Here is a 144,179-nt window from a genome sequence, read left to right as displayed (position 1 = left end):
CAAATGAGTCGATGACAACTAGTAAGCTGTAAACGGTAAGGCTATGTTCACATATGTTGGATTTACCTGTTGCAAATTTGACACAGGATTCTTAGCAGAAATACAAAGCTGACACACAGAATTCTGCTGCGGATTTGCAGTTTGATGAAACGCGGATCTGTTCAAAGATTTGAGTCCCTCAATGGGCGAATCCGCGGTGTGGAATCTGCGTGATATATATGGCACGCGACTTATTCTCGTGGATTGTTTTTCTGTGTGCGAATTTTCCCTAGCATGGGAACAGGGTTGTGAAACCCAATTCATGTCACGGGATGTGAAATGCTTGGAATCCACGCGTAAAATCCTGACGATGTGAATGGACCCCAATGGTGAACGAATGGGGTAGTCCGCTGAGAACGAAAACAGAGAAAATTCAGCATTTGTCGGATTTAATAAATAAAAATCTTCTTTATTGAAAGTCCATAATATAATTCACGTGCAGTACAATATGGTAAACCCCCCCCCCCCCCCCCCCCCCATGGAGAATCCAACGCATTTCGGACTAGACCTAGTCCTTACATCCACTGAGGACAATCCAGTTTCCTTAGGGGGTTCACACACTGAGTGAGGTATAGTTTTGTACTATAGCAGTGGCGTAGCTAGAACTGATTGGACCCCCAGCAAATTTTTGAACAGGGCCCTCTGCCCCAGCAACTTTTTCGCAACCCTCTACTCACATGAAACCCCCACTCCTGTGGCTAGTCTGAGATTGAGCTCTCAGACGACGCTCTGTCCGTTTCCTACAGTGTCACTGTATATAATGTCATTGTATAATAATGTTGAGGGGGTCCTGACAATAAAATATTTTAGTTCTCTCTGAGTTTGAGCCCCAAAGCAGCCTCTTCTCCTAGTGTTATGCCCCTCAAGCTAAAGGAACCCCAGTGATCTGCTGTTCTCAGGGGCGGCCGGTGCGCCCACCTTTCACAAAGCTCACTTAGGTCTATGGCAGCCACAGTGTTCCCACCAGGTCTTCCAAGGCAGAAGATGAATTTTGGGGGTTCAGCTTTAGCCACCCTTTGTGCACTCCTGTCATAAATCTCTAAATCTAGATTAAAAATAAATACAAAAGCACTTGATTAGTACATGTCTGCAGACAGGGTTCTACTAAAGAGTGTGCAGAGGTAGTGGTGCCACTCAAGCTCTGGTTCTTGAGGGACCCAAAAGCCCCCCTGCCATGTAAGAAGACATCAGTGTTCTAAACGGTACATAGTAGATGGGGGTCCATGTGACAGATTTTGCACTGGGGACCAGGAGTTTCAGTCGCCTCCATCATGATCCAAACACAACCTGATGCAATTGTAGCTGGTAGCTTGGTGATGGTGGCACAAGGGAGAAAGGTAGAGAAATAAGTCCTGATGCAATATTTCTAGATCCTTGGTTGTCAGATGCTGTCTATCAAACGTCATTAAAGGGGTTTCCAGGATTTTGATGACTTATCCTCAGGATAGACCATCAATATCAGCATGACAGGGGGTCCCACTCCCTTGCTCCCAACCAATCAGCTATTCGGGAGTAGCTCTGGCATCTCAATGCTGGATCTACTCAGCTTTGTCCATTGTGTAGTGGATAGACCTGGTTACAGAAGGGTTCTCCCATTCACTTCAATGGGAGTAGCTCTGCAGTTACCAGCTGCGTCCACTACACAAAGAGTGGAGCTGTGCTGCTCTGATGCCAACTGCCAGCACTGGAGCTGCTCTTGAACAGCTGATTGGTGCAGATGTAGGATGTTGGACCACCACTGATCCAATATTGATTACCTATTCTGATTATAGGCCATCAATATGAAAATTCTGAAAAGCTCTTTATGTTTATCGTAGATGTGAATTAGCTGATATGTACAACATACATAACTGTATTTCCTGATTGTCAGCCATTACTACTTTCACATTAGCGTTTTTTGCGGATTCGTCATGGATCTGCAAAAACGCTTCCATTACAATAATACAACCGCATGCATCCGTCATGAACGGATCCAGTTGTATTATCTCTTCTATAGCCATGAGGGGATGGATCCGTTTTCTATTGTGTCAGAGAAAATCTGGATCCGTCTTGCTCCGCACCACATCGCGGACAGAAAAAAGGCAGCTTGCAGCGTTTTTCTGTCCGCGATAGGGACGTAACCAAGCGGAACGGAATGCATTTTGGTGCACTCCGTTTCGTTCAATTCAGTTTTGTCCCCTTTGACAATGAATGGGGACAAAACTGTAGCATTTTCTTCTGCTATTGAGATCCTGAGACGGATCTCAATAGCAGAATTAAAAATGCAGATGTGAAAGTAGCCTAAGTCACATTCTTGCGCCCAAAAACACAAGAAGACCATAGATAATAAGAAAGAAATAGCTGATCTGCCAAATTTATCTGTCGTCATCTTAAATCTAGGTTCTGAACAGCCAACTGGATTTGATAAAAGACCACTTTTATGTTTGTAAGGGTATTGCTTCTGAGCATGAGAGATGACAGATCAACCATCCCTCTGGTAGCTGGTCTCCATATCTATGGCCAGCTTTACACATAAAGACTGCATTTTATCGTGACACACAGACTTGTCTCATTTCAACTGAACCAAAAGTACATTGGATATAAAAAGTCTACACACCCCTGTTAAAATGTCAGGTTTCTGTGATGTAAAAAAAGAGACAAAGATAAATCATTTCAGAACTTTTTCCACCTTTAATGTGACCTATAAACTGTACAACTCAATTGAAAAACAAACTGAAATCTTTTAGGTAGAGGGAAGAAAAAATATAAAAATAAAATGATATGGTTGCATAAGTGTGCACACCCTTAAACTAATACTTTGTTGAAGCACCTTTTGATTTTATTACAGCACTCAGTCTTTTGGGTATGAGTCTATCTGCATGGCACATTTTGACTTGGCAAGATTTGCACACTCTTCTTTGCAAGAACACTCCAAATCTGTCAGATTGCGAGGGCATCTCCTGTGCACAGCCCTCTTCATATCACCCCACAGATTTTCAATCGGATTCAGGTCTGGGCTCTGGCTCGGCCATTCCAAAACTTTAATCTTCTTCTGGTGAAGCCATTCCTCTGTTGATTTGGATGTATGCTTTGGGTTGTTGTCATGCTGAAAGATAAAGTTCCTCTTCATGTTCAGCTTTCTAGCAGAAGCCTGAAGTTTTTGTGCCAATATTGACTGGTATTTGGAATTGTTCATAATTCCCTCTAGCTTAACTAAGGCCCCAGTTCGAGCTGAAGAAAAACAGCCCCTTGGCATGATGCTGCCACCACCATGCTTCACTGTGGGTATGGTGTTCTTTTGGTGATGTGCAGTGTTGTTTTTGTGCCAAACATATCTTTTGGAATTATGGCCAAAAAGTTCAACCTTGGTTTCATCAGACCATAACACCTTTTCCCACATGCTTTTGGGAGACTTCAGATGTGTTTTTGCAAAATGTAGCCTGGCTTGGATGTTTTTCTTCGTAAGAAAAGGCTTTCGTCTTGCCACTCTACCCCATAGCCCAGACATATGAAGAATATGGGAGATTGTTGTCACATGTACCACACAGCCAGTACTTGCCAGATATTCCTGCAGCTCCTTTAATGTTGCTGTAGGCCTCTTGGTAGCCTCCCAGACCAGTTTTCTTCTCGTCTTTTCATAAATTTTGGAGGGACGTCCAGTTCATGGTAATGTCATTGTTGTGCCATATTTTCTCCACTTGATGATGACTGTCTTCACTGTGTTCCATGGTATATCTAATGCCTTGGAAATTATTTTGTACACTTCTCCTGACATACCTTTTAACAATGAGATCCCTCTGATGCTTTGGAAGCTCTCTGTGGACCATGGCTTTTGCTGTGGGATGCGACTAAGAAAATTTCAGGAAAGACCAACTAGAGCAGCTGAACTTTATTTGGGGTTAATCAGAGGCACTTTAAATGATGGCAGGTGTATGCTGACTCCTATTCAACAGGATTTTGAATGTGATTGCTTAATTCTGAACACAGCTACATCCCCATTCTTCCCTCCACCTAAAAGATTTCAGCTTGTTTTTCAATTAAGTTGTACAGTTTATAGGTCACATTAAAGGTGCAAAAAGTTCTGAAATGATTTATCTTTGTCTCATTTTTTTACATCACAGAAACCTGACATTTTAATGAGTGTGTAGACTTTTTAGATCTACTGTAGATGACCATAGGGTTCTTTGGAGATTTGTGTGGTTTAGTTAAACCATGGGGGGCATTCAGGGAGTAATATAGATGACATAATGCACCTGTGTTATGGCCGAAGTTGTGAATGGTTGATGGGAGAAATTAGCATCCAGATACCATTGGTAGGCGGCTCACCTGCCTTTCCATGGGTTGTTCCATCTCCTGCCATTTTTTTAATTATTATTTAGTTCCTTCTTGGAATGGGTCGTCTTCTATGAGACAGGTTCATGCTCCATTATTCATTACCTCAATGATTTTCTTTTTTCGTCTCCCCCGGTGATTCGCCCCAATGTCAGTTACTTTTAAACGCTTTTGGGGTACCCCTTTCCGCAGACAATATCGCCGCTGATGCTCTTTACGGTTTTCATTGGCAGGAATTATGGGAGCTTGTGACAGACGCTGCGCCAGACGGGCTCCCGTGCCCTCCACAGATGTTGCCGATGAACATCTGATGCCCCTAGTTCAAACCTCAGTAGTGCCTGATACCTGGTCCGGTTACGGTAAGGCTTGGGCTGAATGGCTGTTGTTGGCTTCCTCCCCTCCAGTACACATCTCTAGTGACACTCGTCTTTGGGTCACCCCCGATTACCTGCTAGGTTTGCGCACTGTGGGGGTTTCCGCCGTTGTCGCCCAGCATCGGATAGCGGGTCTTAGTTTTCACTTTCGATTGCGTGGGTGGCCAGACGTCACCAGATTTTTTTAATAGTTGTATATGTACAGCGCTATGGAATGAATGGCGCTTTAATAATAAATAATAATAAATAGTTCTTTAAGCCCTTAAGGGCTGGCGTAAAGAACATGTTCGGCGGGAGCGCAGGCACCCCATTTCACATCAGCCCTACACCACATTTGTGCATCACCTCCTTTTTGCCTCGCTTTTTCGGTGCCATCAGAATTGGAGAACTCATCCCCCAGTCCCGTTTTCGGCCCTGGACCTCTCCTGCTGACATTGCGGTTTCCAAGGCGTCCGTGCACATTTTTATTCGCGATACAAAACTGATGATTTTTCCGTGGGGCTGGGGTTTCTTTGTATCGTATAAAGGGCCCAGTTTGCTCCTATCGAGCCGTGGTGGAGTTTCAGGCCTCACGCCCCGCCGGTGATTCCTTTTTATGTTATGCTTCCGGAATGCCTCTCACCCATTTTCAGTTTTGTTTTATCTTTCGTCACTGGCTCGCGAGCCTGGGCCTCCCTCCGTCTGAATACAGCACCCATTCTTTCCGCATTGAGGCGGCCACGGAAGCTGCCAGGGCGGGGTTACCTGATTTGGAAGTGCAGCGCATCGTCAGGTTGAATTCGGCATGCTTTGCTTCTTATGTTCGCCCTGAGTTGTTGTTCTGATTTTCTTTAAGGTACCCCTCGCCCTACAGTATGTTTTCCTGGGGCATTCTTATATTTTATGGGCTGGGCAGAGAGCTGAGTTTCGACCAGGTGGCCGCAGCCTGGGTTTCCGCCACATGGAGGTCACTTGGGGGGGCGTTTGAGGTCTTCACTGACCTCAAGTCCTGCTAGAGACTGTTAACATCAGTAAGGTTGTCCAATCCCCTGTTATTCTGGTCATTCATGCTGGGGGGAATGACCTTTGCATGCCTAAGGCGGAGCTCATTACCCTCATTAGAGCCGACTTGGAACATATCCCTTAGTTGATGGTCTCTAGGGTTACCTGGCAGGGTGCCAGAATGGCGAGCACAGTAGACAGAGCCAGACGTACTGTCAATGCCAGGAACGTTTTGTTCGTTCCTGCGGGGGAGTAGTGGTACGCCTTCGGCAACTCGAGGGGGACAACCAGGGCTTGATGCGGCCTGACGGAGTACATTTAAATGACATCGGCCTTGATATTTTCCTATCTGGCCTTCAGGATGGGGTGGAACAGGCCTTGTTTCTTCTGGGTGGGGGTCGGAACGCCGTGTAGAGATAAACGGGCTCCTCCGTGGAGGTCAGTTTGATTTTGAATAATAAGAGGGGAAGAGAAGGCGGACTTGCCCTTTGTGGGGACAGTGGTTGGCATAGTGCTTCTTAGCCTCCTGGAAGCAGTTTTGGAGTTTTTTTTTTATAAAGTTTGGTGAATTTTGTATGAGAAAGAAAATAATATAGCTGTGACCGACCCTCACTCCAACAAAACAAGTTGCCTTGTCTTTATTCAGGTACGGGGGGAAGACATTGGGCTGGGGGTGCTGTTAAGTTCTCAGCAATCTATTATAGTAGGTATTATTACTGGTTATATGATAGTAAGCATTATTATTACTGGGACCATGATACAGGACATTACTATTGCTGCAGGTGCTATAGGGGCATTATTAGTACTTGGGGCAATATAGGGGGCACTGTTATTAGTGACGGCAGTATAGGGAGCATTATTGCAGGGGGCATGATAGGGGGGCATTATTATTACTGGGAGCACTATAGGGGCATTATTAATATTGGGGACATTTTAGAGGGTACTATAGGAGCATTATTACTACTGGGGGCACTAGTTGTTCTGCAGTATAGTATTTTGGGGCATCAGGGACCACAGTGAGCAGTGTTAGGGTGGCACCAGGATGATAATGTTGGCAACGTACTGCAGAATAGAGAGTTTGTGTTGAGAAGTTGGGGAGGATGATGGAAAAGTGAGAAAACTAAAATGTATGCAGAAATGAGACATGGCTGAAGTCATCATGGTGGTCTGGCCCGAATGGAGAAGATGAGAAAATAGAACATCTACATTAGAGTTTGCATCGCTGGATGTAAGAGGTATGTATGTGTTGTGAGGTGTTGTATTCTCCTGTATGTTTAGGCAGAATGCTGAAGGCAAAGATGTGCAAGTAGAGGTTGAGGACGTGCTGAGTGGGTATGTCGGGGGCCCCACAAATCTTGCCTATATAGGGCCCTGAAATTCCTGTATGACCATGTCTGGAATTACCCATTAATTTTTTGCTGCAGTTTTGAAATCTAATCCAGAATACAAAAGAGAATAAATGTGTTTTCTTTATACTTTTTCCTTAGTTCATACAATTTTTTTTATTTTTTTTTAGCAACTCCTGGCTTTTGTTAAAAATGACTGCCTCAAAAACTGTCATAAAACCTGCATGTGTGATTTCAGCTTAACATAGTTTTTCCATTCACTGCACACACACTTGTATTGTGGGTGATGGCACTTGGCAGCTTCCAGCTGGAGCTGTCTGGCGCAGCTCTGGAGACCTGATTATATCATGGGTGACCTCAGGTTGTGTTCATCACTCTAGAGAAATGAATAAACATTTGCAGTAGAGTTTTCCAGGAACATTAATCTCTCAGGACCCTTGTGGGGGATTTGAGGAAATTTACACAATCTATGCAATAGTTTCCTTTAATGGTATGTAGTCTGATCTTCCCAACATATAACAGATGACGAGTATGAAGAAGAACACTAAATCAGGGTGTACATTTCTCTGTCTCATTCCCTCTCTCTCTGTATATATATATATATGGGCACATTTATTAAGACTACGCTGGTCTTAATAAAGCCCCATTGCTGGTAGTGGATCGCCGAAGTTATGAAGAGGCACAGGCACAGGCTTCTTAATAACTTTGGCGTATCCAAAGCCACTTCCAAGGGCTTATGCACCTGCTCTCTGCAAAACATGGATCTGCAAAAAATACGGATGACGTCCATGTGATATCCGTATTGCATCCGTTTTTTTTGCGGATACATTGTAACAATGCCTGTCCTTGTCCTCAAACTGGACAAGAATAGGACATGTATTATTTTTGTTGCGGAATGGACTTGCGGACATATGGATATGGAATGAACACGGAACGGACGCGAACAAAATATATATTTGTGTCCAAGAGCCCTAAATGTAAGACAGCTTCCTAGCTGTCTTACATTTAGGGTTCATGCACACGAACATATTTTTTTTCCGTGTCCGTTCCATTTTTTTGGCGGACCGTATGCGGAATCATTCATTTCAATTTAGGCGTATTTCAGCTTGATAAATGACCCGAATAGTGTATATACAGTAGATATCGACATTATGCCCTCTTTTACATGTGTAATATAGATTGAAAACTGATTGTTTTGCATGCAGGTATAATAATTTTTTTTTCTGTTATTGTGTTCAGTATTTCAGTTTTTTTTCCCATCTAGATTGTAGGCGTTTTTCATGCACATGGAGAAAAACTGCAGAATAAGGCCTCTTGCACACGACCGCATGCCCTCCGAGACATAAGATCATAAGATCATATGAGTGCAGGACAATAGCCCCGCGGGTGGTCCGAAGTGCACAGCATCATAGTAACCTATGATGCTGTGCGCTCCCGTGCGCACGATCAATGCCGCTCCAGGACATATGGCCCGCTCACGGACCGTATGTCTCGGAGGGCATACGTTCGTGTGCAAGAGGCCTAACACTCAACATGTCTGAAAAATGCATTGCATCTGGATGCCTTCCCTTTTTCACGCAGCCCTTGCTCCATAGAAAAGTATAAATATACAGATATAATAGAACATGCTGCAATTTTTCCTGAACGCAAAGATGAGTGAAAAATTATCGTGTGCACATAGCATTGATATGAATGGATCAGGATTCACTCCATTCACAAAAAGGATCGCATCCAGAAAACTCCCTTGTGTGAAATTATCATAATTGGGACATTGAGTCCCCTGGTCGTGCTAGAAGCTGTGAGTTTTTATCCACAATTCAAGACAATGGTGGAGATTTATCAAAACTGGTGTAAAGGAAAACTGGCTTAGTTGCCCATAGCAACTAATCAGATTCCACCTTTCATTTTTGAAAAGAGTTCTGAAAAATGAAAGGTGTAACCTGATTGGTTGTTATGGGTAACTAAGCCAGTTTTCCTTTACACCAGTTTTGATAAATCTCCCCCAATTACTTCTCACAGCCGTTTGAGGAACCGACCATGGGAGATAATTTGCTGGGTCTAGTCTTGACAGACAGAACAGATACAATATTGGATGTGCAGGTCTGGGAGCACTTGGGTAACCGCAACCATATTATATGTGGAGTTTCAATATAATATTCTGTAAGGTCCTACAAAAGGGATCTACTGAAACCTGGAACTTTAGAAAACCTAAATTGCAGACATTAAAATAAATCCCAAAAACATTTATAAATGGCAAAAAGAAAAATTTAATAATACTAGCCTTTAAAAGATAATTTTGGGAATACACAGTAGAATCACATTATGACCACCAGCTAATATCCAGAGTAACCGCCGTGTGCAGCACGGACAGCAGCTAGACGAGCTGGGAATGACTGGGAAGGTCCTGGGAGGTTGTCACAGGTATCTGGACCATACTGACTGCAGTGCATCCCACAGCTGCTGGAAGCTGTGTGGGGGAAGAGCGAACAGAAGATTGAGGTGGTCCCACAGATGTTCAACTGGATTCAAGTCTGGGGAATTAGGGGGTCAGGGAAGTACTTTGAAGTCTTGGTCATGTTCTTCAAACCAACGTTGGACATTTCTAGCCATATGATGTGTCACTTTGTCTTGCTGGAAGATCCTATCCAACCTGGGGAGACAATCAGCATGTATGGGTGTACTTGATCTGCAGGGATCCCCAGGTGGTGGTGGGTGAACTGTTGTTTTAGACACACGACACACTCTCTCCTTTTACCCGTAACAAGGAGTGAGATCTGTGCAGCCTATCGCACACCTTATATACTAACCAAGCCAGATCACCACACGTGACTTCCTTAATGAGCTACATGCTGCCAGCGTCGAAAGTAGGAAGTGGTCATAATAATGTGACTCGACTGTGTAATTGTAGAGGGCAAAGGAAAGGCAGAGATATTAAACTCGTACTTTTCATCTATGTTCACCAGCGAGCTGCCAATATCAGATATCATGCAGGGGTGCAGTAATCAAAGTTCTCTGTGAAATATTACTCTCTTCACATTAGAAGAAGTGCAGCTACATCTGAGCAAATTAAATTTGATAAAGCTCCTGCCAAGATGGCATACATCCATGGGTACTGAGAGAATTGAGCTCAGCAATTGATAGACCATTGTATCTAGTCTTCTTAGACTCTGTTGTAACAGGTCAGTGCCACAGGACTGGAGGGCGGCTAATGTGGTACCAATATTTAAGGTAAAGGTAAACTACCAGCTGGTAAGTTTAACATCTGTGCTATGTAAAGTATTTGTATTAGAAAAAAAAAGGCTTCAAAAGTATATAATGGTGAATAAATTAATAAATGATAACCAGCATGGATTCATAAAGAACAGGTTGTGCCTAACCATCAAGCTTTGTATGAGGAGGTAAGTGCAGATCTGGATGTTGCTCATGCGGCAGATGTGATATATCTGATTTTTCAAAAGCATTTTATACAGTGCCACACAAGAGCTTTGTGCTGAAGCTACACAGGCAGGGACTAGGGGACAATATATGCACATAGGTAAAGAACTAGTTACGGACAGAAAATAAACTCATACATACTCAAAATGGGCTGAAATTAGAAGCGGGGAACCACAAGGATCTGTGTTAGGCCCAATTCTCTTTAATCTCTTTATCAATGATCTTGTGGACGGGATTCAAAGTAAAGTGTCCGTTTTTTGCTGATTGTCGAATATGACAGAAAGACCTAACTACCACTACCACTCCCATCCTCTCAAATTCACTGCGCCACCCCATGAAGTCTGTGTTGCTTCATAACCACCAAGAGTGCTATACCCTCATATTGAGTGATCTAACCACAAAGCCTCTGTACCCTGTGAATATGTGTTATGCAACGTTTTCAAGCGTTAGTGCCTTTCTGTGGGTTGATCGAGTATAAATATTGTAAAGCTTTTGTTTGTTGCAAAAATGTATGCGCCTCTGCCTGATTGCAATCTTCCCCATCCAAAGAATCTGTGGAGTGTCTCACCCGCATTTTACATTTAGGCAAATACGGCCATGAGTATAACTTTCAGTCTACAAACTATATGCTGACTCAGGGTTTCGCTTCAATTTGGTGGTGAACAAGAACATCTTGTGCTAGAATTTTTTTCTGAAGCTTTTTGTTTTTACTTAGCAAATGGCATATTGATATAAAATGCTTGCACATTCTGTGCCCTGGACACTCAGCTCCTTACCACTAGGAGCTCAACTGTCTGCAATTGAGACAGCTGAGAAGAAACACTTTAAATGGCACTTCAACTACTTCTGGAGTTGGTACGCTTCTTAATAACACCAGTTTCTATAACGTTATCTCCAGACGGTGTTTGAATTTATAAGGTACAAACAAAGTCAGATTGCAGTGCTCACCCGGCTGTTCAAAATCCAAGGGAGGCGCGGATAGACGTCAGGAACCAAGCGCCAAATGCAAAAAAATCAAACAGAAAAATAAACCAGCTTCCCAAGAAAAGTGATAATCTTTAATACATACGTGCCTTAAAAGACGACATACATACATACATACATGACATGACATGACAGAAATTATCATAGAAAGACATTATCTTGGCCTTTATTTGCACACTCGTCCTGAATAATTATTTGGATCTTTATAAATTAAAAAAATCCAACAGAAACAAAATCCAGCTTCCCAAGAAAAGTGATAATCTTTAATACATACGTTTAAAATGGTGAGCACCCGACGGCATATGGAGGGTGATAAGAGACTGGGGGGTATTCCCTAAGCCCCTTTGCCCCCAAGTTCATAAGGGGGTCATGGCCCCTTTAAGGTTGAGTAGAAGGGAGTATGGTAGGAGTTAATGGAAAGCTCCCATGATTCAGTGGGATAAGGGGCGGTGCTGATGGGATATATATGCTTGGGAGTGAGCTTCCCACTTCCTCTTGACGGCGGATGAGCTGGTTTGAGGTACCCCTTCGCCGCTGTCATGTCCGCAGGAGATTTGGCCCTGAGGGACTCCCTCCTGGCGCGTTTTCAGGAGGAAGGAGAGGGATGGCTGCGGGCCTTCCTTGGGAGCCTGCATTCCCCTTTGCCTTCCCCTACTCCGGCCCCTCTGCCTGTTGCTGTTACTGAGCTGGCGGTTCCTGCTGCCAGCTCTGCCTGTCGTTTGGGGGATCGGCGGTCCGCGCGGCGTACCCGCCTCCCGGCGCGGCTTGGCCATAGCCCCCCTGCCCCTTGCGCTTCTAGTAGCGGCGGTCCCCGGGGCTCTCCCAGGTCTGGGGATCACTTACCTGATTCTTCCAGGCGCCGTGGCAGGCCGGGCGGAGAGATGGTGGGCGGGCTCGGCGCAGCGCCGTGGCTCCTCCCCTTCCTCTGTCTCCCGGAAGTGGTTTGGCTGCCGGCGGCGCGCTGGGTACAGGATTAGTTATGGGAGCCCGGGAAAGCGCAATGGGGGAAGAATTACCCCCTACACCCCCCTCATCTCAATTATTGCCCCCCCCCCCCGGTTTCTGCAGGCCAGGGGCTGCCGGCGCTGGCGGCGGCACCTCAGCCAGGGATCCCGGGCAGTGGGTCACAGAGCGACAGGATTGTAACCCCTGGAGTTATGTCCCCTCCCCCGCCCCCCCCCCTCCCAGATTCCACTAGTCGATGCAGCCCCCAGGCAGAGGAGACGCAGGGAGGTCTCTGTCTCTCCCTCCTCTTCATTAGAAGATGGCAGGGGTGAGCGTGATTACCGCAGGCGTCCGTCCCGTCGCCATGCTAGGGCACGAGGGAGTCGTAGACGCTCCAGATCCTCCAGGTGGCGTTCCCCCTCATTTTTAGGAGTAGGAGATCGAGACCAGCACCAAGCTGTACTTCCAGGGCTCCGAGCCTGGTTCATCCTTTGGTTCAAAGTCAGGCGGTTTCTGTGGAGGTTCCTTCTCCGGTGGTTCCTAATGTTCCGGTTGGTGAGTTTCAATTTGCTGGGGCCTGGGGGGAAAGTGGGTCTGTGGCGGGAATGGAATCGCTTATGCGGGCTTTACTAGATAAATTACAGGATTCCCCAGCCCCAGTTGCTGCTCAGAAAACTCCTTCCTCAGTGGGTGCGGGTATACATAAGGAGTCTTTTTTCTGTGGGGTTAGTCCTTTGGGTTCACATGTGGAGGAGGCGGTTAAAGAGAAGATCTGGACTAATCAGTACGTGGACATATGGTCCCTTATATCTGTGGATCAGCATACTGTTGACAGGGAGCGCAGGGTGCTTGATAAACCGTATGAGCGTAGGCCGAGGGTAGCAAAAACTATTGGGAATTGGCTTCAAGCGTTTGCGGTTTTGGGTTGCATCATGGGGCAGCGGCACCCGGAGCGATGTTCAGAGTTGTTCGTTTATGTTGATACTGTTTATAGTGCTTACAAGTCCCATGGGGGCAGCGCATGGTGGAGGTATGATGAGGCCTTCAGCCTGGCGTTGATTGGGGAGTAAAAACGACTGATGTGTGGCTGCGGCTCATGTTGTCTCAGAGACAACATCTCTTTCAAAGTGCGGCCGCCGGTGCAGGCCAGGTCCATGCAGCGGTGGCCGTTAGACGCCCAGGAGTGTGCTGGTCGTTCAATGAGGGGAACTGCAAGTACGCAGGCTTATGCAGGTTCAAGCATGAATGCTCTGTGTGTGGAGGCTCCCACACTGGAAATAGGTGTTCTGGTCAGACAGCCAGACTTAGTAAGTTTCCCGCCCAAGGTGAAGGGAAGGACCCCGGTGAGCGTGGACGCGATGTCCCCTTGGCTAGACAGGTACCCCGATAGGCAGGCGTCTTGTCAGATTCGTTCTGGTTTTTCGGTGGGTTTCTTTATCCCGTTTGTTCTTAACCGGTCTCCTGTTTTTAGTGATAACCTGAGGTCTGCCCGGGATCACCCTGGGGTGTTGAGGGATAAGTTGGCTAAGGAGGTCGAGTTAGGTAGGATTGAGGGTCCGTTCTCTTCAATCCCTTTCCCTAACTTACGGGTGTCTCCATGGGGTGTGGTTCCAAAAAAGGAGGTTGGGAAGTTTCGTTTGATTCATCATTTGTCCCATCCTAAGGGCTCCTCAGTGAATGATGCGATTCTGCAGGAGGAGGCATCAGTTTCGTACGTTTCATTTGACAGGGCGGTTTCTTTGGTTAGGGATGCAGGTAGAGGGGCCCTTTTAGCTAAATCTGACATTTAGTCGGCTTTTAGGCTTCTTCCTGTTCATCCTGATTGTTTCCACTTGTTGGGTGGTTGTTGGGAGGGGCAATTTTATTATGACTTGTTTGCCGATGGGATGCTCCATATCGTGTCATTATTTTGAGTTGTTTAGTTCCTTTTTGGAATGGGTGGTGAGGTTTGAATCTGGTATGTCATCTGTGATACACTATTTAGATGACTTCTTGTTTGTTTCCCCCAGTGAAGGGGGGGGGGGGTTGTAGGTACTTGTTGTCATTGTTTTTGTCCCTGATGGGGCAGTTTGGAGTTCCTATCTCGGCTGAGAAGACGGAGGGTCCGGTCACGTGTTTGTCCTTTTTGGGGATCGAAATTGATACGGTGGCTATGGTTTTTCGGTTGCCTGGGGACAAGTTAGAGAGAGTATTTGAGTTAATAGAAGGCTTTATGGTAGTTAAGAAGGTAACGCTAAAACAGCTGCAGTCTCTTTTGGGGTTGTTGTGTTTTGCATGCCGAGTCATGCCTATGGGCCGTGTTTTTTCACGTCGGTTGTCATTGGCCACAAAAGGGGTGTCCTCCCCGGGTCATCATATCAGGTTGACTAAGTCCCTTAAGGCGGATCTGGGCGTTTGGCGTTCCTTTTTGGCGAGATATAATGGTCATACTTGTTATATTTTCAAGGAAATCGTGAGCTCGGAGTTGTTGTTGTGGTCGGATGCGGCTGGGTCGTGTGGTTTCGGTACCATATTGGGCAATGAATGGTGTTCGGCTCCTTGGCCGGAGTTGTGGAGGGAGTGTGGTTTGTGCAAGAACTTGACGTTATTGGAACTGTTCCCTATCTTTGTGGCAGTTGAGATTTGGGGGGAGCGATTGGCTAATAAACACGTGTGTTTTTGGTCTGATAATCTGGGAGTCGTACAGGTGATCAATCGTTTGTCTTCCTCTTCCCTTCCAGTGTTGGCGTTAGTTCGTCATTTGGTTTTGCGCTGCCTGGACTATAGCATTTACTTTCGGGCCCGTCATGTTCCGGGGGTAGATAATAGTGTCGCTGATGCTCTCTCTCTGTTTCATTGGCAGGTATTCCGGGAACTTCATCCGGAGGCGGACGAATGTGGCAAGGAGTGTCCTCTGTTCCTGTGGAGCCTGGTGGACAGCTAATGTCACTTATTAGCTCATCGGTTGCGCCAGCTACGTGGCAATCTCATGGTAAGGCCTGGGCTGAGTGGTTGTCGATGGTGGGTTCTAGGGATGTGTCTTCTCGTGACGATATCCGGCTAGAGGTCACGGTGGAATGGTTGCTCCGTTTGCACTCTTCAGGTGTGTCTTCCCTGGTTGCGCTGCGGCGGCTGTCGGGTGTGGCTTTCTTTTTTAAGTTGTGTGGTTGGTCGGATGTAACGAAACACTTTGTGATTCGGCAGGCCATGCGGGGCTGGCGTAAGGCGTATGTGGCGCGCGAGTCGCGGCGCCCGTTGTCATTTTCTTTGCTGTGTAGGCTGATTGTTGTTTGCGCTGGCGTTTGTAGGTCTGCTTATGAGGAATCTCTTTTTGCTGCCAGTTTCAGTGTTGCGTTCTTTGGTGCTTTGCGTGTTGGGGAATTATTCGCCCCTTCGCTTAGGAAGGCGGGTGGTTTGTTGGTGCAGGATGTGGTTTTAGCCAATGACGCCCTGCGCATCAGGGTTAGACGGTCTAAGACGGATCAATATGGTCACGGGGCGTGGATCCCTCTTCTCCCTGTTCAGGGTTCTGTCTTCCCGGTGAGGTTGGTGGGGGAATTCATGAACAGGCGTCGCGAGGGTTCTAACTTCTTTTCACATGAGGATGGGACTCCGGTGACTAAGTTTCAGTTTACGGCGGTTTTTAGACGGTGTCTTGCGGAGGTTGGTGTGGATCCGAGTGAATTTGGTACCCATTCGTTCCGCATTGGGGCGGCTACTGAGGCTGCTAGAGCGGGTTTGCCAGAAGCGGAGATTATGCGTATTGGTCGCTGGCGTTCATCTTGCTTTGCGCGATATGTCCGGCCGGACTTGCTGCTTTAAAAAAAAAAAAAAAAACATGATAATGGTGGTAGTAGAGTAATGACTGTATTGAATAAGTGTCACGTTAATGTTTCGGTTTCTTCATTATAAGCAGGGTCATGTTTGTGGTTCTTCTCTAACGTTGTTATCTTTTCAGGTGCCGAGCGTCCAGCAGTTTGGATTGTTGGACACCCCTACGTATTTTGGGCTGCACAGCGGGCTGAATGTCGGGGCCTACGATGGTCTCAATTGCTCACGGAGGTGGTTGAGATTGGTATACGTTCGGTGGGCCCGGTGATATTGGTGATCCATGCCGGGGGTAATGACCTATGCCATTTACGGGTTGCGGAATTGTTGACGCTTATGCGTTCGGATATGGAACGTTTTCCGTCATTTTTTAGGGAAATGGTCCTAGTATGGTCAGAAATTGTCCCGAGGGTGGTGTGGCACGGGGCCCGGGATAGTGAGGTGTTAGAAAAAGACAGGCGTACGGTGAACGCACGGATCTCTCGGTTTGTGCGTTCCAAGGGGTCAGTGGTTGTTCGCCATAGGCAGTTGGAGGGTGACAACCGGGCTTTAATGAGGCCGGATGGTGTTCATCTTAATGAAATCGGTCTAGATATATTCCTATCGGGTATCCAGGATGGAATAGAGCAGGCCATGTTTTTGCTGGGTGGTGGTCGGAGCCACGTGTAGGCACGAGTCTCCTCCGTGGCGGTATATAACTCAGTATGGAGTTGGTTATGGCACAAGGCAGACTTGCCCGCTGGAAGTCCAGCGGCTGGCATACTGCGCCATTTACAGTTATGGTGTTATCGTTAAATAAAGTAAGCTGTGGCCGATCATCACCCAGCATTAAAAGTAAAATGGTTGTCTGTCTCTTATTTAAGGTAAGGGGTTGTGAATAGGCCTGACCGGGTGGCCCATCCCCTTGGTGGGGTAATTCCTATTTACCAACAGTCTAGGAATCCGAAGTGGGCTTTGGTACAGAGGTACCAGCCAGTACCAAACCCAACTTCGGATTCCTATTTTAAACTGTTTTTAAATAAGCAGATAGGAATACTGGAGTCATTGACCAAAGTCTTGAGCAACTTTGGGGCGAGACAAAGTTTTCCTCCACAGAGCCAATACATTTTAAAGCTGTACAGAAATAGCATTTCAAACAAAGTTTTTGAACGAATCAACTTCAGATCGATGTTGAACTTGATAGACTTACTGTATGTCTTTTTTTCAACCGTATTAAGTATGTAACTATGTAACTATATGTTCCGAAGCTCAATTCGCTCAAACTTAATAAAGAGTATCCCCTTATGTAAACTCCTTGTCCCTATTCAGATTACTGCGGTTGATGCCACTCTCTTGGCTAAAGGGTCTATTGAATTTTGTACCCCTTGTATCTCTTTGATGGTTGGGGTGATTCATACTGAAAAATACTTTTTATTTGTAATGCAAGGTTTGCCAACAACTATTATTTTGGGACTGCCATGGCTCCAACAACATATTCTGATGATCAACTGGACTTGACAATGGGGAACCAAATGTTCCAGTAACTGCTTGACTTGTATGTGGCTAGTGTTGCAAAAGAATCTGAACATCTTCCAGGATTAAGTAAATGTATTTTTGGGTAAAATTTCCGAAAGGTCGTATATACAGGGTGGCCCACGAAAAAGTAGCCCGCCTCCAGCGATAGTATGACAAGATAAACAAGCAAGTGGATTTTTTTATTTTTTTTTAAATTACCCACAAGTCACAAAAGATGCTGACAGTGGTCCCCGTTCAGGTCTCTCTGCATCTTTGGGCACGTTGGATTATGTTGGCTGATACTACTTGCAGCTCTTCAGCAGTGATGCTGCAGATAGTGTTTTCCTTGAATTCATCCAGGATGTGGATTGTTAGCGGACACTTTTTGTTTTAAATTTCCCCACAGATAAAAATCGCATGTGTGGGGAACGTGGTGGCCATAACCCCTTGCTCACAGTTCGCTCCGCCGTAAACAGTTCATGAACCTGTGCCAGTGAGCTCCGTCAGGTGTGGCATGTTCCCCCATCTTGTTGGAAAAAGCAGGACATTTTCTTATGGTGTTAGTTGGTTGTAAAACTGTCCAGGTAAATTGCAATATTCACAGTTGATTTGAAGAAATTTGTGCCCCCTATTCGTGTATCTACAGGGCTCTGAAAAAATGTAAGTTGAGCTCTGATTGGTTGCTGTGGACAACTAGACAGATTTACTATTAGGCAGTTTGATTTGGAGATATTGGAGGCAGGCTACTTTTTTGTTAGGGTCATATTTGTCCTTTGGTGTCTCCTATGGGAGCCGAAAAAGAATTTCCAAATCATCTCTTCCTAATGATCCGTGCAACATGGATGGCATCCATGGTTTTCATGGACCCATAGACTATAATGGGCGTAATGGATTCGTGAACACGGACAAAATAGAGCATGCATCCGTGCTGAAAACATGGACCGTGTTAAAACACTGATGTCTGAATACACACATTAAAATGAATGGGGACGTGTGCTGTCCGTGGAGAACACATACAGCACACGCCCATGAAACACTGACGTGTGAATGAGGCTTAAAGGGAACCTGTCATGTGGATATTTGATTATAATCTAACTAATTATATACAATAATTAAAGGGAGTATACAGTGCTTACATGGCTCTGTAGAACACCTATACAGGATTGTAACGGTACCTTTGTTCTTTTCTTTAGACTTGCACCAGCAGGAAAAACGAAGTTTAATTCATATGCAAATGAGCACTCGCAAGTGCGCAGGGGCGGCGTTCAGTGTGTAAGTGCCCAGTCTGCCTTCTTTTCACTTTACTCCTCCCCAGTCTCTGCCTTTGCCCGCCCTCCAAGTCTCTTGTCTCATCGATAGGTCCGGACTTGGAGAGCGGGCAAAGGAAGAGGCTGGGGAGGAGTAAAATGAAAAGAAGGCAGAGCAGCCTGGGCACCTACAGTCGTGGCCAAAAGTTTTGAGAATTAGATAAATATTGCAAATTGGAAAAGTTGCTGCTTAAGTTTTTATAATAGCAATTTGCATATACTCCAGAATGTTATGAAGAGTGATCAGATGAATTGCATAGTCCTTCTTTGCCATGAAAATTAACTTAATCCCAAAAAAAACTTTCCACTGCATTTCATTGCTGTCATTAAAGGACCTGCTGAGATCATTTTAGTAATCGTCTTGTTAACTCAGGTGAGAATGTTGACGAGCACAAGGCTGGAGATCATTATGTCAGGCTGATTGGGTTAAAATGGCAGACTTGACATGTTAAAAGGTGGGTGATGCTTGAAATCATTGTTCTTCCATTGTTAACCGTGGTGACCTGCAAAGAAACGCGTGCAGCCATCATTGCGTTGCATAAAAATGGCTTCACAGGCAAGGATATTGTGGCTACTAAGATTGCACCTCAATCAACAATTTATAGGATCATCAAGAACTTCAAGGAAAGAGGTTCAATTCTTGTTAAGAAGGCTTCAGGGCGTCCAAGAAAGTCCAGCAAGCGCCAGGATCGTCTCCTAAAGAGGATTCAGCTGCAGGATCGGAGTTCCACCAGTGCAGAGCTTGCTCAGGAATGGCAGCAGGCAGGTGTGAGCGCATCTGCACGCACAGTGAGGCGAAGACTTTTGGAAGATGGCCTGGTGTCAAGAAGGGCAGCAAAGAAGCCACTTCTCTCCAAAAAAAACACCAGGGACAGATTGATGTTCTGCAGAAAGTTTGGTGAATGGACTGCTGAGGACTGGGGCAAAGTCATATTCTCCGATGAAGCCTCTTTCCGATTGTTTGGGGCATCTGGAAAAAGGCTTGTCCGGAGAAGAAAAGGTGAGCGCTACCATCAGTCCTGTGTCATGCCAACAGTAAAGCATCCCGAGACCATTCATGTGTGGGGTTTCTTCTCATCCAAGGGAGTGCGCTCACTCACAATTTTGCCCAAAAACACAGCCATGAATAAAGAATGGTACCAAAACACCCTCCAACAGCAACTTCTTCCAACAATGCAACAACAGTTTGGTGAAGAACAATGCATTTTCCAGCACGATGGAGCACCGTGCCATAAGGCAAAAGTGATAACTAAGTGGCTCGGGGACCAAAACGTTGACATTTTGGGTCCATGGCCTGGAAACTCCCCAGATCTTAATCCCATTGTGGTCAATCCTCAAGAGGCGGGTGGACAAACAAAAACCCACTAATTCTGCCAAACTCCAAGAAGTGATTATGAAAGAATGGGTTGCTACCGTATCAGTCAGGAATTGGCCCAGAAGTTGATTGAGAGCATGCCCAGTCGAATTGCAGAGGTCCTGAAAAAGAAGGGCCAACACTGCAAATACTGACTCTTTGCCTAACTGTCATGTAATTGTCGATAAAAGCCTTTGAAACGTATGAAGTGCGTGTAATTATATTTCACTACATCACAGAAACAACTGAAACAAAGATCTAAAAGCAGTTTAGCAGCAAACTTTGTGAAAACTAATATTTGTGTCATTCTCAAAACTTTTGGCCACGACTGTACACACTGAACTCCTCCCCTGGGCACTTGCGAGTGCTCATTTGCATATGAATTAAACTTTGTTTTTCCTGCTGGTGCAAGTCTAAAGAAAAGAACAAAGGTACCGTTACAATCCTGTATAGGTGTGCTACAGAGCCATGTAAGCACTGTATATGGCCATATGGAGGTGACAGACTCCCTTTAACTACTAAAAAGTACTTTAGATGTATTCACTTACTGGTGTGACAGATGGTTACCTCATAATATACACACAAAGATGCCACATGCCATATGCTAATGAGCTGATTTGAGTCCAGCGTGATGTCAGTGAGTCCAGTGTTTATTTAATTCAGAGCTATAGCCACTCCCCTGCCCACCTGCTGCTGATTCATATGAAAAAAAAAAACTGTCAATCAGCAGCAGGTGGGCGGGGAGAGTCAGGAGCTCATGAATATTCAGGACTCATCATTAGGAGCTAGACAAGATGTTGGCAGATTGACTGGGTCAATTAAAGAAAGTGACCCAGCATTTTGCTAAGAGAATCAGTCACTTATTTATGTTGCCCTTAGTTAGGACACCATAAAACTGGTATCTTACTATGAAAATGATGTTATTTTGCTCACATGAAGGGACCTCACTCTGAACACACAGGAATAAATGCTGGATCAGGCCACCACTGGTTAATAAAGGCTCAAGCATACCTCTCGGATAGTAAGAAGTACAAGGGCAACTGAGCCAGATTTTTACAAACCAGGCCTCTGGACCATTAGGTATTACATGGCCACTGGACCACCTGGAATAAAGCACCAGGCAGAAGATACATGATAATTAGATGGGGGAGTATTCTGTCAGGTATATTTATTGGAAATGAGATGTATTCAATTTCAGTTCAAGCACATGGTGGCTCAGTGGTTAGCACTGGGGAGCTAGGTTCAAATCTGACCAAGGAAAGGTCTGTATGGAGTTTGTATGTTCTCCTCGTGTTTGTGTGAGAGACATACTGGTATATTGTGAGCCCTATGGGGGACAGCAAGTGATAATAATGTCTGTAAAGTGTTGTGGAATATGTCAGTGATATAGTGAGCATAATACTAGGTGGCTTTGTGTCCTGTGGTCACAGACCAGTTTACCTATCAGTATTCCGACCACTAGAACCATGCCATGCTTTATTTGGGGCCTTCACCCCATTGATTTTAATCCATTTTCATTAGGACAGAACTGGTCAGTATACTGTATAATAAATGCCATGTCAATACATTTTCTTAAACGAAGGACAACTGATAAATCTGAAAAAAAAAAAAAATTATAATAACGAATATCACTTTGGTCAGTTATTGCCATTCGGTGTGAACGTACCACAACTATGATGCATAGCCCATTTGTTCCAGTGCTGGTAAAATTCTGTCTGTTTTGGCCTTAAATAAAAACAGAGGTGCATGTTGTGCTGTAACAAGACCTCCATTCTTCATGCAGTAGACCGGCCGTGTCAGGTGAACAGCTTAAACTTTAATTTACCTCTGGAAATCATCAACCGCCGTCTCTCCGACATGTTGTGTCAATATTTATGTAAAATGAGATTTACGGTATAATCACTTTCCAAACATTCCAAGCTTCATCCCGTGAAATGCGGAATTAATTGCTTGTGGTGGAGAGTACTTTTCATGAAGATTTCCTCAAAGCCTGGTTCTTTATAGCCTTGGTACTGATCTATAACACTGGTGGGTAATAGTGGCTCTAATGTTTTTGGGTACTAAACTACCAATACACATAAGATAAATATTGGATGAAAATTCTGATATTGACCATTGTGTCTATTGATCATTTAGAAATTAGATGTGTAGTACCCTGGAATAGAGTACTTGCAAACTGCTAGGTAATGTAATGGTATTTAATGTCATTTAAAGGGCTTATCCATTTTCAAGAAAGCCCCACCACATGTGCTGGGCCCCTGTAATATGTCTCCAAATGTAAAATATTTATGTATGAAAAATATATCAACCTGATTTGGTAATCCTCTCCAAATCTAGTGTATGCTTATTTGGAGTAAAGAATACATGGAGGACTCATCACCAGGATTCAACAAGAGTTATATAAAAAAAAATGAATAATGTGATTTATTTTCAGTCTTCATAAGAGTTGATTACTTACAGAAATAGGTCTTAGTCTAATTGTCCATGAGTGAATGTTGGTAGTCCTTGAGGTATAATTGTTGAAGGTCAGGAATCCTCTTCACAAGACTCCATGTGTCTTCATCTGTATCCATCGTAAAACAACCCCTAACAGAGTGTGAGAGTGAGAAGATGACCACCCCTTGTCTGCACCTGTCAGTCATTTATACCATAGATACATGCGTGTCTTTACTAATGTATGGGTTTATACATTGTCATATATGGTAGACTTCAAATATAGGTCTTGACTTCCCATACAGACCTCCCATTGCCAAGTGTATTACTATAAATGGTGTCACTGTGTAGTGTAATACATACTTTATATTAAATACCAATTAATATTATATCACATATTATTTAAAAGCCCCTCACTGTGATGCTAGGGAGGCTGTCCCCGTCCGCGCCTGCCATTGGCTGCTCCCCCAATTTGTGTGCAGGGAGAAGCAGCAGCAGTGGTGCGGGTACCAGTAGCAGTGTCGGGAGTGGGAAGCGGGGTGAGTATATTACCGGTGAGGGGCCCGGCACATGTGGGGGGGGGGGGTTTTCTTGAAATTAGATAACCCCTTTAATATGTTAATGCTTTCACTAGAATTGTTTTGTATGAATCAGTCATGGATTAATAATCCCAACTGTCCCTATAGGAAGTTACGTGTTGGATTTGGGCTCAGTTAGTAGTGTACTAGTGAAGGAAATGAGAGGAAGCTATATGTGCTCATTCCTCAGAGAACTAGGCCTTCATCTCAGAGAATCACTATCTGTTGAGAAATTTACAGAAAGAAAAACATCTCTATTTCACAGTACTCCAAGGAAAGAGAAGGAAAGAACTAGAAGGTGAAGAATCTGCATAGTCGAGCATTGGAGTCAGTCAGTAAGGTATTTGCTGTTTAAGGCTGGTAGAGACTTTACTGCAGTGAGAGGATATTACTAAGACTTCCTTCACCCTTGGACAGGGTCTGGCCCACCGTATTCCAATTCTGTACCCCTCAGGTGGGAAATATAGCCACCACTGCATGAATAATTGCCAGCCTAAGATTCTGCAGAAAGCGACTGCAGAGATAGAGTGAAGGTACAACTCCCATCCTGGCCTGTATACATACATTGCTACCTGGCAAGATATGCAGTGAGAATTGTTTGGAACTGTGTTTAGATACTGTTGGATGTACCACAAATCCCATTCTGCACTTTAGTAAAGAGAGACTTTTTCTACAATTAGCCTGGTTACTGACTACAGCACTATACATGGGCAAAAGCACCTACATCTGCTACCTTGCACCCATATGTAACACCCCGGAGTGAGGTTACCATTCCTACACCCTGCTACTGTCTCTAATGGGCTAACACCAATGCCATCTATGTATTTCTGTCCATGTCCTCTACACTGTGCATTCCTAATTTTGTTATACAACTGTTTATTACATGTAATGTGCCTGGTTCACCAGAAGATGGCAGAGCTATCCTTAGACAGAATGGAACTCGCCATTCCATTCTCCACTCTTTGGGTAGAAGTGGGCCAGTCCTGCTTGTTACCAGAAGGAGGGGTTGCAGTTTTAGTTTATTCCAGTTTAGACTCCATGTTGGAGCCGAGAAGACCTGAAAGAAGTAGCAGTCAGAGAAAATTGTTCTTCGGCTGAAAATAAGTTATTTGCTGAGTATCAGGAGGGGAATAACAGACAAAGACACCCCATCCAAGGATAACAGAACAGACCTAAAGTACAGAAACCAGACCAGAGTTTAGTGCAGCATAAAGAAAGAAAGTGAAGCATTTAAGCAAGCCTTTGAGTACAGCAGAGAAAGATAGAAAGCACAGTTATTGAATTTGCCTGACTGTTTATGCCAAAGCCCGCTGGAACCAAGACAAAGCCTGCAAATCGTTTGGATGAAAGTTTATTCAAGTAAAGCTGCCGTTGAACTTCACAACAAGGTCTGGACTCAAGTTCTTTTTGTACTAAGAGATCCAAATTGGAGATCAGAATATGACCCATCTGTGAGAAGCAAATAACTCCAACTACAGTGCACTGTAAGTCTTTACCTCAGCCGCTACAACGAACAGCCGAGTCTGAGCGAAGTATTGAAATACCTCCCTGCATGCCGATACGTCACTTCCGGAGCGACAAACTTCTCCTCCAAACCCACGTGGGACGCTGACAGCGCTTCAGCCGGACGCCGGCTCTCAGCGAGCCCCGAGGAATCCGACTGACAGACCGGCAGAAAGGGAAGGTAAGCCCACACAGTGGGTGATCATCAAGCGCATATGATCATTGATCGCTAAAGCGATATTCATATGAAAAAAAGACAGGCATTTACAATATAACATTGACTTTACTTTAGCAAATATCATTTTGCACTGTCTGTCGATATCCGAGACAGAACCAAAAAGGACTTCCATTCTCTTTCCTTCTAGGAATCCATATGTGAATATTCATGGTCTTTTTTCCCTACAGCGGTCCTTTCTACATGATATAAATCAGTATTGAACATTGGACGTTTTAAATTAATGTTACCTTTGTAGGATTGGCACAATATTGTGCAATATTAGTGTATATTTTATATTTTTATATATTTTTATTCTTTTATATATGTATCAATAAAACATTGTGATCTGCATTTAACCATATGGTCCCGTGTGTTGAGAGTGCCGGTCTTTTCAATTATATCTTTTTCCTTTATCTCTCAATTATTCCCCTTTTTAATGCTATGGAGCCAAAGCCTGGGGACTCGCTGTATCCAGGTAGGAGCACCATGACACATAAAGAGACATCTAGACCGCACCACACCACTCGGCATTCCACTAAACCTGGGATGCAAAAGGGCCCTGGGGGAGGTGTGTTGCACATACAACACTTATAACACCCCCAACTATAATCAGGCAGGATCCCCAACATCAGGGCATGCCTTGAGGGAAGAAAGAGTGTGCCTCTTTATCATTACCTTGTACCTAGCAAGTATTGGTGTGAGAATTGCCATTGACTCATCATCCATCCACTGACTCCAACATCTGCCCTCTTGCTTTGCACCCATCTAACATCAAGGGTACCCCATATAACATCTGGCAGGAGTCTTAGAGGGTCCACGGTGTGTCCCAAGGGGAAAAGGGTGTACCCTATTATTCATAGCCCCAGATAGCATTGGAGTGAAGACAGCCACTGTGAACTACACCCACTCCTATTAGTGCCACAGCTACCACTCCCCTCCTCTCGACTCTCCCCTTGTGGATCACTGCAATAATAACATGCAATACTGTGGGAAATGTAAACCCATTGGCAGAAGATAATATGGGGTAGGACAACCTAACTTTTACTTTAACTATTCATAAGGGCTAAATTATGCATTAGGCATAAGAGGCCCATACCTGTAGGCAGCACTATGGGAAATTGTCACGGGAAGTACGGGGAAGGAAAGACAACCAAAGGGAACCACAACTAAACAACAACAGACTAGGCCCCAAACCTAGGGAACGAAGAGGTCACCTCCTAGCAATCCCTGATACTCTCCCTAAGCTGCTAACAACATGTGCAAATCTCAAAGGTAGAAATGCACATGCACAGGAACCTGAGACTGCTGCAACACTGCACCAAACCCCCAGCTTAGGGAACAGGAAAAGAGGCAACCAGCTCCTTTCAAACTGAAGGAGCTAGTGTCTCCCTGAGGCCTAGTCAGAACAGACACACCAAGAAAAGGTAAAAGGACTTAGCTTGAGATGTAATTGGAACAGGAGAGCCACCACACAAGCAGAGCACTCCACAGAAGAACTATCAGCCACAGGGAAACAAGTGAGAGGCGGAACATATAACGAGCCACCTGACTGATAATGAGCAACATCTGCGAATGGGTGGAAACCTGTCAGCAACAATGAAAACAAGAGAGATCTGTCAGATAGACTCCTGAGTCTTCCGTCTATCTGAACTTCTAAGATCTCTCCCAGGGCCGGCGGTGACAGAAATACTCCCTAGCATACTTTCAATTCTGGATCTGGCAGGACAGCCCTGGATTGCGCTGGCTGTCCCATGGTCCTGGAAGGGCTGTGGCATGTTATGATATCAACTGAATCTGTGTTCTGAAGACGCAGATACAGTTGAAAGCAGGTGTGGACTGGGAACTTAAAGTGGCCCTGGAAAAAATACTAAAAGTGGCACCTTTTTGTAGTTGGGTCCAAAATGATGGAAGGCAGGACCAGCAATACCATATTGTGGCACATTATACCACTCCAACAGAGCCAAATACCACAGTCCATCAGAAAATACTGCCCCACTAGCACAAAAAAAAATCACCAAAAACTTCCACTGGTCGGCCACGAGAAGGGCTCAGGCGGCCACCTGGGCATTGACCCAGCGGGAAATTTCCCTGTAAGGAAAACTCAGTGTTACCCCCTCTCATATCCCATGCCCACGGATCCCTTAACCTCCACCACCACCGTCCTAGGCCATTGTGCCCACCAACCCACCAAAATCCAATTTAACTTGATTACATTGTTACAGCCCAAAGAGTTTAGCCATTCGTTAGCCTCCTGAGGATTAGAAAAACATCTGACTTCCCATCATAAATCACTCCCAGTCTAGATGGAAAATCATGGAGTATCGAATCTTCGCCAATCGCAACCAATTTTTCACATCATTGAGTGACATTCTATCCCTCCAAGTTATATTAGAAAAGTCTGCAAACAACAAATATTTTTTCGTCCATCAAAATGTAACTGTTTCTTTACTTTAGCCAACCGCAACAGACAGTCCCGATCCCTAGAATTGTGACGGTCCCTCCCATGACAGAGGTTAGAAGATCTGAGAGACTGGCGGCACATGAGGTTATCTGACAGTCTCTCTGTTCTCACCTTGCAGTGTTGTTGTTTAGTAGTGACCACACCTCTTGTCAGGTGCAGCTTGTGGTCATTACTGAGGCTCTATTTAGTCCTGACTCACACTGCTTACCATGCGGTTGATATTTCCTGCTTGGTATTGGTTGAGCTAGTGTATTGTTCCTTTGGATCTCCTTCTCCTCCATTCTTCATTTGGATAAGTGCATTTTGTTTTGCATTTTGTTGTTTGCTTGTGTGTTGTTTTCTAGGCCTCATCTGGGAAGGAACCAGTAGTCTCATTCCCTGCCACTGTTCCTAGGGCTTCCAGGGTCTCCAGGGCTAAGGTTCCTTTGTATGAGTCTGGGGATTCCTAGGAGGTCACCATCCCTCTTCCTTAGCTTTGAGGTCTAGACTCTGGTCTATTTCCCATTACGTGTGACAAGAATTAGGCAATTTGCATAATATTGGTTGTGGATTTGTACCAGGAATAAAGAATCTAAATGGGACTCTATGAGCACTCTCTATACAGAAAAACGTAGAAAATGAATGAGCACCCAAAACGTCCAACATCCATTTTGTAATAAATTGAACGCAGTCTGGACTTTCTGCTTCTTCCTGGAAGCCAATATTTCTGACATCACACCTGCATGACCTATCTTCCAGGCTAACCACTTTAGAACGTAATTCCGCCATTGACGATTCCAGTATTTTGACCCGCTGAGATAAAGGAGAAACATCATCCTCTAAATTACTTATTCTATTTTCAGCCTCCTCAAGTCTCTCTTTAAATTTGCTAATATCTGCTCTCAACAGAAATAAGTCCACTTTAACTTCAGATACTTGAGAGGATAAAGACTCTTTTAAAATGGTATTACCTTGGGTTTGGCCATCCTTGATTTCTATGAAACTTGGGGGCTACCCCTTATACTGACAAAAGGTGAATTCAGTGTCATGTATGTCTACCTCCTAGGGACTAGGGCCGCTGTATGAGTGTCCTGGGGAATTTATATCTTTATCCATTTTAAACTGTTCACCCACTTTTTTATATGGAGATTCCCCCTTCGCTAATCGTTTTTTAGACCTATTGGCAGCTTCCTCCTCAGGACAGGGACCAGAGGAACAGGGAAAAAAGAGTGGAAAAAATGAAAAGCAGAGAGCAAAACTAGAGAAGTCAATAACCGGCCAGCCATCTTTGTTCATTGAGCCCCTCGCTGCTCATTACTCCCCTTTAATCTCGTCTTTTAAACTTCCCAGCTGTTCTTTTATTCCTCTTAAAGTCCAGAGCTGCCACTTTTCCTTCTTCTGCATTTAGTTTCTTTCTCCTCAATCCAATCCAATATTGGTCTCCCTTTTTTCCTTTTTTTTTTGTTCCTTTTCCTTTCATCCTTCCTCCTTTCCCCCTCCTTTCCTTTCTCTTCTTCCTTGTTAAATCCACTGCTTCTGTATTTTTCTCTCCTTTTGATAGTAAAAATATAAAATTACACGCAGCATCAGACACATCAGAAATACAACACTTTTACCAGGAGGGGGTAGTTCAGCATTTACCCCCTTCCTCATTCACCGCCCCGTCAGGAGTAGGAGTCAGGCGGCCCACCCCCAGCTACTGCCGGGTCACAAACCAGGGTACACAGGCAGGTAAAGGATACGTGTTTGTAATACCCCAGAGTGGTATTACCATTCCTACACGCTGCTACTACTTTAGATAGAATAGAACTTACCATTCCATTCTCCACCTTTTGGGCAGAAGTGGGCTAGTCCCATTTCCTACCAAGGGAGGGCCAGCAGGAAATGTCTAGTCAGTCTAAGTCATATGCAGACGTGCCAAGATGTAGCAGTGAGAGGAAACCCCCCTCCTGCAGCAGGAGTCTGTCCAGAGGGAAGCAGCTCATAGAGCACCAGGATTCCTGATCAATTTACAGACAGAATATTGCGAGGGGGTCAACAGCCAAAGCCACCCCACTCCAGAGGTACTAGAACAGTCCTAAAGTCCAGCCATTCAGCTGCAGAGTACTCAACTTTGCCTGCCAGTTTATGCCAAAGCCTGCTGGAAAAAAGAGAAAACCTAAATATTGTCTGGATACAAGTTGATGCACGTAAAGCTTTTGAACATAAAAGTCTGGACAACTAATTCTCCACCCCACCATCACTCATCCCCTTTATTGCTTGTGAGCCAAACCCTGGGGAGCAACAGTATCACACCGAAACACACACAGAAAACTATTAAGGCCGCACCACACCACTCGGCATTCCTATAGACCTGGGACACGATCGGCTCTGGGGGCGCGTTGCATGTTTCCCCACTGCCCCCACACTGTCCCACTCCCTGCTGACCCCTTACCCAATAGCCAAGGGCGACCCCCCCTCCTACACCAGCACCCAAAGGAGGAAGACAGCACCCCAGGTGATTGACCCACTGCTCACCCTACACCTAGCCACGCCAGCCCCCACAACCAGTCAGCAGATGTCCATGCTGGAAACCCGCTCCTGGGTTTAATAGCAGAGGAAAGGAAGGAGTACATGCTGGATTACCGGTCCTGGACTTAACAGCAAAGGTGGAGCGGAAGGATCGCAGTTCAGCGGACAACTAAACAGTCAAAGTCCGTGCCCCACAGCTCACCAAGAGGGAAGAGAGAGGAGATAATGGAGAACAGCACACACAAATGGCTGCTATCCCTGTATCTCGTGGCAGTTTCTGTTCATATCGGCCATGCCGCACTGGTGAGCACTGAACACTGGCACAACAGGCCGGAGGTGCATTCTATATCGTCGATGTTTGTTTACATTAATAAAAGAAGCCTTAAACGCTTTCTGTCATGGGAAAAATTGTTATGTAGCTGACTGACATTAGCGATGTGCTAATGTCAGCAGTACATAACAGTGTGTTTGTTAACTCTCTGCCTGTCGCCGTTCTCTTAAAAAACAGACTTTTATAATATGCGAATGAAGCCTCTAGGTGCTATGAGGGCGTTGCTGCAGCAGCTAGAGGCTCGGTCTACTTGCCTTTTGGCACGCCCACTTGATTGACGTCCTTCTTCTCTGCATCGTCCTCATAATCCCGCGAGTGTGCCGTCCTGCAGGCGCAGTGAGTGAAGGACACTCGGCTGCTCCCAGGCAGGCCTGCCGGGGAGGCCGGTGACGCAATTGGCGCAGGCGCAGTGAGGAAGCTGGCAGCAGCTGAGCGTCCTTCATTCACTGCGCCTGTGCCGAATACTAAACGGGACGGCGCAGGCGCGGGATTATGAGGACGATGCGGAGAAGAAGGACGTCAATCAAGTGGATGTGGGCGTGCCAAAGGGGGAGTAGACCGAGCCTCTAGATGCTGCAGCAACGCCCTCTTAGCACCTAGAGGCATCATTAGCATATTTTAAAAGTCTGTTTTTTAAGAGAACGGCGGCAGGCAGAGAGTTAACAAACATACTGTTATGTACGGCTGACATTAGCACATCGCTAATGTCAGTTAGCTACATAACGATTTTTCCCATGACAGAAACCCTTTAATGTCTACAGTTCTCTCCTCTGCAGCAGGCGCGATGCAATAATGTCATCCTCAGAAAGAGAGGGCATAGGCTGTGGATTATCCCCTCATCAACACATCACACCTGCTGCTGGGGAGTACATGATGTTCTCCATTCAACAGGGGAACGGGTCTAGGTGAGCATTACTTTTTTGTAATTTTATTAACATTGCAGTGGCTTCACTATTGTAAAGGATGCACTAAGGGGGCTTACTTCTGTATGGAGGCTAAGGGGTATAACTACTGTGTGGGGGATCTAAGAGGGTATAACTACTATGTGGGGCATTAAGGGGGCATAACTACTGTGTAGGGGCACCAAATAGGGACATAACTGTGAAAGCATTAACAGAGCCTGTGAGGGGAGCGCTAAGGGGACATTTTTCTGTGTTGGGGCACTAAGGCATAACTGTTGTGTGGGGGCACTAAGGGAGCACCTTGTTGTGAAGGGGGCATTAGGGGGATATAACTACTGTGGTGGGGAACTTACAATGCATTCTTACTATGAGGGGGCGCTAACGTAGCATAACTACTGTGTGTGGGCAATAAGGAAGCATAAATACTGTGTGGGAGCACTAAAGGAGTATAACTGCTGTGTGAGAGCATTAAAAGTGTATAACTACTGTGTGAGAGCACTAAAAGAGTATAACTACGACTTTTTTGTTCCATAACCCTCAGGATCATTTAAGAAATTCCAAATGACTGTCTTACTGCGTCCCACCTCAGCAGCGATGGTGCGCTGTGAGAGACCCTGCTTATGCAGTTCAACAACCCGACCACGTTCAAAAAGGCAGAGTTTTTTTGCCTTTGCCATCACAACGTGTGACTACCTGACAGAAAATGACAATGAATCCACATCTTTGCACAGATTTGGCCTTTTAAAGACATGGGGTCCTAAAATTTTGATCAGCTGAAAAACACCCTGTTTCAGTTTAATCGTTATTATTTTCAATTAATTGAATGCTCAAAAAATGTTTTGTCTCACTCCCATTTCTTCTTGTTGCATGTTGAAACTCTACTTGGAACCTTGTTAAGATCCAACAATGTAGAATATGATTTTTTGCCATTTTTCAAGTGGTCTTAAACTTTTGATCAGGACTGTATCTACACATTCAATGACAACCAGGATCAGTATCACAGTTACACACACGGTTAAATCTAAAGTGTAGGTGCAATGAGTGAACCGGGAAATGACAGAAACACATTCTACGGAGCGCAAGTCGCTTAGCAACCAAGTTACTGTTACTGTTTAACTGGTTCTTCAACGGCTCAGATAACAATTATCCCCATGAGAACAAATCCACAGGAGCGGTTATAACAGCTGATCACTCTGCTGGTGGTGGGATGGTTAAACTTCTCTAAGTCATCCACCTGTAATCATCTCCTGATAATGAAGAATCTGTCGGGATTTATGAGTTGGACCCCCAGTTATTTCCAAAAAGAAGTGGCCTCTCTATAGTCAGGGGAAAATTTGGCATTTCTGGGGGCCCAAGCAAATGTGTGCCCCCACCACAGTGCTAAGTTTTGCCCCAATAGTAATAAAACCTAGTAGTACCCTCAATAGTAAAAGTTGCCCATGTCGTGCCCCCAGTAATAAGGCCCCTTATAGTTATTCTTGAAGTAATAGGGCCTCCTATAGTGCCCCCATTAATGATAAAGGTGTCACGGTCATATTGTTGTTTGACTGTGATGCGGTTGCCGTGCAGACTGGTTGCCACCACATGTTGTTGTCGGTTTACACGTGCCTTTCCCCTTTAAGGTGTGTCTCCCTGCGGTTTGGTGAGCGAGGGGTTAATCCTCTAGCTAGTGGGGATTTAGGTGTGTCCTGGGTGTGGCCACGAGCTTGACTTTATCTGTGGCTTCCTGGCTGGGGCTAGTGGTACTCCAGCCTTGTTTGGTTTTGGAGCTCTGCTCCTTTCCAGGGTGAACTTGCCCAGTCCTTGAGGGCCGCCTTGTTGGACATAAATTGTCTTCCTTTTGTATGCTCCTTATACCCTACCTCACTTGTTGTATGTTAGGTGTGGGTTTATGTTCAGGGTGTGTTGTACGTCTTTATTGTTGTTACATGTCTGCGCTGTTGTTGGTGTTTGTCCCTGCATGTATGTAAGACGTTTTCCCTGTATGTTGTGTCCTCTGGAAGGGGGTTGGTTTCCCGGTGGGGTGAACCACTAGCCTGTATGCAGCGCTGCCTGGGGCTGCCATGCACCTTGCGGCATGGGGGTCCTGGCGGAGTCTGGTGTGCTGGATACCTGTGTGAGTTGTTGGTACGGTGTCCTGTTTGGTGTTAGGGCTCCTGTACGTATGCACGGGTTCCAGTCGTGGAGACTTCGGCAAGTAAGTGTGTTGTCTTGTGTTCTTACCTGCCGATCCTCTTGCTGTGTATGGTCTCTCCTTTTCCCTTCTATTAGGTCTAAAGAGACTGTTGTTCTTCCGTGTCTAGGATGAACAGGACGTCTCCTCCCTGCTCCTATCTGAGGGATTATCAAGGGGCGACTCAGGGTCCCAGGTTTCCAGGGTATAAGCCGTCCTACCATCGGGGTCCGCTCATACGGCGAGGAGTTAGGGAGAGGATTAGGGACGCTATAGGAGGTGACCTACTTCCCTTTTCCTGGCTTCTTGGCCTAGCAGCTATCAGTTATCCTTCTTACATTGTACGGTGGGGAGTTTCCCCCACTCCCCACTGTGACAAAAGCCCCATGTAGTGCTCCAACAGTAATAAAGCCCCCTGTAGTTTTCCTAATACTAATAAAAAAACTGTTTAGATCCTGCAGTAAAAAGGCCCCATACAATCCCCAAATAGTGATAAGGGACTTCCAGTAATAATAAGCACCTTGTAGTCCCCCTCATAGTAATAAAGCCCCAATTCAATGCCCCTAGAAGTAATAAGGCTCCTATAATGCCCAAAGTAGCGGTAGTTATATGGCCCCATTGTCATGGTCTTACCTTCTTGCTGTTCTCCTTCGTTTGACATGTGCTGGCGGCCATCTTGGTTTCTGGGTTTCTTGTAGCCTTCCACCCTGCGGCTCCTCCTTCCCACTGGGAGGAGCTGGATGCCTAGCTCATATATATAGGAGGTCTGTGGCTTCAGTTCCTTGCTTGGTCCTCCTGTGTTCACATGCTTCTAAGACTGCTGCTGCTTCTGGTTCCTGATCCTGGCTTCGTCTGACTACCCTGCTGGTTCCTGATCCTGGCTTCGTCTGACTACCCTGCTGGTTCCTGATCCTGGCTTCGTCTGACTACCCTTCTGGTTCCTGACCCCTGGCCTCTCAAAGACTCTGCTTCGGTTTCACCATCCGTTTGGACTTTTGCTTTACAGCTTTATTTTCAATAAAGCCTTCTTATTTTCCTTATCTCTTGTTGTACGTCTGGTTCATGGTTCCGTGACACCCATATAGTGCCCCAGTATTTACAAACTAGCAACTAAATATAAGGCCATCCACAATCTGTCCTCTCCTTACATCTCTGACCTGGCTTCCCAATACATGCCCACACATAATCTTTAATCCTCATAGGATCTCCTCCTATGTTCTCCTCTCATCTGTTCTTTACACAATCGACTACAAGATTTCTCAGGTACTTCTCCCATACTCTGGAACTCACTACCCCAACACATCAGACTCTTCCCCAACATCCAAACCTTCAAAAGTAACCTGAAAAACCACCTCTTCAGGAAAGCCTACCACCTACAAGGAGCATGCTGCCACCACACTACTGTGTTCTTCCCTCTTCCCTTGTAGTGATAAGCGGCAGGGGTCATATTCGAATTTGAATATTCGTTATATTCTACTTTTTTTTTTCAATCGGCAAGGTAATGATCGCGTAATATGCGAATATTACGCGATCAATACAGGCGTGGGTCAAAAACAAATATATAGCACTATAGAATTTAGTGCTATATATTAGTTTTTTAGAATATTCGTCATTTTTTTCATCTAAAGTCATGATTCTGGAAAAGAATGACGAATATTCCAAAAAAGAATATATTCGATATAGTGCAATATATTCGTTTTTTTGAATATTCGTAATATTCTAAAACAAGAATATATAGCAATATAGCGAATATTTGAAGAAAAAAAACGAAGATAGAGCAATTTAGCTAATATAGTGCTATAATCTTTTCTTTTAATAGTTGTAATTTTTTTCCAATCTGAGCTTCAGATGAGAAAAAAATGACAACTATTAGACAAAGAAGATTATAGCACTATATTAGCTAAATTGCTCTATATTCTTTTTTTTTTTCAAATATTCGCTATATTGCTATATATTCTTGTTTTTGAATATTATGAATATTCTAAAAAAAAAATATATAGCACTATATCGAATATATTAGTTTTTTAGAATATTCGTCTTTTTTTTTCAATCTCTACAGTTGTTCCACTTCGGCATACTCCCCCCGACAAGCGTCCCCGTCACCATAGGAACGCCTGGGTGTTAGAATATACCATCGGATCTGAGTTTTCACAATCTCACGATTGTGAGATCGATAGTCGGGGAGGAGTATGCCGAAATGTGGAACAACTATACAGATTGAAGAAAAAAAAAGACGAATATTCTAAAAAACTAATATATTCAATATAGTACTACGGTATATATTTGTTTTTTAGAATATTTGGCATTTTTCCCCTCTAAATTCATGATTCCTCCCTGCTTAAGTTGCTTGTGGGCCAATGACTCATTGGCCCACAAGCAAGAAGCAGGGAGGAATCATGTTTTCAGATGTTAAAAAATGCCGAATATTCGATATAGTGAATATACAGTGGGATGCAAAAGTTTGGGCAACCTTGTTAATCGTCATGATTTTCGTGTATAAATCGTTGGCTGTTACGATAAAAAATGTCAGTTAAATATATCATATAGGAGACACACACAGTGATATTTGAGAAGTGAAATGAAGTTTATTGGATTTACAGAAAGTGTGCTATAATTGTTTAAACTAAATTAGGCAGGTGCATACATTTGGGCACTGTTGTCATTTTATTGATTCAAAAAACCTTTAGAACTAATTATTGGAACTCAAATTGGCTTGGTAAGCTCAGTGACCCCTGACCTACATACACAGGTGAATCCAATTATGAGAAAGAGTATTTAAGGGGGTCAATTTTAAGTTTCCCTCCTCTTTTAATTTTCTCTGAAGAGTAGCAACATGGGGGTCTCAAAACAACTCTCAAATGACCTGAAGACAAAGATTGTTCACCGTCATGGTTTAGGGGAAGGATACAGAAAGCTGTCTCATAGATTTCAGCTGTCTGTTTCCACAGTTAGGAACATATTGAGGAAATGGAAGACCACAGGCTCAGTTCAAGTTAAGGCTCGAAGTGGCAGACCAAGAAAGACCTCGGATAGACAGAAGCGACGAATGGTGAGAACAGTCAGAGTCAACCCACAGACCAGCACCAAAGACCCACAACATCATCTTGCTGCAGATGGAGTCACTGTGCATCGTTCAACCATTCGGCGCACTTTACACAAGGAGATGCTGTATGCGAGAGTGATGCAGAGGAAGCCTTTTCTCCGCCTACAGCACAAAAAGTGCCGCTTGAGGTGGGCTAAAGCATATTTAGACAAGCCAGCTTCATTTTGGAATAAGATGCTGTGGACTGATAAAACTAAAATTGAGTTATTTGGCCATAACAAGGGGCGTTATGCATGGAGGAAAAAGAACACAGCATTCCAAGAAAAACACCTGCTACCTACAGTAAAATATGGTGGTGGTTCCATCATGCTGTGGGGCTGTGTGCCTAGTGCAGGGACTGGGAATCTTGTCAAAGTTGAGGGACGCATGGATTCCACTCAGTATCAGCAGATTCTGGAGACCAATGTCCAGGAATCAGTGACAAAGCTGAAGCTGCGCCGGGGCTGGATCTTTCAACAAGACAATGACCCTAAATACTGTTCAAAATCCAATAAGGCATTTATGCAGAGGAACAAGTACAACGTTCTGGAATGGCCATCTCAGTCCCCAGACCTGAATATAATAGAAAATCTGTGGTGTGACTTAAAGAGAGCTGTCCATGCTCGGAAGCCATCAAACCTGAATGAACTAGAGAGGTTTTGTAAAGAGGAATGGTCTAAAATACCTTCAAACAGAATCCAGACTCTCATTGGAACCTACAGGAAGCGTTTAGAGGATGTAATTTCTGCAAAAGGAGGATCTACTAAATATTGATTTCATTTATTTTTTGTGGTGCCCAAATTTATGCACCTGCCTAATTTTGTTTAAACAATTATAGCACACTTTCTGTAAATCCAATAAACTTAATTTCACTTCTCAAATATCACTGTGTGTGTCTCCTATATGATATATTTAACTGACATTTTTTATCGTAACAACCAACGATTTATACAGGAAAGTCATGACAATTAACAAGGTTGCCCAAACTTTCGCACCCCACTGTATAGTACTATATTCGAAATATTTGCGATATTCGAGATAAATATTAGTAATTTGAATATTCGCACTCAACACTATTCCCTTGTAGACTGTAAGCACCTGCGGGCAGGGTCCTCTCCCCCTCTGTACCAGTCTGGTAATAGTTTCTTGTTTCTTGTCTGTTTATATTATGTACAGTATGTGTAACCTCCTCATGATTTAATGGGTTAGGGTTAGGCACATTTAAAATAAATAATAATTATAGTGCCCCAGTATTGATAAGACCCCTATAGTGCCCCCACTAGTAATAGGGCAACCATGTAGTGCCCCCAACAGTAACACTGCCCCCTATAGTGCCCCCAGTAGTAAAAAGGCATCCATGTAGCGCCCTCAACAGTAATAAAGCCACCTATACTGCCCCCAGTAGTAATAAGGCTCCCAGAAATATTAAGGCCCCCCGTGGTGCTGCCAGTAATAACAAGGACACCCTGTCATGCCCCCACTAGTAACAAGACCCCCCTTTTGTGGCCAAAGTAGTAATAAGGCCTCCCTATAGTGCTTCCAGTAGTAATACAGCCTCACATAGTGCTTCTATTGTACAGTCCCTGATACAACTGGTATGAGGTATACGTTCCACCTATCAAAATTATATCACTGTCGTTTGGAACGCTATATTACTGTTAAAACTAATATTTTATTGATTCAACACAAGAAAAGGGAAAGGGAACTACCTATATTAACCACTTCCCATCTGGGCCCTTTGCCCCCTTCCTGACCAGGCCAAATTTTGCAAAACGGACATATCTCACTTTATGTGGTAATAACTTTGGAACGCCTTTATTTATCCAAGTCATTCAGAGATTGTTTTCTCGTGACACATTGTACTTCATGATAGTCATAAATTTGAGTCAAAATATTTCACCTTTATTTATGAAAAAATCCCAAATTTACCCAAAAATTTAAAAAAATCGCAATTTTCTAAATTTCAATTTCTCTGCTTTTAAAACAGAAAGTGATACCTCATAAAATATTTATTATTTAACATTCCCCATATGTCTACTTTATGTTGGCATCATTTTGGAAATGTCATTTTATTTTTTTAGGACGTTAGAAGGCTTAGAAGTTTAGAAGCAATTCTTCAAATTTTTAAGAAAATTGCCAAAACCCACTTTATAAGGACCAGTTCAGGTCTGAAGTCACTTTGTGGGGCCTACATAGTGGATACCCCCATAAATGACCCCATTGTAGAAACTACACCCCTTAAGGTATTCAAAACCGATTTTACAAACTTTGTTAACCCTTTAGGCGTTCCACAAGAATTAAAGGAAAATGGAGATCAAATTTTTAAATTTCACTTTTTTGGCAGATTTTCCATTTTAATCAATTTTTTTCTCTAACACATCGATGGTTAACAGCCAAACAAAACTCAATATTTATTACCCAGATTCTGCGGTTTACAGAAACACCCCACATGTGGTCGTAAACTGCTGTATGGGCACACGGCAGGGCGCAGAAGGAAAGGAACTCCACATGGTTTTTAGATGCCAAGTCCCATTTGAAGCCCCCTGATGCACCCTTACAGTAGAAACTCCCAAGAAGTGACCCCATTTTGGAAACTAGGGGATAAGGTGCCAGTTTTATTAGTACTATTTTTGGGTACATATGATTTTTTGATCATTCAATATAACACTTTATGGGGCAAGGTGACCAAAAAATTGGTTGTTTTAGCACAGTTTCTATTTATTTATTTTTACAGCGTTCACCTTAGTGGTTCAGTCAAGTGACATTTTTATAGAGCAGATTGTTACGGACGTGGCGATACCTAATATGTATACTTTTTCTCATTTATTAAAGTTTTACACAATAATAGCATTTTTGAAACCAAAAAATTATGTTCTAATGTGTCCATGTTCTGAGAGCTATAGTTTTTTTATTTTTTGAGAGATTTTCTTATGTAGGGGCTCATTTTTTGCGGGATGAGGTGACGGTTTTATTGGTACCATTTTGTGGGACATACGCATTTTTGATCACTTGGTGTTGCACCTTTTGTGATGCAAGGTGACAAAAATTGCTTGTTTTGACACAGTTTTTTTTTTTTTTTTTTTACGGTGTTCACCCGAGGGGTTAGGTCATGTGATATTTTTATAGATCTGGTTTTTACGGACGCGGCAATACCTAATATGTATACTTTTTTTTATTTGTTTCACTTTAACACAATAATAGCATTTTTGAAACCAAAAAAATTATGTTTTAGTGTCTCCATGTTCTAAGAGCTATAGTTTTTTTATTTTTTGAGAGATTTTCTTATGTAGGGGCTCATTTTTTGCGGGATGAGGTGACGGTTTTATTGGTACCATTTTGTGGGACATACGCGTTTTTGATCACTTGGTGTTGCACCTTTTGTGATGCAAGGTGACAAAAATTGCTTGTTTTGACACAGTTTTTTTTATTTATTTTTTACGGTGTTCATCCGAGGGGTTAGGTCATGTGATATTTTTATAGAGCTGGTTTTTACGGACGCGGCAATACTAAATATGTCTATTTTACTTTATTTTTTCTATTTTAATTTTTTTTTTTTATTCCTAACTTGGGAACTTTTTTTTTTTTACATGTGAAACTTTATTTTATTTTATTTTTTCAACCCTTTATTTTTTTTATTTTTTTTTACACTTTTCGTCCCCCATAAGGTCATACAAGACCTCTGGGGGACATTTGCTTCACTTTTTCTTTTTTTTTTCACAGTTGATTTCTCCTGTAACTGGGGCTGAGATAGTAGCCCCAGTTACAGGACAAATGCACCCCTATAGAGGCTGTACAGCAGCAATCCTGCGCTGTACAGCCTCACAGCAGGGCTGATCGAGGTCTCTGAGAGACCTCACACAGCTCCTGCACTCTCCGGTCCCGGCGGTCACATGACCGCCGGGCCGGAACAGGAAGCGCACAGCGCTTCCTGCTCTGCAGACACAGCGCTCGGTGAGCGCTGTGTCTGCAGCGATCGTGAAGGCAGGGACACCTGGGCACTGTCCCTGCCTTGTCTTAGGGTTGCCCTGCTGTCACTGACAGCGGGCAACCCGATCAGCAGCTGCACGATTAGCGTGCAGCTGCTATTTCTGACAGGACGTTTTAAAACGTGCTGTCAGAAATAGACGTCCACCCATAGGACGTTTATATCCTATGGGCGGACGTGAGGCGGTTAAAATACTAGAGCACCATCTAACCAGTGTACGGTCGATGATATGGACCTATGGAGCCGCAGATTGCGGTACATGCGGCTATAGATGGGGTCACTAGAAGTGCCGCAACTAGTGCTATACTACAAGCTGGATCATAAGGCCATGGGGCCGTGCTCGATCCAATCCACCAGAGGTAGGCACTGTGGCGCGGTCAAAAGTGCTCTGAACCAATCCCAGCTAATAGTGCCCTAAACTAAATTTAAGATGGACTAATCCATTGATAAACATCTGCCTGCAGAAGCCGACCTCACTGGAAACCATCCGGTCAAGGTGAATCAGATGTCTGAGTGTCGGCTCTGCAGGCACGAATCAAGGGACACTAGGCTAAGCTGGGTGGAACAGAAAGCTTGATTGCATTTGCTCATCAGCTGCAGAGGGCTGAGAACCGCAGACCTCAACTGCAGTGTGAGCACAAACAAGCAGTAAGATCATTAATTTATCCCCACACCACGCTCGACGCGTTTCACCATATTTGGCTCGTCAGGAGCATAATTCTGTGGTTACATGGACAAATGGTCAAAGCTGCTAAGCCTCCGTGACAGAGGCTGCAGCTGTCAGTACGAGGTGGCCGAACGCGGCCGCTCAGGTGCACGGAATATAAGGAGAGTCCTCCTCCCCTCTGCTGAGTCACGCCTTCAGGGCGGCCAATGAGATTGCAGGAGGCGCGGCACCGCCGCATCATCCGTCCCGCCCCCATTGTACCGCCCCCTCTATGAGGCGGGCCCAGATGAATGTCACAACATTCATACATTAAGGATAGAGCTGATGCATACGGCGGCTCACTGATCCAGCGGCACAGTACAGCAGCGATCGGGATGAGGACTGCTGAGTGGTCATCAGTTCCTCCTGTTGAGGACATCAATCGGTAACGGACAACACAATACCACAGGGTCACCTCTTAAAGGGACCATGCAGTCTTATTGATCTCAGGTGGTGACACAAAAGTGAGTCAAATATTAATTTATTAATGATAAGCTGTCTAATGCATAATACTCCTGAGACACAGGGATCTACTTATACCCCTGCTGCACTCTCTTGTCATGGAGGTTAGAGAAAACACGCAAAGGAGTTATATTCATTCAATCCATGAGGTTGGAGCGCATACAGGCGGTAGATCCACTGTGTCTCTTTTTGCAACAGACGCCTATCAAAGTCGCCTCCTCTTGGCGATCTTCTAACCACCTCCACAGCCTGAAATTTAATGGCATCCGCATCACCATTATGTACAGTTGACATATGTCTGGCGATAGGGGTATCAGCCCCATTGCGGATGTCATTTAGGTGTTCTGCTACTCTTCTGCGGAATTCCCTTGTGGTTTTACCCACATATTGTTTTCCGCATACACAGGTGGCCAAGTATACCAGGCCTCTCGTCTTACAATTTACAAAAGATCTAATAGTAAATCTCCGTTCAGTGACGCTGCAAATAAATGTTGCGCCAGTCCGAATTGCAGGGCAAGCCACGCACCCGCCACAACGGAAGGTCCCTTTGAGGCTGGTACTCAGCCAAGTAGATGTAATAGAACCCTGAAAGAAGCTGTGGACCAAGCGATCTCTCAAACTGCGTCCACGCCTGTATGTAATCAATGGCGCGTCGCCTATCATATCTCCAATATCTGGGTCTGATTTTAAAATACCCCAATAGGTCTTCAATAGCTCTCTCACTGTGTTATGTGCTTCATCATATGTGGCTATGATGCGCAACTGCTCTGTTCCCAATGATCCTGGCCTAGGGGTAAGAAGGGCATCCCGATTTTGGGCCAGCGAGTGATGGTACGCCAATTACTGGTATCCCTTATGGAAGAAGGGGAGAGGGAAGTTGGTGAGGGTCCATTCACGGATCTCAAACTTCCCTCCACCAAAAACCCACCCCTAAGTGATGGAACACCACCTGACATTTTTCTTAAGGTCGTCACAGATCAATTGAGAATGTTGGACACATCCAGAGGGATTGGGTCCAATCTCCAGAAGAGGGAGACTGATGCCCTAATCTCGCTGGAACGCGACAACTCCCTTGTCATTAAACCATCGGACAAGGGAGGGAATATTGTCGTGATGAACTGTGAACAGTATAAGACCATGTGTCTTAACATTCTCAGTGATGATTTATGTTACCGCGTGCTGGAAATGAATCCAATTGAGACTTTCAGGAGGCAATTGAAGGATCTCTTGGATACAGCACACGAGCATGACCTTATTAGTAGGTCTGAATTTGATTTTTTGTTCCCCAAACATCCCCAGATCCCTTGCTTCTATGGGTTACCCAAGGTGCACAAGGGACTTTCCCCATTAAAGGGACGTCCCATTGTTTCAGGGACTGGGAGCTTGACGCATCCAATCAGTACATACGTGGACAGGATTTTACGACCCTTTGCGGTGTCCCTGTCCTCGTATGTACGTGATTCGATGGATGTGATCAAAAAACTGGAGGGAATTCATCTTGGTGAGAACGTTATGCTGGCCAGCTTGGATGTTGAGGCCCTCTACAGCTCCATACCCCATGATAGGGGGTGTGGAGTTGTGGCCTCATTTCTCAGTCAACGTGGCACCCACTGCTGGCAGCATAACGAATTTGTTCTTGAGCTAATGAAGTTTATCCTCGAACACAACTGTTTCATTTTTGACCATCGCATGTACCACCAGCTCAGGGGAGTGGCGATGGGGAGCCCTTGTGCACCGACCTTCGCCAATCTCTACCTGGGCTGGTGGGAACGGGAGGTTGTGTTCGCGGATAATCAGAGATGGGCTGACCACATTAATTTGTGGTTACGCTTCTTAGATGATGTGCTGATTTTATGGTCGGGGACTGTGGAGGACTTCAATCGGTTCGTTTCAGACCTGAATGTAAATTCTATGGGACTATTCTTCACATCAGAAATCCAGGAATCGCAAATCAATTTTTTGGATTTGACCGTCTTCAGGGACAGGATGGGTAACATTGGCACACGATTGTTCCGCAAGGAGACTGCGACCAACAGCCTCCTTAGATGGGACAGTTGCCACCCCCTGCCCCTGAGGAGGGGAATTCCAAAAGGGCAATACCTTTGGGTACGGCGCAACTGCTCTAGTATGTCGGATTTCAGAACGGCATCTAGTGAGTTACAAACCAGGTTTAGGAGTAGGGGGTACCCGCAACATGTATTAGCCAAGGCGTACCATCACTCGCTGGCCCAAAATCGGGATGCCCTTCTTACCCCTAGGCCAGGATCATTGGGAACAGAGCAGTTGCGCATCATAGCCACATATGATGAAGCACATAACACAGTGAGAGAGCTATTGAAGACCTATTGGGGTATTTTAAAATCAGACCCAGATATTGGAGATATGATAGGCGACGCGCCATTGATTACATACAGGCGTGGACGCAGTTTGAGAGATCGCTTGGTCCACAGCTTCTTTCAGGGTCCTATTACATCTACTTGGCTGAGTACCAGCCTCAAAGGGACCTTCCGTTGTGGCGGGTGCGTGGCTTGCCCTGCAATTCGGACTGGCGCAACATTTATTTGCAGCGTCACTGAACGGAGATTTACTATTAGATCTTTTGTAAATTGTAAGACGAGAGGCCTGGTATACTTGGCCACCTGTGTATGCGGAAAACAATATGTGGGTAAAACCACAAGGGAATTCCGCAGAAGAGTAGCAGAACACCTAAATGACATCCGCAATGGGGCTGATACCCCTATCGCCAGACATATGTCAACTGTACATAATGGTGATGCGGATGCCATTAAATTTCAGGCTGTGGAGGTGGTTAGAAGATCGCCAAGAGGAGGCGACTTTGATAGGCGTCTGTTGCAAAAAGAGACACAGTGGATCTACCGCCTGTATGCGCTCCAACCTCATGGATTGAATGAATATAACTCCTTTGCGTGTTTTCTCTAACCTCCATGACAAGAGAGTGCAGCAGGGGTATAAGTAGATCCCTGTGTCTCAGGAGTATTATGCATTAGACAGCTTATCATTAATAAATTAATATTTGACTCACTTTTGTGTCACCACCTGAGATCAATAAGACTGCATGGTCCCTTTAAGAGGTGACCCTGTGGTATTGTGTTGTCCGTTACCGATTGATGTCCTCAACAGGAGGAACTGATGACCACTCAGCAGTCCTCATCCCGATCGCTGCTGTACTGTGCCGCTGGATCAGTGAGCCGCCGTATGCATCAGCTCTATCCTTAATGTATGAATGTTGTGACATTCATCTGGGCCCGCCTCATAGAGGGGGCGGTACAATGGGGGCGGGACGGATGATGCGGCGGTGCCGCGCCTCCTGCAATCTCATTGGCCGCCCTGAAGGCGTGACTCAGCAGAGGGGAGGAGGACTCTCCTTATATTCCGTGCACCTGAGCGGCCGCGTTCGGCCACCTCGTACTGACAGCTGCAGCCTCTGTCACGGAGGCTTAGCAGCTTTGACCATTTGTCCATATAACCACAGAATTATGCTCCTGACGAGCCAAATATGGTGAAACGCGTCGAGCGTGGTGTGGGGATAAATTAATGATCTTACTGCTTGTTTGTGCTCACACTGCAGTTGAGGTCTGCGGTTCTCAGCCCTCTGCAGCTGATGAGCAAATGCAATCAAGCTTTCTGTTCCACCCAGCTTAGCCTAGTGTCCCTTGATTCGTGCCTGCAGAGCCGACACTCAGACATCTGATTCACCCTGAACGGATGGTTTCCAGTGAGGTCGGCTTCTGCAGGCAGATGTTTATCAATGGATTAGTCCATCTTAAATTTAGTTTAGGGCACTATTAGCTGGGATTGGTTCAGAGCACTTTTGACCGCGCCACAGTGCCTACCTCTGGTGGATTGGATCTAGCACGGCCCCATGGCCTTATGATCCAGCTTGTAGTATAGCACTAGTTGCGGCACTTCTAGTGACCCCATCTATAGCCGCATGTACCGCAATCTGCGGCTCCATAGGTCCATATCATCGACCGTACACTGGTTAGATGGTGCTCTAGTATTTTAATATAGGTAGTTCCCTTTCCCTTTTCTTGTGTTGAATCAATAAAATATTAGTTTTAACAGTAATATAGCGTTCCAAACGACAGTGATATATTGTACAGTCCCCCAAAATGACAAAGAAAAAAAATCTAAGTCACCTGATTCATTTCATGCCGCCATCTGCACTGTGGTGCAGGCCGCTGTCCTCTCCCAGCCTGTGGCCTGAGATGACTGCATCCTGGTGCAAGAGGTTGCAATGACATCAACATGCCTCCTGCACAATTATATGTCCTATCATAGACATCAGGTCTAGTGTCCTGTGGTCTATGACAGTGAAGGGCAGAGCAGGAAGCCATCAGCTTCAGTGTCACACAGGGGCATAGCTAGAAGTGACGGCCCCACAGCAAATTTTTGTATGCCCCCTGCGCGCGTCGCAACTCCCTCCTCCTGTGTAAACCCGACTCCTTTGGCTAGTCACGATCTAGACTAGACCAGGCTGCCATGCCATCCTTTTCCTATATAATATATACACTCACCTAAATAATTATTAGGAACACCTGTTCTATTTCTCATTAATGCAATTATCTAGTCAACCAATCACATGGCAGTTGCTTCAATGCATTTAGGGGTGTGGTCCTGGTCAAGACAATCTCCTGAACTCCAAACTGAATGTCAGAATGGGAAAGAAAGGTGATTTAAGCAATTTTGAGCGTGGCATGGTTGTTGGTGCCAGACGGGCCGGTCTGAGTATTTCACAATCTGCTCAGTTACTGGGATTTTCACGCACAACCATTTCAAGGGTTTACAAAGAATGGTGAGAAAAGAGAAAAACATCCAGTATGCGGCAGTCCTGTGGGCAAAAATGCCTTGTGGATGCTAGAGGTCAGAGGAGAATGGGCCGACTGATTCAAGCTGATAGAAGAGCAACGTTGACTGAAATAACCACTCGTTACAACCGAGGTATGCAGCAAAGCATTTGTGAAGCCACAACACGCACAACCTTGAGGCGGATGGGCTACAACAGCAGAAGACCCCACCGGTTACCACTCATCTCCACTACAAATAGGAAAAAGAGGATACAATTTGCACGAGCTCACCAAAATTGGACTGTTGAAGACTGGAAAAATGTTGCCTGGTCTGATGAGTCTCGATTTCTGTTGAGACATTCAAATGGTAGAGTCCGAATTTGGCGTAAACAGAATGAGAACATGTATCCATCCTCTGATGGCTACTTCCAGCAGGATAATGCACCATGTCACAAAGCTCGAATCATTTCAAATTGGTTTCTTGAACATGACACTGTTCACTGTACTAAAATGGCCCCCACAGTCACCAGATCTCAACCCAATAGAGCATCTTTGGGATGTGGTGGAACGGGAGCTTCGTGCCCTAGATGTGCATCCCTCAAATCTCCATCAACTGCAAGATGCTATCCTATCAATATGGGCCAACATTTCTAAAGAATGCTATCAGCACCTTGTTGAATCAATGCCACGTAGAATTAAGGCCGTTCTGAAGGCAAAAGGGGGTCCAACACCGTATTAGTATGGTGTTCCTAATAATTCTTTAGGTGAGTGTATAAATATATATATATATACACACACACACACACACACACACACTGTCTGTCATGGAACATGATTGATAATGAATAAAAGAAATTCCAGCTCACCCAATATCCTCCGTGCACGGGACAAACCAAGGCAAGTTCTCCACGTATAGGTACACAAGAACAAGTTCCAGCACTGGGTCGATTTTTGGTTGTGCCGTCTTTATTTTTTAAATCACATGTTTACATGTTACAGACATCACCTCCCACCACCACCGGTTAACATGTTTCGAACTGAGTCGTTCTTAGTCGTAACCTTGATGACTAAGAACGCCTCAGTTTGAAACATGTTAAAGGGTGGTGGTGGGAGGTGATGTCTGTAACATGTAAACATGTGATTTAAAAAATAAAGACGGCACAACCAAAAATCGACCCAGTGCTGGAACTTGTTCTTGTGTACCTATGACTGATAACGCTCTGTGCTTCTCTGTGACCTTTTTACTACAAAATCACAGTGAGATAAAGTTGTCACCGTGATTTTGTAGTAAAAAGATCACAGAGGCACAGAGCGTTATCAGTCATGTTAATGCTTTGTGTCTCTGCTGTCCGGAACGGGGCTTGGCTCTTATTCACGCAGCGGATTCCACACACAGGATCCGCTCGTGTGAAAGACCTCTTACATGCTCAGATTATCAGTAACAAGCATCCTCACTAGGGTTGAGCGTACTGATCTTTGAAGCCAATATCTAAAGTCAATTCGCTTCAAACTTCGTTATTGCCGAAGTCTCGGGAGACTTCGGGTATTTGATTATTTAACTCAAAACAGATTTTAAACAGGTATCTGAAGTCTGCTTCAGAACCAAGGTACCAGTCAGTACCAAAGCCAATTTCTGAAACCCATTTTAAAATCGGTTTTAAAAAAAACACAAAACACTGATTCTGACGTCCCTTATTTTTGGCTCCTGCAGAAATTTCCTATCCTTGACCGTGGAACCGCCATCCGGACATAGAGGCATATAATGCACTTTGTGTCATTTCCATTTTTTGCCAGGCCCATTGTAGTGAATGGTTATAAATACAGGCCTAAAAAAAAAACGAATGGACATGGGGGAAGAATTCTATTGTGTGCATGAGCTCTAATGTTGATGTCCTATCCGGATTGGGTATCAGTTTCACAAAAGCAGATCATTTCCTTAAAGGGGTTTTCAGCTTTTTTTCTATTGATGACCCATTCTTAAGATAGGTCATCAATATCAGATCAGCGTGAGTCCGACACCAGCCCCCCGCCAGTCAGCTGTTTGAAGAGAAAACAGTGCTCATACAAGCACTGCCTTCTCCTCAATGCTTGCCTGCTTGCCCTCACAACTGCATTCACTTCAATGGGACAGCTCTTTCCTGTCCAAGTGAGTAGTAGGGTAATGTCCCATAGAAGTGAATGGGGATGCCATAGTTGCAATTACACTGCTCTTCACTGCAGTCGGTAAGCAGGTTAACAATGAGGAGAAGGCTGCGCTTGCATGAGTGCTGCCTTCTCTTCAAACAGCTGATCGGTGGGGGTGTCGGGAGTCTGGATAGGTCATGAATAGAAAAAAAAAACAGACAAAGCCTTTAAGGAGATTCTCTTAGTAGTCTGTGCTGCCCTCCTCCAACACCCTGCACATTCCAAGTCCCACTCGGTGTAGCTTGGCGGCCAGTGCAGTCCAGATGCCACGGAAGTCCATCCTTCTCCTCCTCTAATTTTACTAAGATGTAGAGGCTGAGAAGGAGACACTCGGGTCCACAGCACTGAAGCCAGCCGTACTCACCCTTGTTGGGATCTTTCTCACTGGACTGCAGTCTTAACTGACGTGCTCTTCTCCTCTTCAAGTTCTGCCGACGCACTGCTCAAAGCAATGAAATCTAGAAGGTAGAAAAAAATATTTTGTAATAAAGAGGTAGAAAATGTAAGATGAGGGTAAGAAAGTCATCGACTCCTAAACATGACCTGAGCAGTGTGCTTGGCTATTTTCAGTTTTGGTGTTTCATTATAGAGATAAGTGTGTGGGACCCGCACCTAACTTACATTGGTGGCATTTTGTAGCAACATGCCACCAATGTCTAAGATTATACAACCCCTTTAATACTTAATTTAAATTTTTTTATTTCCTCCTTTGCCTCCAAGATCAGGAACTTTTTAATTTACATAGTCCTTTTTTTCAATACGCGCTTTTGGTAATGCTCCGGATCCCCCATGTGGCGATCAGAGGAGCCAGAGCTTGTGTACAGAAGCCCCTGTCATAGTGAATTTTTCCTACAGAGCCCCTGTCTGTAGCCGGGCTCGATAGGAAACTAGTAAAATCATTATAGACTCCAATGCTAGTTAACTACAAAAAGCTTATAGTGGTCTGAAAATGGCAAAAAAATTTAAAAATTAAGTTTCACTTCCCCCCAGTATCAAAATGCAAGAAAAACTATACATATTTGGTATTCACCAGATTTATACTGACCTGGAGAATCAAGATCACAAGTGAAAAAAAAACTGTAAAACTGTAGCAAAGTTGTTGTTTTTTTCCAATTCCACCACCTTTGGAATTTTTTACCACTTCCCACTACATTTTATGCAATATTAAATGGTTGCGTTGGAAAGTACAACTTGTCCTGCTAAAAACAAGCCCTCATACAGTTATGTGAACGGAAAAATAAAAAAAAGTTAGGGCTCTGGGAAGGCGGAGAGCACAAAACAAAAATGCAAAGGCCTCTTTCACACAGGCGTTGCGGAAAAATGTGCGGGTGCGTTGCGGGAACACACGCGATTTTTCCGCACGAGTGCAAAACATTGTAATGCGTTTTGCACTCGCGTGAGAAAAATCGTGCATGTTTGGTACCCAAACCCGAACTTCTTCACAGAAGTTCGGGTTTGGGATCGGTGTTCTGTAGATTGTATTATTTTCCCTTATAACATGGCTATAAGGGAAAATAATAGCATTCTGAATACAGAATGCATAGTAAAATAGCGCTGGAGGGGTTAAAAAAAAATAAAAATAATTTAACTCACCTTAATCCACTTGATCGCGCAGCCCGGCATCTCCTTCTGTCTTCATCTTAGCTGTGTGGAGCAACAGGACCTGTGGTGACGTCACTCCGGTCATCACATGATCCATCACATGATCTTTTACCATGGTGCGGGTGCAATGCGTTCAACTCACGCATCGCATCCGCGCGGAATACTCGCCCTTGTGAAAGGGGCCAAAAAGAAAAAGAGCCTCTGGGGTACAAGGGGTGAAAATAAAACCTTTGAGGAAAAAAAGTTTTTTCTTTGCATCACCATTTTCTGACAGCCATAACTTTTTCATATTTCTTTATGAGGGCTTTTTTGTGGGTGAACTGTAGTTTTTATTGGTATAATTTTTGTGGTGCGTGCAATTTTTTGATCATTGTTAGGGCCCATGCACACAACCGTATACCCTCCAAGACATACAGTCCGTGAGTGAGCTATAGGTCCCGGAGCTGCATTGATCGTGTGCATAGGTACGTTTTAGTAATCTATGAAGCTGTGCACTCCCGTTCACACGATCAATGCCGCTCCAGGACATATGGCCCACTCAAGGACCGAATGTCTCAGAGGGCATATGGTCGTGTGCATGGGCCCGTATTCAATATTTATTTTTGTTTGGTGCGTGTGTGTGTTTTTTGGGGGTTGAGTTGGTCACCAAAACTGTGTTTTTAGGATTTTTATATTTTAATAGTCTTTTTTTCCGTTTATTTATTTTATTTATTTACTTTATATAAAACATTGGTAAGGGGGGGGATACTGTCTATAGCTTGCAGTACATGGCAGCCTCCCCTTTCTGCACACTGTTCTGCCATGTACTAGTGTTTATTATGGCACATATAAGCGCACACCCTGTGCATATACACTGTACAAAAATATAAACGCAACACTTTCGGTTTTGCTCCCATTTTGCATGAGCTGAACTCAAAGATCTGAAACATTTTCTTCATACACAAAAGACCCATTACTCTCAAATATTGTTCACAAATCTGTCTAAATCTGTGTTAGTGAGCACTTCACGAAAGTGTTGCGTTTATATTTTTGTTCAGTGTATAAGAGTACCAAAATAAGCAGTAGTAGATGGTAGAACAGCAAGCAGGGGGGCGCAGACATGGGCCAGGGGGGCGCAGACAGGGGCCAGGGAGGCGCACAAAGGGGCCAGGGGCACAGACAAAGGCCGAGGGGGCACAGATAAGGGCCAGGGGCCCAGACAAGGGCCAGGGGGGGGCACAGATTAGGGCCAGAAGCGCAGACAGGGGCCAGGGATGCGCAGACAGAGGCCAGGGGGGGCACAGGCCAGGGCAAGGGGGTGTAGATAAGGACCATGGTCGCAGACAAGGTCCAGGGATGGGCACAGACAAGAGCCAGGGTCCAGGGTTGCAGACAGGGGTCAGGGGGGCACATAAAAGGCCAGGGTGGCACACACAGGGGCCAAGGGGGCAGAGACAAGGGTCAGAAAGGCGTAGACAGGGGCCAGGGGCACAGACAAAGGCCGGGGGGCACAGATAAGGCCAGGGCCCAGGGGCGCAAACAGGGGCCAGGGAGGCACAGCCAAGGGGGGCACACAGGCAGCGGGGACAGACGATGCAAGGATGATAATGGACAGGCCGGGTCCCCAATGTCGCCAGCGCCGCACTGTATGTGAAGGGGCCTGGCCTGCAAAACTGCTTTAAAGAGGACCTTTCATGGGTCCGGACTTTGTTAACTAAGTAGCAGGACATGTAGAGCGGCGCCCAGGGATCTCTCTGCACTTACTATTATATCTGGGCGCAGCTCCATTCACCCGCTGTGGCCCCCGTTACGCTGTCTGATAATTACTGCTATCGGAGCAGGGAGGAGGAGACTGCCCTTTTTTTCAATGAGCGTTCCTTCTCCCTGGCTGTCCAATCGCAGCACAGAGCGTCACAGCCAGGGAGAAGGTTAGTTTTTTTAAGTGCAGGGAGATTCCTGGGCGCCGCTCTTCATGTCCTGCTACTTAGTTAACAAAGTCCAGACCCATGAAAGGTCCTAGTCTTTAAATAATCCGACTGACATGCTGCCGGGCGCCGGGCCCCTTGTCAGCCCGAGCCCCGAAGCAGCCGCTTCCCCTGCTTCCCCGATAGTTGCGCCAATGGTGTCACAATATTGGACTGTATAGACATCCTGATGATGGTTATACAGTTGATCACAACATAGATAGCGTCACCAGAGAGACAACAGGAGCTTAGGGAGTTAAATAAGTGTCTCAGAAGTTGGTGCAGGAAGGAAGGGTTTGGGTTCATGAAGAACTGGGCCGACTTCTCGGACGGTTACAGGCTCTACAGTAGGGAGGGTGCAACTGGCCTGGGGTAAAAATGGTTAGACGGCTGGAGGAGCTTTTAAACCAGGATCTGGGGGAGGGTGGGGGGTCATACTAATAAGGGGGAGATAGTGTAGATAGAGAGTGGGATATAGAAGGGGACAGTGGGGATTTAGTGGGGGCTGGGGTTAGTGAGGAAAGTAGGGAGAAGACTGGGCAGAACTGTACACCGATGAAAAATAGAACTGCTGGTAACAAGAACCTGTTACATACAAACATCAACCAAGGTAACATAAAAATCCAAGATATTCACTTTAAAGGTAATAGTAATTTAAAATGTATTTTTTACAAATGCCAGAAGTCTAGCTAGCAAAATGGGGGAGCTGCAGGCTATGGTACTAGAAGAACACATAGATGTAGTTGGTGTGGCTGAGACATGGTCGGACTCTTCACATGACTGGGCTGTTAATATTGAGGGTTTTACACTATTTAGGAAAGACCGGGTCAATAGAAAAGGTGGTGGCGTGTGCCTGTATGTGAGGAGTGATCTGAAGACAAGTGTGAAAGAGGCAATTGTGGGTGCGGATGGTGAGGATGTGGAAACCTTATGGGTGGAAGTTCAAAGGGATATAAACACTGAAAAAACAATACTTGGTGTAATCTATAGACCCCTAACATCACAGAGGAGATAGAAATGCAACTGTATAACCAAGTAGAGCGGTCGGTACAGGCTGGTACAGTGGTCATAATGGGAGATTTTAACTTCCCAGATATTGACTGGGATAATGGTTCTGCCTCAACCGCAAAGGGGAGAAAATTCCTCAATTTGCTGCAGGACCACTTTATGGGCCAGTTTGTAGAAGCTCCCACTAAGGGCAATGCTCTGTTGGATCTGGTAATTTCTAATGATGCAGAGCTTGTTGGAAGTGTTACTGTTCGAGAAACACTAGGTAATAGTGACAACAATTAGAGTTGAGCGGACACCTGGAAGTTTGGGTTCGACGGGTTTGGCTGAACTTTGCAAAAAAGTTTGAGTTTCTGGACCCGAACTTGACCCCGAACCTGAACCCCATTGAAGTCAATAGGGACCCAAACTTTGGAGCACTAAAATGGCTCTAAAAAAGTCATGGAAAGGGCTAGAGGGCTGAAAAAGGCAGCAAAATGTGATTAAGAGCATGGCAAGTGCTCTGCAAACAAATGTGGATATGGAAATGACTTAAAATAACAAAATACGTAAAAAAAAATAATAATAATCTTGATCACCCCTATATTTCACCCCTACAATAAAACAGATGGATTTGCTGAATTTATGTTCCTGCCTGTCACATGTGCAGGCCTCAGAGGTACTTTACACCCAAAAATGGGAATTTGAAGCCCAAAAATGTAACAGCGGTATTTAATGGTTTTATTTGACTGGCAGGAACGCAGCGTAGGCCACAAATGTGTAGTGTACGGGGACTGTAATGCCCGTCACTACAAAAGTGTCACTTGGTGTGCTGTCGTCCCTCCTTAATTATGGGGAAGTTGGTGTATGTCAGTTTTATAAAATGTCATGTAATGTAATGCATGTATTTCCCTGTTACTGTGAAACTTGCATGTACAGGCCTGCTAGGGGTGTCATTTCAGCTTCTAGTCACTAGAGGGAGCTAGAGAGCCCTAGTTTATATAAGGCCCAGTCAGGGAAGCAAAAGTCAGTCTAGTCGAGTCTAAAGGAGTCTAGTCTAAGTGTCTGTCTAAAGCTGCAGCCTGTAGTCTGAAGCTGGAGCTTAGACTATGTCAGAGACAAGTCCAGGCCTGAAGCCTGCAGACCAGGAGAGGGTATTGCAGTCCCTGTAACCGGGTTCCAAATCTAAAGAGAAGGTTCCCCTCCTGAATATGTACAGATGCAGAAGCAGGAAGACCACTGTGCAGAAGTTTCTAGAGCCTAAGGAAGCTGAGAGGGACAGAGGCAAAGTGCAGAGAAGCAAGAGGTACTCAAAATAACAGAGGAGGTACTTTATAAAGCTATAGCCAAGGATATAAAGCCAGAACTAGGTTATTGGGCCTTGGAGAAGATTTGCTATATTCCAGGATCAGACAGAAATAGAGTGCAAGCTCCTGTACTGCAAGTCCTGTGTTTAACACTCTGTAATCACCTTGCTCAAGCCGTATTGCCTGCATCAACCGTATTAAAAAATCGACTGTATGCAAAGGAACTGCGCTTCCATCAATGTCTCTATATTTATAACTACTAAAGTTGGAGTTCTGCTTTAACATCACGGTGTTCCTCATTTATTCCTGCTATCCGCAAACGGCGTGCCACCGTTTACTTGGCACTGGCGTCACGAACAATTTATACCATCACCTGCCCTTGCAGAGAGTCAGCCGTACCAGGTTAGTGTCTATTGCACTACATCACCCAGAAACACCTATTGCACACAACTTGAGTACGCTGCACCTCTCTTTTGGCGTCACGAACAGGATACGCACGCTTTCTAGTGCAAGAAGCGTGAACTTTGTGCCTTATACAGTTGCCCTGTGACCAAAGTGACAAATTTGCCTGTTTATTAAATTGAACTTTGCGGACTGAAAAACATACCCAAAGTGTACCAAAAACCTCTAAAAAGCGCTGTGCAGTGTTGCGCTACCCAGAGGAAGAAAATCGCCGCATTGGAGTGTGGTTTTGTGGACTTTTTACAATCCTGCTTGCTGTCAGTGAATGGACAGAGTTTTGCTAAAGATGGCCACCGGCTGCCTGGAGTAAAGTTTCCCGCGCCGCTGAGGACCTTCGTGGGCGGATCCCTGCAAAGACACAGAGAGTCCCGCCCCTCTTCATCATCGCACCGCCGCGGCCCTGCTTCTTCTACGTCATCGGGTGCTCAGGACGTCCGGAACCTCGCGAGACTTGGCCTGCGCAAGCCCGGCGATACCGGTAAGCACTTGTAACCGGAGGGAAGGGGAGTGTACCGGCCCCTTTAGTCGCCAGCGGCCACCTCTCAATAGACTACCATGTCAGAGCCAGGAGTGCCTGAGCAGCCGGCCCCGGGAGAGTTTGCGGCTCCTAATCATCCTACAGCCCCCAGCATGATGCCCTTTACCATGCCTTACTATTTCGGGGCCCCATGGTTCCCTCGCTACAGGGGAGAGACCCATACCCTAAGGGACTTTAAAGAAAAGTTGCTGGCACTATTCCGATTGTACCCTATAAATGCCGACCAGCAAATGGAAATCCTGCTGGCACAGCTGGAGGGAGCTGCCCGTAGAGAAGTGTTATCCTGGCCTGCTACTGAGCGGAGTACTCTAGAACAGATATTCACCCGCCTCAGAGCCACTTTTGAAACTAGGACTGCCTCAGAGATAAAGATGCACTTCTTTGGCAAGAAACAGAAGTCCGGTGAGTCCCTCCGTGACTATGCCCTATCACTGCAGGAGGCTTTAGGGGCTGTAGTTCAGATAGATCCCAAAGAGGCCGATAACCGGGACCAGACCCGAAGGGAACAATTTATAACCGGGGTGTCTAGTGAGCAAATAAGGACCCAATTAAAGATGCTGTCCGCCCAGCACCCTAACAGTACCTTTCTGGACTTTAAAGAACTGGCTATAAAAATTCTGGGGTCAGCAGTATCTCCAGAGTTGAACACCCCACCTGAGTCATCAGCCTGCAGACCGAAACCGCTTGTCCCTAACCAAGCTCAGGCCGGTCAAGCTGTTCAAGCTTCAGCTACCGAGACTATCGCCATGCTGACAGAGCAAGTAAATCACCTCACTAAAAGTCTAGAGAGAGTGTGCAGAAAAATAGAGGAATGGGAAAAACCCATAATGCTAGAAGAAGAGTTCCTGTCACCTCCTAGGCCGTTCCCACCTCCTTACCAAGAGACTCACCCCAGGGATCCGGGGAGGTGTAATAGAGATCGCAAGCGGCCCGTGTGTACATACTGCAAAAAGCTGGGACACACAGAATCCACGTGCTGGCAGTTAAACGGGCAACCCCTGAGGCTGAGGACCACCCCTCGGGAGGTAGAACACTAGGTCCAGAGGATCCAAATTGGATGCCACGGTATGTAGGATCCCATCCTAAAATCAATATAGAGATCAACGGGGTCCCCTTTGAAGCCCTGTTAGATACTGGGTCTCAGGTCACTACTATTCAGCTGCCTGCATTTGAAAAGTTCTGGGACACCAACCAGTTGACCCAACCGCCTGAATCCTGGGTGGAAATTATCGCCAGCAATGGCAAACCAGTAGAGATTCATGGATACTGGGAACCCACCCTGCAGGTGGGAGAAGTAACCCTGCCTCAACAGGGAGTGATCGTAGTACAGGCCGGTGACAGAGGAGGGCATCCTGTCATTCTAGGCACCAATGTCTTCAAAAACTGTTATTCAGAAATACTTGCTGTATTACATCAGACTTTGCCCACTGCTTCCTCTGCATCCAGGAGGGTGATTCAAAGGACTATTACTGTGTTAAGTGCCCAGCAGAGGTTTGCTAATGGGAAAGGAGAAATTTGTACTGCCAGGATTAGTGATATTAAGCCTGTGACTTTGCCTCCTAATTCTCAAACTCTTTTATGGTGTCGTGCTGTCCTGGGAGTCCAAGGCCGAGATTATCCAGCCCTGGTGGAACCAATCCAGATGGAGGATTACCCTTTTGTGAGAGCTGCCAAGTCCCTGGTGAATGTCTCCCAAGGTAAAGTACCTGTCCGTCTGATTAACCTGAGTGATCTTCCTGTGGCGCTTAATAAGCATTGCCGTGTTGCCCAGCTTTCTCAGGTATCCTTCCAAGACATCATTCGTCTTCCAGTGACAGAAAAACCGCCAGCCGCAGTCAGCGGATGCTCGCCGGTGACCCAGCCACAAGTGCCCTGGTGGGAAGAGCTCCATGTCGGGGACGAGACTACCCCCCAACAACAACAAGAAGGGATTATACAGATTGTCAAGGAGCACCACCAGGCCTTCAGTAAGCATGCCACTGATTATGGAGAGGTGAGTGCCATACAACACACCATACCTACTGGCTCTCATCCTCCTATCAAGGAGAGATACAGACCTTTACCGCCTACTTCATATCAGACTGTAAAGGAAATGATCCAAGAGATGAAGGACTCTAATGTAATCCGGGACAGCCGTAGTCCGTGGGCTGCACCCCTGGTCCTTGTAAAGAAGAAGGACGGTGGCATCCGTTTCTGTGTGGATTATAGGAAAATTAATCAAATAACCCACAAGGATGCATACCCACTGCCCCGCATTGAGGAGTCACTAACTGCTCTGGGCTCCTCCGCCTATTTCTCCACATTGGACTTGACCAGTGGCTACTGGCAAGTACCCATGGCTTCTGCAGATAGGGAAAAGACTGCTTTCACTACTCCCATGGGCCTGTTCGAATTCAATTGTATGCCGTTCGGGCTATGTAATGCCCCAGGAACTTTCCAGAGACTAATGGAGCGGTGTTTGGGTCACAAAAACTTCGAAACAGTGCTGCTGTATCTAGATGACGTCATTGTGTACTCAAAAACATATGAAGACCATCTGAAACATTTGGCAGAAGTATTTGAAATCCTTATCAAATATGGCTTGAAGGTAAAGCCATCCAAGTGTCACCTGCTCAAACCTGCAGTAAGATACCTGGGGCATGTAGTAAGCAGAGAGGGAGTGCAACCTGACCCTGATAAATTAGCAGCTGTCCGTAATTGGCCGGTTCCTACTACCGTCAAAAAGGTGAGGAGTTTCCTTGGTTTTGCCGGCTACTATAGACGTTTTATCCCCCATTTTGCTCAAATAGCTGATCCTATCCAGGAACTCTTGAGGGGGCAACCCAAAAAGAGTCCTAGAACTCCTGTGCCCATTGAGTGGAATGAGGAAAGAGAGATAGCGTTCCAATTGCTAAAAAAGAAACTGACCGAGCCTCCTGTGTTAGGTTACCCAGATTATAGCAAGCCTTTCCATCTTTATACCGATGCTAGCAAGCGAGGCCTGGGAGCTGTGTTCGCCCAAATCCAAGAGGGAAAAGAGAGAGTGATAGCATATGCAAGCCGCTCCCTGAAAGGAGCTGAGAAAAATGACCAGAATTATAGTTCCTTCAAACTGGAGTTCCTGGCATTAGTGTGGGCGGTGACAGAAAAATTCAAGGATTATCTAGCCGCCACCCCGTTCATTGCATTCACTGACAATAACCCTCTGGCACATCTAAATACAGCTAAATTGGGGGCCTTGGAGCAGAGATGGGCCTCTCGCCTGGCCAACTATAATTTCTCTGTAAAGTATCGTGCTGGACGTACTAATGATAATGCTGATGCTTTATCCAGGCTTCCCACAGAGACAGCTCCTGATGATGTGCGAGATGCTTGGGAAGATGTAGAGATGCCGGCTTTCTATAACAAATTTGCTCAACAGGATCAGGCTCGAGCTACCAATAACAGAGCTGCAGTTCCTTCACCCTCTAGTAGGCCTGAACCTAAAGAAGAAAGGTGGGTGAAACTACAGTCTGAAAGTAGAGTGCTGGGTGAGTTGTTGGACTTCATTACTAGTGGCAGAGCCCCTGAGAGGATCCGGCGTAAGAGTGCAGATCCTGAGCTCATCAAACTGTGGAGACAGCGCCATCAACTCTTCATACAAAAGGGCCTATTGCTACGGAGAAGCCTAGACCCAGTGTCCAACGAGAGAGTGCACCAGATTCTCATACCCCGACGAGATGCAGGTATGGTGTTGGAGATGTACCACAATCAATCCGGTCACTTTGGGGTCCAAAAGACTGAGGCTACTATCCGCCAGCGGTTTTACTGGGTGGGCATGAGAGAAGACATGGAGAAGTGGTGTCGAGAGTGTGTAGCCTGTGCCTTGAAACGAAGTGAGCACCATGATCAGAGGGCACCACTGAGACCCATTGTAAGTACCCGTCCTCTTGAACTTGTCGCCATCGACCATGTGAAACTGGAGCCTAGTCGCTCAGGGTATGCTTATGCCATGACTATTATTGACCATTTCACTAAGTTTGTTGTAGCAGTGCCTGTGAGAGACCAGACAGCCAAGACTACAGCCGAAATGTTCTGGAAGCACTTCCTCCTGCCCTATGGATGTCCAGAAAAGATCCTCACCGACCAAGGACCTGCTTTTGAGTCCCATCTGTTCCATGAACTGTGCCGCTTGCACAACTGTAAGAAGATCCGGACAACGGCCTACCATCCTCAAGGTAACGGATTATGTGAAAAAATGAACCAGACCTTGATAGAGATGCTGAGGGCCGTGCCTCCTGACAACAGAGGAGATTGGCCCAGTCTGTTGCCACAGCTCATGTTCACATACAATCATACCATACATTGTTCCACCGGGTATACCCCTTTTTACTTGATGTTTGGGCGCCAAGGGACATTGCCTGCTGATCATTCATTGGACATACACGTACCTGATTGCATTAACCCATTACCTAACACCGACTGGGTTGCTGAACATCAAAGGCGATTGAATACAGCCAAAGCCATTGTTCAGGAGCGTATGGACTATGCTAGGGACCGACAGCAGAGAGACTATGATCAAGCAGCCCATGCAGAACCCTTGACAATAGGGGCCGTGGTATGGTTAAAGAATAACCGCCGTACCAGTAAATTGGACAGTAAATGGGAGCGAAGTCCCTATGTTGTCACTGCAATCCCAAATGTTGGAACTCACACTTATGAGATCACCCGGGAAGACAAGGGATCCCAAATTGTACACCGAAACCGGTTGAAGCTCTGCTTGACACCAGAACCTAGTGCCGAGAGTTCTGGATCTGAATATCCTGTGTCAGAGTCAGCAATACAGCCTGAGGATCCTATGCAGGCTGTCAGTAACCTAAGGTATGACGCTGATCCCATGCATTGGCTTCTGACACCTTGGTTGAACTTGCTGGTGCCTGCTCCGGCACCTATTGCGTCTTCACCTACAGCAGAGCCGGTTCAAGATGCCCCGGATCCAGTTCCCCCTCTAGTGGATCTAGTTGTTCCTGTTGTTCCCGTTGTTCCTGTTGTTCCAGTTGTTCCTGACCAAGATCTCCTTAATGGAGACCCTCCTGTTGCTCCTCTCTCTTCTACCTCGTTGCTAAGGGAAGAGGAGACCCCTGTATTGAGAAGGTCCACCCGGATGACCAGGGGACGTCCGCCAGTCCGTTTAGGAGACTTTGATTATTCTGGTGGTGTCTCCTCCCAAACAGTTGCCACGGGCAATACCTTACTTGACATTTGTGCGCAAGAATGGACTCCTCCACGTGAGCCCTTGCCTGTGATACACCCACAGGAAACTCCTGGGTAGTTCCGTTATTATACTGTTTTACTGTTTCCTACTGTTCTATCATGGACTTATTCATTGTCATGGACTATCCTGGTTATAATGTTACGCTGTGCCAGGTCAGCGCCCCCGTTCCATTCACTATCCTGAGAGAAGAGAACGACGCCCCTTGTCACTAACCTTCACCTTTGCCAATTGGACCTGATGTGAATGTAAATGCAGATGAATTACATGTATGTATGCCTGCATGTCTCTATTTTCTGTTTCAGGTAGAGATTCCAGTTGGGCGAGCCCTGATGGAGTACGAGGTCGTACTCAGCTTAAAGCAGTGGGGTATGTAGTGTACGGGGACTGTAATGCCCGTCACTACAAAAGTGTCACTTGGTGTGCTGTCGTCCCTCCTTAATTATGGGGAAGTTGGTGTATGTCAGTTTTATAAAATGTCATGTAATGTAATGCATGTATTTCCCTGTTACTGTGAAACTTGCATGTACAGGCCTGCTAGGGGTGTCATTTCAGCTTCTAGTCACTAGAGGGAGCTAGAGAGCCCTAGTTTATATAAGGCCCAGTCAGGGAAGCAAAAGTCAGTCTAGTCGAGTCTAAAGGAGTCTAGTCTAAGTGTCTGTCTAAAGCTGCAGCCTGTAGTCTGAAGCTGGAGCTTAGACTATGTCAGAGACAAGTCCAGGCCTGAAGCCTGCGGACCAGGAGAGGGTATTGCAGTCCCTGTAACCGGGTTCCAAATCTAAAGAGAAGGTTCCCCTCCTGAATATGTACAGATGCAGAAGCAGGAAGACCACTGTGCAGAAGTTTCTAGAGCCTAAGGAAGCTGAGAGGGACAGAGGCAAAGTGCAGAGAAGCAAGAGGTACTCAAAATAACAGAGGAGGTACTTTATAAAGCTATAGCCAAGGATATAAAGCCAGAACTAGGTTATTGGGCCTTGGAGAAGATTTGCTATATTCCAGGATCAGACAGAAATAGAGTGCAAGCTCCTGTACTGCAAGTCCTGTGTTTAACACTCTGTAATCACCTTGCTCAAGCCGTATTGCCTGCATCAACCGTATTGAAAAATCGACTGTATGCAAAGGAACTGCGCTTCCATCAATGTCTCTATATTTATAACTACTAAAGTTGGAGTTCTGCTTTAACATCACGGTGTTCCTCATTTATTCCTGCTATCCGCAAACGGCGTGCCACCGTTTACTTGGCACTGGCGTCACGAACAATTTATACCATCACCTGCCCTTGCAGAGAGTCAGCCGTACCAGGTTAGTGTCTATTGCACTACATCACCCAGAAACACCTATTGCACACAACTTGAGTACGCTGCAAATGTACTTTATAGCAACAATTTTTTTTCAGCAAAAAATTTAACTGCAGTATTTGGCGATTTTATTAGACTGTCAGAAATGCAGCACAGGGCAAAAAGGTACTTTATTGCCCAAAAAAAGTATTTTTTTTGCCATAAATAAAACAGATGGATTTAACTGAGATTATATTTCAATCTCACAAATTAAGTACAGGGGTTTTTTACTTAAAAAATTGTGGATATGTCACCCCTACAATGGAACAGATAGATTTGCTGAATTTATGTGCCTGCCGGTCACATGTGCAGTGCAGGCCTCAGAGGTACTTTACAACAAAAAATGTAAATATGTCACCCCACAATGGAACAGATGGATTTAACTGATTATATTTCACTCTCAGAAATGCAGCACAGGGGTACTTTACGGAAAAAAATTGGGATATGTCACCCCCTGGGTCCCTGAACTCACAGACGGTATTATTTTCCCTTCCCCTGGAACATATGCAGTGCAGGTGTACTTTAAAAATGGGTATATGTCGGCCACTGAACTACAAAAACAGGATTAAATGATTGTCCCTGGCACATATGCAGTGCTAGTGCACTGCTTTTGCACAAAATGGCCGCCGACACCCACCTAACTAACAGACGGATTAAAACTTTTTTTTCAGGCTCACTGAGATCAGAGCAAGGCACAAAAATGTTGCATTGCACCCCAAAACAAAAAACACTGTAGATCGCTGACTTCACACCAAGTGCAGATATCAGACTTTCCTAATCTCTCCCTCACAGAAGCAGCATCCTATCCCTACAACTAGTAAGAGCAGAGTGACGTGCGGCGCTACATGACTCCAGCTTATATAGAGGCTAGGTCACATGCTGCACTTGGCCAATAACAGCTATGCCATTAGTAGGCATGGCTGTGATGGCTTCTAAGGGCACGCTAGTTAAACGCTTGTTGATTGGCTGCCCTGCAGCCTTTCAACAAGTGCCATTAAATCGGCGAACACCGAACTCGAACCCGAACTTTTACGAAAATGTTCGGGTCCGGGTCCAAGAAACCCTAAACTTCGGTACGAACCCGAACTTTACAGTTCAGGTTCGCTCAACCCTAACCACAATATAATTATATTTCCCCTAAACTATAAGAAGCAAACTCTGTCAGGCAGAGGAAAGACACTGAATTTTAAAAAGGCTAATTTCCCTGGGTTGAGGGCAGCATTTTAGGGCATAGACTGGGAGAAGCTACTGTCACATAATAATACTGAGGATAAATGGGAGAGCTTTAAATCCACATTGAGTAATTGCACTGAAAAAATTGTTCCTTTAGGTAACAAGTATAAACAGCTAAAATTAACCCCCACATGGCTTACAGCTACTGTAAAAAGGGCAATAAAAGGGCATTTAAAAAAATACAAATCTGAGAGGTCAGCTGTAGCGTTTGAAGATTACAAAGGGCTTAATAAAATCTGTAAAAAGGAGATAAAATTAGCAAGAATACAAAATAAGCAGCAGGTAGCAAAAGAAAGCAAAACTAATCCCAATTTTGTTTTTAAATATATAAATGCTAAAAAAAACAAGGTCCAACCAGGTAGGTCCCCTAAATAATGGTAAAGGAGGGGGGTAGTCACTGAAGATAAGGCAAAGGCAGAGTTACTAAATAAGTTTTTTTTACCTCTGTAGATACAAAATAAGAGAAAGGAGCTGATATCTGTGGTGCTTGGGCTGTTAGTACATCCAGTAATATACTCAATTGGCTAACTGTAGATATGGTCCAAGATAAGTTAAATAAGGTAAATGTGAACAAGGCTCTGGGTCCTGATGGATTACACCCAAGAGTGCTTAAAGAGCTCAGGTCATTCATTGCTGTGCCCCTGTTTATAATTTTTAAAGATTCTCTAGGTACTGGTACAGTGCCAAGTGATTGGCGCAAGGCAAATGTGGTGAACATATTCAAAAAAGGATCTAGGTCCTTCACAGGTAATTATAGACCAGTTAGTTTAACTTCTGTTGTGGGAGAAATGTTTGAAGAACTCTTTAGGAACTATATACAGGGAGTGCAGAATTATTAGGCAAGTTGTATTTTTGAGGATTAATTTTATTATTGAACAACAACCATGTTCTCAATGAACCCAAAAAACTCATTAATATCAAAGCTGAATATTTTTGGAAGTAGTTTTTAGTTTGTTTTTAGTTTTAGCTATTTTAGGGGGATATCTGTGTGTGCAGGTGACTATTACTGTGCATAATTATTAGGCAACTTAACAAAAAACAAATATATACCCATTTCAATTATTTATTTTTACCAGTGAAACCAATATAACATCTCAACATTCACAAATATACATTTCTGACATTCAAAAACAAAACAAAAACAAATCAGTGACCAATATAGCCACCTTTCTTTGCAAGGACACTCAAAAGCCTGCCATCCATGGATTCTGTCAGTGTTTTGATCTGTTCACCATCAACATTGCGTGCAGCAGCAACCACAGCCTCCCAGACACTGTTCAGAGAGTTGTACTGTTTTCCCTCCTTGTAAATCTCACATTTGATGATGGACCACAGGTTCTCAATGGGGTTCAGATCAGGTGAACAAGGAGGCCATGTCATTAGATTTTCTTCTTTTATACCCTTTCTTGCCAGCCACGCTGTGGAGTACTTGGACGCGTGTGATGGAGCATTGTCCTGCATGAAAATCATGTTTTTCTTGAAGGATGCAGACTTCTTCCTGTACCACTGCTTGAAGAAGGTGTCTTCCAGAAACTGGCAGTAGGACTGGGAGTTGAGCTTGACTCCATCCTCAACCCGAAAAGGCCCCACAAGCTCATCTTTGATGATACCAGCCCAAACCAGTACTCCACCTCCACCTTGCTGGCGTCTGAGTCGGACTGGAGCTCTCTGCCCTTTACCAATCCAGCCACGGGCCCATCCATCTGGCCCATCAAGACTCACTCTCATTTCATCAGTCCATAAAACCTTAGAAAAATCAGTCTTGAGATATTTCTTGGCCCAGTCTTGACGTTTCAGCTTGTGTGTCTTGTTCAGTGGTGGTCGTCTTTCAGCCTTTCTTACCTTGGCCATGTCTCTGAGTATTGCACACCTTGTGCTTTTGGGCACTCCAGTGATGTTGCAGCTCTGAAATATGGCCAAACTGGTGGCAAGTGGCATCTTGGCAGCTGCACGCTTGACTTTTCTCAGTTCATGGGCAGTTATTTTGCGCCTTGGTTTTTCCACACGCTTCTTGCGACCCTGTTGACTATTTTGAATGAAACGCTTGATTGTTCGATGATCACGCTTCAGGAGCTTTGCAATTTTAAGAGTGCTGCATCCCTCTGCAAGATATCTCACTATTTTTGACTTTTCTGAGCCTGTCAAGTCCTTCTTTTGACCCATTTTGCCAAAGGAAAGGAAGTTGCCTAATAATTATGTACACCTCATATAGGGTGTTGATGTCATTAGACCACACCCCTTCTCATTACAGAGATGCACATCACCTAATATGCTTAATTGGTAGTAGGCTTTCAAGCCTATACAGCTTGGAGTAAGACAACATGCATAAAGAGGATGATGTGGTCAAAATACTCATTTGCCTAATAATTCTGCACGCAGTGTACAGGAGCATGTGACTATAAATAATATTATAAGTGATAACCAGCATGGGTTTACCAAGGACAGAAGTTGTCAGACTAACCTGATTTGTTTTTATGAGGAGGTGAGTAGTAGCCTGGACAGAGGGGTGGCTGTGGATGTAGTGTTTCTGGATTTTGCAAAGGCTTTTGATACTGTCCCTCATAGACATGTAATAGGTAAGGTAAGGTCTATATGTAGTGTCCCACTAGGTAAAGGTGGGCACTACATAAGGGTTAATGTGCCTTATTACATTTAATGTCATGTGTATGCATTTCCCTGTGTTAACTGGTGTCAGGCCTGTCAGGGTGCAGTTTAGCCTCCCAGACGTTAGAGGGAGCTAGGGAGCCCTAGTTATATATAGGTAGGCCCAGACAGGGGAGAGTTAGTGTATTCCAGGGGACTAGAGGAGTCACTTCGTCTACCTGAAGCTCCTGAGGCTAGGATTAGCTCAGTTGAGATACCCCAGTTGTAGGACAGCACCTCCTGGGAGAAACCTGCAGCTTCCCTCACAACAGGAACAGCACCACAAGATCAGATAAGTAACCTGATGAGCAGAGGATCTGTAAAGTAAAGCAAGTGCCAATACTGGAGGAAGATTATTCAAACCAAGGATTTAAGCCAGCAATTAGGCATCCGGGCCTTGGGACCCAGCCAGCTAGAATAGCTGAAGGGAATAGAGCAGCATAGCACTGCAAAGCATTGACTGTTTGCCCTCCATGTATCTTGCATGATTAATACCTGCCATCTTGTGAAATAAGCCTGCTTGTGAAGTATATGATATAAGGGACTGCATTACCATCTTGTTGTACAAAGTTGGACTGTTATAAGTAAAGCAACGTTTGGTTCACTATACCACCTGTATACCTCACTTATTGCTACTGGAAACCGGTGTGCCACCGTTACAGGCACTGGCGTCACAAATCTCAAAAGGGACCTTGCTTCAGGCACTCTAAACACCTGCAACATCCAGGGCACCTCATCCACCATCAGGCCTGGTCCCTACATACCGAGTGTGCCCCAGAGGAACTGTGTCTACCTCTCCTTCACTGCCGCATGCCTGCCCAGGGTTCTCCTCCAATACAGTGAGTAACCCTCGATTGCCCATAACCGTGACCTCACTTCGCTATACCCTGCAGGTCTGGCGTGCTGCATATAGGCTTGGGAAGTATAGTTTGTAATTGGATTGAAAACTGGCTGAAGGACCGTGTCCAGAGAGTTGTGGTCAATGGTTCCTATTTAGAATGGTCCCAGGTTATAAGTGGTGTACCCCAAGGTTCAGTGCTGGGTCCTCTATTATTTAATTTATTTATTAATGATATCGAGGACGGGATTAATAGCACCATTTCTATTTTTGCAGATGACACTAAGCTATGTAGTACTGTACAGTCTATGGAAGATGTCCGTAAACTACAAGCTGACTTGAACACTCTGAGTGATTGGGCATCAACTTGGCAAATGAGGTTCAATAATCTCTGTGCTTCATATGTCCTAGGGCGGGGGTAGGCAACCTCCGGCACTCCAGCTGTTGTGAAACTACAACTCCCAGCATGCATACTTGCTCTGCTCTTCTAAGAACTCTCATAGAAATGAATGAAGCATGCTGGGAATTGTAGTTTCACAACATCTGGAGAGCCGCAGGTTGCTGATCCCGGTCCTAGGGGATGTAACACTGGGAGAGTCACTTGTAGAGAAGGATTTGGGTGTCCTTGTAGATGGTAGATTAAATTACAGCATACAATGTCAATCAGCTGCTTCTAAGGCCACCAGGATATTGTCATGCATTAAACGAGGCAGGGACTCGCGGGGCAGGGATGTAATATTACCACTGTACAAAGCGTTGGTGCGGCCTCATCTGGAATATACAGATTAGTTCTGGGCACCAGTCCATAGAAAGGACGCACTGCAGCTGGAAAAAGTACAGATGAGAGCGCAAAAGATGCGGACAGCACACCGGAAAAGATAGAGCTTGTCCTATCCTTGTCCACAATCGCGGACAAGAATAGGCATTTTTTATTATGGCTGCGGCCATGTGCGGACCGCAAACTGCAGAACGCACACGGCCGGTATCCATGTTTTACAGATCCGCAATTTGTGAATCCTCAAAGCAGTACAACCGTCTGAATGGGCCCTAAGGGTGTTGTCTTTCTCAGCCCCCTGGTATTCATTCTTTAACCCCTGTACAGGGGGGGAACTTCTCTGCAGGGGAACTACCAGGCCTCTACCTCCTGGAGTAGTCGCTGTATAGTTGACAGCTGACCCACAGCTGGTGCAGGGCACCGAGGGGTCAGGCAAAAGTGTAGTTAGGGATAGGCCAAGGTTAGGGCAGGCAGTAGACGAGAAATCGAATAAACACGCTGAGGTCAGTGTGGGCAGCACAGGGTTAGTATGGTGATCAGGCGCAGGGGAAGGTTCCTTAATTACCTCAGGGTTATCAGCTACTGGCTGGTGAAGATTAGGGTGCGTGTTATGGATTTTAAAGAGCCAGAGGGAGCATATACACATGCCCTAGCGGCAGAGGAGGAGGGGCCTTGCCGGCAAGTGGAGGGACAAAGCAAGTGAGACATCAGGAGGCAGATGCGCTGCCGGGAGAGATAAGCAGAGAAACGACAGCTTGCTATATCTCTAATTTTCAGTTGTCTCTATGCTGGTGAGTGGCACTCACCATGTCTCCGCATAGAATACACATGGACATATGGAGACCACAGATTCTACTTCCTTACTCTGTCCCACTCGCTCTGAATCACCCAGAAACATAATATAGGCCATTATCGAGATGTACTGATGTGAATAAAGCACTTGGGCTGAGATATAACACTATTAAAGGCTGAATAATGTCTGTCTCACTCTGCTTGTTTCTCTCTGTACTTCCTACCTATTTGCCTGTGCTATTGACTTATGCAAAGTTTTATGAAAGTACAATTACCATTTAAGGGGTCTATATAGTATGTGACGGCATCCTGATTGCCTTCTCTCTCATTATATATATATGTTAAATAATATATGATATAAAATCTGTATGGGAATGTCAAGACCTGTATTTGAAGTCTCCATATATGACAATGTAGAAGCACATACATGTGTAAGACACGTCTGTATCTATGGTATAAATGACTGGGGCGGGGCTTAGGGGGTGGGGGGGGGCTGACTTATTCACGCGCATAACAAAACACAAGGTGCATATTAAAATATATAACACTATATAATGACTATATAAACTGACTATGGTCTCTGCTGCACTGGTCTCTGCTGCACTGGTCTCTTCTGCACTGGTCTCTGCTGCACTGGTCTCTGCTGCACTGGTCTCTGCTGCACTGTACCGTATTTTTCGCCCTATAAGATGCACCTAGGTTTTAGAGGACAACAATAAGAAAAAAATATTTTTCATTACACCTCAGGTCAGACCAGCAATCAGACCCCCAATGTTAATCAGACCTCAGATCAGACCCCCAATGGCTCAGATCAACCCCCAAACCTTTAGCCATATATCAGCCCCCCATGTCAGCCATAAGCCCCCCATGTCAGCCATAAGCCCCCAGGTCAGCCCCCAGGTCAGCCATCAGCCCCTCATGTCAGCCATATGTCAGCCCCTCATGTCAGCCATATGTTAGCCCCTCATGTCAGCCATATGTAAGCCCCCCATGTCAGCCATATGTAAGTCCCTCATGTCAGCCATATGTCAGCCATAAGTCCCCCAGGTCAGCCATCAGCCCCCAGTGCAAATAAAAAAATAAAAAAAAACACTTACCTCTCCTGCTCCTGGTCACATTCGTGATCCTCTTCATCCTGCTGTCGGCTGTGTATCGCGGCGCACAGTGTGAGGTCACAGAGCGACCTCACGCTGTGCGCAGCCCTGCACAGCCGATAGCCGAGTCATGGACCAAGAAGCGGTGAGTACAGATCCTTCACCGCTTCCTGGTCCTTCTGTACTAATGAAGCGCTTCCATAATGGAAGCGCTTCATTAGTACAGCGTTAAAGTGGGCCAGCGGTTGGGGATCGCTGTTTTAGGTAACTCTTGTTGAATCCTGGTGAATGAGTCCTCCGGGTGTTCCTTACTCCAAATACACTATATTTGGAGAGGATTACCACTCCAGTTCTTATATTTTTTATACAGGGAGTGCAGAATTATTAGGCAAGTTGTATTTTTGAGGATTAATTTTATTATTGAACAACAACCATGTTCTCAATGAACCCAAAAAACTCATTAATATCAAAGCTGAATATTTTTGGAAGTAGTTTTTAGTTTGTTTTTAGTTTTAGCTATTTTAGGGGGATATCTGTGTGTGCAGGTGACTATTACTGTGCATAATTATTAGGCAACTTAACAAAAAACAAATATATACCCATTTCAATTATTTATTTTTACCAGTGAAACCAATATAACATCTCAACATTCACAAATATACATTTCTGACATTCAAAAACAAAACAAAAACAAATCAGTAACCAATATAGCCACCTTTCTTTGCAAGGACACTCAAAAGCCTGCCATCCATGGATTCTGTCAGTGTTTTGATCTGTTCACCATCAACATTGCGTGCAGCAGCAACCACAGCCTCCCAGACACTGTTCAGAGAGGTGTACTGTTTTCCCTCCTTGTAAATCTCACATTTGATGATGGACCACAGGTTCTCAATGGGGTTCAGATCAGGTGAACAAGGAGGCCATGTCATTAGATTTTCTTCTTTTATACCCTTTCTTCCCAGCCACGCTGTGGAGTACTTGGACGCGTGTGATGGAGCATTGTCCTGCATGAAAATCATGTTTTTCTTGAAGGATGCAGACTTCTTCCTGTACCACTGCTTGAAGAAGATGTCTTCCAGAAACTGGCAGTAGGACTGGGAAGTGAGCTTGACTCCATCCTCAACCCGAAAAGGCCCCACAAGCTCATCTTTGATGATACCAGCCCAAACCAGTACTCCACCTCCACCTTGCTGGCGTCTGAGTCGGACTGGAGCTCTCTGCCCTTTACCAATCCAGCCACGGGCCCATCCATCTGGCCCATCAAGACTCACTCTCATTTCATCAGTCCATAAAACCTTAGAAAAATCAGTCTTGAGATATTTCTTGGCCCAGTCTTGACGTTTCAGCTTGTGTGTCTTGTTCAGTGGTGGTCGTCTTTCAGCCTTTCTTACCTTGGCCATGTCTCTGAGTATTGCACACCTTGTGCTTTTGGGCACTCCAGTCATGTTGCAGCTCTGAAATATGGCCAAACTGGTGGCAAGTGGCATCTTGGCAGCTGCACGCTTGACTTTTCTCAGTTCATGGGCAGTTATTTTGCGCCTTGGTTTTTCCACACGCTTCTTGCGACCCTGTTGACTATTTTGAATGAAACGCTTGATTGTTCGATGATCACGCTTCAGAAGCTTTGCAATTTTAAGAGTGCTGCATCCCTCTGCAAGATATCTCACTATTTTTGACTTTTCTGAGCCTGTCAAGTCCTTCTTTTGACCCATTTTGCCAAAGGAAAGGAAGTTGCCTAATAATTATGCACACCTAATATAGGGTGTTGATGTCATTAGACCACACCCCTTCTCATTACAGAAATGCACATCACCTAATATGCTTAATTGGTAGTAGGCTTTCGAGCCTATGCAGCTTGGAGTAAGACAACATGCATAAAGAGGATGATGTGGTCAAAATACTCATTTGCCTAATAATTCTGCACTCCCTGTATACATATATTTTTATATATATATATATATATATATATATATATATATATACTGTATATAAATACACATAAATTTGCATAGATTTTTCTTTATTGTCCATATTTTTCATTTTTTTATGAATTTAATTTAAGTAAAAATTTTGCTACTCCTATAAGAAGGCTAGTAAGAATATATTGCATCGACATGTTATGTATATTTAGGAAACAATATATCCGTCATGTTCTCTGAACAGCTGCATATATTGGGTAACTGTATATTGTGTCTGCGTGTAATCAATGGATATAAAGCATGCAGGATATTTTGTACAGCCCCATCAGGCTACATGCACTAGGGGGGGTCTTTTCCTGCCATATCATATAGTGTGAAGCACCAGCTTGATGTGTTCTTTATACACTGTGTTGGCACAGGAGCTTGGCTTCCCCTAAGTCTGGATGATGTATTGCCTCACTGTTCTGGCCTGCTCTCAGGAAACATGGATAATTAACATATTAACTAACAGATTTAATCAGAAAAGAATGTAGCATGAGGTCACCTGAGAGAGGTAGGCTACAGGAATAAGACTGTAATTTGTGAAAAAGTGTTGGCTATATTCAGGCATAACTTGAAGCTTCTGGGACCCGATCCACAATCTGTAACAGGGCCCCATGTACCATGTATAACTTATGCAGCAAGCCACCCTTTCTTCCTTTGGGGCACTCCCTGTAATTGGGGCTCCTGGTGGTAGATTGTGATGTCAATTGCTGCGCATCACATAAATTTATACCGCCAATTAGTTGGCTTACTTTGTACCAGAATTTTGGAGCACATTGTTGCATCTTAAGCTGCATCCTTTCAACTGTAAGGCCCCTTTCACACGGGCGAGATTTCCGCGCGGGTGCAATGCGCGAGTTGAACGCATTGCACCCGCACTGAATCCGGACCCATTTATTTCTATGGGGCTGTGCACATGAGCGGTGATTTTCATGCATGACTTGTGCGTTGCGTGAAAATCGCAGCATGCTCCTCTTTGTGCGTTTTTCACGTAACGCAGGCCCCATAGAAATGAATGGGGTTGCAGGAAAATCGCAAGCATCCGCAAGCAAGTGCGGATGCGGTGCGATTTTCACGCACAGTTACTAGGTGACGATCGGGATGGGGACCCGATCATTATTATTTTCCCTTATAACATGGTTACAAGGGAAAATAATAGCATTCTGAATACAGAATGCATAGTACAATAGGGCTGGAGGGGTTAAAAAATATAAAAAATTTAACTCACCTTAATCCACTAGTTCGCGCAGCCGGCATCTCTTCTGTCTTCATCTGTGAGGAATAGGACCTTTGATGACGTCACTACGTTCATCACATGGTCCGTCACATGATCTATCACCATGGTGATGGATCATGTGACGGACCATGTGATGAGCGCAGTGACGTCATCAAAGGTACTATTCCTCACAAAAGAAGACAGAAGAAATGCCGGCTGCGCGAACTAGTGGATTAAGGTGAGTTAAATTTTTTATATTTTTTAACCCCTCCAGCCCTATTGTACTATGCATTCTGTATTCAGAATGCTATTATTTTCCCTTATAACCATGTTATAAGGGAAAATAATACAATCTACACAACCTTGAACCCAAACCTGAACTTCTGTGAAGAAGTTCGGGTCTGGGTACCACATTCAGTTTTTTATCACGCGCGTGCAAAACGGATTGCACCCGCGCGATAAAAACTGAACAACGGAACGCAATCGCAGTCAAAACTGACTGCAATTGCGTACCTACTCGTTTTCCGCAATGCACCGGGACGCATCTGGACCTAATCCGGACACGCTCGTCTGCAAGGGGCCTAAGCCATGCCCCTTTTCAAGCAAGACATAAAAGTGTCTAAAAAAAATACTATATTTTTCACTTTATAAGATGCACCTGATGATAAGATGCATCCTGGTTTAAAAAAAATATTTTTGATCAGACCTCAGAACACACCCCCAATCTTCTTCAGACTCCCAAACTACACCCTCAATCTTCATTAGACTTCATATCAGACCCCCATATCAGACCTCAGATCAGACCCCTATACCAGATCAGACCTCATATCAGATCTCAGATCAGACCACTATACAAGATCAGACCCCAATATTACATCAGAACCCCATCTGAGCTCACATCAGACCCTCATATTAGATCAGAACCCCATGTCAGACCACAGATCAGACCCCCATATTACATCAGACCCCCATCAGAGCTCACATAAGACCCCCATTAGAGCTCGGATCAGATGCCCATCAGAGATAAAAATAAATAAATTCACTTACCTTTCCTGCTCCACTGCTACTCTCAACGTCTGGCAGTCTCCGCGGCAATAGCTCTCCCTGATCTTCTCTGGCCCCGCTCTGCACTGTTACCTGAATGCGCTGCATCAAATCATAGTGCGTGCACAACATCCTCACGCTGTACGCAGGCAGGACAGTGCAGTGCTTTGCCTGGAGAGGGAGAGGTGAGTGCCGACAGCGATTCACTCCCCGCGATTCCTGCATACTAGTGAGCGCTTCCATTTTCCCCAAATTTTTTGGTTAAAAAAGTTCATTTTATGAAGCAGAAAATACAGTAATTGTCAGAATTCTAGCCTCATTGGGGGAGATTTATCAAAACTGGTGTAAAGGGAAACAGGCAGCCAATCAGATTCTGTGGCAGGCGCAGCACTACGAAGTGCCTTTTGCGCTGTGGCATTAGAAGAATTTTGATATCTCTGACCTTTTAGTCTAACCAGACTGTCTATTACTCTGTAATTCCTCTAGCGCCATTCTATGGAAGCAGTAGGTTTAAAGAGCACACCAAATGCTTGAAATAACTTCTTTATTAACTTCAACTTTTCTTTATATATAACACTGCCGTCTCTGCAGCAGATAGTCCATGTACAAAACATGTGTTGAATAAAGTATCATAAAATGGCGGCATGCATAAGATGGTGGTTCAACTGTTCAATCTTGTCATTTAACATAAAATGGTGGATATATTTCTCTCTTGAGTATCTATACTCTCACTTTAAGTTATTTAAGCACTTTATGATCTCTCTGAGAGGTATATCTGAGGTTAACCAATAGTTCACTGGCTCTACTTGGTTTGCAGTTTGCTCTATACAATTGCTTATGATCTGGTATGAGCAGTTCGCATTTGTATGCAATTTGTTTGGATTGTATGGTTGTTATTTGTATGGAATTTGGTCGTAATTTGCAGTATGCATTTAGCAGTAACTATTTGCAGATTGGTTAAGTATGATCTGGTATGGTTGTATGCAATTTGGATTGCAATATGGAATTTGAATTTGGATTGTGAACTTTGTAGTTTGCAATTGGTGGAACTGTAAGTAAACACATATATAACTGGTTCAGTATACAGTTCTAATCACTATATTAACAGTAGGAACATTATATAACTGTTCTAAATAACTATTTTGGCCTCTCTGCTTCCATAAAACACAGCTCTTAGTGGAGTGAATATCTGTTCAGCTTCTGTCCTCTGGTGTAATGATTCTAGCAGCTCCTGCTAGGGGAATTTCCCACACAGGCTGTGTGTGAGGCTGGCTGTGATTGGTTTAGACTCCTGCCCAACAACAACAGTTTAACTCTATGCTTTCTGTTGTTTCTGCTGTGTCATTGAGCTTACCTAACATTCATATAATGAATCTTAAAGGCATATTATCTTTTCTGCTTCTGTGAACACAATGTATATAACAGTTATATGACATCCAAACATGAAGTCACTGTAAATAACTCTGCTTTTGTCTTTAACACATAAACATAGGAACTGTATTAAGGTTATTGGCAGGTCTAGCTGTATAAACATATAAGCTATATTAGCAACCTAGGACAGGTCTTAGCTGGCCAGCTACAGATTTCACCTTTAATTTTTCAGAGCTCCTTTGGAAAATAAAAGGATCAATCTGATTAGTTGCTATGGGCTACTAAACTAGTATTACTTTACACTAGTTTTGATAAATTGCCTAATAGTGTCTGATTTATCAAAACTATAAAAAACTAGCCTTATATATAAAAAAAAATCCTCAAAAATGGCTTTAAAATTCCTTATTAAAACAAGCAATACTCACCTTACACCCTTTTCAATGCTTTCTGTGCCCTCTTCCAGTCTTTCTGTACTTCCCAGTCCCTTCTTGGTACAGAAATGTGACTCAGCCAATCACTGCCTATAGCCATAGCCTGAGTCAAATTTGCGCGCTGATAGGAACTGATAGGAACCAGAAAGTACAGAGAGACCAGAGGAGGACCAGGGAAGCGTCAGAACAAGAGTAGCGCGGTATAGGTGAGGTTTCTATTTTTTATTTATTTTTTTATTTTTAGACTTAAGAAAAAAAGTTAACATTTTTACTTTTCAGACAACCCCTTTATTTTCTATTTACAGTATATCATATAATGATTCAATGTAACACGCATATGCAGACCTCCAAAGTGTCCCTCTTTTGGAGGGATAGTCCCTATTTTTGACCCAAGTCCCTTTTTGCTCCATAAATGTCCCTCTTTTTGATCTGAGGTATAGATTTTAATTATTACATTTACAATATTGATTCAGAAAGCGTTTGTCTGGTTCCCATGTGCATATTAGAGCTCTCCTTGTATATTAAGTAATTTGAAAGAACCAATATGTTGCCACAAATCCTTGCCGCTGCAGGTCCCAAAATGCGAAGTGGGCTCAATTCACAGTATCCATATGCGTTTGACTGCGCGATTCCTTGATATTTAGCGAAGTAACCTCATAAAACAGAATCTTCCAATTGTATATATACAGGCAAGACGCCGGATTAGATGGATATCCTCCTCCACCTCCAACTCCTGTGGGACATCAAAAACAGCACCAATAGTGAAGCATTGCAGATAATATTGGCTCACACTCTGTGCTGATATACTCACAAGGGCAGGTGGAATATAGGCACATCAAACTAATATACCGTCTTCTACAGTGGCGTACACACAATCCATGGGGCCCCGGTGTGAAACTGATCCATGGGGCCCTAATGCTCCGGTACACTTACTAACACTGCCTTCCCTGCGATAATCACTCATGAAGCAGCCGCCGGAAGTAAGCGGTCACTGCACACAGTGCTTCAACTTCCGGCGGCTGCTTCATGAGTGATTATCGCAGGGAAGGCAGTGTTATACTGTATATTGAACGGCATGGTGTATGGATTATAATGTACAGTCGTGGCCAAAAGTTTTAAGAATGACACAAATATTAGTTTTCACAAAGTTTGCTGCTAAACTGCTTTTAGAACTTTGTTTCAGTTGTTTCTGTGATGTAGTGAAATATAATTACACGCACTTCATACGTTTCAAAGGCTTTTATCGACAATTACATGACATTTATGCAAAGAGTCAGTATTTGCAGTGGTGGCCCTTCTTTTTCAGGACCTCTGCAATTCGACTGGGCATGCTCTCAATCAACTTCTGGGCCAATTCCTGACTGATAGCAACCCATTTTTCATAATCACTTCTTGTAGTTTGTCAGAATTAGTGGGTTTTTGTTTGTCCACCCGCCTCTTGAGGATTGACCACAAGTTCGCAATGGGATTAAGATCTGGGGAGTTTCCAGGCCATGGACCCAAAATGTCAACGTTTTGGTCCCCGAGCCACTTAGTTATCACTTTTGCCTTATGGCACGGTGCTCCATCGTGCTGGAAAATGCATTGTTCTTCACCAAACTGTTGTTGGATTGTTGGAAGAAGTTGCCATTGGAGGGTGTTTTGGTACCATTCTTTATTCATGTCTGTGTTTTTGGGCAAAATTGTGAGTGAGCCCACTCCCTTGGATGAGAAGCAACCCCACACATGAATGGTCTCAGGATGCTTTACTGTTGGCGTGACACAGGACTGATGGTAGCGCTCACCTTTTCTTCTTCGGACAAGCCTTTTTCCAGATGCCCCAAACAATCGGAAAGAGGCTTTATCGGAGAATATGACTTTGCCCCAGTCAAGTCCACTATACTTTCTGCAGAAGATCAATCTGTCCCTGATGTTTTTTTTGGAGAGAAGTGTCTTCTTTGCTGCCCTTCTTGACACCAGGCCATCTTCCAAAAGTCTTCGCCTCACTGTGCGTGCAGATGTGCTCACACCTGCCTGCTGCCATTCCTGAGCAAGCTCTGCACTGGTGGCACTCCGATCCCGCAGCTGAATCCTCTTTAGGAGACGATCCTGGCACTTGCTGGACTTTCTTGGACGCCCTGAAGCCTTCTTAACAAGAATTGAACCTCTTTCCTTGAAGTTCTTGATGATCCTATAAATTGTTGATTGAGGTGCAATCTTAGTAGCCACAATATCCTTGCCTGTGAAGCCATTTTTATGCAACGCAACGATGGCTGCACGCGTTTCTTTGCAGGTCACCATGGTTAACAATGGAAGAACAATGATTTCAAGCATCACCCTCCTTTTAACATGTCAAGTCTGCCATTTTAACCCAATCAGCCTGACATAATGATCTCCAGCCTTGTGCTCGTCAACATTCTCACCTGAGTTAACAAGACGATTACTGAAATGATCTCAGCAGGTCCTTTAATGACAGCAATGAAATGCAGTGGAAAGGTTTTTTTGGGATTAAGTTAATTTTCATGGCAAAGAAGGACTATGCAATTCATCTGATCACTCTTCATAACATTCTGGAGTATATGCAAATTGCTATTATAAAAACTTAAGCAGCAACTTTTCCAATTTCGAGTATTTATGTAATTCTCAAAACTTTTGGCCACGACTGTATATTGTATAGCATTGTGCAGGGTTTATAATGTATATTGTACAGCAAATGTTTGGAGGTTACACCATGCCGAACAATATAACCCCTGGGGGATAGATAGATATGAGATAGGTAGCTAGATAGATATGCCTATACCTATATACAGCCTATATCTGTATACAGTCTACACCTATGTACTGCAATATATAGTTGTAGGCTGTACATAGGTATAGGCTGTACATAGGTATAGGCTGTATATAAGTGCAGGGCATGCTGCTGCAGAACACAAGGGGTGAAACCACTGGCAGGAACACACCATCCCAGTGATAGACTATCACTGGGATAGGATGGTGTGTCCCTGACAGTGGCTTCACAACTTGTGTTCTGCAGCAGCATGCCCTCCAGGTCTGTCCCCACTCCCAGCATACTTATGTAGCAGGTGCAGCAGGCAGCTCTCAGTCTCAGGAGGGAGGATGGCGACAACGCCGCCTCCACATTACCTCTCCCTGTGCAATGCCGCTCCTCCTCTTCAGTCAGAAGAAGGAGGAGGAGGCAGCAGCAGCAGTGGCGCGGGAAATATGTGGTAGGTGTAGCCCCACTTACCTCGCACACAGGGGGAAGTTTGGAAGAACTCATCAATTGTGTGGGCAAGTGTGTGGGCATTTTGCAAGGCGGGTGAGCGGGCGCGCTGAGCGGACATAGTAAACTTGTGAGTGGGGGCACAATAATTGCTGAGCGGCCGCCCACCCGTGCAGCTTAGAGGGAACAGAGTGGCGTAACTATAGTGTTATGGGCCACAGTGCAAACATTTTTACAAAGAAGCGGCAGATTTTCTTACTAAGGGCTCTTTCCATGCGGCTAATCCGCTGCGTGACTGAGTGCCAAGCCCCATTCTGGACAGCAGAGACACGGAACAGTAACATGATTGACTGTGATCTTTTTACTACAAAATAACTGTGACAACAAGTATCTCACTGTGATTTTGTAGTAAAAAGATCACAGAGAGGCACGGAGCATTATCATTGTCTGGAGCGGGGCTTGGCTGTCCTTCACGCAGCGGATTACCCGCACGGGATCTGCTCGTGTTAAATAGCCCTAAGCCCAATGCATGGCTACACTCACCCAGTCCTAATAAAATCTGGTCCTACCTCATCCAGGGTGTCACTGGCGTCGGCATGATGTCCGCTGAATCCAGAACAAGGTCCCTGTGGTGAGAAAAATAAAATCACATAAGGAAGGGGTGACTGCCCCTGTGAAATCACCAGCAGGGGCGCTGTGCTGGCCTGTAAGACTAAGCCATGTCAATGTATAGCAGAGCAATCTAGGACATTTCCCCTAAGTGCTACCAGACAGTAGTAATGCCCACCTTGTGGCCCCTCACAGTAGTTATTCCCACCTTTGTTCCTGTCACAGTAGTTATGCCCAGATATGTGCCCCCTTACAGTAGTTATGCCAAATATGTGTCCCCTTACAGTAGTTATGCCCAGATATGTGCCTCTCTCACAGTAGTAATGCCAGATTATGTGTCCCCTCACAGTAGTAATGCCCAGTTATGTGCCCCCTCACAGTAGTAATGCCCATATATGTGCCCCCTCACAGTAGTTATGCCAGATTATGTGCCCCCTCACAGTAGTAATGCCAAATATGTGCCCCCTCACAGTAGTAATGCCCATATATGTGCCCCCTCACAGTAGTAATGCCAGATTGTGTCCCCTCACAGTAGTAATGCCCAGTTATGTTCCCCTCACAGTAGTAATGCCCAGATATGTGCCCCCTCCCAGTAGCAATGCCCAGATATGTGCCCCCTCACAGTAGTAATGCCCAGATATATGCCCCCTCACAGTAGTTATGCCAGATTATGTGCCCCTTCACAGTAGTAATGCCAGATTATGTGCCCCATTACATTATTTATGCCCGGTTATGTGCCTCCTCAAAGTAGATATGCCCAGATATGTGTCGCCTCAGAGTGGTTATGCAAGATTATGTGCTCCTCACATTAGATATACCCACATATGTGCCCCTCACAGTGGTTATGCCAGATCACGTGCCCCCTCACAGTAGTTATGCCTTCATATGTGCCCCTTCATAGTTATGCCTTCATATATGCCCCCCTCACAGTAGTTATGCCAGATTAGGTGCCCCCTCAAATTAGTTATGGCAGATTAGGTGCCCCTCAGTAGAGATGCACACTTTTGTGCCCCATCACTCTAGTTGTGCCCATCAAACACCCCTCCTTGCCCCCAGTCTGCAGCGTTAGAAAAAAAAAAACACATACTTACCTTCTTCCCTGATGACAGGCTCCCACACTCATCGCGCTGCTGGCTGTGCTGAAGGCAGATTCCTGGGCTTTCAGCTCTTCTCCCACAGCCAGCAGCGCGATGTGGGGCCAGCAGGGGGAGCTCCTGAGCTCTGAAGATCAGTGAAGCAGGGAACAGTTTGTTTCCCTGCTTCACTATGGAAACGAACTGCCTGGCCGTGTGTGTGTGAGTGAGTGCGTGCCCCCCCCCCCCCATATTATACATGTAATGGAGGCATGGAGCGCTCTGATGGGGCCCGAAATTGCCATTGTACTTCATGCCGGGCCCCATCAGAGTGCTCCATTACATGTGAGTACAGCGGGGGCCCTGCCAGCGGCCGTTTTGAACATGCTTTGGGGCGGCCTGAGGGGAGGGGTCCACAGCAACTGCGACCCTGGTATGCACGCCAGTGGTCTTCTATTTCTCCTGTTTTCTCTTCCCACACACATCCTATGGAATATTAAAAACTCCCATAGTGAAGAATCATCATTAGATTTAAAAAATCTCTTTTATTATACTCACATGCGTAAGTGAACAGTAAGTAAAAAGTGAACATACTGTACCTGTATCAATGAAATAATCATGAGGGTACCCCAGATGGTATAGTGGATGCTCACGATGATATTTACTCACGTGGACGGTCCCCAATGGTTGCCTGCCTGCCCTATGGTTTATAGGTCCCTTGTGTTAAACGCCCAGATTAAATATGCGGCCGTTATGCTCCTGTTCCTTCCGGAGCCGCCACTTCTGGTCGGTGGAACGTAAATCGGTGGAGCGCAAACGTAACTTCCGGTCCGAATCTCCAAGCTTATGGCCAGAAGCGCAGGAGGGCATCCCAGTCCTCCCCGTGGAACGCACGCGATGAGGCGCATCACGTGTTTCCAAAAAACAGGGGGGAGGAGGCCGGAGACTATGATAAAGCTCTGCATGACCTTCCTACTCTAATGGGGTCATATTTTAGGTATATACATCGCCCCTATAGAAGCGCTAACTCTAGGAGGATTTAAGATGCCTGGGGATTATACTATGCATCATTGCTGTCTAATATTTAATGAATGGTTCACAAAAAGATATCTGTAGATTATATTAGATCAATGTATGAGGTGTGGTGAACACCATCATATTATAATTAGATACTTTCCGTATCCCTGACCAAACTACTGTCACCTGTTAATATACAGAATGCTGAAGCCGATTATCCGGAGAAGAAATCATAGGAAACAGTTAAAGGTTAGTCTCTCATTCAGACCAATAGATGATTGGGAGCGGAGTCTGAAAATCCATTCCGCCTCCTTTTGGAGAATCTTCTTATCCCAATCACCTTTTCGTGGCGGGAAGGGTATGACAGCCAGCACTGAGAAGCGTAGGGTACCAGCATCCCCTGCATGATGTTCGATCACATGATTGGCTACTGGTGTCGCATTTTTCTTGCGAATGTCATGAACATGTTCGCATATTCTTCTCCTCAGTTCCCTCCTAGTCTTGCCCACATAGTCCTTGGGACAGGGGCACTGGAAGATATAAACAACTCCCCTGGCCCTACAGTTCACGAAATCCCTGATCTCAAAGATCTGGTTAATGGCAGAGAGAAATGTAGTCACGTGCTTTACAGTTACTGCAACGAAAAATTCCCAAGGGTTTAAGATCTAGCCACGTGTCTATTCCTGTCAGGGCTGTATAGTGACTATGAACTAGTCTATCTTTGAGGCTTCTCTCCCTTCAATACGTGATGCTGGGATAAGTCGTGATTACATTTGACAGATCTGGGTCCATCGATGGGATGGTCCAATATTTGTCTAAAACTCTTTTAATTTCAGCATTCCCCCTATCAAAAGTGGAGATTAAATGTATCTGGGCCAGTGGGGTGGGATTCTAGGGATAAGGAGGTTCAATCTCTCCTGTATGGATGCTTGCTTGAGGGAGAGAAAGAAAATGTAAAGACTAATAAAGATAATCGCTTCTCCTTTTTAACCCATGTGGTAATGTGAACAGTGCTGGAAGGTGTGTTGTCCCACTTCAGATACCTCAGATAGATGAGACAGATAAAATCCAGAGAGTGGCAGTAGTCTCAGTAAAGCATAGTTTGCTGAGACATTTTTGTATACATTTTCTGGGCTGAATTTTACTTGGACTGGTGGCTAGGCTTGGTAGAGGGAGTTGCCAGTCCACACCCTTCCAGTATGGGTGTCACGAGGGTGTCAAGAACCACGCCTGACTCCGTTATACCCGGGGTCAGGAAGTCGCAGCGGTTGGCTGCGCGCTCTATGTAGTAAGATAGGGCTGTTTCCTTGGTAGCTTTCTGGGTTTGCTTTGCAACCCTTTTGGCTCACTCAGGGATCCGTAGCTCCTTCTCCTCAGCTGTTCCTTGTCCAGCACTCCCAACCTCCTTATATTCCCCTCTCACACTTCTCTGGTTGCCAGATATAGAGCTTCCTGCCTGGACTTCTATACTGACCCACAGGAGCTGTGTTGCTGCGTTCTCTGGTTGTTGGTCCAGAGCGTTTCCCTCCGGATCCCTGTTGGACCTTGGTGGTCTGCTGTGGTCGCCCACCTGGGTTTATGTGTTTGTATTGTCTGTCCTCTCCCTGGTGTTTCCCTCTTAGTGTCAGTGCTGCGGACTAGCGATCCCACCGGCCCGTTCACTATCTAGGGCTCATTCTAGGGAAAGCCAGGGTTTAGGCACGTGATCACCGCACAGGTGAGGAACCCGTCTAGGGACGTCAGGGCAGTCAGGTGCCAGCCGCAAGGTGAGTCAGGGGTCACCACCTTTCCCTCTCCCTTGGGCAGGGCTTTCCCTTTTCTCTCCCTGTGCGTGACGCCGGTCATTACAATGGGTTTTCCTTTCTACCTTAGGTGAGCGCAGGTGAGGCCTGCTGTAAGCAGGCTGGCATAAAGCGCCTCAGAGTATGTCAGTCTGGGGAGAGATACGCTGTCAGATACAGAGACCCAGAGCAGAGGCTCTGTGCATGGTCTCAGCTCGCCAGGCTGAGAGACCCCGGTGCACTGTGACAGCCCAAAGTTTGGGGAACGCCGTGACGCCGCGATTGAAGGGTCATAAGGCCGGAGTCGGGAGGACTGTTGGGCCACACTTCCCCATACAAGTACGGGACTGATTACAGCCGGAGAGAGAGACTGGGTAACTACGGGCTGAGAAAAATGTGCATATGGGTTCCGTGTGTGAGCAGGGTTCTGTAGCTGAGTCAGGGCCACGTTAACAGGTGTAGTGAGAGCCCAGCCGGGCAGGTATTTGTTTTGTTTTGATGTATGTGGGAACCTCACCACCCCAGTGATTATTAACTGGACTGTTCCGTGTATGAAAAATGTCCCAATAAATGCAATGCTTGGCCCCGAAAGCTGCGGTGGACGACGATTCTTGTGAGAATGACCTCCCCAAGTACAGCGATCCCTTACACCCAATATAGCACACAAGAAGGCCAGATTAAAAATTCCATTAGAAAAAACTGGGCAATACTTAAAAATTATCTAGTTTGGGGAGAAAAAATCCCGGACCACTCTGACATTATTTGTAGGAAAGCCCCCAATCTCCGCAATCACCTAGTACATAGTGCTATTCCCGCAGATGGTAAAAAGAAAGGACAGAACAAATTCGTGTGGTGTGGCTTTTGTCTTCCCTCTAAAAATATAAGAAACATTAAAAAAGGCTTGAAAACGCATGGAGTCTCGCTACATTTTAAAATTACACACCAAAAAAATCCAAGAGGACTTACCTTTGCAGGGATTGAGTTATCGAAAGGGAATTGGCGCGGGGGTGATGCGGTAGCAAAGATTGATCGCCAGAAAGTGAAATGGATTTATGAGCCGGACACTATCCAGCTGGGAGGTTTGAATGTATAATTCAATTTAAAACCATGTCTGGTGCCCGTTTCAGAGGCTGGCTCCGGGACGCAGGATTGGCTGAATAGAATCATGTGGTGCATCCCGAACTTAGTGCCGTAGTAAAAGTTTCGTATAATTGGATTTCTAGATGAGTGGAAAACAATGGAGTATAGAGGGGGGTTTTATGGAGAAAAGAGGATTAAATATAGGGCTGATACGCTCTGTATTTTATATTAGTATAATTTTTAGTTATAGGATTTCAATGCGAACATGGTAGGAAGTGGGGGGAGGGGAAGGGTGTTTTATGGGTATTTAAAGATACATGTCAGTGTTGATGGTTACGCCCCTGATGAAGGTTGGAACGAAACCCGGGTCGGGCAGAAGCACTAGGCTGTGATTTGTTGTATTTTGCACATTTTACTACTTATGCATGTTAGTATAATAAAAGAGATTTTTTTTTAAATCGAATGATGATTCTTCACTATGGGAACGGTTTTTAATATTCCATAGGAAGTGTGTGGGAGGAGAAAACAGGAGAAATAGAAGACGGTATATTAGTTTGATGTGCCTATATTCCACCTGCCCTTGTGAGTATATCAGCACAGAGTGTGAGCCAATATTATCTGCAATGCTTCACTATTGGTGCGGTTTTTGATGTCCCACAGGAGTTAGAGGTGGAGGAGGATATCCATCTAATCCGGCGTCTTGCCTGTATATATACAATTGGAAGGTTCTGCTTTATGAGGTTACTCTCCTTGTATATTATTTCATTATTTGATGCATTTTGAAGTGTAGAAATATGCAGAAAATAATGGATCTTTCAACAAGGAACTATAAGGCCTCTTTCACACGAGCGTGTCCGGATAAGGTCCGGATGCGTTGCGGCAAACCCGCGCGAGTAGGTACGCAATTGCAGTCAGTTTTGACTGCGATTGCGTTCCGTTGTTCGGTTTTTATCGCGCGGGTGCAATGTGTTTTGCACGCGTGTGATAAAAAACTGACTGTGGTACCCAGACCCGAACTTCTTCACAGAAGTTCAGGTTTGGGTTCAAGGTTGTGTAGATTGTATTATTTTCCCTTATAACATGGTTATAAGGGAAAATAATAGCATTCTGAATACAGAATGCATAGTACAATAGGGGTGGAGGGGTTAAAAAAAATTAAAAATAATTTAACTCACCTAATCCTCTTCTGTCTTCATCTGTGAGGAATAGGACTTTTGATGATCATCACATGGTCCGTCACATGATCCATCACCATGGTAAAAGATCATGTGACGGACCATGTGATGAGCGTAGTGACATTATCAAAGGTCCTATTCCTCACAGAACAAGACAGAAGAGATGCCGGCTGCACGAACAAGTGGATTAAGGTGAGTTAAATTATTATTTATTTTTTTTAACCCCTCCAGCCCTATTGTACTATGCATTCTGTATTCAGAATGCTATTATTTTCCCTTATAACCATGTTATAAGGGAAAATAATAACGATCGGGTCCCCATCCCGATCGTCTCCTAGCAACCGTGCGTGAAAATCGCACCGCATCCGCACTTGCTTGCGGATGCTTGCGATTTTCACGCAGCCCTATTTACTTCTATGGGGCCTGCGTTGCGTGAAAAACGCACAAAATAGAGCTTGCTGCGATTTTCACGCAATGCACAAGTGATGCGTGAAAATCACCGCTCATGTGCACAGCCCCATAGAAATGAATGGGTCGGGATTCAGTGCGGGTGCAATACGTTCAACTCACGCATTGCACCTATGCGGAAAACTCGCCCGTGTGAAAGGGGCCTAAGTGTCCCTCTTTGACTGTCCAAAAAGTTAGGAGGCATGCATATGGCAGGTATATACTGTGGATACTATGAAACATTTATTTTACTTTCTATTTCTCATGAAGAAAAGTGTAACTTCTCCAATAGCACTGAAGGGAAAGTCACCCTTTACGCATGGCTCACACACATAATGGGATAATGTCTCCACACGCTATTCTTATTGCCAAAAAGTAAGCCGGTGCCAATGTTCTTGGAACGATAACCGTCTAATTACATTAGGATGTCTGCCAAAACCAGCTGCCTTCATAATAAAGCAGAAGAAAGTCCCTACAGAAGCACAGACCCCCTTGTCTTTCCCAAGCAACGTGTCTCAGGGAGTGAAATGTGTGGGCACTGGCCTGGCACATGAGTTCTGTGTAGGCATGTTAGTCCATATCCCACGCTGTGCTTATACTTAAGCTGCATATTAATAATGTGTGTGAACAGGCCAGAAGCCAGATTGTACCTCCATATGTTAGGCTTGTCCTGTAACGTAGACCATTGTCTTATCATAGTTACCAGTCATTTAAACAAATAATTTGAGGTCGCCCACAAGGGATGTAGATGATGCAATTACTGCAATAATCGTCTTTATTCAATACAAGGGGTGAGAGCATAGTTGGTAAAGCCAGGAGTTCAGGTAAGAGTGGACAAACAGTAGCTTGTAGATGTCCAGTCTTACAGATACAAAAGGTGTGGGGGTGGTTTCACGTAGCAGTTTTAGAAAAATAATTGGCCCATATTTACCGTATTTTTCACCCTATAAGATGCACCTGCCCATAAGACATAGCTAGGTTTTAGAGGAGGGAAATAAGAAAACAATATTTTTCATCAGCTAAGAGCCTCAGTCACATCCCCAATGATAATCAGACCTTAATTCAGACCCCAGATGTGAATAAGACCTCATATCAGACCCCTAATGTAAATTTGACCCCCAATTAGACCTCAGATCAGAGCTCTAATGTGAATGACCCTCAATCAGACCTCAGATCAGAGCGACAATGTAAATGACCCCCAATCAGACCTCAATGTGCATAAGACCCCTATGCAGACCCCAAATCAGACCCCAATTCAGACCTCGAATCAGACCTCGAATATTAATCAGACAGCAGTGCAGACAAAAAAAATTTACTTACCTCTCCTGCTCCGGATGCTTCCGCTCCTCACTTCCAGCACTCTTCTTCTTCCTGTTCTTCCTGCCCCATGCTGTGATGCGACACACACAAGGTCACAGAGCACGGACGTCCTCCCGCTATGCACAGTTACAGCACAGCGAGCGACCGAGGAAGACCAGGAAGTGGTGAGTACAAATCCCGGGGAGCGCTGCATTCACCACTTGCCGATCCTCCTGTACTAATGAGCACTTCCATAATGAAGGTGCTCATTAGTATTTGCCTCATAAGACGCACTGACATTTACTCCCACTTTGGGGGGGGGGGGGAAGTGTCTCTTATAGGGCGAAAAATACGGTACTAAACCTACAGAAGGTATAAACTTTCACAGGCCGTCTAGACATGCAGCAGATTTATCACAGGGGCTCAGACTGGATGATGAATCTAGTGCAGGGACAGACACTTTTCTCTGACTCTATACTAAATCTTGAATGTTGTTAGTGTGAATAGCTCACTGCCTTCTCAGTGTGGAGTAGGTGCTCTAGTCAAAACTGATCACCCTTTCAGAAGAAATGGATTGGCAAAATAAGTAAAATAAGACTAGCACTCAAGCATACACTGCGTGCAGAATTATTAGGCAAATGAGTATTTTGACCACATCATCCTCTTTATGCATGTTGTCTTACTCCAAGCTGTATAGGCTCGAAAGTCTACTACCAATTAAGCATATTAGGTGATGTGCATCTCTGTAATGAGAAGGGGTGTGGTCTAATGACATCAACACCCTATATTAGGTGTGCATAATTATTAGGCAACTTCCTTTCCTTTGGCAAAATGGGTCAAAAGAAGGACTTGACAGGCTCAGAAAAGTCAAAAATAGTGAGATATCTTGCAGAGGGATGCAGCACTCTTAAAATTGCAAAGCTTCTGAAGCGTGATCATCGAACAATCAAGCGTTTCATTCAAAATAGTCAACAGGGTCGCAAGAAGCGTGTGGAAAAACCAAGGCGCAAAATAACTGCCCATGAACTGAGAAAAGTCAAGCGTGCAGCTGCCAAGATGCCACTTGCCACCAGTTTGGCCATATTTCAGAGTTGCAACATCACTGGAGTGCCCAAAAGCACAAGGTGTGCAATACTCAGAGACATGGCCAAGGTAAGAAAGGCTGAAAGACGACCACCACTGAACAAGACACACAAGCTGAAACGTCAAGACTGGGCCAAGAAATATCTCAAGACTGATTTTTCTAAGGTTTTATGGACTGATGAAATGAGAATGAGTCTTGATGGGCCAGATGGATGGGCCCGTGGCTGGATTGGTAAAGGGCAGAGAGCTCCAGTCCGACTCAGACGCCAGCAAGGTGGAGGTGGAGTACTGGTTTGGGCTGGTATCATCAAAGATGAGCTTGTGGGGCCTTTTCGGGTTGAGGATGGAGTCAAGCTCAACTCCCAGTCCTACTGCCAGTTTCTGGAAGACACCTACTTCAAGCAGTGGTACAGGAAGAAGTCTGCATCCTTCAAGAAAAACATGATTTTCATGCAGGACAATGCTCCATCACACACGTCCAAGTACTCCACAGCGTGGCTGGCAAGAAAGGGTATAAAAGAAGAAAATCTAATGACATGGCCTCCTTGTTCACCTGATCTGAACCCCATTGAGAACCTGTGGTCCATCATCAAATGTGAGATTTACAAGGAGGGAAAACAGTACACCTCTCTGAACAGTGTCTGGGAGGCTGTGGTTGCTGCTGCACGCAATATTGATGGTGAACAGATCAAAACACTGACAGAATCCATGGATGGCAGGCTTTTGAGTGTCCTTGCAAAGAAAGGTGGCTATATTGGTCACTGATTTGTTTTTGTTTTGTTTTTGAATGTCAGAAATGTATATTTGTGAATGTTGAGATGTTATATTGGTTTCACTGGTAAAAATAAATAATTGAAATGGGTATATATTTGTTTTTTGTTAAGTTGCCTAATAATAGTAATAGTCAGTAATAGTCACCTGCACACACAGATATCCCCCTAAAATAGCTAAAACTAAAAACAAACTAAAAACTACTTCCAAAAATATTCAGCTTTGATATTAATGAGTTTTTTGGGTTCATTGAGAACATGGTTGTTGTTCAATAATAAAATTAATCCTCAAAAATACAACTTGCCTAATAATTCTGCACTCCCTGTATGTGTACCATATGGAACAATGACAGTTTATTGAATCTATGATCTGTGAGAATGGTCTAAAAAAATATATAAAATACACAATACACATATAAAATAGTATAAAACACTAAATAGCTCTAAAAGGATCTAAAAAAATAATAAATAAAAATATATGAATCACACAAGGCTCCAGTGGTTCATGCATGTGGCGGTAATTTTGCAAACATAATTCAGGTACACAGTAATGGTGTGGCTAAAAAGGGAGAGTGTGGATCACTATGTACCTCTCTTAAACCGCATGTGAGGTCCCTTAATTGACTATAGAGAAACTAAAGTCCAGATAATGTAATGAAAAAGGTCCCCTCTGGGTTCTGGGAGTACCGTTTTCGCAAGAGTGAAAAAACGATGTATTCCTGAGAATAAGTCCAGGTATTCAACTTGAAGGTGATTGGTCCAGAAATGCACAGTTAGGGCTAGTCATGCAGAAGTAAAACTTGGTTAGTCCAATGGAATGTAGACTAACTCTAGACTTTGTAAGTCAAATGTGGGTCTAATTGCTAGGTAGAAATAGTAGATAATTCCAGTGCTGATGTTGTATTAAACGGTACTTGGCGTCTTACCGGTGATGTTTTCTCAAGGACCGGCGGCTGTTGGTTCCGTACCACATCAGACACTGCTACTACTCACCGCGCTGACCGTCCCTGCGATAGCTCACCGGCGTCCTCGCTTGCCGCTAGCTGTCACGTGGTCCGGGTCAGGAATCGCGAGACGAGACTTGTGAATGCCGTTTCCAAATTGAAGAGGAACAATCCTGGAAATATACATCACAGTGATGTGCAAATAATATGCAGAAAATGCATGTGAAGATATAAACCGCATGCAAAACGCAACCAAAACCGCAATGATCATTTTTTGCTCCAGTCCTGCTTTTGATGATTACTGGAGGGAATATAAAAGGATATGACGATCTAATGGGGGAAGAGCCACTGAGGAAGGGGAAAGCAGTCCCCGAAATGCTTCTGGCGTGATTTACCCCTGCATACTTCTATCCATTGGAAACATCAAGCTGTACCTTTGTACGGACTTACCAAACAAAATCGGAGCGCTCCGAAGTCTGATATTTCCAGGATTGTTCACAAGTCTCGTCTCGCGATTCCTGACCCGGACCACGTGACAGCTAGCGACAAGCGAGGACGCTTGTGAGCTATCGCAGAGACGGTCAGCGCGATGAGTAGTAGCAGTGTCTGATGTGGTACGGAACCAAAAGCCGCCGGTCCTTGAGAAAACATCACTGGTAAGACGCCAAGTACCGTTTAATACAACATCAGCACTGGAATTATCTACTATTTCTACCTAGCAATTAGACCCACATTTGACTTACAAAGTCTAGAGTTAGTCTACATTCCATCGGACTAACCAAGTTTTACTTCTGCATGACTAGCCCTAACTGTGCATTTCTGGACCAATCACCTTCAAGTTGAATACCTGGACTTATTCTCAGGAATACATGACGGGGGTATTGGTTATGCGTAGTTCGCCCCCTTTCTTACCTCATTACACTTTCTTGTATTTCCCCACCATCTCCATTACATCTCTCTGTCCCCATCCCCCAAACCCACATAAGACTTGGACCACCAACTGGAAATGTAATGGCCACAGCAGCCGTTTATTAAATAACAAATACATAAATAACCACAACAATAATAATGATAATAATAAATAACCTAATAACTTAACCCAATGGGGGAAGGTCCTTAAAGCCCCAAAAACATCGAGCTGCCGAACCAGGGTGAGCCATTCTTGCCTCCAGCCGTTACCCCCAGCTTAAAGGCACCACCGAATGACCCCCCCTCAATTCACCACAACCGCTCGGTCCACCTGGGGCCCCCCCAATGTCCTAAAATTCCACCATGACCAACTCCAAGGACCCCACCGCCACCGACGTCCGGATTTGACCCCCTCAACTCCGGGCGTTCCTCCACAACCTCAGGGCCACCTCAATGCCTTCCTGCAACGCCAAATTCCACATATCCAGCCCTACGGCATTCAAGTGCACACCATCCGACCTCCAAAAGGCCCCCACTCCACTCTCCAACTCCCTGTGTCTGACCACCACCGCCCGTTCCGAGCCATAAAACGCCCTATCGCCCTATTTACCTTCACCCGAGCCTTATTAACTGCCTCCACTGACCGAGTGTCCCTCCAAACCCGCCTCGGGACTATGTCCGACCACACGGTCACCATACTGTGGAACAATGACCATAGCCGCAAAAAATCCCACTTGACCTCCTTAATCAACTCCCGAATAGGCCTTGCCGCTAAATCATTGCCTCCCGCATGAACCACTAACACATCAGGTGCCCTGTCCATCCGCACAAACCGATGTACCTCTGGCAACACCCCTTTCCAGACCATACCCCTGCGCCCAATCCATCTTACCACCGTGGACCACCGTGCCAAATCCCAACTGCTGGCCGTCTGGCAGAACCGCTGCCCGGACGTCTCCCCAGAAGACGTATGAATGCCCAAAGATCCACACCAGAGCGGGTGCCGCATCTGCAATGAGAAAATTACAAAAACAATACCACAGCTTTTTGCATGCACAAAACACATAATTCCCTAAACTACAATCTTCCCCTTCCCACGGAACTCCTATAAACGATCTAATCGAACGTACGCCCGAAACCAGGCTGATTCCCAATGCCCAATACGCTTGATAACCTCCTCTCCCAGGCCCAATCTTGCCGCTTCCGTTGCCGCCCCAATCCTGAAGGAGTGGCTGGAGTACCCCTCCCTGTCCAACCCCACCCAGTTCAAACACTATAAAATAGAGCTGAAAACTGAAAACGAGACAAGAAAGTGCCATCGGCGTGCACCAACAAAGGGGACGACGCCCCAACAGTCCCTGCCCCATATTCTTGCAGACATTGAACAGGGCACATATCACAACCCCCAATCCTGAAAAGCACTACTCTCCGACCCCGACCCACCACATCCGTCTTTGACCGACGAATCGCAAACTCAACTCTGTCCGCAAACAAATCAACATCTTCCCTCAAAAGCCCCCCCACCCTGCTCACTGATGGACAAACCAGTTCACCCAAACGCATTGCTCCAAAAAACGCTAAAAGGAATGCCAAACGAAACAACCGGACTTCCCACTCCGACCTACAAACCCCCTGCAATTGACTACCCAACTGAAGCAACAACGCGAACGACACAGGCCTCCTACCATCCACCCCCGTACCCATCCTTCCCCACCCTTTCAGTGCCTGAACCACCAAAAACGATTTTGTAACATCCAGCATACGCCGTGCCCTAAAACCAAACACCAAGCCCGCCATATAACCAATAATCTTACTTACCGACTAACCCTCCTCTTTACAGTGGCCCAGAAACATTAACAAAGAAAACTCCAACTCCTCATTCCCCCCACCCAAACCAGTACACCAATCCTCCCAAGCAACGCAGGCCCTCATATACATAGCCCACGTACCCGGCGCCAATGACGCTTGGATGAGCCCCGTTACGGTTCCTCCTACAGATCCTACAGGCAAGCCGGACACTCCAGTCCAACCGTGTCTGCCTCCGGAGCCAACTGCCGAAACCGATTCCACTGCGAACGAGAAAGGGCGTCAGCAATACAATTGTCCACCCCCGGCACGTGCACCGCTACAATCCAAGCATTAAGCGACAAACACTCCAACACCAAGCGCTGCAGCAGCCGCACCACTAACGGCCTCGATGCTGACAAGCCATTGATTGCTTGAACCACCCCCATATTGTTTACGTGGAAACGTATCTTCCTAGCCCGAAAACTCTCCCCCATAACAAAACCGCCAACACAATGGGAAATAACTCCAATAAGGCCAAATTATTCAGCCAGCCCCGCCCCACCCACACAACCGGCCAACCCCCAGCACACCATTGACCCCCACAGTAGGCCCCAAAACCCGAACCCCCTGCCGCTTCGGTAAACAATTCAAAATCAAATTAATCAACAACTTCCCCCATGAACAGCGACCGACCGTTATACCGGTCCAGAAATGAACTCCACACCTGCAAGTCAGCTCGCAATACTATCCCCAACCGGATGTAACGATGTGGGATGACCACCCCCGCGGTCGCCTGCGCCAAGCGCCTGCAGAACACCCGGCCCATGGACATGATCCGACAACCGAAATTGAGCTTCCCCAGCAGCGACTGAAGCTCCCTCAACTGTAACTTCTTCACCCGTCTCGCCCTAGCCACCAGCTCCTTCAAATCCTCCAGCTTATCCCCCGGCAATCTACACTCCATTCTCACTGAGTCAATAACTATCCCTAGGAAGCTCAATTCCGTTACCGGCCCCACCGTCTTTTCTTTGGCCAATGGGACACCAAACTTATCAAAAAGCGAACTCAACGTCTCCAACAATAACGCACAAACCCGGGACCCCGGGGGGCCGATACACAAAAAATCGTCCAGATAATGAATCAGCGATTCACAACCTGACGAGTCCACGACCGCCCATTCCAAAAACAAGCTGAACGTTTCAAAGTAGGCGCGCGACAGCGAACACCCCATGGGTAGACAACGATCTACAAAAGCCCCCCATCCCAAAAACACCCCAACAAATGCTGACACTCAGGATGAACCGGCAGCAACCTAAACGCTGCTTCGATGTCCGTTTTTACCATCAGAGCACCGTTCCCAAAACGCTTTACCCAACCCACTGCCGCGTCAAACGACGTATAAACCTCAGGGTCAATACCGTAGTTGACTGAGGAGCCCCTCGGAAACGACAGATGATGGATAAGGCGAAACTTATTCGCCTCCTTTTTGGGGACAACAGCGACACCCGCAAAATAAAAATGGGTGGCTCCGAAAACGGGCCCGCCATCCTCCCCAGCGCCATCTCTTTCCCTAGCTTCTCTCCCACAACTTCCGGATGCTCCCTAGCTGACCGCAAATTCCTCCTAAGCAACACAGCCCCCCGGCACGAACGGAATCCTAAAACCCTCCGAAAACCCTGATCCCAACAATACCGCTGCCTCTCTATCGGGGTACCTATCTGGATACGGCTGCATCTTTTCCAGCCGCACCGGTGTCACCCCCTTTACCATTACCATCTCCCCCTCTTTGTTTTCCGCTAAAACATCTCGCCGCCCCATGATTCCCTCCACAACCCGAACATTCGTGCTTAAATTTACATTTAACCCCGAACCGACAGTTTCCTTCGTTATAGGCGAAGCACAGGCCCCTGGCTGAGGCCGCTGCCGTATTGAGCGTCCCCCTGCTGCTCCCCTCCCCCCGAAAGGGCTGCCCCGACCGCACCGAAGCCGTAACTTTCAACTACAAGGCAATATCCTTGTGGTCCCACCGTATTTCCGGACGCACCGCCTTCCGCTGACGGAACTGCTCATCATATCTTAAACAAGCCACTCCCCCGTATACCCGATAAGCCTCACCAATTGTGTCCAGATAACAAAAAAGGCCCGAACAGGCCTCCGGCGCCTTCTCCCCAATCACGCTAGCCAATATCGCGAACGCTTGCAACCAATTTGCAAATGTCCGCGGTATCAACCTAAAACAGCGTTTCTCCTCTTCCTTTTTCTTAACCTCGTCCCTGCGTACTCTATCCAAATTGAAGAGCTCTAAGGGAAGCAGGGAAAATATCTCAACATATTCTCCCTTCCAAATCCTCTCCCTAACCTCAGGCTTCAAATGAGCCCCCAATGGACCCTCAAAACAGACGTAAACCTCCCCTTTTGCCTTATCATCCACCCGTACGTTATCTTCCTCCACATCTGCCCCCGCCTGCGTCTGCACCGACACCCCTATGCCAGGTACCCCCCGCTGCTGCTCACCCACCGACCCCGCGCCTGCCGCTAAGCCCTGCACCCCCCAGGCCTGCAAAGGTGCCCCCCCGCTCATCCCCCAACTAGCCAGCAACCCCGCCAAACCCCCCAACAGTTGCCCCAGGCCATTGCTTAAATCCAAATTACTTATTTATACTAAATATTGGTTGGCCTAGTTAGCAATACAATTTTACTGCAGAATTGTGGTGCAATTTAGCCAGAAAATGATGCATCTTAGACCACTCCTCCTTCCCACTAAGCCCCGCCCCTTGTTGAGCAAGTCAGAAGAAAGTGCAGAAACTCTAGTTGCACTAAATTGCACCACTCTTTAGATTCTAGATGCAGACACATTATGAAGTAAGGGCTGTTTTTGCAGTGTTTTTTTGTTTCGTTTTTTCCCCCTAGTTTTTCTTAACACTGCGACCAGATGTTTGCTGTAAGTCAATAAGGAAATATTTTAAAAAATTCTTCATTTTTGGCATTTTTGGATGCTCTAGGCATGGTGTGTATGTGTGTGAAGGAAGCCTAATAAAGAACGTTTCTTTTCATCTAGAGTTATGAATTTGCACATACATATAAAATCACCAATAAATACCACCCAGATGCATGTGGAATGTGAATTTCCGCAGAGGAATGTAAAAGTCAACATTTCATGAGTCAATCAAATCAATTTTCAGATTGTGACAAAGACATGAGGTCACCCGATATTCAGTGCTGTTGCTATGAAAGACGGTTTGTTGCCTCAAGTATAAAGCGACCATTATAGGAACATGATGTGTGCAAAGAACAGCCTCTTTATTATATGGATGGCCCTATTCTGGATCTATATGGCTTAGGGCCAGATAATTTGGAAGAAAAGTAAACTGTCAGACTCAGTATGCATGTTAGGCTGGATTTAGTGTGTGGGGAAATATATTCAAATTCAAATTAGCCATAACATAATTTAACCACCTCCCGACCGCCTAACGCACGGATGCGTCCGGAAGGTGGTTGATTCATTCCTCCTGGACGCATCCGTGCGTCATCTCGCGAGACGCGAGATTTCCTGTGAACGCGCGCACACAGGCGCGCGCGCTCACAGGAACGGAAGGTAAGAGAGTTGATCTCCAGCCTGCCAGCGGCGATCGTTCGCTGGCAGGCTGGAGATGTGATTTTTTTAACCCCTAACAGGTATATTAGACGCTGTTTTGATAACAGCGTCTAATATACCTGCTACCTGGTCCTCTGGTGGTCCCCTTTGTTTGGATCGACCACCAGAGGACACAGGTAGCTCAGTAAAGTAGCACCAAGCACCACTACACTACACTACACCCCCCCCCCGTCACTTATTAACCCCTTATTAGCACCTGATCACCCCATATAGACTCCCTGATCACCCCCCTGTCATTGATTACCCCCCTGTCATTGATCAACCCCCTGTAAAGCTCCATTCAGACGTCTGCATGATTTTTACGGATCCACTGATAGATGGATCGGATCCGCAAAACGCATCCGGACGTCTGAATGAAGCCTTACAGGGGCGTGATCAATGACTGTGGTTATCACCCCATATAGACTCCCTGATCACCCCCCTGTCATTGATTACACCCCTGTCATTGATTTCCCCCCTGTAAAGCTCCATTCAGACGTCCGCATGATTTTTACGGATCCACTGATAGATGGATCGGATCCGCAAAACGCATCCGGACGTCTGAATGAAGCCTTACAGGGGCGTGATCAATGACTGTGGTTATCACCCCATATAGACTCCCTGATCACCCCCCTGTCATTGATCACACCCCTGTCATTGATCACCCCCCTGTAAAGCTCCATTCAGACGTCCGCATGATTTTTACGGATGCACTGATAGATGGATCGGATCCGCAAAACGCATCCGGACGTCTGAATGAAGCCTTACAGGGGCATGATCAATGACTGTGGTGATCACCCCATATAGACTCCCTGATCACCCCCCTGTAAAGCTCCATTCAGATGTCCGCATGATTTTTACGGATGCACTGATAGATGGATCCGATCCGCAAAACGCATCCGGACGTCTGAATGAAGCCTTACAGGGGCATGATCAATGACTGTGGTGATCACCCCATATAGACTCCCTGATCACCCCCCTGTAAAGCTCCATTCAGATGTCCGCATGATTTTTACGGATGCACTAATAGATGGATCCGATCCGCAAAACGCATCCGGACGTCTGAATGAAGCCTTACAGGGGCGTGATCAATGACTGTGGTGATCACCCCATATAGACTCCCTGATCACCCCCCTGTCATTGATTACACCCCTGTAAAGCTCCATTCAGACGTCCGCATGATTTTTACGGATCCACTGATAGATGGATCGGATCCGCAAAACGCATCCGGACGTCTGAATGAAGCCTTACAGGGGCATGATCAATGACTGTGGTGATCACCCCATATAGACTCCCTGATCACCCCCCTGTCATTGATCACCCCCCCTGTCATTGATCACCCCCCCTGTCATTGATCACCCCCCCTGTCATTGATCACCCCCCCTGTCATTGATCACCCCCCCTGTCATTGATCACCCCCCTGTCATTGATCACCCCCCCTGTCATTGATCACCCCCCCTGTCATTGATCACCCCCCCTGTCATTGATCACCCCCCCTGTCATTGATCACCCCCCCTGTCATTGATCACCCCCCTGTCATTGATCACCCCTCTGTAAGGCTCCATTCAGACATTTTTTTGGCCCAAGTTAGCGGAATTATTTTTTTTTTTTCTTACAAAGTCTCATATTCCACTAACTTGTGTCAAAAAATAAAATCTCACATGAACTCATCATACCCCTCACGGAATCCAAATGCGTAAAATTTTTTAGACATTTATATTCCAGACTTCTTCTCACGCTTTAGGGCCCCTAGAATGCCAGGGCAGTATAAATACCCCACATGTGACCCCATTTCGGAAAGAAGACACCCCCAGGTATTCCGTGAGGGGCATATTGAGTCCATGAAAGATTGAAATTTTTGTCCCAAGTTAGCGGAACGGGAGACTTTGTGAGAAAAAAATTAAAAATATCAATTTCCGCTAACTTGTGCCAAAAATTTTTTTTTTCTATGAACTCGCCATGCCCCTCATTGAATACCTTGGGGTGTCTTCTTTCCAAAATGGGGTCACATGTGGGGTATTTATACTGCCCTGGCATTCTAGGGGCCCCAAAGCGTGAGAAGAAGTCTGGTATCCAAATGTCTAAAAATGCCCTCCTAAAAGGAATTTGGGCACCTTTGCGCATCTAGGCTGCAAAAAAGTGTCACACATCTGGTATCGCCGTACTCAGGAGAAGTTGGGGAATGTGTTTTGGGGTGTCATTTTACATATACCCATGCTGGGTGAGAGAAATATCTTGGTCAAATGCCAACTTTGTATAAAAAAATGGGAAAAGTTGTCTTTTGCCAAGATATTTCTCTCACCCAGCAAGGGTATATGTAAAATGACACCCCAAAACACATTCCCCAACTTCTCCTGAATACGGCGATACCACATGTGTGACACTTTTTTGCAGCCTAGGTGGGCAAAGGGGCCCATATTCCAAAGAGCACCTTTAGGATTTCACAGGTCATTTACCTACTTACCACACATTAGGGCCCCTGGAAAATGCCAGGGCAGTATAACTACCCCACAAGTGACCCCATTTTGGAAAGAAGACCCCCCAAGGTATTCCGTGAGGGGCATGGCGAGTTCCTAGAATTTTTTATTTTTTGTCACAAGTTAGTGGAAAATGCTGATTTTTTTTTTTTTTTTTTTTTTTTTATACAAAGTCTCATATTCCACTAACTTGTGACAAAAAATAAAAACTTCCATGAACTCACTATGTCCATCAGCGAATACCTTGGGGTGTCTTCTTTCCAAAATGGGGTCACTTGTGGGGTAGTTATACTGCCCTGGCATTCTAGTGGCCCAAATGTGTGGTAAGGAGTTTGAAATCAAATTCTGTAATAAATGACCTGTGAAATCCGAAAGGTGCTCTTTGGAATATGGGCCCCTTTGCCCACCTAGGCTGCAAAAAAGTGTCACACATCTGGTATCTCCGTACTCAGGAGAAGGTGGGGAATGTGTTTTGGGGTGTCATTTTACATATACCCCTGCTGGGTGAGAGAAATATCTTGGCAAAAGACAACTTTTCCCATTTTTTTATACAAAGTTGGCATTTGACCAAGATATTTCTCTCACCCAGCATGGGTATATGTAAAAAGACACCCCAAAACACATTCCCCAACTTCTACTGAATACGGAGATACCAGATGTGTGACACTTTTTTGCAGCCTAGGTGGGCAAAGGGGCCCATATTCCAAAGAGCACCTTTCGGATTTCACAGGTCAATTTTTACAGAATTTGATTTCAAACTCCTTACCACACATTTGGGCCCCTAGAATGCCAGGGCAGTATAACTACCCCACAAGTGACCCCATTTTGGAAAGAAGAGACCCCAAGGTATTCGCTGATGGGCATAGTGAGTTCATGGAAGTTTTTATTTTTTTTCACAAGTTAGTGGAATATGAGACTTTGTATGAAAAAAAAAAAAAAAAAAAAAAATCATCATTTTCCACTAACTTGTGACAAAAAATAAAAAATTCTAGGAACTCGCCATGCCCCTTACGGAATACCTTGGGGTGTCTTCTTTCCAAAATGGGGTCACTTGTGGGGTAGTTATACTGCCCTGGCATTCTAGGGGCCCAAATGTGTGGTAAGGAGTTTGAAATCAAATTCAGTAAAAAATGACGAGTGAAATCCGAAAGGTGCTCTTTGGAATATGGGCCCCTTTGCCCACCTAGGCTGCAAAAAAGTGTCACACATCTGGTATCTCCGTACTCAGGAGAAGGTGGGGAATGTGTTTTGGGGTGTCATTTTATATATACCCATGCTGGGTGAGAGAAATATCTTGGCAAAAGACAACTTTTCCCATTTTTTTATACAAAGTTGTCATTTGACCAAGATATTTATCTCACCCAGCATGGGTATATGTAAAAAGACACCCCAAAACACATTCCTCAACTTCTCCTGAGTACGGCAATACCAGATGTGTGACACTTTTTTGCAGCCTAGGTGGGCAAAGGGGCCCATATTCCAAAGAGCACCTTTCGGATTTCACAGGTCATTTTTTACTGAATTTGATTTCAAACTCCTTACCACACATTTGGGCCCCTAGAATGCCAGGGCAGTATAACTACCCCACAAGTGACCCCATTTTGGAAAGAAGAGACCCCAAGGTATTTCGTGATGGGCATAGTGAGTTCATAGAACTTTTTATTTTTTGTCACAAGTTAGTGGAATATGAGACTTTGTAAGAAAAAAAAAAAAAAAAAAAAAAATCATCATTTTCCGCTAACTTGTGACAAAAAATAAAAAGTTCTATGAACTCACTATGCCCATCAGCGAATACCTTAGGGTGTGTACTTTCAGAAATGGGGTCATTTGTGGGGTGTTTGTACTGTCTGGGCATTGTAGAACCTCAGGAAACATGACAGGTGCTCAGAAAGTCAGAGCTGCTTCAAAAAGCGGAAATTCACATTTTTGTACCATAGTTTGTAAACGCTATAACTTTTACCCAAACCATTTTTTTTCTACCCAAACATTTTTTTTTTATCAAAGACATGTAGAACTATAAATTTAGAGCAAAATTTCTATATGGATGTCGTTTTTTTTGCAAAATTTTACAACTGAAAGTGAAAAATGTCATTTTTTTGCAAAAAAAATCGTTAAATTTCGATTAATAACAAAAAAAGTAAAAATGTCAGCAGCAATGAAATACCACCAAATGAAAGCTCTATTAGTGAGAAGAAAAGGAGGTAAAATTCATTTGGGTGGTAAGTTGCATGACCGAGCAATAAACGGTGAAAGTAGTGTAGGTCAGAAGTGTAAAAAGTGGCCTGGTCTTTCAGGGTGTTTAAGCACTGGGGGCTGAGGTGGTTAAAGCAGTATTCCAGGCGGTAAAATTGGGGCTGAATGACAAGAATAGGACATGTTCTATTTCTTTGTGGAACGGAAGTGCGGATCCAAAAATGAGCATGCGGATAGCACATTCCGGCCCCACTGAAAATTAATGGGTCCGCACCTGTTCCGCAAAATTGTGGAACGGATGCGGGCCCATTTTGCGGACGTGTGAATGGACCCTAAAGGGCATCTGTCAGCAGATTTGCCCCTATGACACCGGCTGACCTGTTACATGTGCACTTGGCAGCTGAAGACATCTGTGTTGGTCCCATGTTCATATGTGCCCGCATTACTGGGAAAATGATGACTTAATATATGCAAATGAGCCTCAAGGAGCAACACCTAGAGGCTACGCACCACGCCCTCTGCACTTTGACAGGGTTAGGCAGTGTAAACGGGATCACTCCTGGCCCTGACTTCTTCTAATATTAATCAAGGATGAGAGGATGCAGCAGTTGCAGAGAGAGCAGAGTCTGTAGGTGTAATGGCAATGCCCCCATTGCTCCTAGAGATTCATTTGCATATAGTAAAACATCATTTTTCTCAGCAATGCGGGCACATATGAACATGGGACCAACACAGATGCCTTTAGCTGCCAAGTGCACATGTAACAGGTCAGCCAGTGTCATAGGTACAAATCTGCTGACAGGCACCCTTTAAAGATGTCATACCAACTTTCCATACTATCCCCCGTTGCATCCATTCCAATCCCGTTGATCTCTATTTTCATAGTCCCTCTCAGCCAATTACTGGAAGCAGTAGTGACCCACCTGATCACGTTGCCATGTCAAGAGGGACCAGGAAGTAGACCAGTGGGAAACCTAGGAAGCATTGGTACGGGATCGGCAGAGGATGGGAGAGTTGAGTATTACTTTTTTTAAGCCATTTTGACCCTAGATTTATCTGTTGGACTACCTTTTTCAGGAGTTTGTCCAGAATTTGAAAAAAAGTGATTGTATTCTTTTCCAGAAAAGCACTGTTTCTTGGAAGAAAACAGCTGACCCCTTTTTCTGATCCTGGACAACCCCTTAATTTATCAAAGATCAAAATTAAAGGAACCATATAACATTATTAATAAAGTTTTGGATGGGCTCACACTTTATAAAACATTATCGTTTTTGGGTTCTCGAGGAGACAGATCTTGAGACAGAATTATGTATGTATATTGAAAATACACATTCCTGTTCCATGGATTCATAGTGGCTTCAGCTTCCATCGATGTGGTGCACATCTGTCATTTGGCACAAAAGTCAATCGGGGAGATTTATCAAAACTGGTGTAAAGGAAAACTGGCTTAGTTGACCAATAAACATGTGCGTCAAGTGATTTTCAGGTCTTTACAACTCAGTGGCTCTTCACTCTGGGCCATAGAGGTATTCCTTAGGGAGGAACTGGCTTTATTCCTAAGAGGATACATGAACCAGCCACTGATAGTGTCTGAGTTCACGTGTCCTGTTCGGGAAAGTGGCTGCTCCTCCCTAAGGAATCTCATTATGGCCCACAGTGGAGAGCCATTGAATGTCTGTATGGGAAAGAGCGATGGCATTAGTGATCACTTCTCCCCATACTATGGAGGAGATCGCTCCATGTAAATGCAGCTGTCTCCTTCACTAACAGCAGGCGCTTGCCCGCAAGTAAAGGTTTCTTCCCAACAATCGCCTGCTGAATTGTTCTGTCAAAAAGGAACCTTTAGAAACCTGCTTTGTTTATCAAAGGGGTTTTCCGGGAATACAGTATGAATGACCTATTCTCAGGGTAAGTCATTAATATCTGATTGTCAGGGATCAATTCCTGGCTCCCCAGCCTATCAGCTGTTTCAAAGGGCCGAAGCCCTCGTATGAATGCTGTGGCCTCCTCACAGCCTACCAAGCTCAGGGCCATACATTGAATAGTAGTTTTGTTTGGTACTATAGCCCAGGCCCAATCACTTGAATGGGACTGAGCTGCACATAGGCCATGTGACCAATGAGTATGGCATCACTGGCCTAGGAAAAGGCCACAGTGCTCAATGTTGATTGGTGGGGCTGACGGCTGTTGGACCATCAATGATCAGATATTGATAACCTATCCTGATAATAGATCATCAATATTTAATGCCTCAAAAACCCCATCAATTAGAATTTCTTAATTGGTTTTGTGATATAAATAAATTCTGGACTATCAGATTTTCTTTATTATATTTGAGACTGGAGGAAATTCATTGTATTTAGACTGCACTGCTGAAATCAATTTACAATATGGCTCCAAATGATTGGTATTCAGTCACTCAGGCACGTTGTCTGTGCATCTAAATGGTGTATCACTAATTGCTCAGGCATGGAGGTCTTCTTTCTGGGTGAGTTTCTAAATACTTTCATCAACAATTCCATGTTGTTGGGAACGTGCCCGGGAGACAGTTAATGAGTGACAGAGCAGCTCCAGTCCACGCTCATTTGTATTCATGGGTGATATGAGCCTTTTATGAAGTGTTCTATGTTTTATTTGTTTGCAATTGTCTTTTAATTTAATGATTATTTGACATGAAAACTGAAAATAAAGAGAATTATCCTATTTTTTAAGCTGAGGTAATGACTAATTTGTCAGAATTGTAAATGCAATTTACACAGGCCGACTGTGCAGGTAATTATTGGGAATGAACCATTTGTTCCCGATAATTGCCTGATCTTGAGCAGAGTTGAGAGAGCTGCATTTACATGAAGTACTCACATTCTCTGTATGGGGACGAACTATTAATATAGAGGTGGCTGAATTAATCAATTGTTTCTGGGCAGCAAATCCCTGTTTACATGGAATGATCTGCTTCCCTGAAAACAATGACTTCACCCGATGAACAAGTGTCTGATCGTTCATCAGGTGATCGCCAGCACCTTTACACTGGTCAATGTTTGGGATCAAGCATTTCGAGGAACAATCCTTCACAATAATTTCCTGGATCATTGGCCCATGTAAAGGGGCCTTAAAGGGGTTTTCTCATCATGGACAGTGGGGGCATATCGCTAGTATATGCCCCCCATTTGTCTTATAGGTGCGGGTCCCACCGCTAGGACCCGCACCTATATCGAGAACGGAACCATGCAAGTTAAAGAGGGCGCACTGCACATGCGCAGCCGCCCTCCATTCATTTTCTATGGGGCCAGCAAAAATCAGAAATTCTGTCGGCCCCATAGAAATGAATGGGAGCGGGGGCCGTGCATGCGCGGTACTCTCCCATTCACTTCTATGCGGAGCCAGCTTGGTGGTGGCCGGGCGGGAGTCCTCCAGCCACCACCTGGCGGGGCTCCGTTCTCCCGATCCTAGCGATATGCCAACATTGTCTATGATGAGACAACCCCTTTAACTAGAAGCTCCAGGACCCTAAAGCAAAATTGTAAGAAAACTCCAGTATTATAAATGGCATCTGGTAGGTTGTGATCTTAGTTTCAAATTTTGCATTAGGGTCCAGGAACTTCCGTTTACACCTCTGACAAGTGCTCTGTCAGTGTACGCAGCTACATTAAATTGGGTTAATGTGTAAGTTTGAACATTAGTGCCAAACCACATCATACAAAGGTTTTTTTAACATCTCTAATTGGCTTTAATTTTCTTTTTTACTCAGATTTTTGCTTTTATAGTCTTGGGTGAAGTGCTCGATTTGGAGATGTCATATTATAGACCATCTGTGTTCTCCAGTAGATTTAGCCCTCCCATGCCGGCTCTTCCTTCATCTTAATGTTGAGCACATGAGTTAGGCTGGTGCCACACATAGGTTTGTTTTGCCTGTGTTTAGGTTTTTAGTGATTTTTTTTATTTGCATATTCTGTAGCATTTTTAGCCCATAAACGCCAGCTCTGGGCAATCAAAAAACACTATTAAAAACGCCTGTGCTCAAACACCACAAAAATGCTATAAAAAGGTGCTGCACAAGTCAGGTGTTTTTGGATGGGTAAGTAATTACCCATGACTTATTTTGTATTACAGATTGAATGCATCCATTCACATTTCTCAAACATCAACATATTGTTGAACTCTTGAAGTTGCATTTAGACCCTCTGCCTTATAAAGGAGGCCCTACATCTTCAATAGCCAGGGGCGGTCTGGCCATAGACCCTACAGAGACCATAACAACAGAACAACAAAGAAAATGGAGCTCAAAATGCCAAATGATCAATATAATAAATATTTTATTATGACATGACAAAACATCAAAGTTACATACAAGGGATGCAGTAAGGCAGGGAACAAAAAAGGAGAAGGGGAAGGGAAGAACGGCGCCACCCTGGGAGGGGCACTCCGGTCATGAGTTGTTAATGTATAGAATCGGCGGGATAAATGTATAGTAAGAAAATAAATTACCCGCAGATAAACAATGAGTATGGATGAAAAAAGGCGAGTCAAAAGTAACTGCAGGGCCCACGCTAACATGGACATATACACCCGGCCAGCAGGAAAACCCTGACAATAAATAAACATCCAAATGGAAGGAACCCGGGAGGTGGAATGGCGCCTCTCTGCGAAACGCGCGTCGAGGTGCAGCTCTGGTCATACACTCTGGTCATACACTCTCGAGGTGCAGCTCTGGTCATACACATAAGTTATGGGTAACTTATATTTTGTTTCATGCATGGCTAGTTTGTTATTTTAGGTTACTGTTTGCACATGGCACTCTTGCCTCGCCCCAACCTAGTGACGCGTTTGGCTGTCGGTATTCACGTGATGGCCACTTATGTTACCAGTGGTGGGCAAGTCTGCTATGTGTGACCCTATTTATTTATTTTCTACATGTATGCAACACATATATGTTTACATGTCACTTTGGGCGAATCTACAGTTCTCCCATCCCTATGCGGTTTTTCACCTAGTGTTCATGACACTTTTTCCTTGTTAGTCGGGTATATGTGAGGGTGGCTGTTTACGGTCCCGCTACACGGGGCGTCCCACCGTCCTTTACCTTGTGCCTTTGTGTTATATTAATTGTATTGTATCTTAATAAACTACATATATATTTTATATGTGTGTTCTCTCATTTTCTATGGGGTTATTGGTTTTTTCTCATTGGTTGGTTCGGAATTACAAATACTACAGGGTACTAATGGGGGCATTACTATTACTGGGGGCAGTAATGGGGGCATGAATATTCTAGGTGGCACTAATGGGGGCATTACAATTACTACAGGGTACTAATGGGGGCATTGCTATTACTGGGGGGCAGTAATGGGGGCACTAATAGGGGCATTACTAGTACTAGGGGGCACTAATGGGGGCATTGCTATTACTGGGTGAATTACGATTATTGGGGAAAACTGATGGGGACATTACTATTACTGGGAGCACTAATGGGGGCATTACTATTACTGGGGGGAACTAATGGAGGCATTACTATTACTGGGGGGCACTACTGGAGGCACTAATGGGGGCATTACTATTAGTGGGGGCACTACCGGGGGCATTACTATTACTGGGGGGAACTAATGAGGGCATTACTATTACTGGGGGGGCACTAATGGGGCCATTACTATTACCGGGGGGCACTACTGGGGGCACTAATGGGGACATTACTGTTACTGGAGGGCGCTACTAGAGGCACTAATGTGGGCATTACTATTACTGGGGGGAACTAACGGGGCATTACTATTACTGGGGGGCACTAATGGGGACATTACTATTTCTGGGGAGCACTAATGGGGGCATTACGATTATTGGGGCACTAATAGGGGCATTACTATTATTAGGGGCACCAATGGGGGGCATTACTATTACTTGGGGGGCACTAATGGAGGGCATTACTATTACTGAGAGGCACTAATGGGGGCATTACTATTAGTGGGAGGAACTAATGGGGGCATCTCTGCTCTTCTGTGTGTCAGAAACTGAAGTCTACGCCAGCTACATTCGGGCATAGACTTACGCCACTTTCTGGTGAAAGTTATAGTAAATGCGGCGGCGGCACGAAGGCACTCCCCTTAGCTAAGCCATGTCCCCTTCACAAAAGTGCAGAGAAGTTAAAAAAGTTGCAAATAATGGTGCACAGATGCTGTGCGCCATAATGTGCAAAACTTTTTTAAGCATTGGTAAATGTCCCCCACTGTGTCTGGTTTAATAGTAAATTTTCCGGTGACAGATTCCCTTTAGAAGTTATTCAAATATAACATTGAGGTGCGTCAAGGAGCTGCTACTACTAATACAGGAAAAATGCATATCAAGTGCTAGAGGGTTACAAAGAAGTGAGAGACCTCAGACCAAAGAACAACATGGGCCACCTAGTCACCTATTATGGTGCTGGATTTTGTCACCAGGGACAAGAGGCAATTTTCCCCCAAAGTCCCCCTGCTACACCAGGCGCTTCAGGGCCCAGCACAACAGGTCAGTACATCAGTATCAGGAATGCCTCATTTTGTCTGGGGAGCAATCATCGGTGAAATAAAATGGCCACCATCCTATTTAGGGTCCATTCACACGTCCGTACTTTGTAATCCGCATCCGTACCGCAAACACACTCAGTGTGCTGTCCGTATCCGGTATTCCGTTATTAAGCGGATCCGCAAATAAAATATAGCTTGTCCTACTATGGTCCGCAAAATGCATTCCGTGGTCCCATTGTAGTCAATGGGTCAGCAAAAAATGCGGATGACATGCGGAATGCATCAATATTAAACAACACTATGCTGCCTCATCCTCCTCTCAGCTCTGCTTGTCAGGGATTATGATCCTGAATAGACTTTAATATCATCTTCAGCCAGGGGCATAACTACCATAGCGGCAGACCATGTGACTGCTATGGGCCCAGGGCAAGAGAGGGCCCAGTCTTAGTTGGGATCATCCCCTCTTCTACTGGAGGTGAAAACTTGGTCAGGACTCTACCCTTTAAAGAAACAACCTTTAGCAAATGAGGCAGTGAAAAAATGGTCACTGAAAAGGGTTTAGGCAGAAACCCTTCTGTCCTGTGTGGGGGGCCTGGTTTAATCTTTGCTATGGGGCCCTCACTTCTCTATGTACGCCACTGTCTTCAGCTGAATTTTTGTAGGAATGGAGTTCATGAGGAGACCTGAAATACAGAGAGGAGATGAGGATGTGGCTAATCAGCAGCACGTGTGTAATGGGGCGCCGAAGGCGCACTCAGTCTCCCATCAGCCGCAGACCTGCTGCTTAGCTTCAGGAGCGAGGATCTGTGTTTGGCCGCTAGCTGGGAGGCTCCCTGCTCCTAGGTCTGCCTTGAGCACCGAGCTGATCACTCGGTGCTCGACTTGTCTGGCTGTCGGTCATGTGACGCTGGCCACGTCACATGACTCCCCCTCTCCCCACTATAAATACAGGCGGCCTGCTGGCTACAGGTTGCCTGTGATTTTCATCCTATAGGCTGTGTACTTTATTGTTATTTAGCTACCTCTGGAATTGAACCTCGATCCGCCTCTTGACTCCTCTTCTGCCTGCTCCCTGTACCTTGAGGCTACCTCTTGGATTTTGACCTCGGCTTGTTTACGGATTTGTCTTTGCCTCTTCCCTTGTTCTGACGTGACCTCCTGGACTGACCTCGGCTAGTTGACCCCCCTCGCCTTCCGTTTTTGTTCTACCTCTTGTCCGCTTATTGTAACTTCTCAGTGGCTGTCCTCTTCCCTGCTGTCTCTTTCTCTCTGCCTGCACTTAGTAGGTTAGGGATTGTCACCCAGTTGCGCTCAGTCACCTAGGGTGGGTGGTGCAAGTAGGCAGGGACAGGGGATCGGGTGGCAGCTCAGGGGGTGCACCTACACTCTATCTTGATTCCCGTGACTCTACCCGTGACAGAATCACAGGCCCAAATTCAGCATAGATCCTATACAGAGCCTCACCGAACATGTGCAGGGTCTTGCTCAAATTGTACAGGAACTTGGGGAGAGACTATAAGTTCAGAAGACCGTCCGAGCTCCCCCTATTCTTGCTCCCGCCACAGTTTAGGTGGAACATTAAATTGCCCGATCGGTTTTCAGGGGACTGCCGAAGTTTTTTAGCTTTCAAGGAAAGCTGTAAACTTTATTTTCGACTTCGACCCCACTCCTCCGGCCCTGACCCACAGAGGGTTGGTATTATCATTTCCTTGCTTCAAGGGGACCCCAAGGAATGGGCCTTTTCTTTACCACCAGATTCCCCTTGTCTTAGCTCTGTTGACCTCTTTTTCCAGGCGTTAGGGGTTCTTTATGATGAACCTGACCGAGCCTCTGTGGCAGAATCTAATCTTAAGGCCCTCACTCAGGGAAATCGTCCCGTGGAGGATTATTGTACGCAGTTTCGCCTTCGGGCTGGAACGAACCAGCGCTCAAATGTCAATTTAGGGCAGGCTTGACTGAAAAGTTAAAGGATATGTTAGTTTGTTATCCCTGTCCTGACTCTTTAGAGGAGACCATGGCGCGAGTCATCAGACTAGATAGACGGATCAGAGAGAGACAGCGGGAGCATTTGTTTTCTCCTCACACCCTTCTTTAACCTGAGACTCCCCCCCTTGAACCCATGATGGAAGCCCACTCGGACAAGCCCATGCAACTCGGGATGACGCGAAGAGAACTACGTCGTCGTCGCGGCTCTTGTTTTTATTGTGGGGATCCCGAACACTGGATCTGTCAGTGTCCTAAAGCTCCGCCTTCTGGAAAATCATCCAAGTCTGAGGGTTTCAAGGACAAGGTACTCCCGGAGGTGGTAAGAAGTAAACTATTGCTGCCGGTTTCTATTGCCTTTGGGGTCTTAAAGGGGTCAGGAAATGCCTTTGTGGATTCAGGGTCAGCTTTTAATTTTATTGATTACAAATTCGTTGATCAGATGGGAATTCCTATATTAGAATTACCCACCCCGATCCAGGTTGTCGCCATCAATTCTACCCCCCTGCTAGGGGGCACGGTAAAACTCCATACTCCGGAGGTTACCCTATCTGTAGGGATCTGCCACTCTACTTTAAGTTGGCATAATTTTGGAAATGTCATTTTATTTTTTTAGGACGTTAGAAGGCTTAGAAGTTTAGAAGCAATTCTTCAAAATTTTTAAGAAAATTGCCAAAACCCACTTTTTAACCCCTTAAGGACTCAGTCCTATTTCACCTTAAGGACTCAGTGTGAGTTCAATGTTGCTATCCAACGTTTATTGTAGAATGTAAATAAAGAACAATTACTCCTAGTGAAGTCCTTGGCTGCCTAGGAGAAAACTGAAAAGTTTGAAGTGGGCGGGAGCATCGCAGCCGGGACCGCGTATATCACAGAAGAGGGCCTCAGACCCTCGAAACGCGTTGAGCCTTATATTTATTAAAATGATTGACCAGAAGCCACGTATGTAGGCGGCGGTCAATTATTTACATCTCTACATGCGATCCTGGCCGGGGGGGAAAATAGTCTCAGGTGTCTTGAGTTTATCCTGGTGACTGCCCCCCCTGTGAAGTGAGCGCATTTGATTTTATTATTATCATTATTTTATGATCTCTAACATCACCACTATAGAGATGAGGTGTTTTTTCCTAAACTCCGAGCTCTTTAAATAGACCTAGGTGAAGGTCTTTTTTATATTCTATACACAAATAAGAATCAATCTGTATCCTCTTCACGACTAATAACCGAGTGATCTGGCGCCTGGTACGTGTTTCAAACTTTTTCCTCCACGGGTGTGAAAGGTTTTTCCTCCTTTCTCCTCTACACACCGCCTATATCTCTTCTACCGTGGATTGTGGACAGCATAAGGACATCCCTCTTGTCCTTATACCTGACCAGCAACAGGTTTCCACTGGTAAGTGCACGGGTCTCACCCCTGGGGATAGGTACCTGGAGGGGGTAGGCAGGGAGGCCGCGTTGATTTTTCTGCACGGTCCCACAAGCGAACGTGGATCTGGCGGCAAGGGACCTGAATAAGGGAATGCTGGTATAAAGGTTATCCACGTACAAGTGGTAACCGTTATCCAGCAGTGGGTACATAAGGTCCCACACGAGTTTCCCGGTAACACCCAGAGTGGGGGGACATTCTGGGGGTTGAATCCGGGAATCTCGCCCCTCGTACACACGAAATTTGTAAGTGTACCCTGAGGTACTCTCACAAATTTTGTATAGTTTCACGCCATACCTTGCCCGCTTTGTGGGAATATATTGGCGGAAACTGAGTCTCCCCTTGAACGCAACGAGAGACTCATCAACCGCGACCTCCCTTCCAGGTATGTAGGCCTGCTGAAACGTGCCCCCAAAGTGATCGATGACCAGCCGTATCTTATACAGCCGGTCATAGGCAGGATCACCTCGGGGTGGACATGCTGCATTATCGGAATAATGCAGACATTTCCGAATGGCCTCAAACCGGGGACGTGTCATGACCATACTGTACAGTGGGGTCTGGTATAGGAGTCCCCACTCCAGTATTGCCTGACACTGGGTTTTTGGACTAGACCCATATGCAGCACGAGGCCCCAAAATGTCCTCATCTCGGCTGCACTGACCGGCGTCCAGCCACCGGGTCTAGCCAAAAATGAGCCTGGGTTTTGAGCGACGAACTGTTGGGCGTACAGATTCGTCTGCTCCACCATCAAGTGGCAGGGGGGGGGGTCTGGGGTCTGATAGATGGATCAAAGAAAGTTTTGAATAAAAGTGCTTTTTTTTTTCCTAACTAACTTTTCCCTTCTTTCCCTGCCTAACGGTGCCTCTCCCTCACTGACCCTAACCTACCTGGGTGGCGATGGGTGCAGGAGGGTGATGGATGGCGATTAGGGGGACTCAGGAGCTGGTGCTGGGCGATGCTGCCGGGTGCTCGTGCAGAACAGGAAGAGGAGGGGAGAGAGGAGCGCAGGAAGTTTGAATCTCGCGCCTCTCTCCCCTGCACCAATCAGCACCCTGGACAGCAGTGTTCAGCACCAGGGTCAGCACCGCCTCTCCAAATCTTCGGACTGCGATTGGTGGTGTATAATTACGCCACCGATCGCAGTCTTTTTCCGGTTCATCGGGTCACAGGACACCCGAATGGACCGGAAACGCAGAAAACCGCAGGTCTGAATTGACCTGCGGTTTTCTGCGATCGCTGATATGGGGGGGTCAAATCACCCCCCCCCCCGCGTTGTTACGGGATGCCGGCTGAATGATTTCAGCCGGCATCCCGTTGCGATTAACCCCCGCGGTGCCGGAATCCCGATTTAAAGTTAAGGACTCGGGAAATAGGGCGTACTGGTACGCCCTGCGTCCTTAAGGGGTTAAGGACCAGTTCAGGTCTGAAGTCACTTTGTGGGGCCTACATAGTGAATACCCCCATAAATGACCCCATTGTAGAAACTACACCCCTCAAGTTACTTAAAACTGATTTTTCCAAACTTTGTTAACCCTTTAGGCGTTCCACAAGAATTAAAGGAAAATGGAGATCAAATTTTTAAATTTCACTATTTTGGCAGATTTTTCATTTTAATCCAATTTTTTCTTTAACACATCGATGGTTAACAGCCAAACAAAACTCAATATTTATTACCCAGATTCTGCAGTTTACAGAAACACCCCACATGTGGTCATAAACTGCTGTATGGGCACACGGCAGGGCGCAGAAGAAAAGGAACTCCACATGGTTTTTAGATGCCATGTCCCATTTGAAGCCCCCCTGATGCACCCTTACAGTAGAAACTCCCAAGAAGTGATCCCATTTTGGAAACTAGGGGATAAGGTGCCAGTTTTAGTGGTACTATTTTTGGGTACATATGATTTTTTGATCATTCATTATAACACTTTATGGGGCAAGGTGACCAAAAAATTGGTTGTTTTAGCACAGTTTTTATTTATTTATTTTTACAGCGTTCACCTGAGGGGTTCAGTCAAGTGACATTTTTATAGAGCAGATTGTTACCGACGTGGCGATACCTAATATGTATACTTTTTCTTATTTATTAAAGTTTTACACAATAATAGCATTTTTGAAGCAAAAAAATTATACACTGCTCAAAAAAATAAAGGGAACACAAAAATAACACATCCTAGATCTGAGTTAATTAAATATTCTTCTGAAATACTTTGTTCTTTAAATAGTTGAATGTGCTGACAACAAAATCACACAAAAATAAAAAAATGGAAATCTAATTTTTCAACCCATGGAGGTCTGGATTTGGAGTCACACTCAAAATTAAAGTGGAAAAACACACTACAGGCTGATCCAACTTTGATGTAATGTCCTTAAAACAAGTCAAAATGAGGCTCAGTAGTGTGTGTGGCCTCCACGTGCCTGTATGACCTCCCTACAACGCCTGTGCATGCTCCTGATGAGGTGGCGGACGGTCTCCTGAGGGATCTCCTCCCAGACCTGGACTAAAGCATCTGCCAACTCCTGGACAGTCTGTGGTGCAACGTGACGTTGGTGGATAGAGCGACACATGATGTCCCAGATGTGCTCAATTGGATTCAGGTCTGGGGAACGGGCGGGCCAGTCCATAGCATCAATGCCTTCTTCTTGCAAGAACTGCTGACACACTCCAGCCACATGAGGTCTATCTTTGTCTTGCATTAGGAGGAACCCAGGGCCAACCGCACCAGCATATGCTCTCACAAGGGGTCTGAGGATCTCATCTCGGTACCTAATGGCAGTCAGGCTACCTCTGGCGAGCACATGGAGGGCTGTGCGGCCCTCCAAAGAAATGCCACCCCACACCATTAATGACCCAATGCCAAACCGGTCATGCTGGAGGATGTTGCAGGCAGCAGAACGTTCTCCACGGCATCTCCAGACGCTGTCACGTCTGTCACATGTGCTCAGTGTGAACCTGCTTTCATCTGTGAAGAGCACAGGGCGCCAGTGGCGAATTTGCCAATCTTGGTGTTCTCTGGCAAATGCCAAACGTCCTGCACGGTGTTGGGCTGTAAGCACAACCCCCACCTGTGGACGTCGGGCCCTCATATCACCCTCATGGAGTCTGTTTCTGACCGTTTGAGCAGACACATGCACATTTGTGGCCTGCTGGAGGTCATTTTGCAGGGCTCTGGCAGTGCTCCTCCTGTTCCTCCTTGCACAAAGGCGGAGGTAGCGGTCCTGCTGATGGGTTGTTGCCCTCCTACGGCCTCCTCCACGTCTCCTGATGTACTGGCCTGTCTCCTGGTAGCGCCTCCATGCTCTGGACACTATGCTGACAGACACAGCAAACCTTCTTGCCACAGCTCGCATTGATGTGCCATCCTGGATAAGCTGCACTACCTGAGCCACTTGTGTGGGTTGTAGACTCCGTCTCATGCTACCACTAGAGTGAAAGCACTGCCAGCATTCAAAAGTGACCAAAACATCAGCCAGGAAGCATAGGAACTGAGAAGTGGTCAGGTCACCACCTGCAGAACCACTCCTTTATTGGGGGTGTCTTGCTAATTGCCTATAATTTCCACCTGTTGTCTATCCCATTTGCACAACAGCATGTGAAAATGATTGTCACTCAGTGTTGCTTCCTAAGTGGACAGTTTGATTTCACAGAAGTGTGATTGACTTGGAGTTACATTGTGTTGTTTAAGTGTTCCCTTTATTTTTTTGAGCAGTGTATTTTAATGTGTCCATTTTCTGAGAGCTATATTTTTTTTATTTTTTGAGAGATTTTCTTATGTAGGGGCTCATTTTTTGCGGGATGAGGTGACGGTTTTATTGGTACCATTCGCCTTTTTGATCACTTGGTGTTGCACTTTTTGTGATGTAAGGTGACAAAAATTGCTTGTTTTGACATTTTTTTTTTTACGGTGTTCACCAGAGGGGTTAGGTCATGTGATATTTTTATAGAGCTGGTTTTTACGGACGCGGTAATACCTAATATGTATACTTTTTTTTATTTATTTCACTTTAACACAATAATAGCATTTTTGAAACCAAAAAAATTATGTTTTAGTGTCTCCATGTTCTAAGACCTATAGTTTTTTTTATTTTTTGAGAGATTTTCTTATGTAGGGGCTCATTTTTTGCGGCATGAGGTGACGGTTTTATTGGTACCATTTTGTGGGACATACGCCTTTTTGATCACTTGGTGTTGCACTTTTTGTGATGTAAGGTGACAAAAATGGCTTTTTTTGACAGTTATTTATTACATTTTTTTATGGTGTTTATTGGACTGCCTCGATTATGTGATATATTTATAGAGCCGACCGTCACGGACGCGGCAATACCAAATATGTCTATTTTATTTTATTTTTTCTATTTTTAACATTTTTTTTTTATTCTTTACTTGGGGAATTTCTTTTTTACATGTGAAACCTTTTTTTTATTTTATTTTTTTAACACTTTATTTTTTATTTTACACTTTTCATCCCCCACAAGGTCATACAAGACCTGTGGGGGACATTTACTTCAATTTTTCTTTTTTTTTTCACTGTTGATTTCTCCTGTAACTGGGGCTGACATGGTCGCCCCAGTTACAGGAGAAATGCACCCCCCAGAGAGGCTGTACAGCGCAATACAGCGCTGTACAGCCTCAGTGCAGGGCTGATCGAGGTCTGTGAAAGACCTCACACAGCTCCTGCACTCTCCGGTCCCGGCGGGCCGGAGCAGGAAGCGCATAGCGCTTAGTATAGTATGCAGCGATCCAGAAGGCAGGGACACCTGGGCACTGTCCCTGCCTTCTCTCTGGGTTGCCCTGCTGTCACTGACAGCGGGCAACCCGTTCAGCAGCTGCACGATTAGCGTGCAGCTGCAGTTTCTGAACGGACGTTCTGGAACGTGCATTCAGAAATAGAGAACCACCTCCCGGACGTTTATAGTCTGTGGGCGGCGGGAGGTGGTTAACCAAATTTTGGGTGCTTCTTGGTTTTCTAAATTTGATTTGAGAGGAGCTTATAACCTAGTTCGTATTAAGGAGGGAGATGAGTGGAAAACTGCTTTTAATACTCCAGAGGGACACTTTGAGTATCTGGTTATGCCATTCGGTCTTTGCAATGCCCCAGCTGTGTTTCAAAATTTCATGAATGATATTTTTAGAGAACTTATTGGCAAAGTTATGATTGTTTATCTCGATGATATTCTTGTCTTTTCACCTGACTGGGATTCTCATGTGTCTCACATCAGACTGGTTCTTAAATCCTCAGGGAGAACCATTTGTCTGTTAAATTAAAGAAATGTGTATTTGGAGTTCAAGAGATCCCCTATCTTGGCTATATTCTTACTCCTCATTCATTTAAATTGGATCTCAGTAAGGTTCAGGCTATCCAAGACTGGGTAAGACCATCCTCCTTAAAGGTACTCCAACGTTTTTTAGGATTCGCCAATTTTTACAGTAAATTCATAAAGAATTTTTCTGTTATTGCCAAACCCCTCACGGATCTAACAAAAAAAGGTTCAGATCTGGTTAACTGGTTGTTGGAGGCCTGTCGAGCCTTTGATACCCTAAAAATATTTTTCAAATAGCTCCAGTCTTGGTTCAGCCCGAGACCGAGGAACCTTTTGTGGTGGAGGTTGATGCCTCAGAGGATGGTGTGAGGGCCGTCCTTTCACAGGGGTCCTCCAGCCTCACTAATTTAAGGCCATGCGCCTTCTTCTCTTGCAAGTTCTCTCCTTCGGAGAGAAATTACGATATTGGAAACCGCGAGTTACTGCCCATTAAATGGGCATTTGAGGAGTGGAGGCATTTTTTAGAAGGGGCTAGACACCGTATTACTGTTCTCACTGATCATAAGAACTTAGTGTTTCTTGAGGCGGCCAAACGCCTTAATCCTAGACAAGCTAGATGGGCCCTGTTTTTTACTCGTTTTAACTTTTCGGTTACTTTCAGACCAGGAAGTAAAAATGTTAAGGCAGATGCCTTGTCCCAGAGTTTTAATGCCGTCCAACCTCCTTATACCCCCCCTCCCCCGAACCCATCTTGCCGACAAACATCTTTGTGGCAGCAGTTTCTGCGGATCTTTCCTCTGAGATTCAACAGGCTCAGCAACTTGCTCCTCCACAAACACCGGCAGATAAGTTGTTTGTTCCTGAATGCTTTCGTGTTCAATTATTGGGTGAATGTCATGACTCCGTGCTCTGTGGTCATCCAGGTATTGCTGCCATTAAGGAATTGCTGCTGAGGTCTTTCTGGTGGCCCACTTTGTCTAAAGATGTACGGTCTTATGTTTTAGCTTGCGATGTTTGTGCCCGGTCTAAGACCCCAAGAACACATCCCGCTGGTGAACTACAACCACTACCCATTCCCTGTAAGCCATGGTCTCACATCTCTACGGATTTTATTTCTGATCTGCCCCTCTCTGAGGGGAAGTCAGTGGTGTGGGTAGTGGTTGACCCTTTTAGCAAGATGGTGCACTTTGTTCCTTTAAGTAAGCTTCCTGATGCAAAGACCTTAGCATCCTTGTTCATTGAACGTGTGGTACGTCTGCATGGTGTCCCTGAGAATATCGTCTCTGATAGAGGCGTTCAGTTTGTTTCTAGCTTTTGGAGGGCTTTTTGTAGAAGATGCAACATCTCTTTGTCCTTTTCGTCTGCTTTCCATCCACAGACCAATGGGCAGATGGAATGGTAAAATCAGGCAGTGGAGCTTTTTCTAAGGTGCTATGTATCACATAATCAACTCCTATGGGTGAGATACCTCCCGTTGGCAGAATTTGCCATCAACAATTGGGTTAATTCTTCCATGGTGGTGTCTCCTTTTTTTTGTAACAGTGGTTTACATCCTCGCTTTAGTTCTAATCCCTCTGTATCCTCACTCAACCCGCAGGCAGATTATTTTACCTCTAGACTGTGCACAGTCTGGGCACAGGTTCAATCGAACCTGGAAAAGGCCCAGGAAACCCAGTGTAAACATGCCAATAAGAGACGTTCCAAGGGGGTAAATTTTGTACTCGGCGATAAGGTGTGGTTGTCGACTAAAAATCTTGCTTTGAAACAAGGTTCTAAGAAATTCTCGCCGCGTTTTATTGGACCATACAATATTATTGAGCTTATGAACCCAGTATCTTTTAGACTTAAGCTACCCGACTCCCTCCGTATACATGATGTGTTCCATAAGTCGTTACTTAAGAAATATGTGTCACCAGTGGTTCCAGTTAAAAAACCTCCTCCACCTGTGGAGGCTGAGGGTCAGGAGGAATTCATTATTTCTAAAATAATAGATGTCAGAAAGATTAGAAATTCCTTTCAATACCTGGTCTCAGTGTGTCACTCTTTCTGTCTCCTCTTTCCTAAACAACGAGCGGAGCTGTTCTTAGTAATTCATGGTTATAAGGAGGCGATTAACTTTTCATAGTTGACAAACAAGGAAATGTGAACTCTCCTTAGTAATTTATTTTTTCTTATCATAACAGGTTTGTTCTTTTTCATGTATTGCAGTCACCCTGCATAGTCACAAGTACAGTAATATGTAATTAGTAGTGACCCAGTGGTTCACTGCTACAAAAAAAGTATGTTCTAATGTAGTATGGTTCATTGCTAAGAGAGTTAATGTATGCTAACAATGCATTGTCAGTGGTACAAATGATTGTTGTGAGTGTATTATACACTTTGTGATCCAAAAAGGCTGTATATGGAAAGGAAATAGTCAACTGGCAGCCTTACTGATAGTTGCCGGGTGGTGGGCTGGTCCTGCCCATCTGGTTAGTGAGTCTTCTAGTGAACGAGCCAGACTGAGGATGTTTGTAGTGTCTGCTGACAAGTAAGCATTGAAGCAGAATTTATCCAGGGAAACACCATCACTAAGTGATTTGAAGCTGCCAGAAAAGCAACTGTGCTAAGAAATAATCTTTGAGGGACAGAAGCATTAAATTCTCTAAAGGTTGAGGACTATTATAAAGAGACAGTGTATGGACTAAGACAGTAAAGGGAATGCACGTTTATGGCTTTGGACTTTACTGCATGTGGTTTGGGTTATATTACTTCCGGTACGCACTACTAAGATGGACTTGCCATCCATTCTAGGACTGCACCCTGCAGTTGGGCACTGCAGATATTTTGAGAAAATACTTGAACGCCTTTGGTCATTTGGGAGGATTGCCTTGTGTATTTAGAGAGGGACTCATTGGGGATCATCATACTGCCTACCCCCTATACAGTCTTTTGGGAAGCGCCTGCTGTGGGATATAATTGAGAACTGTGCCTACTACTTATATTTGCACTGTGACACCTATCTTCTCCAAGTAAAGAGACTGTTGTTTTCTATAGTCAAGCTATCCTGATCATTGCCTCCATCATCTGCCAGCCCTGTATCTGTCTCCCTGCCTTGCACCCTGCTATCCGTTTACCATTAAGGGCACCCCAGCCACCACCAGGCTGGAGGCTCCAAAATCCCTAAGGGGAAGAAGGGTTGTGCCCCTCCACTCACTGTATGTGCGGCCTAGGGGAGTGCCAGAGTAGGGTTAGCCACCTCGGGGGCTACCACCACCTTTGTAGCCACTGTAACTACTCCCATCCTCTCCAACACTGCCATCACACCTCCCCTGCAGGCCAAGATCCTAGCTGGTACATGACACCAAGAATACAGGCAAAAGTGTAGTCGGACAGCAAGCCAAGGTCAGGGCAGGAAGAGTTTGTGCAATACAGTAAAACAAGCAGAAGGTCAGGGAAGGCGGCACAGGCTCATTATGGTAATAAGGCAGACGTCAGGACAGGTGCCACAGGGTCAATACCCTTATCAGGCAGAGGTCAGGACAGGTGGCATATGGTCAATACTCTTATCAAGCAGGGGTCAGGCACTGGAGGTCAGAACACACAATAGCGGCACAACTGTGCAGGAACTAGACAAGCTACAGTAGGAAAGTATTGCTAAGGCACCTTCCTATACGGAAAGATGCCAAATATGATAAGATTAGCCCATGTGGGCGCTGGCCTATAAACACCCGGAAAAATAAGTATGTGTGGCCTATGGGTGTGTGCACCATCCAGAGCAGAAGGAAGGAAGCGGGGACAGCCACAAGGGTTATGTGACACAGTGCAGTATGAGAAGTGTGTACTTCCCGGTGGTGCCCGGGACATGGACAGCTGACATTACAACTTTATTATGGTACTATACATTTGTTTTATTTGATCATTGTAAGGTGCCATTTACTTGTGTGGTGCTATTACTTATATACTGTACATTATATTATTTTTAAAGTATATATGGTTGCTGCACTGAAGAACATTTTATATAGGCAATATATAAGTACCTTTTTCACCAATGTATGACACCATTAATTGGCACAATATGGCATTTATTATTAGGTGTGGTATAGTATGGTTATTTATACACTGTTTAGCAGTAAGTCACTCATCTTTCATTGATGTCAGACAACCCCTTTAAAATTGCATTCTGTTTAACCCCTAGTTTAACCTGCTAAGGATGTGGCCCAGTTTGGTACTTCAGGACACAGCAATTTCTTTTTCCTTCATCCACACATTTCAAAAGCCATAACTTTTTTGTTTTTCCATCGACACAGCCATATGAGGGTGTTTTTGTTTGTTATTTTTTATTTGCAAGAAAAGTTGTACTTTTAATGGCATCAATTTGGAAAATATCTAATGAATTGTATAACTTTTTTTTACTCTATAACAAGTTTTTTTGGGGCGTGACGGCATGAAAAAACACAGTGATTCCGACATAGTGTGTTGTGTTTTCCATTGTGTGTTATAAGTAATATAATAACTGTATTCTCCAGGTCAGTACCAAATGCATATAGTTTTCTAATTATTTTTCTATTTTTACACTAAAACAACATTCTTCTTGAAAATGTTTTTGTATCGCTAAATTCAATGACCCAAAAGATTTTTTTTTTCATTTAATGGAGCTGTATAAGAGCTGTTTTTATTGGCTCCATTTTGCTATACTTCTTGAGTGCTTTTTATTGTGTTATAGCGAGGTGGAATGAACAAAAACATCTATTTTGGATTATTTTACATTTTTTTTAAGTTGTTCACCATATGAGATAAAAAAAAGTGCCTATTTTATTGTATGGGTCATTATGGATGTGGCAATACCAACCATATATATATTTTTTTTAAAAAAACATTTTAAGCAAACACTGTATTTTACTTCTTTTTGGAGAAAACATCTGGGGCTCAGCAGTTCAGATATAGCCCACTGATTTCAATAGAAAATGTGTAAATGTTTCACTTTCCATGAGGTGGCGCTGCGGGAAAATAAAGCAATGAAACACTTGCTATGTGGATCCCCCACAGATTACAAGTGATTGTTGTGTCCAGTAGGAGCAATGAACTTGGCTCCAAGGTGAAAACACAGTCATTTCTAGTGATATAATGCATCTGCAACCCACAAATAACAAAAAGAAAAAAAATCACTATTTAGCCAATTAATCACTGCTTCTAGCCTGGCCAATTCTCGATTTTGGGGTAATTATTTACTAAGCGACTTGGTAACTAATTGACTGTGTCAAAAGTAACTCTGACTAATAGTTACTTCATAGGCAACCACTTACAAGTGACTGCAAAGGCTATGGACACTATTGGGGACATTTTTTTTATTACTGCATATTGCACTTATTTTCATCTATTCCAATTGGTTTTCATCAAAAAATTTAACCAACTGGGCGTGCAATTAATACCATGAAATTCATGCATTTTTATAAGACTCCACTCCTAGCACATACTATGCTTTTTTAAATGACCTTGAAACCAAAAAGTGCACTAAATGTAAAAAAAGCCACAAAAAGCACTGTTTCTATGAAAATTATTTTGTGAAATCATATCATATATTTAATGAACTAAGTATAGGTCATCAATAAGTAGGCCCGGGAGAACCCTTTAAAGGGGTATTCCGGTTAGATTAGGTTATCCCCTATTTACTGGATAGGGTATAACTATTAAATCAGTGGGGCTCCTACCACTGGGACCCCCACCGATCATGAGAAAGGGGGCCCCGTACCCCCTGCAGCCCCCCTGAAATGAACAGAGCAGCCCGTCGCACATGCACGCTGCCCTCCATTCATTTCTATGGGAGTGCTGAAAAAAGCAGTGCATCGCCCTCGTCCCATAGAAATGAATGAGAAGTGCACCGTGCACGCACAGCCACTGCGCTCCAATCACTTCTATGGGGCGCTGCTTCACTTTGTGGGCTCCGTCCATTCTGGGACCCACACCTACCAGACATTGGTGGCCTATCCTAGAGATTACTGCTGTGTGGGGATGAATGATCCATATTACGATCATTTGTTCCCATACAGCTTGCTTGTTTTTTGACAGCACTTCCATGTTTACTGGCGACAAGCAAGGATTTTTGATGCAGCATGAAAAATTTGTTTACCTGACAAACTAGTGTTTGTCAGGTTTGGCAGCACCTTTACATAGGCCAATTATCTGTAATGAGCATATATATACGAACATTCCTCCATGATAATTGTCCTGATCCGCAGCCTGCGTAGAAGGCCCTAAGTGACGCTGACTGTATTGTTCAATCACTGGACCATAGACAAAAGGTCGCTGTGGTCTAACACCATGAGATGACATAGGATGACATGATATTACAATAAACATACCGCTTACCAGTCATCACACTCAAATCTGGGCGATCACCAAGAAATTTTGACAATTTTAGACCTTATATGTTTTCAGTTTTGCCAGCTGATAAGGTTTCTTTTGCCATGGAAACACAACATATATATTTATTCGTGTCAGAATTCCTTTCCTGCTGTTATGGATCTCCAAATCCACATTTAGAATAAAACTATAAAATGTTGACATCCCACAGCCACCATTAGGGGGAGCTTACTACTATATATGGACTTTGTATTAATGTGTATGCAGGTAGCTCCCTCTACTGGCATCTCCAGGAAGCCCCAATTTATTTCTTTGCACCATAAGAGAAAACAGCACAGGTAAAAGTAATACCCTGATCAAATATGGCAGTTTCTTGGTAGTGGGATGACTCAAACACTTCTTATAATGCACCAATGATGAAACCCAAAGGAGTTAATGGCACATTTAACTCTGCTACATCTGTAGGTAATGCGTAACTATTCCTACCTACTTATAATGTATTAACTCATTACTTAAAATGGACCTTGCCTCAGACGGCCGTGTAAATCATTACGGCACAGTACTGCTGTTTGTTCTACATCCCCAAATGCAGCTTCTGTTGAGAAGTCTAAGACTGTAGCCTCTTTCATGCGGTGAATGTAGATGCTATTGTCCCTTGTCTCCTGCATGAAGCGACTGTATCATGCACTGCATGGCAGCGAGATATGAGATCCTTGCTGACAGATGTAGGGGGTTCAGAGCACAAGCGAATCAAAGCCAAATGAATTGACTTCAATCCGAATTTCAGGGAAAATTTAATTAGCCGCGAAACCGAATTTCCTCGCGGTTCATGATGGTAGTGAATCTATTTTTCCTGAAAAACCCCAAAAACATACTCACATCATCCATTTGAGCGTGAAGAGGCCATTGCAGACATCTTGATTGCAGAAACCGTGCAAAATCTTGTGCAGGGTGACGTGTGACATCACGTCACTTCGCTGGCCGGGCATGCTGAAGTCATCTGACGTCACCGCGTCAGGCCAGCATGATGACATTACATGTGAAATTTTTCATGGTGTCTTCAATCAAGATGGCCACAACAGCCTCTCCGCGTTTAAGTGGAGTATTTTTTTTTAAACTGGATTAACCCCTGAAAGGCCTTAATTTTAATCTCGGATGGTGCTATCGGCACCGAACGAGGCATCTGAGGGGTTCAATAATGGGGGGTGGCGCGATCGCGGTTCCCCGTCATTGCGCCCGCTACGTACAAAGTCAGGAATCGAATTTCAGTGGAGCTGCCGAATCGAATTATTCAGAACTTCGCTGTTCTCTATTTATATCGTGCCATAGGAAGGTAAATTTATCATGCAGTGTTTTTAAAGGAAATCTATGGTCCGTGATTCCACTAGATACTGTAAATGCCCACTATGCCACACAGCACTCGTGGGATCTGGTTAGATTGTAGCACTATATTGTATTATTGTAGAGATAGGCATTCCTTTAGATAGTAAATATTATACTAAATGTAACACATTCTGAGATTTTGCATTTTGCACCTGCAATGATCGTGTTTCAGCCACCAGTGGGTGCTGCTGAATTCTAAATATGTGTGATGTACACTGCTCAAAAAAATAAAGGGAACACTTAAACAACACAATGTAACTCCAAGTCAATCACACTTCTGTGAAATCAAACTGTCCACTTAGGAAGCAACACTGAGTGGCAATCAATTTCACATGCTGTTGTGCAAATGGGATAGACAACAGGTGGAAATTATAGGCAATTAGCAAGACACCCCCAATAAAGGAGTGGTTCTGCAGGTGGTGACCACAGACACTTCTCAGTTCCTATGCTTCCTGGCTGATGTTTTGGTCCCTTTTGAATGCTGGCGGTGCTTTCACTCTAGTGGTAGCATGAGACGGAGTCTACAACCCACACAAGTGGCTCAGGTAGTGCAGCTTATCCAGGATGGCACATCAATGCGAGCTGTGGCAAGAAGGTTTGCTGTGTCTGTCAGCGTAGTGTCCAGAGCATGGAGGCGCTACCAGGAGACAGGCCAGTACATCAGGAGACGTGGAGGAGGCTGTAGGAGGGCAACAACCCAGCAGCAGGACCGCTACCTCCGCCTTTGTGCAAGGAGGAACAGGAGGAGCACTGCCAGAGCCCTGCAAAATGACCTCCAGCAGGCCACAAATGTGCATGTGTCTGCTCAAACGGTCAGAAACAGACTCCATGAGGGTTATATGAGGGCCCGACGTCCACAGGTGGGGGTTGTGCTTACAGCCCAACACCGTGCAGGACATTTGGCATTTGCCAGAGAACACCAAGATTGCCAAATTCGCCACTGGCGCCCTGTGCTCTTCACAGATGAAAGCAGGTTCACACTGAGCATATTTGACAGACGTGACAGAGTCTGGAGACGCCGTGGAGAACGTTCTGCTGCCTGCAACATCCTCCAGCATGACCGGTTTGGCATTGGGTCAGTAATGGTGTGGGGTGGCATTTCTTTGGAGGGCCGCACAGCCCTCCATGTGCTCGCCAGAGGTAGCCTGACTGCCATTAGGTACCGAGATGAGATCCTCAGACCCCTTGTGAGACCATATGCTGGTGCGGTTGGCCCTGGGTTCCTCCTAATGCAAGACAATGCTAGACCTCATGTGGCTGGAGTGTGTCAGCAGTTCCTGCAAGACGAAGGCATTGATGCTATGGACTGGCCAGCCCGTTCCACAGACCTGAATCCAATTGAGCACATCTGGGACATCATGTCTCACTCTATCCACCAACGTCACGTTGCACCACAGACCGTCCAGGAGTTGGCAGATGCTTTAGTCCAGGTCTGGGAGGAGATCCCTCAGGAGACTGTCCGCCACCTCATCAGGAGCATGCACAGGCGTTGTAGGGAGGTCATACAGGCACGTGGAGGCCACACACACTATTGAGCCTCATTTTGACTTGTTTTAAGGACATTACATCAAAGTTGGATCAGCCTGTAGTGTGTTTTTCCACTTTAATTTTGAGTGTGACTCCAAATCCAGACCTCCATGGGTTGAAAAATTTGATTTCCATTTTTAAATTTTTGTGTGATCTTGTTGTCAGCACATTCAACTATGTAAAGAACAAAGTATTTCAGAAGAATATTTAATTAATTCAGATCTAGGATGTGTTATTTTTGTGTTCCCTTTATTTTTTTGAGAAGTGTATAATGTAGATACAGTGACCTCCAATTAAATAGTAACCCTGCAGATTTATACAGTTTGGCCTGTATTTTGTCTGACAATCAGCACCTGTTGAAATGACCTCTCTATATTTTCTCCTAGGGTACGACCACACGGCGCAGTTGTGTTATGGTTGTGACGCGGTCACGCTGCGGTCGAGTACCACGCAGCCATACGGGACGCAGCTAGCTTTTGTTAACTAATGGTCTGCATTGTTAATGGACGTGCGTATTGACGGTGCTGCACGACCATTAGGAATGCAGACTTCATTTGTTAACTAGAGCCAGCTGCGTCCCATACGGCTGCACGGTACTCGATCGCAGCATGGCCGCCTGACAACCGTGAGATGACTGCACTGTTTGGTCTTTCCCCTTACTCTATCTGCCGGTATGGCATTTATAATATACTAGCTGAAGGACCCGGCTTCGCTCGGGAATGTTTAATCTATTTAATTTAATGTTTGTGTGTGTCATTAAAAGATATCCACACTATCCACTATAACAGTGAAATCGACAGCACCCCACCCCCAAAACAGTGACCTCCACAGCCCCCCACCCCTTAACGCTGACCCCCCCCCCCCACAGTGCCCCGTCTCGTAAAATTGGACCTCCACAGCAGCCCACCCCCTTAACCATGACCTTTACAACAGCCTTCCCTTTTAACAGTGACTTTCACAGCATACCACCCCCTTGACAGTAACCTCCACAGGGGCCGCCCCCTTAACAGTGGCCTTTACTGGATCGGGGGCGTGTCCTTTTGAACAGCTCCCTCTCAGATAGCAGCACTGTGCTGTCTGAGTGTGAGCTGCAGGGAGAAAGCCACTCTCCCTCCCACCCCTGCAGCTGACAGAAGTTGATTTTTACCTTCATTTTTTTAATCCCTGTCGGCTGAGGAGTGGAGGCGGTGTGGCATACACAGTTCGGGGCGTGGCTTAGCGGGAACTAGAAGTTGATTTTCAACTTCATTTTTTTCAATCTCAGTCAGCTGAGGAGTGGAAGGGACGGTGGTCTAACCGGATCGGGGGCGTGTCCTTTTGAACAGCTCACTCTAAGACAGCAGCACTGTGCTGTCTGAGTGTAAGCTACACAAAGAAAGTCACCCTCCCTCCCACCCCTGCAGCTGACAGAAGTTGATTTTTACAAATGAAGTAAGGTAGGGGGCGGCACCACTACACCAGCTGGACGCACATGGAATGCAGCGCTGGTGTGGCTGGGAGAGGACACACACGAACGGAGGTGCTCAGCTGGACAAAGCAGGTAAGGTACAATGCGTGATCAATATAGAAGTGAAAAAAGGCAGCGGCACTCACCCGTGTGCAGTAGACAGCTTTATTTCTCAAAATTTACATGAGGCAGGGGGCGCTCTGGATCTGTCCGCCCCCTGCCTCATGTAAATTTTGAGAAATAAAGCTGTCTACTGCACACGGGTGAGTGCCGCTGCCTTTTTTCACTTCTATATTGATCACGCAGAAGTTGATTTTTACCTTCGGAAATTCTGCACAATCATATCCGTTTTACGGTCTGAAAATCGCGATTCCGCAAAATATGAATGCGGTCCATGTGCATCCCACACTTTTCGGAGGCCCCATTGGAAAATTGCCTATCCTTGTCCACAAAACGGACAAGAATAGGACATGTTCTATAACTTGCAGCTCGGCCGCACTGATGCAGACAGCACATGGATAACATCTGCCCAGTAATTTGCGGCCCCATAGAACTGATTAGGTCCTTGTGTCATTCACAAAAAATGCTAATTGAACATGGACCGAAAATACGGTCCTGTGAATGGACCCTAAGGCAATGATCTCCAGTCTGTAACAGTTTAGCTGTTGCAAAACTACAACTCTCATCATGAACTGATCGCCACTGGCTGTCAGTGTATGATGGGAGTTGTAGTTTTGCAACATGAGTAGAGCCACAGGTTGGGGAACATTGCCCTAAAGGTACATCCGCAAGAGATGGATACGCTACCAATTTGTTGTGGCGGACTTGTGTGGGGGGTGGATCTGCAGCATTTTATAGATTACATTTTAGGAAATCTCATTGGCACGTTGCAAAAAAATTTTGTACATTCTGAGAAAATCTGAAAAATTGACACAGCAAATATTTGCTATAAAATCTGCAACTAATCAAATCACAAAAAAAATATTCCTAAATGGTTGTACCCAAATCCACAGCAGGAATTCTGCAATATGTCAATTCACGTTTTTTACATTAAAATTTAGAAACACATTCGTTATATGGGACCATGAGGGGTACGGGGCTCTGTTTTTAGTACTTTTATGCGCATGTCCCTATATTAGCATTCTTTTTCAATACAGACAGTTGTCTAGTTTTCAGTGCATGCATATACGGTATATAGCTTCTTGAGAAAGACACGTAACCCACACTAATGGAAAATCAGACAATCCGGCAGTTTCAGATTTAGGTTTCAGATAAAGCTCAAGAGGAAACCAAGTTCCTGACACGACTCTTTATATGCCAGCCATTATAAATGCCACCGGCATATAGATGAGCTGAAGAAATCTCACCATATGTCCTGATCCACACTTTTTGGATGTGATTACTACTATATACAAAGTAATTGTCACGGCCTTTGGTGTGCGCCGTGACACGGTTGCCATGCGTGTTATGTTTGCAGCATGTAAGTGCCTCCTCCTTTCTTCTGGGGTCTTCCCTGTCTGGTGCCGGAGGGGTTAATTATCTAGCTGGTCGGGATTTAGGCGTGTCCTGGGTGTGGCCACTGGGTTCATATTGCCTGTGGCTTCCAGGCTGGAGTCTGTTGTCCTCTAGCCTTGGTGTGTGTTGGAGTTGCTCCTCTCCTGGATATGTCATCGATCCAGTTTGAGGGCCACCTAGTTGGACTTCGATGTAACCTTGATGTCTTCCCTTTGTTCCCTCTGTTCTGTACCCTTTCTTACATGTTTAGTATGTTTGGTGTGGGTTTATGTTTTGGGTGAGTTGTAATGTCTAGTTTGGTGTTCCATGTCTGGTATGTTTGGTGTTGTTATCCAGCATGGTTGCTAGACAGTCTGCTGTGTCCTCCGGAAGGGGGTCCCTGGGTTCCCCGGAGGGGGAACTTCCAGTCAGTTAGCAGCTCTGCCTGGGGCCGCCATGCATCCTGTCCGTATGGGGGGTCCAGGCAGTTTCTGGTTCACTGGACTCCGTGGTTGTTGTCTTTGTGCTGTGTCCTGGTAGGTGATCGGGTTCCAGTACGGAGGCATGGGTTCCAGTCATTGTTGCCTTGGCAGGTGAGTGCTTGTTTATCCCAGGGATCATCGGGGCCAGTTAGGGTCTGATGTTACGGTGCATGAGCCCTCCTACCATCTGGGTTCACTCATAGGGTTAGGAGGTCAGGGCTATGATGAGGGTTGCAGTAGGAGGTTATCAGCTCCTTTTTTCCGACATTCTGGCCCAGTTGCTATTCCATCTGCTTCCCCAGTCCCCACCCTGACAGTAATATTCTTCAAATCAATGTAACACATCCATCATTCTGTAAAAGAATGCCCTATACACTCACCTAAAGAATTATTAGGAACACCATACTAATACGGTGTTGGACCCCCTTTTGCCTTCAGAACTGCCTTAATTCTACGTGGCATTGATTCAACAAGGTGCTGATAGCATTCTTTAGAAATGTTGGCCCATATTGATAGGATAGCATCTTGCAGTTGATGGAGATTTGATGGATGCACATCCAGGGCATGAAGCTCCCGTTCCACCACATCCCAAAGATGCTCTATTGGGTTGAGATTTGGTGACTGTGGGGGCCATTTTAGTACAGTGAACTCATTGTCATGTTCAAGAAACCAATTTGAAATTATTCGAGCTTTGTGACATGGTGCATTATCATGCTGAAAGTAGCCATCAGAGGATGGATACATGTTCTCATTCTGTTTACGCCAAATTCGGACTCTACCAATTGAATGTCTCAACAGAAATCGAGACTCATCAGACCAGGCAACATTTTTCCAGTCTTCAACAGTCCAATTTTGGTGAGCTCGTGCAAATTGTAGCCTCTTTTTCCTATTTGTAGTGGAGATGAGTGGTACCCGGTGGGGTCTTCTGCTGTTGTAGCCCATCCGCCTCAAGGTTGTGCGTGTTGTGGCTTCACAAATGCTTTGTTGCATACCTCGGTTGTAACGAGTGGTTATTTCAGTCAACGTTGGTCTTCTATCAGCTTGAATCAGTCGGCCCATTCTCCTCTGACCTCTAGCATCCACAAGGCATTTTTTCCCACAGGACTGCCGCATACTGGATGTTTTTCCCTTTTCACACCATTCTTTGTAAACCCTAGAAATGGTTGTGCATGAAAATCCCAGTAACTGAGCAGATTGTGAAATACTCAGACCGGCCCGTCTGGCACCAACAACCATGCCACGCTCAAAATTGCTTAAATCACCTTTCTTTCCCATTCTGACATTCAGTTTGGAGTTCAGGAGATTGTCTTGACCAGGACCACCCCCCTAAATGCATTGAAGCAACTGCCATGTGATTGGTTGACTAGATAATTGCATTAATGAGAAATAGAACAGGTGTTCCTAATAATTCTTTAGGTGAGTGTATTTCTCTTGATGTCTGAGTATTCAGAAGATCTGAATTTTTCTAACATAGTGGTGGCGCAGATTTACTAATCGTATAGACAGTGAAAACTTAGACCTCTTGCCCAGACCTCCACCAGATTTATCACAGATGCTCAGGCTGGATGAGAAATGTGTCGTAGGAATAGACACTATTATCTAGCTCGATACCTGCTGTTGGTTAGTTTGAAGCCATGCTCATTTCCCATTAGGTCACGCCCCCTTATCAGGTTAGACGCTGATTTTTCTCAACTTTAACATATTTTCGCATGATTTACACCAGAATCTAGGTGCCCTCACATTACTGGGTGGTCCAAAAGTACGGATACACCTGAATAAATTTAAAAAGGTGGTTGGGAATGTCATTCTGTGTCTGGCATATTGCTAAGGGGAAGGAAACAAATATGTGAGGGTGGTGTCCAACACAGCGTCCATTTTAAAAGTCATCATCTTGGAACCAAGTTGATATTTTCAAGTGGGAAGGGTGCATGTGTCATCATGTGCATGCTTTGTGGACCATTATATTTCTGCATCTCTTCACATCAAAAATGTTATCAGGATAATAACCTAATTATCAGGATTGGTTATTAATGGTGATAAAAGCTCAGAACAGTTCTTCAACTCTGGATCCCTATTCCCACAGGAAACCTTCCAGTAGACGCCCACCAACCCATATGTGCTAACATAGTTCAATGTGTCACATTACAGACACGTATCTATTACAGACATGTATCTATGTGAGACACACAATGGTCTGATACTATCCCTTTAGGATTTCTCCAGTTCCCTTACTAGTGATCAATAGATTCCCCTGCAGAACCAAAGATTATAAAGTGCATGGCCTAGACCAGATTGATTTTCTGGGAGGCCTGTGAGCTTGGGTAGTAGAACTGTTCCTGAGAGAGCACATGTGAGCAGTGCACAGAGAAGCTGACTGCAAAGAATCTGTGTGAAGAGAAGCTGGGTGCAGAAAAGATGTCTGTAGAAAAACTATGTGCAGAGAAGCAGTCTGCAGGGAAGCAGTGTGCAGAGGAGCTGCCTTCAAATAATCTCTGCAGGCAAGCAGTGTGCAGAGAAACTGTAATTGATATCTACAGAGAAGCAGTGTGCAGAGAGGCTGTCTGTAAATTATCTCTACAGAGAAGCAGTGTGCAGAGAGGCAGTCTGGAAATGATCTCTGCAGAGAAGCAGTGTGCAGAGAGGCAGTCTGGAAATGATCTCTGCATAGAGGCAGTGTGCAGAGAGGCTGTCTGTAAATGATCTCTGCAGGCAAGCAGTGTGCAGAGAGGCAGTCTGGAAATGATCTCTGCATAGAGGCAGTGTGCAGAGAGGCTGTCTGTAAATGATCTCTGCAGAGAAGCAGTGTGCAGAGAGGCAGTCTGGAAATGATTTCTGCATAGAGGCAGTGTGCAGAGAGGCTGTCTGTAAATGATCTCTGCAGGCAAGCAGTGTGCAGAGAGGCTGTCTGTAAATGATCTCTGCAGGCAAGCAGTGTGCAGAGAGGCTGTCTGTAAATGATCTCTGCAGAGAAGCAGTGTGCAGAGAGGCTGTCTGTAAATGATCTCTGCAGAGAAGCAGTGTGCAGAGAGGCAGTCTGGAAATGATCTCTGCAAGCAGTGTGCAGAGAAGCAGTCTGTAAATGATCTCTGCAGAGAAGCAGTGTGCAGAGAGGCTGTCTGTAAATGATCTCTGCAGTGAAGCAGTGTGCAGAGAGGCAGTCTGGAAATGATCTCTGCAGGCAAGCAGTGTGCAGAGAGGCTGTCTGTAAATGATCTCTGCAGAGAAGCAGTGTGCAGAGAGGCAGTCTGGAAATGATCTCTGCAAGCAGTGTGCAGAGAAGCAGTCTGTAAATGATCTCTGCAGAGAAGCAGTGTGCAGAGAGGCTGTCTGTAAATGATCTCTGCAGAGAGGCTGTCTGTAAATGATCTCTGCAGAGAGGCTGTCTGTAAATGATCTCTGCAGAGAGGCTGTCTGTAAATGATCTCTGCAGTGAAGCAGTGTGCAGAGAGGCAGTCTGGAAATGATCTCTGCAGAGAAGCAGTGTGCAGAGAGGCAGTCTGGAAATTATCTCTGCAGAGAAGCAGTGTGCAGAGAGGCTGTCTGTAAATGATCTCTGCAGGCAAGCAGTGTGCAGAGAGGCTGTCTGTAAATGATCTCTGCAGAGAAGCCGTGTGCAGAGAGGCAGTCTGGAAATGATCTCTGCAGAGAGGCTGTCTGTAAATTATCTCTGCAGAGAGGCTGTCTGTAAATTATCTCTGCAGAGAGGCTGTCTGTAAATGATCTCTGCAGTGAAGCAGTGTGCAGAGAGGCAGTCTGTAAATGATCTCTGCAGAGAAGCAGTGTGCAGAGAGGCAGTCTGGAAATTATCTCTGCAGAGAAGCAGTGTGCAGAGAGGCTGTCTGTAAATGATCTCTGCAGGCAAGCAGTGTGCAGAGAGGCTGTCTGTAAATGATCTCTGCAGAGAAGCCGTGTGCAGAGAGGCAGCCTGGAAATGATCTCTGCAGGCAAGCAGTGTGAGGAGAAGCTGTCTGGAAATGATCTCTGCAGAGAAGCAGTGTGCAGAGCATATGCGAGTAAACAATCTCTGCAGTGAAGCAGAATGTATTGTACTGAATTTAAACAGGGATCAAACCCTGAAAAGATGAAGTCCCACAGTGGGACAAATATAAAAAGTAAACTAAAGTGAAAAAAAAAGGTTTGTTTATAATAAACAAAATTAAAGTTTCAAGCAAAAATAAAGTATCCTTTTTCCAAAATAAAGTAAAAAGAAAGTTGTAAAAAATAGTTATAAGAAAGAAAAGTAGAAATATTATGTATCGCCGCGTCCATATAGACCGGCTCTATAAAAATATCACATGACCTAACCCCTCAGATGAACACTGTCAAAAAAGTAAAATAAAAACGGTGCTAAAAAAAAAAAATTTTTTGTCACCTTACATCACTAAAAGTGCAACACTAAGCGATCAAAAAGGCGTATGCCCCCCAAAATAGTACCAATCTAACAGTCACCTCATCCTGCAAACAATGAGCCCCTACCTAAACCAATCACCCAAAAAAATAAAAAAAAATATGGCTCTCAGACTATGGAGACACTAAAACATGATTTTTTTTTGTTTCAAAAATATAAGTGTATAAAACTTTAATAAATAAAAAAAGTTAACATATTAGGTATTGCCACATTCATAATGACCTTCTCTATAAAAATATCACATGATTTTACCCCTCACGTGAACACCATAAAAAAAATAAAGAAACCTTACCAAGCGATCAAAAAGTCATACGCACCCCAAAATCATACCAATCAAACCGTCATCTCATCCTGCAAAAAATGAGACCCTACCTAAGACAATCGCCCAAAAAAAAAAAAACAACTATGGCTCTCAGAATATGGAGACACTAAAACATGTTTTCTTTTTTTGTTTGAAAAACGCTGTTATTGTGTAAAACAATAATACATTTAAAAAAGAGAAAAGGAATAAGACAGGCACTCACCATCTGGGACCAATTAAAATTAAGGAATAATTTTGGAGTTCAGGAGATTAAAGTTTGAAAAGGAGGGAGAGCCACTACAAATTGTATTTACATAAATTTAAAAAAGTGTACATATTAGTTATCGCTGCGTCTGTAATCACCTGCTGTATAAAAATATCACATAACCCCTCAGGTGAACACCGTAAAAAAATAAAAATAAAAACGGTGTCAAAAAAAGCCATTTTTTGTCACCTTGCATCACAAAAAGTGTAATACCAAGTGTAATATCAAAAAGTCATACACATTCCAAAATTGTACAAATAAAACCGTCATCTCATCCTGAAAAAAATGAGACAGTCGCCCAAAAATAAACTATGGCTTTCAGAAAATGGAGACACTGAAAAAAATCTTTTTTTTTCAAAAATGCTTCATTATGTAAAACTGAACCAAACAACCAGAAAAAGTAGTCATATTTGGTATTGTCGTGTCCGTAACAACCTGCTCTATAAAAATACCACATGATCTAACCTGTCAGATGAACATTGTAAATAACAAAAAATAAAAATGGTGCCAAAACAGCTATTTTTTGTTACCTTGCATTACAAAAAGTTGTAATATAGAGCAACCAAAAATCATATGTACCCTAAAATAGTACCAACAAAACTGCCACCTTATCCCCTAGTTTCTAAAATGGGGTCATTTTTTGGAGTTTCTACTCTAGGGGTGCATCAGGGGGTCTTCAAATGGGACATGGCCCTCCAAAAACCATATGGCATTCCTTTTCTTCTGCGCCCTGACATGTTCCCGTACAGCAGTTTACGATCACAAATGGGGTGTTTCTGTGATCTACAGAATCAGGGTAAAAAATATTGAGTTTTGTTTGGCTGTTAACCCTTGCTTTGTTACTTGAAAAAATTGATTAAAATGGAAAACTTGCCAAAAAAAGTGAAATTCTGAAATTTCATCTCCATTTTCCTTTAATTCTTGTGGAACACCTAAAGGGATAACAAAGTTTGTAAAATCAGTTTTGAATACCTTGAGGGGTGTAGTTTCTAAAAAACCGGAATTAGTCTTACCGGTAATTCTGTTTCCATGAGATCATCACGACGGCATACAAGGAGATTGACCCCTGACCTCTGTAGGGGCAGGAACAGAGAAAGGTTAAATACCCTCCTCCCACCACCAACACCAGTGTTTCCAAAATCACACAGAGCAACCCGGTGGTGGAAAATAGTGAAACAAAGGTATTACTTCATACCTTCTAGAGACCTACTAGGTCAAAAACGATTTAAATCATAGGGAGGGAATAACGTGCCGTCGTGATGATCTCATGGAAACAGAATTACCGGTAAGACTAATTCCGGTTTTTCCATAGCATCATCACGACGGCATACAAGGAGATATAAAAAATATATCAGTTAAGGGGGGGCTACAGCCTGGAGGACTTTCCGCCCGAAGGACAGATCAGAAGATCTGGAAAGATCCAGGCGATAGTGCTTTATAAATGTATGAATGCTGGACCAAGTGGCAGCACGACAGATTTCCTCCAGAGAAGCCCCAGCTCTCTCCGCCTGAGAGGAAGACATGGCCCGAGTGGAATGGGCCCTAATGTTGACTGGACATGTAAGGTTTTGTATTTGGTAACAAAGACTAATGGCTTCTTTGAGCCATCTAGCTATAGAGGACCGGGAGGCTTTTTGGCCCTTAAATCTTCCTCCAAACAGGACTAGAAGATTGTCAGATTTCCTAAACTTCCCCGTCACCGTGATATAGTTTAGGACTGCCCGTCTAACGTCCAGAGAGTGAAACGCTGATTCTTTATTATTAGAGGGGTGCTGGCAAAAAGAAGGTAGGGTAACCTCCTGGCTCCGATGAAAATTGGATACGACTTTGGGGAGAAATCCAGGATCCAAACGGAGAATAATTCTATCATCTAGAATACGGAGGTAGGGTTCCCTGATTGATAGGGCTTGTAATTCCCCTACTCTGCGGGCCGAAGTTATCGCAATTAAGAAGGCCGTTTTCAAGGACCATAATTTTATTGGACAGTCAGACATGGGTTCAAAGGGTGGTAAAGTAAGGCCTGTAAGAACGACGTTCAGATCCCAGGAAGGGACACGGGCAGTGATCGTTGGGCGGAGCCTCGTCGCCGCCTTAATGAATCTTTTGATCCAACGATGGCCGGCTATATCTTGGTCAAAGAAACAACCTAGGGCTGAGATTTGGACCTTCAAGGTAGAGGGTCTAAGTCCCAGGTCCAGACCTTGCTGTAGGAAATCCAGTATTCTTTGGATGTTGGGTTTACGCAAATGTGGCGATTCGTCCCCACTCCAGGAACAAAAACGTTTCCAGATCTTAAGGTAAATTGCTGACGTTACCTTCTTTCTGGAGGCTTTCAAAGTAGAAATAACTTCGTCTGACAGGCCCTGAAGCTTCAGGGTTTGGGACTCAGGATCCAAGCCGCCAATTTCAGAAACTGCGGGTTTGGGTGTAGAACTGGACCCTGCTGGAGTAGATCCCCCCGCACAGGAAGGAGCCATGGATCTTGTAGGGAAAATTTTTGGAGGGATGAGAACCAGCTTCTCTTTGGCCATAGGGGAGCGATCACAATCACCGTGGCCTTGTCTTGAAGAATTTTTTGTACCACCTTCGGAATTAGAGGAAGTGGAGGGAAGGCATAGCACAGATTCCAATGCCAACGAATGGCGAAGGCGTCTAAGGCATGAGGTCTGTCCCTGGGGTTTAGGGAACAGAATGTTTCCACCTTTGAGTTTGCCCTGGTGGCAAATAGATCCACGTCGGGCATCCCCCATTTCCTTACTACTAGCCCGAATATTTCTGGACTTAGAGACCATTCTGTATGGTCGATTCTGTGGCGACTGAGAAAATCCGCTTCCTGATTTAGTATTCCCTTCAGATGAACTGCCGATATCGAGGCCACATTCTGTTCTGCCCAAGCAAAGATTTTTGTTGACAGTGCTTGTAGGGTTACGGACCGCGTTCCCCCTTGATGGGAAAGGTAGGCAATGGCCGTAGTGTTGTCCGACAGCACTTTTATGTGATGATGACACAACATCTCCTCTGCTACCTTTAACACCTCCCAGACTGCTCTCAGTTCCCTGAAGTTCGATGACTGGGATCTGATCGAATCTGGCCAAGTGCCCTGGAACATACGATCCCCCACCTTTGCACCCCAGCCGGACAGACTTGCGTCTGTTATTACCTGGACCTGGGGAGTCTTCTGCCACGGATTTCCCCGTGATAAGTTTCCGTGGTCTTTCCACCAATTTAGGGACTGCAGAATCTGAGTTGGTGGACTTACTTGATGATCTAGAGAGGATTGGCACCTGTTCCAGACACTCAGGATCCAGGACTGTAGGGGTCTGAAGTGTATTTGACACCAGGGAACTGCCTGAATACAGGATGTTAGCAGGCCCAGCAGACTCATCGCCTCTCTGATAGAGCAGGATCTTCTTTTTTGAAAGGACCTGATCTTTTGTTGGAGAACTGATATTTTGTCTCGAGGTAGGAATACCGCTTGCCTTCGGGAGTCTAGGATCATCCCTAAGAAACGAACTTCCCTTGAGGGGGTGAGGACGGACTTTCCTTTGTTCACGATCCACCCCAGATCGTCTAGGATGGAGAGAAAAAGCTTCAGGTTCGAACTGATTTGGCTGAGACTTTCGCTGACTAGAATGAAATCGTCCAAATAAGGGATTATCATAAGTCCCTGTCTTCGGGCAAAGGCGACCATCTCTACCACTACTTTGGTAAATATTCTTGGCGCAGATGAAATCCTGAAGGGAAGGGCCCTGAACTGGTAGTGATGGACGTTCCCTGATATATCCTGGATTGCAAACCGGAGAAACTTCTGTGAGTCGGTGTGAATGGGAATGTGGTAATAAGCGTCTTGTAGGTCTATTGTGCACATGAAGACGTCTTTGCTTAGCAGAGGGATTGTAGATGCTAGGGTCTCCATCCTGAATTTTTGATAACGGATGAATCTGTTTAGTGGTTTCAGGTTTATGATAGTCCGAAAAGTGCCTTCTTTCTTCCTGATTAGAAATAGGGTAGAATAGAAACCCCTGCCTCTTTGTGGAGGCGGGACCGGTGAGATTACATTCATTAAGAGAAGTTTCTGGACTCCTTGCCAAAGGTTCATTTGGAACCGTGTCAGTGAAAATTTGTTTGGGGGTCTTGAAGACCACTCTATTTGGTAGCCTGCCCCGACTACCTTGGAAATCCAGGGGTTCTGGGAGATGGATTCCCATGACCCCAGGAATCTTGAGAGTCTTCCCCCCACCCCGACGTCATTGCTTATCGGAGGATTTTGGGTGGGAGAAGGATTGGCCTCTTCCTCTTCCTCCTTTTGGATAGCTCCAACGTCCTGATTTCCCTTTCCCCCTGTAGTTTTTTTCTTGACCCGAGGAGGGGCGAAAAGGATACCGGCGTCTGGAGGGGCGATCTTCCGGAAACCCCTTCTTTCTGTCCGCGGCCTTCTCTAGAATCTTATCTAGCACCGGGCCAAACACATATTCTCCAGAAAAGGGTATGGAACAGAGCTTCAATTTAGACGTCTTGTCCCCCGACCAGCACTTCATCCAGAGGGCTCTTCTGGCTGCATTGGAAAGTGCCGCGTCTCTGGCGGAGAATCGGACTGATTCGGCAGAGGCATCCGCCAGGAAGGCCGTGGCGGATTTTAAAAGAGGGAGAGAACTAAGAATTTGTTCCCTAGATGTTCTATCCTTAATATGAGTTTCCAATTCTCCCAACCAAAGATACATGGATCGGGCGACTGAGGTAGCCGCAATATTGGTTTTAATATTGAACATGGACGCCTCCCAGGATTTCCTGAGAAGACTGTCCGCTTTACGATCCATTGAATCTTTAAGTTGGGAGGTATCTTCAAATGGGAGAGATGTTTTCTTGTTCACTTTGGCCACCTGTACATCGATCTTGGGAATTTCATTGAAAATTTTAGATTCCTCTGGATCAAAAAGCAACCTATTTTTGAACGCAGCCGGGACTCCCAGACGTCTTTCTGGATCTGCCCACTCATCAAGGACCATATCCCTAATACTCTCGTTAATGGGGAACACACGAGTTTTCTTGACCCTTAGGCCCCCAAACATTTCTTCTTGTACTGAATGGGTACGTTGCACTTCCTCCACGCCCATGGTCGACCTTACTGCCTTTAAAAGGTCGGACATTTCTTCTGTAGAAAAGTAATATCTACGACTGTCATCCACTGAGTCTGTATCAGAGACTCTCTCCCCCTCTTCCCATGACTTAACGGAGTGGGCACTTTCATCCGCCATAACTTCTAGGTCCGGAGGGGACGGAGACCTAGCCCGCTTCCTCTTAGGTTGCGGCAAGTCGGGGGGATTAGTGGACAGGTGGGCCAGGGATGAACGGATCTCTTCCTGAATCATAGTTTTCAATTCCTCTTTTAAGGAGGGTGCTTCATCCCGTACAATATTAGAAATACAAGACTTGCACAACTTTTTAGGGTAGTAGTCAGGAAGTCTGCTATTGCAGGAGATACATTTGAGTGTTTTTTTGATTTTTTTCGGGGCTTCTTTAGCCTAAAAGAGAGGAGAAGGCACGGCATCAGGGTATGACCACTAGAGGGAGAGAGAGAGCAAGAGGGGGTCAGCAGAAGCGAGCTAGCTGCCCCTGGAAATAACTTCCTCTCTCTCTTTTTTTCCCCCTTCCACCTATTACAGCAGGAGAGGGGGATCAACAGACTCCCTGACCTGCACAAACAATACCCCCGAAGGGGACTCACAGTTGGTAGCAGCGCCGGTGGCTCAGCTCTGGGGGATCGCTCAGATGCCGACATCGTCCTCTCTGCAGGCAAGGGTTCCGCACCAGTGGGGACCGATCCTGGGAGCGTTTTGACACGGGCGGTAACCAGCGTTTATGCCTCGGTTTTAAACTGGGCTCCACGCTGCCGCCGCGACGTCACTTCCGGGTCGCCGGCCGTGACGTCATAAACATGCGCTCCATGCGCCGGCGCGCACCCAGCTATCGCCCAAGTAGGCTAGGAGGGAGTCTGCGCCAGGGAACAGGCCCCGGAATAACCAGGACGAGATAGGCCCTGAACCCCCTGCCCAGCGTTAGTACTTGGACCGCGGGAGGGCAGGGGGACGCCATGCTGGATGCCGGCGTTTTCCCAAAGGTAACGGAAAAATAAAAAATAAACAGGTTCCATTTCCTTAGCTTCATCTCCCTGCATACAGGGAGACCTTTCTCTGCCCTGTCCTCTGTAGGGACAGGAAACACTGGTGTTGGTGGTGGGAGGAGGGTATTTAACCTTTCTCTGTTCCTGCCCCTACAGAGGTCAGGGGTCAATCTCCTTGTATGCCGTCGTGATGATGCTATGGAAATAGTGTCATTTTTGGGTGGTTTCTATTATGTGACTTCAGACCTGGACGGGTCCTTAAAAAGTGGGTTTTGGAAATTTTCTGAAAAATTTCAAGATTTGCTTCTAAACTTCTAAGCCTTCTAACATCCCCAAAAAATAAAATGGCATTCACAAAATGATTCAAACATGAAGTAAACATATGGGGAATGTAAAGTAATAGCTATTTTTGGAGGTATTACTATCTATTATAAAAGTAGAGAAATAGAAATTTGGAAATTTGCTAATTTTTCTTTTTTTTTGTAAATTTGGTATTTTTTTATAAATAAAAATGCATTTTTTTGACTCCATTTTACCAGTGTCATGAAGTACAATATGTGACGAGAAAACAGTCTCAGAATGGCCTGGATAAGTAAAAGCATTTTAAAGTTATTACCATATAAAGTGACACGTCAGATTTGTTAAAAATGGCCTAGTCCTGAAGGTAAAAACTAGCTTGGTCTTGAAGGGGTTATATAAGGCAGCTTTCACATATGCGTTTTGCATTCCGGTTTTGAGATCCGACAAAGGATCTCAAAACCAGAGCAAAATGCTTCAGTTCAATTTAATACATCCAGACACATCCATTCCGTTCGGATGTGGTTGTATTAAGGGCTCTTTCACACCTGCGTTCTTTTCTTCTGGCATAGAGTTCCGTCGTCGGGGCTCTATGCCGGAAGAATCCTGATCAGGATTATCCCCATGCATTCTGAATGGAGTGAAATCCGTTCAGGATGCATCAGGATGCCTTCAGTTCCGGAACGGAACGTTTTTTGGCCGGAGAAAATACTGCAGCATGCTGCGCTTTTTGCTCCGGCCAAAAATCCTGAAGACTTGCCGCAAGGCCGGATCCGGAATTAATGCCCATTGAAAGGCATTAATCCGGATCTGGCCTTAAGCTAAACGTCGTTTCGGCGCATTACCGGATCCGACGTTTAGCTTTTTCTGAATGGTTACCATGGCTGCCAGGACACTAAAGTCCTGTTTGCCATGGTAAAGTGTAGTGGGGAGCGGGGGAGCAGTATACTTACCGTCCGTGCGGCTCCCGGGGCGCTCCAGATTGACGTCAGGGCGCCCCACGCGCATGGATGACGTGATCGCATGGTTCACGTCATCCATGCACATGGGGCGCTCTGACGTCATTCTGGAGCGCCCCGGGAGCCGCACGGACGATAAGTATACTGCTCCCCACTACTACTATGGCAGCCAGGACTTTAATAGCGTCCTGGCTGCCATAGTAACACTGAACGCATTTTTAAGACGGATCCGTCTTCAAATGCTTTCAGTTCACTTGCGTTGTTACGGATCCGGCGGGCACCTCCGGCAAATGGAGTGCACGACGGATCCGGACAACGCAAGTGCGAAAGAGGCCTTAAATCGAAACTGAACAAACTGGATCTGACACCATTGACTTCCATTGTTTTTAGATTCAGTTCGTTCTGTTTTGTCCTCATTCACAATGAATGGGGACAAAACGGAAGCATTTTGCCCCGGTTTTGAGACCCTCTGCTGGATTCAAAAGCATATGTGAATGTAGCTTAAGTGTTTATGAGCTTTTAGTAATTTAGGTTTATTAGATGACCGGCACAAAGTAAAAGTAAAAGAAGGATTCACACAGTTAGGCCTCTTGCACATGACCGTATGTCTTTTTCAGTATTTTGCGGTCCGCAAAAAATACGGATGACATCTGTGTTCATTCCTTTTTTTGCGGAACGGAAGATCTGGCCCCTAATAGAACAGTACTATCCTTGTCCGTTATGCGGACAATAATAGGACATGTTCTATATTTGAACGGAACGAAAATATGGAAACGGAAGGCATACGGAGTACCTTCCATTTTTTTTTTTTTTTGCGGATCCATTGAAACGAATGGTTCCGTATATGGAACGCAAATAACAACGTAAACTGAAAAAAAAAAAACGTTGGTGTGTAAGAGGCATTAGAATTTTTTTTAACCCTTTGTGACAGAACAGCTCGGTATTTTTTATTAAAGACCAATTGAAAAAAAGATTTTTAGGCCAAAATGAGTAAAATGCAATCATAAAAAAAAAATTGCCCCGAAGTTGTACATCAAAACTAGTGGAGATATAAATATTACAGCCTTCACACTGCTGGCATCCCATCACAGAGCTTCAGCGTCCTTATTGGTGCTAGAGATTTTATGACGGTTCCCTCTGGAAGCTTGGTGAGGTGACCTCTGTTGCGTCTTCCTTTTTGTAGTGGCAATGGTTTATCTCTTAGTAACGTGATCATGCTTCTGACATTTCCAAACAAAACCCCTTAATGATGAGCCATAAAGAGCTGCTTAACAAGATGTGTTTACTCCGGACAGCCTTGATTCATCTTTTTGTACTGGCTTGAAAAGTTCGAGGAGGTAAATGTTTACTAAAGCTTTTTGTTGGATGACTTTGTTTGCAGACGTTCACTTTCCAACCACAGATCTGTCATTGCTGCGTCCACATCCAGTGTTTGGAGTATGTTTGCAACGTATAAAATATGCAATAGCTCCAATATTCCTCATAGAATATACTCAATCAATTAATAAAATTCTTCCGGTGGGTCTTACTGTCAACTTTCTCCGTCCTAGGTTTTAAAATAACTGCTACGGTCAAGTCCATAGGGAGCCAATCAACCTGCAAGAGAAGAAACCCAGCTCAACCGTCTATGACGTGCTCAGAACCATTTTAGCAATTATTCTAGTGCTCGGATTTAACTGAAGGGGTCCCAGTAGTAAAGCGATGGAGATCCAGCCTTCAAGTGGTTTCATACTTACCGTGGGCCTCACTGTCAAATTTCCCCCTCAGAGGCACATAAATGTTGAGGCCAATTCCACAAGGAGCCAATCAATCTATAATTTTATGTTTGGAGCGTAGGAAGAAATTGGAGCATCTGGAGGAGACCACCACAAACACCTGGAGAACGTACAAACTCTATACAGATGCTGCCATTGTTGGACATTAATAATAACTCTAGTGACCTGGGGTCTTTTTTTTTTATATATAAAATAAGATTGCTTCAATCTGGTCATTGCCATTTCAAAAATTACTTATTTTCCATGGTGAACGTTCGAAAGTGCTGAGTCAGATTCAAAGGCATCGTCATACGATTGCATCATGACTTGCTTACATTACTTTCATCACGACTTGCAGTGGCATACCTTCAATGGAGGCAGACCACATGACTGCTACGGTGCCCAGCACTGAACTCCTTGCTTTCCGATGTGAAAACACTGCCTTTTCAAGCAGCAACCACTAGGGGGAGCCCACTGCAAAAAGATGATTACAGTTTCTGCTTCAGTCAACTGTAAGTGCAAAAATTCCTATGCACTGAGCCCCCCCTAGTGGTGCCTGCGGACAGCAAGCTTTGTAATAAATGAAAAGCATGTGATTTATCAATGTATTTATGGCATTTGCCTGGTGTGGACACATAAAAAAAAAAACTATGGTCAGAATGAGCATCATATTTAGGAAGCACCTGTTGGTGAGGCCTATGGTGACTTTTTTAATACCATTTTTTTAATTTAAATATAATCCGCTTAATAAAAAAAATGAAATGCAAATTCATAAATCTGGGGTGTTGCGTTTTGCACTCTGAATTGCCTTGGAGTAAATGATGCAAACGTACTGGGAAACTGGGTGGGGCCAATACTAAGTTTTGCTGTGGGGCCCTATGAGATCTGTGTATGCCCCTGACAACTTGCTTACATTGCATGCATCACAACTAGCACAAATTGCTGTCACGGATGGTGTACAGGAAACAAGATGATACAAACAACAAATGATGACTCACTGGATCCACAACTAAGGAACATAAAGGGAGACCCCTGCAATCGACCTGCCGCTCTCCCTTAATGCTCAGCCTATGCGACCACTCTAAAGGTGAATGGGCGCATATCCACGTACCTCGGCTATCTAAACCTGAAGGCCCTACAATAGTGAGGGGACACGACCACCGGCTCCCTACACAGACACGCAGGGAGTCAGGGTCACCTGGATCCAGACAACAGAAAATCATAAATACAAAACAGCACTTATCTGAAGACAACTGTGAA

This window comes from Bufo bufo, chromosome 3, assembly GCF_905171765.1.
Source record: "Bufo bufo chromosome 3, aBufBuf1.1, whole genome shotgun sequence".
In the NCBI taxonomy this organism is placed as follows: domain Eukaryota; kingdom Metazoa; phylum Chordata; class Amphibia; order Anura; family Bufonidae; genus Bufo; species Bufo bufo.
Note: the sequence above shows the minus strand (reverse complement) of the source record.